At 37.3% G+C, this 144,179-nt stretch overlaps 2 protein-coding genes and 1 long non-coding RNA gene across 11 annotated transcripts; 1 reads left to right on the top strand and 2 right to left on the bottom strand.

Annotated features, from left to right (window-relative positions):
- Positions 1-23,384: 23,384 nt before the first annotated feature.
- Positions 23,385-56,422, bottom strand: LOC124172674 (zinc finger protein 84-like). 2 transcript variants are annotated; one of them, XM_046552129.1, is made up of 8 exons: positions 56,180-56,422; positions 55,829-56,095; positions 55,567-55,704; positions 46,813-46,968; positions 32,981-33,094; positions 31,399-31,530; positions 28,613-28,685; positions 23,385-26,066 (listed from the first exon to the last, which is right to left on the bottom strand). In XM_046552129.1, exons 2-8 carry the CDS (start codon positions 55,994-55,996, stop codon positions 24,379-24,381), a joined length of 2,469 nt encoding a protein of 822 aa, XP_046408085.1. In that variant the 5' UTR covers positions 55,997-56,095; positions 56,180-56,422; the 3' UTR covers positions 23,385-24,378. The 2 variants fall into 2 exon arrangements, with proteins under 2 accessions (XP_046408085.1, XP_046408086.1); XM_046552130.1 differs by having other exon boundaries at positions 56,167-56,200.
- Positions 56,423-59,402: 2,980 nt separating this feature from the next.
- Positions 59,403-63,565, top strand: LOC124172680. Of its 6 annotated transcripts, none has more exons than XR_006868247.1 (8): positions 59,405-59,490; positions 59,791-59,854; positions 59,954-60,062; positions 60,302-60,519; positions 60,785-60,985; positions 61,072-61,501; positions 61,756-61,952; positions 62,092-63,565. It is a non-coding gene; the product is annotated as an uncharacterized LOC124172680 (long non-coding RNA). The 6 variants fall into 6 exon arrangements; XR_006868248.1 differs by having other exon boundaries at positions 59,935-60,062; XR_006868244.1 differs by having other exon boundaries at positions 59,403-59,854.
- Positions 63,566-82,596: 19,031 nt separating this feature from the next.
- Positions 82,597-127,545, bottom strand: LOC124172675 (zinc finger protein 2 homolog). Of its 3 annotated transcripts, XM_046552131.1 has the most exons (10): positions 127,405-127,544; positions 127,068-127,333; positions 126,806-126,943; positions 119,661-119,828; positions 118,532-118,651; positions 102,946-103,113; positions 102,679-102,846; positions 90,985-91,104; positions 86,160-86,232; positions 82,597-84,279 (listed from the first exon to the last, which is right to left on the bottom strand). In XM_046552131.1, exons 2-10 carry the CDS (start codon positions 127,233-127,235, stop codon positions 83,336-83,338), a joined length of 2,067 nt encoding a protein of 688 aa, XP_046408087.1. In that variant the 5' UTR covers positions 127,236-127,333; positions 127,405-127,544; the 3' UTR covers positions 82,597-83,335. The 3 variants fall into 3 exon arrangements, with proteins under 3 accessions (XP_046408087.1, XP_046408088.1, XP_046408089.1); XM_046552132.1 differs by lacking the exon at positions 90,985-91,104; XM_046552133.1 differs by lacking the exons at positions 118,532-118,651; positions 119,661-119,828 and having other exon boundaries at positions 127,405-127,545.
- Positions 127,546-144,179: the final 16,634 nt, after the last annotated feature.

Below are 144,179 nucleotides of genomic sequence, written 5' to 3'. Positions count from 1 at the left end.
AACGCGATTTTACTACGAAGAGAGAAATAATTTAAATTATGACTTGAAATGCAAAATCCTTGTTATTAACGCGAGTTTACTACGAAGAGAGAAATAATTATAAATGTGACTTGTAATGCAAAATCCTTGTTAAGAACGATATTTTAATACGAACAGAGAAAAAATTTAAAATGTGACTTGAAATGCAAAATTCTTAATATGAACTCGATTTCACAAGGAACAGAGAAAAAATTAAAAATGTGACTTGAATGCAAAATCCTTGTTATGGACGCGAGTTTACTACGAAGAGAGAAATAATTAAAAATGTGACTTGAAATGCAAAATCCTTGTTATGAACGCGATTTCACTCCGAAGAGAGAAATATTAAAAATGAGACTTTATATGAAAAATCCTTGTTATTAACGCGATTTTACTACGAAGAGAGAATAAATAAAAAATGTGACTTGAAATGCAAAATCCCTTTATGAACGCGATTTCACTGCGAACAGAGAAAAAATTAAAAATGTACTTGAAATGCAAAATCCTTGTTATTAACGCGATTTTAATACGAACAGAGAAAAAATTTAAAATGTGACTTGAAATACAAAATCCTTGGTATTAACGCGATTTTACTAAGAAAAAAAAATATTTAAAAATGTGACTTGACATGCAAAATATTTGTTATTAACGCGATTTTACTACGAAGAGAGAAAAAATTAAAAATGTGACTTGAAATGTAAAATCCTTGTTATGAACTCCTTTTCATAACGAACAGAGAAAAAATTAAAAATATGAATTGAATGCAAAATCCTTGTTATTAACGTGAGTTTACTACGAAGAGAGAAATAATTAAAAATTTGACTTGGAATGCAAAATCCTTGTTATTAACGCGATTTCACTGCGAAGAGAGAATAAATTAAAAATTTGACTTGGAATGCAAAATCCTTGTTATGAACGCGATTTCACTGCGAAAAGAGAAAAAATTTTTAAATGTGACTTGAAAAGCAAAATCCTTGATATGAACTCGATTTCACAACGAACAGAGAAAAAATTAAAAATGTGACTTGAATGCAAAATCCTTGTTATTAACGCGAGTTTACTACGAAGAGAGAAATAATTAAAAATGTGACTTGAAATGCAAAATCCTCGCTAAGAAAGCGATTTTAATACGAACAGAGAAAAAATTTAAAATGTGACTTGGAATGCCAAATCCTTGTTATGAACTCGATTTAACAACGAAAAGGAAAAAAAAATAAAAATGAGACTTTTAAATGCAAAATCCTAGCTATTAACGCGATTTTACAACGAAGAGAGAAATAATTAAAAATGCGACTTGAAATGCAAAATCCTTGTTATTAACACGATTTCACTGCGAAGAGAGAAATATTAAAAATGAGACTTTATATGAAAAATCCTTGTTATTAACGCGATTTTACTACGAAGAGAGAATAAATTTAAAATGTGACTTGAAATGCAAAATCCTTGTTATGAACGCGATTTCACTGCGAAAAGAGAAAAAATTAAAAATGTACTTGAAATGCAAAAAATCCTTGTTATTAACGCGAGTTTACTTCGAAGAGAGAAATAATTAATAATGTGACTTGGGATGCAAAATCCTTGTTATAAACGCGACTTCACTACGAAGAGAGAATAAATTAAAAATGTGACTTGAAATGCAAAATCCTTGTTGTGAACGCGTTTTCACTGCGAACAGAGAAAAAATTAAAAATATACTTGAAATGAAAAATCCTTGTTATTAACGCGAGTTTACTACGAAGAGAGAAATAAATAAAAATGTGACTTGAAATGCAAAATCCTTGTTAAGAACGCGATTTTAATACGAACAAAGAAAAAATTTCAAATGTGACTTGAAATGCAAAATCCTTGTTATGAACTCGATTTCACAACGAACAAAGAAAAAATTATAAATGTGACTTGAATGTAAAATCCTTGTTATTAACGCGATTTCACTGCGAACAGAGAAAAAATTAAAAATGTACTTTAAATGCAAAATCGTTGTTATTAACGCGAAATAACTACGAAGAGAGAATAAATTAAAAATGTGACTTGAAATGCAAAAACCTTGTTGTGAACGCGATTTCACTGCGAACAGAGAAAAAATTAAAAATATACTTGAAATGCAAAATCCTTGTTATTAGCGCGATTTCACTACTAAAAGAGAAAAAATTAAAAATGTACTTGAAATGCAAAATCATTGTTATTAACACGAGTTTACTACGATGAGAGAATAAGTTAAGAATGTTACTTGAAATGCAAAATCATTGTTAAGAACGCGATTTCACTGCGAACGGAGAAAAAATTAGGAATGTACTTGAAATGCAAAATCCTTGATAAGAACGCGATTTTAATACGAACAGAGAAATAATTAAAAATGTGACTTGAAATGCAAAATCCTTGTTTTGAACGCGAATTTAATACGAACAGAGAAAAAATTAATAATGTGACTTGGGATACAAAATCCTTGTTATTAACGCGAATATTCTAAGTAGAGAGAAAAAAATAAAAATGTGACTTGAAATGCAAAATCCTTGTTATTAACGCGATTTCACTGCGAAGAGAGAAATATTAAAAATGAGACTTTATATGAAAAATCCTTGTAATTAACGCGATTTTACTCCGAAGAGAGAATAAATTAAAAATGTTACTTGAAATGCAAAATCCTTGTTATGAACGCGATTTCACTGCGAAAAGAGAAAAAATTAAAATGTGACTTGAAATGTAAAATCATTGTTATTAACGCGAGTTTACTACGAAGAGAGAAATAATTAAAAATGTGACTTGAAATGCAAAATCCTTGTAATTAACGCGATTTTACTACGAACAGAGAAATAATTAAAAATGTGATTGAAATGCAAAATCCTTGTTATGAACCCGATTATCAACGAACAGGAAAAAAAAGAAAAATGTGACTTGAAATGTAAAATCATTGTTATTAACGCGAGTTTACTACGAAGAGAGAAATAATTAAAAATGCGACTTGAAATGCAAAATCATTGTTATTAACGCGAGTTTGCTACGAAGAGAGAAATAATTAAAAATGTGACTTTTAATGCAAAATCATTGTTATTAACGCGATTTCACTGCGAAAAGAGAAAAAATAAAAAAGTACTTGAAATGCAACATGCTTGTTACTAACGTGATTTTATTACGAAGAGAGAAAAAATTAAAAATGTGACTTGAAATGCAAAATCCTTGTTATTAACGCGATTTCACTACGAACAGAGAAAAAATTAAAAATGTACTTTAAATGCAAAATCCTTGTTATTAACGCGATTTCACTGAGAACATAGAAAAAATTAAAAATGTACTTTAAATGCAAAATCATTGTTATTAACGCGAGTTTACTACGAAGAGAGAAATAATTAAAAATGTGACTTGAAATGCAAAATTCTTGTTATGAACGCGATTTCACTGCGAAAAGAGAAAAAATAAAAAAGTACTTGAAATGCAACATGCTTGTTACTAACGTGATTTTACTACGAAGAGAGAAAAAATTAAAAATGTGACTTGAAATGCAAAATCCTTGTTATTAACGCGATTTCACTACGAACAGAGAAAAAATTAAAAATGTACTTTAAATGCAAAATCCTTGTTATTAACGCGATTTCACTGAGAACATAGAAAAAATTAAAAATGTACTTTAAATGCAAAATCATTGTTATTAACGCGAGTTTACTACGAAGAGAGAAATAATTAAAAATGTGACTTGAAATGCAAAATTCTTGTTATGAACGCGATTTCACTGCGAAAAGAGAAAAAATTAAAAATTTACTTGAAATGCAAAATCATTGTTACTAACTCGAGTTTGCTACGAAGAGATAAATAATTAAAAATATGACTTGAAATGCAAAATCCTAGTTATTAAAGGGATTTTACTAAGAAGGGAGAAATTATTAAAAATGTGACTTGAAATGCAAAATCCTTGTTATTAACGCGATTTCACAGCGAAGAGAGAAAAAATTCAAAATGTGACTTGAATGCAAAATCCTTGTTATTAACGCGATTTCACTACGAACAGAGAAAAAATTAAAAATGTACTTTAAATGCAAAATCCTTGTTATTAACGCGAGTTTATTACGAAGAGAGAAATAATTAAAAATGTGACTTGAAATGCAAATTTCTTGTAATGAACGCGATTTCACTGCGAAAAGAGAAAAAATTAAAAATTTACTTGAAATGCAAAATTATTGTTACTAACGCGAGTTTGCTACGAAGAGAGAAATAATTAAAAATGTGACTTGAAATGCAAAATCGTTGTTAAGAATGCGATTTAAATACGAACGGAGAAATAATTAAAAATGTGACTTAAAATGCAAAATCCTTGTTATTAACGTGATTTTACTAAGAAGAGAGAAATTATTAAAAATGTGACTTGATATGCAAAATCCTTGTTACTAACGCGATTTCACTGTGAAGAGAGAAAAAATTCAAAATGTGACTTGAAATGCAAAATCCTTGTTATTAACGCGATTTTAATGCGAAGAGAGAAAAAATAAAAATTTGACTTGAAATGCAAAATCCGTGTTATTAACGCGATTTTTCAACGAAGAGAGAAAAAATTAAAAATGTGACTTGAAATGCAAAATCCTTGTTATGAACGCGATTTCACTGCGAACAGAGAAAAAATTAGAAATGTACTTGAAATGCAAAATCCTTGTTAATAACGCGAGTTTACTACAAAGTGAGAAAAAATTTAAAATGTGACTTGAAATGCAAAATCCTTGTTATGAACGCGATTTTAATACGAACAGAGAAAAAATTTAACCCTCGGCCTCCACCTGCTCAATACTTACGTGAACTCCACCTGGGGTCTTTTTTGACCCCATGCCGTAAATTTATAAGCAAATATGTATTTCTCAGGATATTTTGAATTATACACTTTTAAATCATAATAAAGACATAAATAAGTAATTTAATTGCTTTATCAAGTAATATTAACATTTTGAACTGCAATAACATTTATCCTAGAAAACTCAACAAATTATTGTTCATCCAGAAAATTTCTCCTATAATTTTTCCGTTACAGTCCAAGGCAAATACAAATATTTTTATAAAATTATGTATTGAAATAGTAACTAATCTATCTATCTTACAATCCTTCACATTTTCTTCAGGATATAATGATATTTGCATGATCATTACAAACGTAGACTCCACATTTTTCACCTCCGATTCATTTTCCTACCGGATTATCTCGGACAAAATGAACAGCGTCCACGCTTTTTTTCTACGTAGTTGCAAATCCCTTCTACGCTGCAGTGGAATGAATGTTCAAATCCTGCAGAGGTAACTGCTTCCCTAATTACTTGTATTCGTGTCCGAGGATTTTTCAATCGGCTTCTTATCTCTGGTTCTACTAGCTCCTTTGCTAGTTCAATAAGAAATTTTCTCCTTGCTCCCTTTCCTGTTTCCTCGTTGAACCTCTTTGAATTAAAAACAAAAGAAACTATTGCTGTAATATCAATAAAATAAGAATAGAGCAAGAGGTCATATTCTTGTCCTACGCTTTACGGAGTAATGTATTGCCATTAGATCTAGTGTCGACGCCGGATTTTGTATGATAATAAAATAAAATTACTTTTTTATGTTTACTGCGACTAATATCAAATGACTGGCGTTGAGTTGAATGTAGACTAACTGCCTTTCTTGGGTTTGGGATACATGAAACCATTAGCGTATTCTTTGCATAAGAAAAATACTTGAATGCTCTTCTCAATGCTTGGCGGGTAATATCACCCTCGGAATTCCTTATGATACGCGATTTGATCTTATGTTAGTGTACCTATAAGTGTTAATTTCCTTTTTAGGAGTTCCTGACCCAGTTCATTGCTTGTGAAGAAATTATCCTTAGTTATATTACTCCTACTGCCATGCAAGTGGCAAACCAAATCTAGCACTACGCATTTACCTTGATTCACTTCCCGGGATCCTTCAATTTTTCCAGTGTATATTTGTGCATTTACAATATACTGAGTTTCAAGTCAACGGCTGCCCATATTTTTTCCATATTCCCTTTTATTCCATATTCCCCGGCTTTGATGGCATGCACACTTTGAATATAAATCTACCTCTAAATTTGCACAAATGCTCATCAACTGTAATGTTTGAGGATGGTTTATACGATAAAATGCAGAGTCCTCTGGATTGTTGATAATACACTACAAAGTTGAGTCGTCGCATCCTACCATCTTTGTTCTCTGCACTTGTTTTTTACATATAGAAAGTGAATGTGGCTGGCAGTTGCTCGGCAAGATTTTCCGTTATTTGTAGTAGAAATACGGCACAATAGGTTGTAGTTCGGCTCCTAATTGCTCCATTAGCACCAAGGACGTGTTTAAAAATTTTAGTTTCCCTCAAAATACTGAGAGAAGAGCGAAATGGCTTCAAATATGCCGAAGGGACAAGTGACACCAAACAACGTCTTCCCGCCTACGTGAGGTAAGTTTTTCTACACTTAATGGTTCCTTTAATACTATTACCTTAAATTTTTAATAGTGTTGATCCACGTATTTCAATTATTAGGTTTGAACTGTGCATAAGTAGTAATTTTTAAAAATATGTATTCCGGTTCAGATAATCCGGCGAGGTTCTTGACGAGTGTTTTTGTGCTTCTGTGATTTCTATTCGTCAATGGAATATGTGAAATTTTGTGACTAAAATATAATATTTAGTCTGGGTTGCAGAGATGATTTACATAGTTCTTTACTACGTACCAGAAAGTGTAACAATAACTGTTAGTGCTGCTAGTTTTGCATTCAATAAAAGTATTTGTTTTTGTCAATGCCGGTATGAAGTAATCTTACGGTCATTTACAGCAATAAAGGCAATTACGTTTTTGACTAGAATCTGCGCATCCGGATACATATTAGTGGACGAAACTCCACTTTTCATTGCTTTATTTGTGTGTAGTTTATGAGAAGAATGACTATTATATTTCGAAGTAGTGTGAATGCTTAATTTTAGGATGCAATTAAAATCTCGACGAGTCGCTTTTGCGACTAATCTTCTCCTTGACTCATTCCGAATTTTTAATTCCAGTTTTGCATGAAGAGGATTACATTCCTAGGGCTGGTTAAAACGGAAAAATACAATAACACCGAACTTTTGTCGTGGCCCAGTGCTTATGCTGCAGTCTGCGCCTGTGTACTTGAAGTTTCAACATCTTTGGCCGAATATTTACTTGTGGTACGTATTCGGACTTAGTAACGAATTGTAAAATATGGAAATATATAATTAATTAGGTTTTTCTGAAATGGCTTCAGTGATTATCAAAGAGGACGGTACTATTCATGCCTAATTATTGAGAGCTATTTAAAAAATATGGCAATGGAAAACTAGGAGTTTCTGATTATTTCTTCGTACATCATTTCAATTTCAATGCGTTGTTGCCCTCCCACACAGCACACTCAAAATTTATACCGTATAAAAGTTGCATAAATGGATAGGTATAATATGCAAATAATATTCCGTCGATTATGCACATAATATGCGAATAATATGCACATAATATTTAAATATTATGCCGCCGTAAACTATTACTATAATATTGACATAATATGTATATTATTACATTGTTAGTAACATTTCATCGTTAATTATGATTCATATAAGAATCATAAATCAGCAGCCACCCAGCAAACTCAAAAATCCTATTCAGTATAAAAGTTGCATAAATGGATAGGCATAATATGCAAATAATATTCCGTCGATTATGCACATAATATGCGAATAATATGCACATTATATTTAAATATTATGCCGCCGTAAACTATTAATAATATTGACATTGTATGCATATTATTTCGTTGTTAGTAACATTTCATCGTTAATTATGATTCTTATAAGAATCATAACGGCCACCCAGCAAACTCAAAACTCTTTTCAGTATAAAAGTTGCATAAATGGATACGCATAAAATGCAAATAATATTCCGTCGATCTTGTTCATAAAATTCGAATAATATGCACATAATATTTAAATATTATGCCATCGTAAACTGTGATTGTATCCGTAAAAATCGATGATCATACATCCTCTGTATCAAAAAATGTGAAAAATTATGTTTTATTATATCACTAACAATTTCGTATCGTTCGCAGAATACTCCGCAATTATTATTATTGTTTTATTTTCCACACCGGCATACTCCGGTCTGGCGAGGTAGGCAGCTTGGTAGCCATATTGCCGTTGCGTCACGTTGCGTCGTTGTTAGCATTGTTAGCAGCAGGTTAGCAGTTGTTAGTCATTGTTAGTTGTTGCCGTAGCCATATTGCCGTAGTTGGGTGAATTGAACGTATATTGAAAAATGTTGAAAAATCTAAGATTAATGAGGAAAAGATGGGTTTAAGGAGATATTTTATGTCACAGTACTATTCTGGTAACGCATATACGATAAGGAATAATAAACTTCATGGTATGAAGAACAGGACTTTATTTAAAATCAAAGTAAGTACTTGTGAGTCGTTGTCGTTTGTCATAGGGTTTGCAAGCAAATCTGAAATTATTACGCTCCTAATTTTGAGAGTTATTCCCAGTTTTTAATTACCTAAATGTATATATTACGACGGTACTTTTTCAGTCAGACTCCCAGCTTGAAAAGTGAAGGAAGGCTATTCCAAGGAAAGACGAAGTTATGGCACTTAGGTACTGATCCAGGTTGTGAGCTGCACTTTCGCCCTGAAGATATCACATACTTGATGATATATGCATATAATTATTTTAATTTGTGATTATTAGTGACAATATGATCTTTATTGTTTCTGAGTGTATTTTCAAGAACGGCTTGCTTACATCGTTTGCGTGATTGCTCGCCACAACTCTATGACTTACAGAGACAATTATGCGATTAGAAGACCTTTTTGTGGTTTGGAATCACATTTTGGACCATTTATAATACATTCGTTAAGAAAAGACCGTAGATGTTCAACCATGCGGATGTCATGGAAGGAATCATCGCGAGTGTTGTGATAGTGAATTCGTGTGACATACTTTGTGCTTTTTAATCTCAATTTCATGAGTAACGATTATGGAAGGGTGAATGTTTGCCTTTAGATGTCATTTACATGTTATTTCAACCAAATTTGCGATGATATAGGACTCCTAACTGAATGTTTGAAAATTTGTGATACAACGCTGAAGGTAGGAGGATTGTGCCCTGTTTTAGTGCAATGTACCTATGGTGTCTCTAGATGAATGATTTATTAAATTTCTCCTCGTTTCCAGAAATAACTTTTTATTTATGTAATTTTCGAATATAATGTAACTGCATATTATCACACATCAACGGTATAAAATGTGCATAAAAGGTCGTTGATATGGTATATATGTGCATAATATGCAACTATATGGCAGCCCACATCAATGGTATAAATCATGCATAATATGCGCATATATTTTAGGCCACATCCATGGTATAAATTTAGCATAATATGTACATAAAAGGAGCATATAAATGGTATATATGGGTATAATATGTGCATATATATAGCCACATCAACGGTATAAATTGTGCATAAAATGTACATAATATGTGCATATAAATGGTATAATGTCCTCATAAATTGCGATATATGCGCATAATATGCGGAATATATGCACTGATGGAATGGCATAATATTTGCATATATACGGAATATATGAGGACATTATACCATTTATATGCACCTTTTATGTACATAAAAGGTGCATATATTCCGTATATATGCAAATATTATGCCATTCCATCAGTGCATATATTCCGCATATTATGCGCATATATCGCAATTTATGAGGACATTATACCATTTATATGCACATATTATGTACATATTATGCACGTTTTATACCATTGTGGTGGCATAATATTCGCATAATATTTGAATATTATGTGCATATTATTCACTTTGTGCTGTGTGGGCTGTCGATTTCTGAAACAACAATGCCTGTTCGCTGTCCGTTTGAAGTCTGTTGATAGCCTGTTGGAGATTAGTGAACAGAGTATAAACAGCCAACGAACAATCTCGGGTCACTCACAAGTAGGAACAACTTACGAACAGCCTACCAACAGTTTGTACTCTGTTTGCAGCTTGTTCCTTAACAGGCAGGCAACAAGCATTTCGGGAACAATAGTGAACAAGCTTTTAACAGGCAGGGGCCGGTTGGTAGTATGTTTCACCGAACAGGGAATGAACAGACAACAGTGAACAAACACTAATCACCCTATCGATTTACGTAAAAATGATGCCTGTTCGCTGTCAGTTTGGAACCTTTTGGAGATTTTGAGAACATATTATGAAAAACGTACGAACAATTGTTTTAAGTTTCGGAATTTGGATTAATCCAAATTTAATTGAGTACAAGGAAGTTTGACTGAATCCAAAGAAAATATCATCTACTTAAACAGTAATTATATACGGTTGAATTCGTTATCACGATTACCATCAACCACGGATGACGGTTATTGAAGTGAGCACGCAAATTATATTAGCTATCTGCTCGGCTTACGCACGTTAAATACTTTACTTCGCCAATTACAGGCAGGGGCCGTATGTTTCAGCCAAAGAGTATGTATTCTGTGGTTTCAGCGGACTGGGAACGAACAGACAACAGTGAACGAACAGACAACAGTGAACGGACAGTCAACAGGCAAGGGCCGGTTCATAGTCCGTTTCACGGTACAGGGTACGAACAGAAAACAGTGAACAGCTAGTGAACAGGTTCTCAACAAGGACGGGAAGATAGCGTGGTGCTGCTACCTACCTATAGAAGATAGCAAACGCAAACAATGACGCCAATAACCGATACCGTTATCCGGACAGTTTACGAGCACATGGTCGACTGTGTTATGGTGAAGTTGTTGGTTGCGGAGAAAACAGTTATTTATTTGATTATTATTTAACCTGTGCTAAATGCCCGCAGTGACGAATTCAGTAATTCGTGCATCCATTCAGTGATAGTGAAAGTCGTGAAGTGATATTTGTTCTTGAGTGTGTTTATTTAATAATTTATTGTGTCTCTTAAGTTTTTGAGCAAGTACTGAGATTTGTATTGTATTTGTATTATGCGTATGTGCGTTACGTCGCCAATAAGAACCAACAAACATTGTCAGAGGACTGTCTTGTAGGTTTGTTTGTGAGAAGTGAAATCATCGTGTTCATAAATATTCTTTAAAGGCGTGTTTCTCTTTTAAAATCACACGTATTATATTGACATAGTGCAGAATCCGAGTTGTATTAATTTAAGGAAGTACATATTTCTTTGATGAAGGCATTTGAAATATTTGTTGATGTAGTGGTTGTTCTGTTAATGATGACAAAGCTTGCTTTTCTGCAACTATTCAAGATTTTTATAACTAATGGAATATGTGGAAAAGCACAATAAAAGTTTTTCTTACAATCATTCAAATGAATTTCAACTTTTAATTCTATTTTAACATAAATTATCTCTTGTCTATTATGTCCAACTTAGCAACAGCGAACAGTTAAGGAACAAAGTATGCGCATAGGGAGAGAACAGACAAATAACCATCTTACCACATTGTCACAGACAAGGAACAGACAAGGCGTTCCAATTTACATTCTACGAACAGTCGCCTGCCTGTTCTCTCTTGGTCAAGGAACAGGGAACAAACAACCTAAGAAAACAGGCAATGAACTGACAGCGCACAGTCCCCTGCCTGTTCATTGTCTGTAGTCCAACAGGTAAGGAACAGAGAATGCCGCTTTCTTAACAGGGAGGGAACAGACAGGTAACCCTTTTCTCACAGACAAGGAACAGACAAGGCGTTCCAATTTACATTCTACGAACAGTCGCCTGCCTGTTCTCTCTTGGTCAGGGAACAGGGAACGAACAGCCAACTGACAGACAATGAACAGACTTTATTGTTACAGAAATCGACAGGGTGTCAGTGTGTATATTATTAAAAAAAATTTTCTAGAACTTATTGTGTTACTTATACATTTACTTTTATTAAGCCTGTGTGTTTAATTGTGCTTTTATAAATGTTTTATAAATAGTGATAGTCAAGAGTGGAGTGGGAGCTTATTGTTAATGTGTAGATATAACTTATTCAAGACCTGATGCGGTATTGTGTGAAAATAATATGGTTTTAATGATATTTTTGAGATATCATGATTTGTGTTGCAATTAAAACTTCTTTAAAATGCATTTCTTAGTGATACGTTGTGATAAACCTAGGATATTGTACTCCTAAATCCATTTATGGTGTTTATCCTTAGCCGTAGGGGGATTTTCTGCCATTTCCTTTTGCATTGATTCCATATTCTAGTGATTAGTAATGTTTACCATTGGAATAAATTAATAAATTTGATTTGCATTATCACTTGCATGTTGCTGCTGCTGTTCATGCAGGTTCCAAGAGTGTCATTTGGCGAGGGAGTAACATAGGAAGAACTATCACACGATGCTAAAATTATTGATTGGGTAAGTTCTACGTTTTACAAGAAATACCCTGACATTGGACGTTCAACTACCCTTTCTCACCAGCATGCATGTATGAATAGGATACCACATTGCCATTTATTTGTTTCTTAAGGGTTGAGGTTAGTGTAGCTTTGAATATATTTGTTGAAGGTAATTCATTAGAGTTCCTAGAGGAAAATGGTGCACTGCAAAGTAAAAGCCTAAAACCTCATAATGAAAGTGGCATATAAATATTAGACGCATTGGTTCTCTTTGAGTTCAAACTTAACTTAATTGTAGTATAAGCTTTTCTTTTTTTATACATCACTGATTGGCTGAATTTTTATCATTTTAAGCTTGGCATCATTCTTGTCCAAAGATATTGTGGCTTCATCGATAAACATGCAGAAGATAATTCATGTTTAAATGTAATTTTTGGGTTTCTTGTTAAGTTCATGTATTTGTTGTATAGAACACCAAAGAATCATTTGGTCTTCAGTAGAATACATTATAAAGGCCTACTATACTGTATGGTTGAAGTACAACAGAGTGTTTTAAGCATGCTATAGAGTTGTAATTCTTACTTTCAGTTTTCTACTTCAGCAAATGGTTAAAAAAAATTTGCAATAGGTCATTACAAATGGTTGAATTTTTTAATCAATGATATTGTAAACCACATACTATGAAGCCGCTGCTTTTAATCCTTCAGTCAAGTTTTAAAGTTCCAGTTATGAAGTACCCCCTTATTTTTGAAGAGGAAATTAGTACGTATGAAATGTTATTATGTTCATGAGATTAATGCTGAAATCAAATTACAAATAAGTGCAACAGTCGTTCTTAGAGAGGGGGAATTCAAGCACAAAACATGTTTAATCAAAGTAAATATTGCAAGTAATATGATTCCATACTCAAATCCAAGTTGATATTTGGCCTCACCAACAAGTTGTCTCTTCAGACTCCTCTGTCCTCCATAAGGTCAACCTTTTCCCCAACTCATCCCATGTCCTCAACCACTGGGTCATTGCATCTTAGTCTTCCTTGTGGGTGCCTTCCCTCTGGTTGTCCTCTCCACACTCCTCACTTCTTCTTACATGACCAAGCCGTGCAATTCTCCTACTTCTGATCACAGTGACAATATCTTGTTTTATGAAGTTTCCTGCTCTATGTTTTTCAGTATTCTCCAAACCCCTTCATCAAATGTTGGACCATATATCCTTCTCGATATTTAATTTCCAACAGTTATTTACTTCTTCTAGGGCTGCTTTGTTAGGGTCCTTACCTCAGCCTCATATACGAGCACTTGCTGTATTATGATAGTATACATTCTAATTTTTATCTATCTTGAGTTGATATATATCTGGAGTTGGTATATTGAGAAGTTGAATCTACGATAATTTTGATAGGCTCCAGTAGCATCTATTAGCTTAATTTATCCCCATTTGCATCTCTTCATCTATTTCATTTTGGCAGTTAATGGTGACTACCAAACACCAGCAGAGAAATGTTAGGCTCTGCCACTCTTCCAATTTTCATATATTTAGTCTTATCTTCAATTACCTGTAATCCTACTTTTATTACTATTCTACTTGGGCTACTGATTTGAGGTTACTTATACTATAGGCTATTAAGGCTACATAAGCAGCATGGGCCAATATATTTATTTTTTCTTTGATACTTGCCCTTCTTGGTATAGCTTCAGTTGCTTTCAAAGCTTTTTCTAGTGCCAAGTCTCTTCTTCATAATTGAGAATGCTTCTTTTGATGGGTAAGTTTAGTTTTTTGGGCATAAATACACTGCAATTCTGAGATTCCTCTTTTTAAGTTAGTTTCTTTCCAGAAGTGTGGATTACTTAATCCTTCTTTGCAAATTACTACATTATATGTTGTACTTAAAGGAATATATATTCCATGACGGTGTTAATGGAGAATGAAAATGTTGTTCATCTCATTGATTGGAGGGTACCATGAACATTGACTTGAACTCTTCACTGAACAGTTTTCTGGGGTTGAAATCTGTTCTTCATAATTACTAGTGTCTCTTTTGATAGGCAAGTTTGGTCTTGCTGTGCATTAATTCACTACTATTCTGAGATTCCTCTTATACAGTCAATTTTTTTCCATAACTATCGACTGCTTAATCCTGGTCTGAATGTTATTATTATGGATGTAATACCGGAGGAAACTGTATGACACATTCCATGGTGGTGTTGATGGAGATAGGTAAATGGTGTTCGTTATAATGAGGGTCATTAATTGGGGGGTGCCTTCACCATTGACATGAATTCTTTGCTGAACAGTATTCTGGGGTTAAAATATGGGATATGTTTGAGAATGCCTATTAAATGTGAAATCTATCAACCTATTCCGCTGTTTGGAATGTTTTAAAATGTAAATATTTTTTAAAGAGGAGAGCATACGATGGTGGAGATTAGGCAATGGAGTAGTTTAATATGACTGTATGTATTCAATTTGATAATAATTTTAGATGATCTGATAAATGTTGAAATATTTGTGTCAAGGAGTAATAGCAATGGCGTTACTAGGAATATGCTTTGGTAAGGATAGGATGGCCTGGGGTAGCAACCCCCCCCCTCCCCCTCAGACAACGAATCAGTCCCAGAAAATTTTTGAAGAATAACATTCCTGGAAATACATTTGAAATCATTTTGGCGCTAAAGATTTAACTTTTAGTCGATGCAGTTCAGTATATAAAATAATTATAAATAATTTTTTTATTTCTCTGAGGCTTTGGGGAGGGATCTTTCCCTTCCTCCCCCCATAGTTATACCACTGAGTAACAGTGTTGTGGAATGTTAATGTCATATTATTCCTTTTTATAATTTTGTATGCTGACAGGAAGATTGCCATCTTGGTAATAGAATTAATTTCCAGGAAGTTGTCTGCAAATTGAAATTGCAAGTTTATTAATTTCCTATTGCTCAAACCATGAAAGATGATATAGAAACTTAAGTGATTGCATGTTTAATAAACATCTACACATTATAGAACTTTATCATGACTGTTGATTGTGAGAATTTGATGCATCACTAAGATGCTGTTCATTAAAATTACTTATGAATTAATGCTTTTGGTGTAATAAAGCTCGAAATTTTATTTATATTTTTAATTACAGGTTCAGATATTGGAGTAGTCAATGTCATTGGTGGTAAAGGAACATAGCATCATTGAGAAGAATGCAAGATGTGTGGCAGCTGTCATCACGTATTCATCATTCTCTCCTACTAATTTGAATCCATTTTAATAGAAATGTTACATCTTGTGCACTTAAGATTTATTTTTTATTTTGCAATATGTAAATAATCTTAGTTTCAATGGAATTGTTAAATCATTCTGGAAATCTTAAAATGTAACATTTGTGGTGTGTGTACATTATATACCTTGGAAAAATGTGATTTTTTTATTTTATACACCTTTGATGATATCTTTTATGATCTGCAACTCTCGTGAAAAGTATATAAACTGCATGACAGCTTGCGACTTCTGTAGTTTTTCTTGTCTAATTTTGAGGTAGGATAATATTTCCGATTTGTCGGCGCTAAAAATTGACCAGACTTGTCCTCAAATTCCTCGTATAATATCCATTGCGCTGTTTTCATGGAAGTTTACTCAGATATTACATGCGAAATCTCTTCCGATCTGAAGATAACAATTCTCTCTCAGCTGATATTGGACTTTTCAAAATCTGAAATTATTCCTTTGACGAGAACAAAACGCTATATAGTAGCCCTGGGAGCAGTAATTGTACTTTTGGAAATAATTTACCCTGTTTCAGACATAAATATGAGAGTTTCATATCTAGAAAAACGTCCTGTGAAAAGAATGAAAACTTGACTGAAGCGCGATTATTTGTTATTTTTCACGATTTAAAATTTACAAATCGATAGTAAAGTGTTCCCAGTACATCAAGATTGAATATATTATAATTTATAATTACCGAAAATGCGACAGGAATCGCGTATTTATGAAAAAACTGGCATTATATCACTTTCTCCCATAAGACTCTGTAGAGACGGAAGAACTAAAATGGCGGACGTCTCAATTCCCATAGTGGAAGTGTATGGAACGACTCGACCCTATGAGGGAGTAGTGTAGAGAACTGCCATCTAGAGGACTCTGATAAAATGCAGGCCTCCGTAAACATTTCAAACACAGTTCTTATTGCCTCCACTTTATTTTTTTATATCTCTTGCCTAGCCGCACGAGTCTCATTGTCAAATCGGAGACACCCAATAATATCTTGAAACCGGTGACAAGACCTCTTAGCTCTAAATATTGGTAAGCCATACTCTGCAGACCAAAACTCTGGTAGCGGCTTTCCTCGTCCTTTCTAAACACCAGACATAATCAGAAGACTAAGGAAAGAATTTAGCTCGATGATATTCAGATCCACCCATTTAGATAGCTGAAAGTAACATATTTATATTTTTATTAATGTTTTGGATATCACTTGAAAAATATCAATGAAATATAATGGCAAAATATCAATCAAAATGAAAATATATACATATTTACTACAATGTTTTGAAGGTACAATTTTTTACTGATCCCACAAAATCGCTTGCAATATAGACTATGCTATAGGAGCTGCAACGAAAATAAGGCCTGTCCTCCTTGACATGAGAGTTGTGTGAAAGACAGCGGTGGACAGTTTGAAAATGAGGAGGAAGGGGAAATCCTGCGACAAAGTAAAGGTGATGAATCACCATCACAGTTGAGGCAAATTGTCCCAGAGTATTTTCTTTTCCTTCTCTCAATGCACCCACTGATGACATAGGGTTATAATGCTCGAAGATGCCAAATAGTGCCTTAGACATAGGCGTTAAATGCTTTCAGCATAGGCGTTACATGCTGTTATTATTTCATGAGTGTAAATTATAAGTCTTTGACATGGAATAATATGAGGATAATACTACAACATGATACCCTCCGAGAGAACTCAGGCAGGCGGTGGCTATTTTCACTCCATCTTCACTGGGCCCACGTTACAATATCTGTGATACCTTATATTCAAAACATAGCTCTAAACGGAGGAAAAGATATTGGATTCTACAAACATCTTCAGCAGGAAAGACGGGAACCAGGTACCCAACTCATGGAAAATAGTACACGTTGAGTAAAACATACTCACCCCTTGCCTAAAACCTTAGAGGTGGCTAGGAGTTTATCATGTAGATATAGATGTTGAACAGAATGCTCCAACAAAATACGGAAAAAAATAATAGGGGAAAAAGGAAAAAACGAGGAAGGATTGACCAATGAGATGAGCCCAGACTTGAACGAATGATACAAAAGACGATCTCTACCTCCACTCTGCACTTGGTGACCTAAAGATGCTAGCTGCAATGCCGGCGAAACTGTTGTATATGAAGAAAGACACACGCGGTGTATAACCCGGAAATTTTGCATCTGAATCTTCATCCCACCATGAAAACCTACATAAGGATTATCTACCTTTCAACACGTTTTATCAATTATATTTCCATAGATATACGTTTCAAAATTTAATACCTACACAGTCTCCACCTGGGGTCAAATTTGACCCCACCCAGTAAAAAAATTCCCATCCATGAATAACTCAAAATTTTATTTTAAAATTACTATGAATTTAAAGGCAAAACATGCGGGAAGGCATATCTGTAACATGGAAAGATTATCTGAATTGAGTAAAAAATTCCAGGCATTTTGTCAACCCTGGGGTCGAAAAAGACCCCAGGTGGAGTCGGAGGGTTAAAATGTGACTTGAAATGCAAAATCCTTGTTATGAACTCGATTTCACAACGAACAGAGAAAAAATTAAAAATGTTACTTGAATGCAAAATCCCTGTTATTAACGCGAGTTTATTACGAAGAGAGAAAAAATTAAAAATGTGACTTGAAATGCAAAATCCTTGTTATGAACGCGATTTTAATACGAACAGAGAAAAAATTTAAAATGTGACTTGAAAAGCAAAATCCTTGTTATGAACTCGATTTCATAACGAACAGAGAAAAAATTAAAAATGTGACTTGAATGCAAAATCCTTGTTATTAACGCGATTTCACTACGAACAGAGAAAAAATTAAAAATGTGACTTGAAATGCAAAATCCTTGTTACTAACGCGATTTTAATACGAACAGAGAAAAAATTTAAAATGTGACTTGAAAAGCAAAATCCTTGTTATGAACTCGATTTCACAACGAACACAGAAAAAATTAAAAATGTGACTTGAATGCAAAATCCTTGTTATTAACGCGATTTCACTACGAACAGAGAAAAAATTAAAAATGTACTTTAAATACAAAATCCTTGTAATTAACGCGATTTTACTCCGAAGAGAGAATAAATTAAAAATGTTACTTGAAATGCAAAATCCTTGTTATGAACGCGATTTCAATTAGAACAGAGAAAAAATTAAAAATGTGACTTGAATACAAAATCCTTGTTATTATCGCGAGTTTACTACGAAGAGAAAAATAATTAAAAATGTGACTTGAAATGCAAAAACCTTGTTATTAACGCGATTTTACTACGAAGAGAGAAATAATTAAAAATTTGACTTGAAATGCAAAATCCTTGTTATTAACCCGAGTTTACTACGAAGAGAGAAATAATTAAAAAAGTGACTTGAAATGCAAAATCCTTGTTTATGACGCGATTTCACTGCGAAAAGAGAAAAAATTAAAAATGTACTTGAAATGCAAAAACCTTGTTATTAACGCCATTTTACTACGAAGAGAGAAATAATTAAAATTGTGACTTGAAATGCAAAATCCTTGTAATGAACGCGAGTTTACTACGAAGAGAGAAATAATTAAAAAATTGACTTGAAATGCAAAATCCTTGTTATGAACTCGATTTCACAACGAACAGAGAAAAAATTAAAAATGTGACTTGATATGCATAATCCTTGTTATGAACGCGTTTTTACTACGAAGAGAGAAAAAATTAAAAATGTACTTGAAATGCAAAAACCTTGTTATTAACGCGATTTTACTACGAAGAGAGAAATAATTAAAATTGTGACTTGAAATGCAAAATCCTTGTTATGAACGCGATTTTAATACGAACAGAGAAAAAATTTAAAATGTGACTTGAAAAGCAAAATCCTTGTTATGAACTCGATTTCACAACGAACAGAGAAAAAATTAAAAATGTGACTTGAATGCAAAATCCTTGTTATTAACGCGATTTCACTACGAACAGAGAAAAAATTAAAAATGTACTTTAAATACAAAATCATTGTTATTAACGCGAGTTTACTGCGAAGAGAGAAAAAATTAAAAATGTGACTTGAAAAGACAAATTCCTTGTTATGAACGCGATTCAATACGAACAGAGAAAAAATTAAAAATGTGACTTGAATGCAAAATCCTTGTTATTATCGCGAGTTTACTACGAAGAGAGAAATAATTAAAAATTTGACTTGAAATGCAAAATCCTTGTTATTAACCCGAGTTTACTACGAAGAGAGAAATAATTAAAAATGTGACTTGAAATGCAAAATCCTTGTTTATGACGCGATTTCACTGCGAAAAGAGAAAAAATTAAAAATGTACTTGAAATCCAAAATCATTGTTATTAACGCGAGTTTACTACGAAGAGAGAAATAATAAAAAAAGTGACTTGAAATGCAAAATCTTTTTTAAGAACGCGATTTTAATATGAACAGAGAAAAAATTTAAAATGTGACTTGAATTGTTTCTCCTTGAAAAATCCTTGTTATTAACACGATTTCACTGCGAAGAGAGAAAAAATTCAAAATGTGACTTGAAATGCAAAATCCTTGTTATGAACGCGATTTCACTGCGAACAGAGAAAAAATTAATAATGTACTTGAAATTCAAAATCCTTGTTAATAACTCGAGTTTACTACGAAGTGAGAAAAAATTTAAAATATGACTTGAAATGCAAAATCCTTGTTACTAACGCGATTTTACTACGAAGAGAGAAAAATTTAAAAATGTGGCTTGAAATGCAAAATCCTTGTTATTAACGCGAGTTTACTACGAAGAGAGAAATAATTAAAAATGTGACTTGAAATGCAATATCTTTTTTATTAAAGCGTTTTTACTGCGAAGAGAGAAAAAATTTAAAATGTGACTTGAAATGCAAAACCGTTGTTATGAACGCGATTTTGTTCGTGAAATCAGAAAAAATAAAAATATGACTTGAAATGCAAAATCCTTGTTATAAACGCGATTTTACTACGAACAGAGAAAAAATTTAAAATGTGACTTGAAAGGCAAAATCCTTGTTATTAACGCGATTTTAAAACGAAGAGAGAAATAATTATAAACGTGACTTGAAAGGAAAAATCCTTGCTATTAACGCGATTTTACAACGAAGACAGAAAAAATTAAACATGTGACTTGAAATGCGAAATCCTTGTTATTAACACGATTTTACTACGAAGGGAGAAAAAATTAAAAATGTGACTTGAAATGCAAAATCCTTGTTATGAACGCGATTTTGTTCGTGAAATCACGTTCATAACAAGGATTTTGCATTTCAAGTCACATTTTTAATTTTTTCTCTCTTTAGTTCATAAATAACTTTGTAGTTATTTTGAAACCACGGTGGTCCATATCTGGTAAAATGTCACCACTGGACGTTTTGAATACAAAGGTAGTACGCTGTAGGTGTCAGCCATTTTGAAATTGGCGCCGTTGAGGGGGAATTGGCCACCAGAGTGCAGAACTGTAAATTTATACCCATCAAGGTCATTAAAAGACCTTTTACCGACCTTCATACCCGAGACTTATGGGAGCTGCGCTTCCTCCCCTCCTCCTTCCATGGCACTAGCATGACCTTTGTTAGAAAAACTTAAAAGCTATTCCATGCATGAATGACAGACAACAACTTACACATTCAACATTACCTGATTAGTGTATCCAAGTTCAGCATCAATTGACGAATAGGGGCAAAATGAAAACAATCGTTGAAATCCAAAAAAAGAAATTTAATCCGAATTCTTGTGGTACATATCTACAGGATGCATCTATTAAATATTACTTTTGATGGAAAAAATGCAGAAAAATGAAGTGTTTACAACATCTCTGAATGTCTCCTACCCTTGTAGAAAATAAGGGAAACTCGAAGACTCAAGAATGAAATAGTAGAATATTCATTTGGAATAACCCTTCTCAAGAGACCGATTGATCTCACACGTAATTTCGGCTAGTGACTTTTGAATCCTTGCATGGCAGGAGCTTGCACAATGAATTTAAGGAGTACAAAAGAGATGGTGCTGTAACATCCACAGCTATCCCATTCAGTGGCGCCGACTCCATGGGGCCTGAGGGGGCCCGAGCCCCCTCAAAGATTCGTTGGGGGGGCGGAGCCCCCTCAATAATTCAAGAAAATAATTAAGTTATATTATGCTTTGTGAAATTCCAAAATTATATTGGTATTTTCCCATGTTTGACGATATATAACTTTTTAAATATATCCAATAATGTGTTAAAACAAATAATTTTAAGGTACTAAGCAGGTTAACTGAAAGCAAGTAGTGTGCATTATGATAGTTTTTCGGTGCTGCGACACACTTTGAATTTAACCTCTTCCCGGGGTAAGACCCCCTATATGGCCCCCCCAATATTTTTTACAAGTCGGCGCCCCTGATCCCATTGCTTTAATTTGATGGGAAACATTATTCGAAAATTTGAATAGGGTGGATTCCTACTATTTTTTATACTGACGAAATCGAAAGATTATTACTCCTGCAGCAAGCATTTCACGATCTTAGATTTTCAAATGACGATATCTATTTTTCGCGATTAAACGAAAAGTGAAACGATACAAGCGCCCGAAAACGCGACGGCTGCGTAGGAATGATGGGAAAAGTCTGCGTGACGTATTTATGGTTCCAGCTGTCGGTGTGTGAGGTGATCTTGGGGCGAGGCTTGAGCGCTGATACGACGCAGACTGCTAGCAGGTAAGTGAGTACCCTGTTAGCAGGTAGTGGCTGACTTAAGTAAGGATTTTTATTCCCCTATCAAACGAAGGAAACTTTCCGAACTTAGGTATTTTTAATGTGTGATTAATATGAGATGTTTCCCTGAGCTCTGTGCCTCATGCATGCATTACTAATCTCAGACAACGTCAAACTCCTATCTACTCATATAGATACTAGGTCTCTGTGACGTCACGTGGAGTGGCATCTGCATGGGCACCAATCTGGCCTTATTCAAATGCGGTTAAAATTAACCGTTGCCATTCGTCTAAACTGGGATTTATAAAACCAAATAATTTGTATATTATTTATACACTAATGGTGGGTAATGAACCAATATCAATGCATTTTGCTTTCTTCGATGAAGGAAACTACCCTAATGAGAATCTCACATTGTGTTTTCACTGCAATTTATACACAATCACATCTAAGGTTCCTCCTAATTTCTGCACTTTCATTACAGCCTTTTCCAGAAAATTAACTTATTCATTATATTCTACATTGTTTGTTTCCTTAGTTTCATTTCATGAAGTTATCGACATAAATAGATATTTCATCAGAAGAATGTCTTTATATTCACCGGTTACATGAATACACTTGCTTGACATGGCAGTAAGAAACTGTAATCCAGTTTGTTATGTGATATCCAGTTTCAAAATTCCCAGATAATTCCATCATTTTTTATCCATATCCTTTAGGGAAACCAAAAAGCTAATCTAATATTGGAATTTTGAAAAAGGACTCTCCTGAATGAAATTTGACCTTTGAAAATGTATGTCCTAATTCTATGAATGGGATGCACAGGTAAAGGTTACAAGAATGAGCAAGAGACTTGCTGCAATGCTGTAACATTACCGCATCTAATCTATACGTGATATTGCAGAACAGACAACTATGACAAGGTGTCTGAAAATCAGGTCTCCCATTTCAATCAGTGTTGTAGTCCGTTAGGAACTGTCCACGACTCATCCCATAATAGCCCCCTAAGAGTAATATAACCAACAGTTTAAAAAAAAGCATTTTAACATTTACACGCCTAATTTTTTGATAGAAATGGGTTCCTTTACAGTGGTTACAATTTTCGACTCTTACACAGGGGTCATAGGTTTGAAAAAAATGGGAAAACATCTGATGCTGATGCATTGCAGGAAAAGATTTCCTTGCAGAAAAATACAATTTTCAGTGAAAATCGTGGAAATTATAATGAACAGCAGGCTTTTGTAAAATAAAAATTAGAAACAAATAATGAACAAAAGTGTGACATGTGAGAATCAAACCAAGGGCTTCCGCATAGGAGTAGAACGCTATAAGCACTTGGCTACCACTCCTACATGAGGGAACTCATATCTATGGAAATATATTAGACCTTCAAATGTTTAACTGAGTTTTTTTCTTTTAGCTACTGTCTATGTAACTTCATAAGGGAGGTGTATTATGGACAGTTCCCAATGTACAACAACACCAAAGATTGACTGAAATCAGAGACACTGTTTTCGGACACCCCCTTGTGAGTGGAGGACATAGTGAATATGCAATAAGCATAAGGTTCCTTCACCGCTTGTGCTGGCATGTTTGGTGAGGATACAAAAAGGAGGAGTGAAAGGCTTCCAACAGAAGCTGCGCAATTAAGATCCCTCTGTTGTGTGTGGTCACACGTGACAACTATGGGTGCTTTCCATTCATGCAACTCAGGCGTCGACTCATGGAAACTGTTTATAACTCTCCAATTCCTGTGCGTCACCATTTGTTGACTTGTGTCACAACAGTCGGCGACACACAAAGAATGGAACACGAAAACCGTGACGCAAGTTGACTTGTGTCCACGTGCGTCAATGAATGGAAAGCACCCAATGATTAGATTATATCTCCAGTTTATCTCCATCATGTACATGTGCAGTTTAAAGGCACCAAGATGAGAGAAAGCTATGGAGCTTATTCCACATGAATAAGGTTTCTCCTTTGTACGTGTGGGATTAAGGTCTCTATCTCTTGCATTTATTTCCATGTGAAAACCATGGTTATATCTTCAGTTTTTCTCCAGCATGTGCTTGTCCATGTGCGATTTAAAGTGACGATGATAAGCAAAGGCTGTGGAGCAAATTCCACACTTAAAAGGCTTTTCCCCTGTATGCGAACGCATATGCACTTGAAGCTGTCCCTTTGTAGGGAAAGACTTTGCACATTCGGTGCAGGGAAAAGGTTTTTCTCCGGTATGTATTCGCATATGGCTGGTGAGATGAGAAGTCTTGTAGAAAGCCTTGCAGCACACCTCACACGTGTGACGCCTCTCTCTCGGACGTATACCTGGGTGGATGTCAAGGATTCCTTTCTCAGTTGAAACCTCTTCACACACACTGCACGAGCATGGCCTCTCTTTCGTACCACTAGCACCTGCATCATTGTGTAGGTTTCTGGTACAAGTGGAGGAAACCACACGGGCAGAAAGATTCTCTCCTATGTGAGTTTGCATGTGTACGTTGCGCGCACTAATCTGAGCAAAAGCTCTGGAGCAAACTGCACACGTATAAGGTTTGTCTCCGGTGTGCGTGCGCATATGAACTTCGAGCCGGCACTTTCTAGTGAAGGATTTTTCGCATGCGCTGCAGGAAAATGGCTTCTCCCCCGTGTGAATGCGCATGTGATAGGTGAGGTCACTGCTCTTCGAGAAAGACTTTGCGCACGCACTGCAGGAAAATGGCTTCTCTCCCGTGTGCGTGCGCATGTGATAAGTGAGGTCACTGCGCTTCGAGAAAGACTTTTCGCACGCACCGCAGGAAAATGGCTTTTCCCCCGTGTGCGTCCGGATGTGATTGACGAGGTCACTACGCTTCGAGAAAGACTTGGAACAGTCGTCGCAAGTGTACTGCTTCCCTTTTGCACGCATACCACCCGTGTGGCTGTCCGGGATTTTTTCCTCCGCGGCAAACTTTTCAGACACACTCCTTGAGCAAGATCCATCTTTCGTATCAGCACCCGCATCACTGCCTGTGTTTCCAATACAAGTGGAGGATTTTGAGGATATATTTTGGCTATGTAGTTCACCATCTTCTGCAACACTTGATCCTCTCGCATTTCTCATCTCCCCTATTCCTTCAGAGGTTTCCGTTTGATACCCATGTCCTGGTTTGCTCAGATCCTGTTTTTTCCTCTTCAATCCTTTTACAGTCTTGGAAGTGGTTGGTTCACAAGGAATCTCCTTTCCTCCACATGACAGAAGGGTATCATGAGACTCATCTCTTCCCACTGGCAATTCAGCATCTACGTCCAAATTTTCGACACCAAAATGGATTTCGTGGGGGTTGTTGAGTTCATTTTTGGTGCTGAATCCATCTCTGCAGTTGGAGCAATGACATGCATCTTCGTTTGATCGGCAGCTATTCCCTGGATTTTTGCTCAAGCATTTGCCTGTCTCCTCATTGTCTTCCACTACTGGCTCAGGAAATGCTGGCATGTATTTTGTAGAACATTGTCCATCATTAGGGATTGAGCAAAATGCTATCTCATCAGCTTGAAGAGCACCACATTTTTCCCTGTCTTTATCCATCACATTCCATCTTTCTCCTGCATGGGCAGCTCCAATCTTGGTTTCAATGAGGGTCTTTGAGACTGAGAGAGCAATACAGTCCTCACCTGGATCAATACTTATCCGTCTTTCGGCCAGCAGATAGGAAGTTGACGTTGTTGGCAGATGCACTCTGTCAGGAGCTGGTAGCCCTAGAAAAGAATTTTGCATTAAAACAAATAGTTGTAAGGCATTTAATATGAAGCCAAAGTCATTTGTTCAACGGGCAGGTAGAGGCTTCAAATGACCTCAAGTAGCCATACAAGTAAAACTTCCTCGGTGCAATACTTTCATAATATGTTTCATAAACTTGCTTTCTATATCAAGTTTTTAAAGAGCCACTTTTTACCTATATACTATGTGGCCCACTTCCGACCACTTACACAAATGATGGGGTGAATGGAATGAGTTATGACTCAATTTCATAGGCGATCCCCTGCACAATCATAAGAAATCCCAAGAAAAAGAGTAAAAATACTAAATTTTATAGTTACTCTAACTTTTTCTAAAAATTAAAAAAGGCGTTAGTTCCAAAGTGGCTACAACAATATGATGAGAGAACTGAGATCATTAAAAGGAAGGTGAATGTGAAATGTTGGCTGAAAAGACCGCTCTAATTTCCATATTAATATTTGACAGCCAAAATTACTACATTTTGCAGTACCATAAAGACACATTTCACAAACAATTGAACAATATAGTTAGACATTCAAGTAGTAGAAAAATCTTTGCTCAAAAGATTATTTGAAAACCTGCTGTTACAATTCTTGTTGATGATGGAATGAAACAATGACAGTCACGTGAAAATGAACAACAATTTTTATTAACAATGCAAAACAAACGAAAAGGGAGTATTATAATAAGTATATGAGTTCGCACATTGTGTGTACTTTGATTTGTGAGGCAAGGCACGAGTCGTCGCTGCAGATTTATCTTGGTGAGTAATAGCCCCGGACAATTTTATCTATGATTTGTGAAGTAATGGTGCATGCCATCACTCTCAATCTTCTTTATCAGTCCTTTTTCTGGACTAGTACATTAGCATTTTATGTCAATTACATTTGTGAAATAACAGTTCATGTCATTGATCCCGATTATCTTTCCCAGCACTTGCTAAACATATTTTACTGCTAATGCAGGAGCCGATATCATTAATGTATACAATGAACAGAAGGGGGCCAATTACGGTTCCTTGTAGAACGCCTGATTAACTTTTACGACATCAGAGCTAAATCCATCAAGAACCACTTTTTGTTTACAATCACAGAGAAAGTCGCATATCCAGTTTACCACTGCTTCGTTTAATCCACATAACTGTAATTTGTACAAAAGTTTGCTGTGATGTACCATGTCAAAAGCTTTCTTAAAATCAAGAAATAATCCATCAACTTGTCTCTTTGATTCATCAGATTTTAGAACATCATAGAGAAAGAGCACGAGCTGTATTTCGCAAGATCTACCTTTTCCGAATCCGTTGACAGTCATAAAGGAAGTTATGTAGCAATGGAAGTATTATACAGACCAGCCGGTGAGAGTAGACCGATGGCAGTGCAAAAGGAGGGGTGGAGAACAGGTCATTCCATGCCAAATCATCACAGAAAAATGGACTTTTCCATCCAACTATCTCAGATTTGCTTAAAATTTGGTAGGAAGTTAAAGCACATGAAATTCTACTCATACACAAAATGTTAACCCTTGGCTATACATGAAATTTATACAGCAGGGTTGCAAACATGACGAAAAATGCTAAATTTTCCCTCACATGCTCTACAAAAATAAAGCATAACTTTGCTATTAACTGTGGTAGAATCTGCCCGTTGGTCTCATTTAAAAGCGAAAGGAACAAAGTGTCTGTGAAATAATGTGAGATCTTGAGATACCGATTTTTTTATTCAGAGGTCACACAATGTGACCTTTGACCTTAAGTATCTGAAAAAATGTGTTTTAAATTTTATTGGGAAAAATATGTTAATGAGTTAAATCCATTCTATCTTCGGCATAAATTTCAAGGGTTCATCGCGCACCACCATGGTTTACAGCCAACTGCTGTCCCCCAAACGCATCTCATACCCTCAACTGGACATACAACGTTGTCACATGTATATGAATCACTGAAGCAAACCTGAATCCCCAAAACAAACCCTCTCTTTGAATCACCTAAACAAAGGATTCTCCCTTTTGACCCTTCAAGCTCATAGTCCCTTTTCACTCCTTCCTTCGCCGGAGCCTTTTGTTGACATGTGGAGGGGGCATTTCCCTTTCTTACTGGCAACCTTGACCCCAACCCTGAACTAAACCCTTCTACCTGTCATTGAGCTACACTCTATGGCTGGACTGCATATAGGAGTAGGTAATTGTTGGTGTAATATATATGTGAATGCAATTTCAATGTTAATTTCTCTGCGTTACCATGCGCATTGTTGTTTTTGTAGATTTTTAAAACATAACTTTCAATGTGAGTGAATCTTTAAAATGGAGAATACATGTTCTTTTAAGATTGAAGTAACAAATTAATTTCCATCCAGCCTGAAAATCAACCCAGCAAAACGTTAATGATTAAGTCTTAAGCCCTTTCCTTCTGGCCTTAAAGGTAGAGAATGTACAAATGCAAGGCAATTTTGGGTGTTTCATCCTTTAACATAAATGAATAGCAGCCATATTTGAAAGGAGTTATTTGAAAATCCTTGAGAACACTCACCCAATGCCTCCGCCATTGTTTCATCGACCATTTCCCAATTCTCCACCGGCTCTTCCTTCACCGTAGAAGTAGACTGAAAATAGGTATCAACATATAAATCATGACTGAACATGGGAATTAAAACTATTTTAGCTAACGATTAACTGGAACTAATTTCTAAATGATATTACATCCAAATTAGTTTTTTTTTTCCCTTCCAAACTTTTCAAAAAAAAATCCACACACGGACCAGCAATCATAAGCGCAACAGCAGTGTGTGCCATTTCCATGCAAAACTCCACAATTGTCTGCTAGTGGCATTATAAGGTGGCATTGTCTAGCTGCACCAACCAGAGCTCAAGCTGCGTGATAACAATCACTCTTGCCCATCACTTCGCAAGCAAGCTACTGTGTAAACTGTGTACAGTGCAGTGATATCAAGAAGAGAAATAACACTGTGCATGTAATTAGGTATAATTTCCTTCCTATGGTATTGATACCTTGTTACTTTCTGTCTCCCAATTAAAATTTTACTTGAGATAGAATCAATGCTATGTTTTGGATAGAAATGATACACACCACTGTTCTGTTTATGACTACTTATCGCTCCAAATGCAGTTTCGTGCAGTTTGGAGTGTTGGAGGCCAGAGGAATCCCTTGTGAGGCTGAGGTCTGTACCCATTGTATTCATCTAATTCAAAATTTTGAATGAACAGTTGAGGACCTCAAATCTGGAATCCAGGAAAGCAGGAAAACCAGAAATCCGAACCGTTTGAAAAGTCCTCTTCGTAGTGTTTCCACTAGCCACCTCATGGCATCACTCTCCCAACCTTTTTTTGGGGTGAGATGGAATTTAGCAAAGGCTATGAACACAGGCTAACCTAGCCACGGACATGCAGGGATCTCAATTATCGAGCACACGAGCCTGAATGCATTTATAAATTAATTAATTCATAAAATATAGAAGCATTTACACAGATTTACTGCTCAACTGAGGAAAATGCGGGGAATACGTTACATGGGAAATTTCGTTACACAGAACAGAAAATAATTTCATTACACTGAATATTTTGTTACAATGACAATCATTATAATGACATCTCACTATATATATTGGAAGTTTGACCTACAGTTGAGGACCTCAAATCCAGAATCCTGAAACCCAGGAAATCAGGTTTCCAGAACGTTTGAAAACTCCTCCGTATAGTGTTTCGACTAGCCACTTAGTAAAGCCTCTCTCCGAGCCTTGTAGACCAACAACCTAGGCAGGGGCGAGTAGGGATCTCAAATATCACAGACAAGAGCCTGAATGCATATATAAATTAATAAATTCACAAAATATAGAAGCATTTGCACAGATTTACCGGTCGACTGAGGAAAATACAGGGAACACATTATATTGGAAATTTCGTTACACGGAACGAAAAATAATTTTGTTATACTGAATATTTCGTTACAATGGCATTCGTTATAAAGACATTTCACTGCATATGGTAGTAAATCATATATGTATATGGTAGTAAATTATAAATGCATATGGTAATAAATTAACAAAATATAGTAGCATTTGCTGTCCAACTAAGGCATATAGATATCGCAATCTCTGCTAGCCAATGCTATCAACGAAAGCTATTGAGCATGAAGAAAAGATGACTTTATTGCTTGTTCTCATCCAGTATTATGCACAAATAATTTATGCTGCAGAAGCTACAGTCATGATTTGGTGACTTATTCAGCAAGTTTTTTGCCTCATTCAATGCAGTGCACCTGAATCCATCCAAGGTGAAAAATGTTCTTCTAAGGGTTTTTCAACAGACCATCCTCAAGTGTATCTCATAATGTTCTGAGATCATCAAAATGTTCATGATAATCCTCCATAATTTGCACATATTTTGCAAAGCTCAAAGGATAACACTAATTCCAAAATCCTACTACAATTCTAAATAAACTGTAACAATTAATTTTGAGTTGAATGTTAACGCAACAATTTATGGGAGAAAGACACCAAAGCAGGTGATAATGGACAGAAAAACTATGATGGATAAATTGCTGTTGACAGTGCGGGACAGAGAATGGGGAGCATGACTGTGAAAAAAAGGTGCAAGTGTGCCACTCAGCACTCCCAATGCCTTCCCTGGAGCATTTGTAAATTGTATTGGAAGTATGCGTGTAAATTGTATTCGTGAAGTTGAGGAGTAAAGACAAACATTGCAAAACAAAAGCTTGTTTGTAGTGATGGGTACAGTTATACCACTACCGAAAAGTAATTGCCAGTACCACCCAATATACTCTCCTCGAAACATTTTTGAAAATGACACCTTAACCCGTCAGTGACCAAAGTTTTTATAAACTCACACATATTTCACTTTTAAAACATATGATGCATATGAGCTTAACACAATGAACATAATGCAAACTGACTGAGTAATAAAGGAAACCTTCTACTGAATATGTGCACCGAAATGTACGCTAAAATTCACATATTAAATGCATTTCAGGAGTATTGGCTCAGCACTGCACTGGGTGGCATATGGTACCCATGGGCATTGACAGGTTAAAGTCAACAGAATAGACAGGATGCCTGTAATATGGAAAGGAAGGAATTCGATGAGCAGATCACTATAAGCAATGCTACAAGGAGCAAGAGTAAAGATATCTGGTTTAAAAGTGAAGAAAAGTTGAAGAGATCAGCAGATAAGAGAGAAAAAGCTGTGCGAAACCAATCCTAGTATGTATTGATAATTTATTATGGTGTTCACATGCATTTGAAGTTTGATAGACAATAAATAGTTCATATAAGGCATTACCTGATCAGCAGATGCTTGTGGCATTAGTTCATTAGAGGCATGTTCAGTGCAATCATTGTGTCCATAACCTTCTTCATCATCACTTATCGGTTCTTCTTTTACAAAAGTAGGCCTGCATGTTTCCGGGACAATCTAATCCAAAAAGAATTCACATGAAATTGATACAAATTTTCACCAATTGATACAAGAATCAAACGTGATCATGAACAAACTATGAATTACAAGGAGCCTGTACACATTAAAAATTCCCTGATCATTCTGACCTCTTGAAAGAGGACCAAACAACAAGAGTGGCAAGATACGGCACATGAAGTTATGTATTCTACTCTGTGCGAAATATCCACAGACAAAAATTCATTTGCCTTGACCACTTTGTCTGGTAGTGTCCTCAAATATCCACAGGGAGGAATGACGCCTCAGTAGCTTAACTGGCTAAAGCACTCAACTAGAAATGGGGGGATCTGGGTCCAAATCCTGATCAAGATGAATGATTTTTTCTATATGGATTTTTGGCACGATTTGTGCATTGCAGGTGACTCCTGTAAAGTTATCACTGCAGATAGTCCCAGTATACTTAAAACTAAAAATTATTCTGCCTTCACATCAAGCCAGATGAAGCTTAATGAGAAGAAATGTAAGTAATTCAAATATTCATTCAGTTGAAATGGCATTAAGTGAGAATTTTGTTTTTTGCATTGTGCTGCCACCTATGAATAAAGTGAAGCCGTTCTTTTTGTGGCCTCGTGAAGTCATGGCGTATTCATTTTATCCAGCGTAGTTTTAACGGAGAGAGTTACCAAAGTTTTACAAATGTAATACATGCATACATACATGCATATTAAGTGCAACTGCACACACACGTGAAATGCAATAAGCAAGGGAGAAAACAATATCTTAACTGAATATCAATCAGGCTTTAGAACAAGCTATAGCCGTGAAAGTGCTCACAATGCTCAGGCTATCTCACAGATATATGCACCTTAGAAAGCAGAAGGAAATACCTAATAGGCCACATCTTGAGACAATAGCCAATTAAGGCAATTTTCGAGAGACAGGAGTCATTGTCAACATTGGTGGATGGAAAATGTTGACTTCAACTGTTCTAGGAAACCAGCACATTTTGTTTCACTCAATGCCAATTGTTCACCAAAGTAGGCCAAAACAAGTATAAGGCAACAAACATTTACACCTTTTGTCAACAAATCTGCATTGCCATCATCCAACACACCTTTCAAAAATGGTAAATAAGGACAAACCCCAATTCCCCCATTAATTCCCATTCATGGATCGGCACGATCTACGGCTTAATGTCATTTATTTTTCAACAGAAAAAGAAATTCCCATACCTATTCATTCAGCAAAATATCACCCTTAGTTTCCTGCTTCTGACAGACCTGGATATTCAGCGGTGTTTTAATACTATGTTATCCGTGATGCTATAAAAGAAATTCTCAATTGCTCAAGCAGCATAAGCCTAGAACTCATCAACCAAGTCTCTGGCAGCTCCCAGCCTCATTTGTTTTACATCTGTGCAATGATTTCTGTATGCCCATGGCAACTTTTGAAAAATTGTGCAGCTCACCATCTCATCATTTGCCAGGGGGTCGAAGGCATCACTTCCAGACGGATCTGTTGAGCAGGGCACGGGATGATGCCCTTCATCAAGATGGTCTTCCTTCTCCACTTTCACAGAAAACTAGAACAGAATGCTTGGTGTCACTCAATAAGGTCAAAATACACTTTTAGAAAAATTTCTAAAAGAAAGAACTTGAGTTGAATGTTTTTTCATTGTACAAATTTCTTAGTTGATCTAAGAAAGTGGGTTTCAACATCCTTCTCTCAACAGGCTTGATACCTTCGTCAAATAAAATGAAAGGCATTGATTGCCATTCTTTACCCACTATTAGTGTATTCATAATATGCAAATTATTTGGTATTAGAAATCCCAGTTAAGACGAATGTTAATGGTGTATTTAACCTCATTTGAAAAAGACCAGATTGTCGCCCATGCGATGCCACTCCACGTGACGTCACACAGTGGGCTGAAATCGAAAAAAGCTGGCCAAAATTCACTTTAGCCTTAAGTATTGCTAAATGAATGAAACTTTTTGCGAATTGGGTATTGTATAGACACAATGAATCTTATTTACGATGATTTAGTCCATAACAGTGTTTATGAGGGCAATAGAATTTTAAAAATAGGGGAAAGTTATGCGGGAACCATAGTTACCAGGGGCAGGTCGAAATTATGATTTGGGAACACCATGGGAAATTCAGAATTTCTTCCATATTCAACTATTTTTGAGCTACCTAGGAGGTTCTCATAAGGGATATGATGATTGAAAATTGCTATTGAGTCTTTTAAACCTGAAATTTTGGTCATTGAAGAGTAATAATAAAAATTAATACCATTGACAAATATTTTTATTGCAAATTTCCCAGAACAAAGGTGTGCCACATTAAATTCTATTCTGAGTTAGAGGATAAAGACTCCTCATATTCTAAAGTGTTTTCGCTCTTCACCAGAAGATTTTTCACCTCCTCTGGTAAATTTTTTACTTTACGGGGAACCCCCGCAGAACAAGAAGTGGATCTGACGTAATCAGAAGCTTATGGAATAGGTCATAATTTGTGGCAATTCTAGAAATTTTCATGGTGTGTTTTTCGCGAATTCCATGGAAGTTGCTACACTTAATTCCTCCAGTGAAGTAGGACTTCTCAGTTTTATTTTTTTCTACGTTTAGACCTCTCACTTGCACTGTCAAAATGCAGTGACGGTATTCCATGAGGAGTGCTCTCAGTTAAGCCGAAAACAATGGCAAATTACTACGAAATAATTACAATTCATGGACTATGGCAACAACGAATGAAATACTCGCGCAGATGTATATGCGTGTAGTACATATTATCATTTATCCGTAAACATTGGCATACACCCAAAGGATATGAAAATGGGAGATATTTTAGCACAGTGTCAGGGAGTGTCATTGGCTGTTTTATCCAAATATGATTCAACTTCAGACATCTACGGTTAACTCTGGTGAACGCATCTCCCTTTAGAAAATTGATGAAAAACACTTTTTGAATGAAAGCCGCAAGCAAAGTTTTTAATTTCTCATCTCCTCCCAAAAATAGGTTTTAGTATAAAAACTCCAGTAGGTACTAACAATTTCTTCTGCTTGATGGTCCCCCTTCTATTTGCCAATATAACACTATGTAAATCTTGGCAAGTCACTAATGCTGTATCCATAACTGGGCAAATAAACTGTGAACCTCCTTCGGCACACACTTCAGCGAGGAATACTGAAGGGAGACAGATACTGAACACTCGGCTAGAAATGAGCGTGCCAATCGTATAGACGGCATATTTTGGGAAAACCTAATTTGTAGAATGGAAACACTTGCACGTGTCCATAGTAAGAGAACAAATCTGGGTGCATTGGGGTAGGCGCAGAGGACAAACGGCTTGGAGAGCACGCAAACCGTTAGGTTTTTACCATTCGCACGCAGCTTTCGTGGAAAGACCCAGGGGTATAATCGCCAGAGGAGGGCACAAACCAAAAATAACAGCAAATAAGAAGTAGTTGAGTACGATGCACTCACACTTAAGGGAAAATCCAGTCTCTCAAAAGGACTACAACGCATGTCATCCTAAGTTCCCGAGTGCCTGTATTGCGGGTCACAGGGAGCGACAAACGCCCGACATCATTGTGCTTTACCACAAAAAAAAGGGGAGCAAGTTGGAGCAAGATTTTTCTTTTCCGTTTTACAATATAGACTTCAGTCTAACTCTTGGTGTAAATATCTTAGGGGCGGCAAGTGGCGGTAACTACTTTTATCCTAGCATTAGTTAAAAAATTAACGAAAAACAGTGATATTTTTATCAATTTCTAAAGTAAATAATAACAATTGACTTAAACAAAATTTCACTCCTAATCAACTAACAGAATGGTTCTATCAATAAATATGCTCGAAAATTCCGAATTATGAACTATATTCCATTGCATGGGGAACAAACGTTTAACTGTTACGTATAAATCGCACACTGACAATTTCATTGATTTTTATTGATTTTTGGCAGGCTATAAATATTAAGCAAAAAATTTTGACAAAATATTAAATTCAGTTTTACATGCCCAGGACCTTCTAAAATAATAATATACCATTCCCGGTTCGAAATTAAAAAGTCGATATTTTGATTTTTGGCCAGCTTTTTTCCACTTCAGCCCACTGTGCATCACAGGGACCTAGTTTCTATACGAGTAAATAGGAGTTTTACATCATCTGAGATTAGCAATGCATGCATGAGGCACAGAGCTCAGGGAAGCATATCTTAATAATCACCTATTAAAACTGCCTATGGTCGGAAAGTTTCCTTCGTTTGATAGGACATTGATAATCCTTATTTAAGCCAAGTGCTACTTGCTAGCCGGGTACTCTGCTACCTTCTAGCACCCTGCGTCATATCAGCACTCAAAACCTCACCCCAAAGTCACCTCACTTGCGGCAGTGGGAACCAGAATGATGTAGAATGGGCATTTTCTCAGCATTCCTACTTAGCCATCATGTTTTCGCATGCTTGAAAATTTTCACTTTTCACTTAACCACGAGAAATAAATGTCATCATTTAAAAATCTAACAGCATGAAATATGTAATCCAGGAGTAATAATCTTTCCATTTTCGCTATAAAAAATATTAGGTAACGACCCTATTGTATGGCCGTCAGTTGTGACTTCTTTTCAACCCTTCAGTGGGCTCTTTAAATTTCATTACCAGGTTGAACGAACAAGGCACACTTTTGGTGGCCCAAATTCATTTTTTTATTTCCTTATGTTTTCAACCCTTTGCAAAATTTTTTTACAACCAATGAATTAAAATGGAATTGGAAGGTGTTATGAACTTTGTTAACCCCTTCCAATTCCATTAATTTTCTGTACGTCGTGCTCCTATTCTCAATTTATTTTTTATGTGATTCTCTTGTAAATGGTTGGTAATGAAATGATACTTTGTAACATGTTATAAACATAGAAATGTGAAATAAAATGTGATTTATAAACATGGAGAACATAGATATTGCTATTCGATCTAAATCACTGTAATTCTTCCAATGCATCATGTTTCATCGAATACGAATTATTTGTGTATACTTTATTTAACATTTTAAGCTTTCAAAATAATTATATTGTTCCTCTAAATAGTGCTTCAACTTTGAAAATTCAATGACGAGATTTTGTGAGTGATGACAGCAGATGCACAAATTTCGTACTATAAACAGTCAAGAGTACATTTCACGAATATTTATGCGCAAAATCATTTGGAAGAATGTATACCACAACCACTGAATGAATTTCAAAGCACTGCAGGAACAAGTGACTTTGTAAGCAGTCACGCGCACAAGTGCAAAGTTAAATACACCAAAGGATGAAGATCGCCATGAAAAATGTTCCCGCAGTGCTGTGAAATTTGTCATCGCAGACCAGCGGAAAAATAAGGGTTTTTCACCCCGACAGTGGCTTAGTAAGCACGACCCTTGCCACATGTGCCACAGTCTGGACTCGTGACACTAACATCTTGTTCGGTAAAACCCATCCCGAAGTTCGCTCTGAGAAATGGCTTGGTGGTGTGACTGGCCAACACACCAGACCGGCAAGTGGGAGATCCGGGTTCGAATCCTGGCTAAGTCAAAGATTTTTTCTAATGGCGAACTTCATCCTTTGGTGTATTCTCCTATTCTCTATTTATTTTTTTCTGTGGTTCTCTTTCAAATGGTGGTCAATGAAATGATATTTTGTAATTTGTAATCAACGTAGAATCGTGAAATAAAATATTATTGGACATGGAGAACACAGCTATCGCTACTCTTATAATTTTATTTTAATCCTGCAAATGCATCATGTTTCATGAAATATGAATTATTTATGTATGCTGTGAATGTTTTAACACTGCTAAGCTTTCAAAATAATTATATTGTTCCTCTAAATAGTGCTAAAATTATGAATATCCAATGACAAGATACATTCGTCATTGCACCATTTCACTACCTTGGTTTGACAAGGTTCTATCTGACCATCAGCTGGTTTTGAGAAAAACCTTGTCAAAGTTTTAAACTGCTCTATTTCTATTATTAATAGGAATTTATTTTTGATTTTTGGCCAGCCAGTGATCCACTAGATACACTAGTAATTATTACTTTAAGAAATTATGTTATTTATTTTATTTTTTTACATGTTTGTATGAGTAATAAAATAAGTAAAATGCAGTTAGAACCTTGTCACACCAAATATTAGTTTTTTCTCCTTGCAGTTGGAACTTTGACACTGTTCTAAATCTGTTATTATATAACATAGAGGAATAAAAACCGGTGCAACACATAGAGAAACATAAACTTAGTTATCTTGAGTGAAAACACCAAATTTTGCAAAAAATGTCAGTTAGAACCTTGTCAAACCAAGGTAGCGATTTGGCATCGAAAGTTAATGACGAGCTAGACTCGTCATCACAGTGCAAGGGCTAGCAAATCTTCAGTAAATTTTTTGTCCCTCCAGAACTAACGTATAATTAATGGTGGCACAAAACGCACCCTTACCCCCATCCCCTGCGAGGGAGGGAAGAAAGCAGGCAACCTGTCGACGAGGTACCATTAAAGTAATAGAAACATGCCAAATATTTTTTTACATGTCAAAGCAGACAAATGACATAAAAAATTTTCTGCACAGCTTAAAGTGATGCGAACTGAAAAATGTGACACAGTTAGGGGCGTGGGCTACATACATGGTCCGGGCAAGCCTGCTTCCATTTGAGCGCAATTTATTGCTTATCCTGTGCGGATTACAAACAAACAACTAAGTGAGGCTTTTCAGGGTTAATAATGAGTAGCTACTGAAAATCACATGTAAATTATGCCATCACCAGAAAAACAGTACATGATTGAAACAGTGTGGCCCACGTGCCTACTGAAGGGTTGAAACCAAAACCACTCAAGCTGGCTGAATGCAGTGCAAACTCGATAAAACGAGACCCCACAGTAATCAAATAAACACTCACTACAGCGAATTGTCGCTTTACCGGAGCTGGAGCAAATAATAGCCAATATACCTATTGCGAACAGTTATACAGGAACAGGAGTGGTGCGGCAACATAGCAGTTTTTATCCAATAAACGTAAGCATAAATCCAGACGAAAGGCGATGTTTTTTGCATCACTAAATTTCCTTACAACAACAACTTACTATTCAAACAATTTATAAGCACCGTAATGACTAAAAATCATGCAAAGCATTGCTTTGTCAATCATTATGCCAAGGCACAAACAACGATGGCATTTTTCTATGTAGGTAGGTACTTAATAAATGCATTTACGTGTTCATTCTATTATGTTGGTATTTTCCACTGAAAATTCCAAAAATAACTGATAAAACTGTATCGTGGTTATTAAATGCCTCAAATGCTTTGATTGGTGCATGTTTATTGTTCCTGTACGTTAAACGGCAGTTAAGTGAAATAACGTATTGCATTTGTTTCTGCTGACGAAAACGGTAGAAGATTGCATGACGATCCTGCCTCGGAAGACTTTTTCTATCATATAATGTAATGTCTTCATTATCTATGGTAAAAAGTTTGCAAAGCATGCAAAATGATGTGATCAAAACTGCCGTTGCTAAAAAAAGTTCCTTTTTGAGTGTTACGCTCGCGACGTGTTTGTAATAACACACTGAGTTTACCAGGGCACTGCAATAAAAACGACTTGAATTAACATTGTTAATATTAGAAAATATATTAACGTGATATTATTTCGCGAAAAAATATAATGCAGATATTATGCTGATGTCACTTAAGTAAAATAAAAGCAACATGCAAGAAACTGGGATGAAAATAACTCACATGGGTAATATTTGCAGCAAAGAAACGGGAAGGCATACGCATCTGATGGGCCCTAAGGCCAAAAAAAAAACTTAAGAGGATGAATTTATTAACTTAACACTCTAAAGAATGACTGAGGGACATAAAAAAGGAATGCAGAATTTTTAAATTAAATAAACTAAAAGCGCAGCATCAGCTCTTCACATATGCCATCTGTGGTGGCGCCGAATGCATATCACATGGCACCAAACGAGAATGAGTTGTTCTGTGAGTTCTTCTGGCGGCCACCAGGGGATGCTCGACCGCCCGGGTGACGGAAGAGAGCGCTAGTGATGGGCAAAGTCGATCATTTTAGTGATTCAATCATTTTGACTCGAGTCACATAAGTGATTCAATCAATTAATTCAATCACTATGATCGAAAAGACTCAAATGAATCAAGATCGAAAATACTCAAAGGAATCAAGATCGAAATGACTCAAAGGAGTCATGATTGAAAAGACTCAAAAGGAATCATGATCGAAAAGACTCAATCAATGGATGAAATAAACCACTTTGAATAATCGAATAAATACTGCCTCATCTGCGAAGAGCATTGGTAACGCTGATTGCTATCCATATTATCATTTCATATACTATTTTGATTGTGAATTCCTAGATGAGTAAATTAGATTGCAAAAATGAAGGAAGTAGTGTCATGAAAATACTTGGGAAGGCAAAACTGCCACAGTTTCTTAACGCTAATAAAATAATTTCTAACTATAGTTGATCAAAATATAACACAAAATATACCACACACTATGCATGGATCTGATCTGCAGGATAATTTTATGAACAGCACAGTAAAATGTAACCAGCTTTAACTTCTACTTCTTAACGTTCTCCTACAGGAGTCATCTTAATATTTTCCTTTTACGTTTACTGGTGTTAATAATACTGATAACTGCTGGAAAACATTTAAGAAAAAGATTACACATGTATTCAGTTCTTCACAACATAGTATTTAATTTTCTCACAACTATTTCTGCCCAGAAGAAAAGAGATCAAGCATCGATCGTTCCAAATTTTGAAACAAACCCGAAACTGAGATGATTGATATGAAACCGGAAGTTGGAGTGATTGATGATCGACTTGTTTAACGAAATGAATCATGAGTCATTTGATTCACATAGTGATTCAATCTTTTTGCTCGAATCGTTCATGATCAACCCATCACTAGAGAGCGCTACTACGACTCCGACCACTGACGCGAATAGTTTACCCTTGTAGATAGCACCTTGTGATCGTGACTATTACTTGTAACCGCAACAGAGAATAAATACGTCTATCCGGACAATTCACGCTGAGTATCATTGTATCGTACATCCTATACCATCGCTAAGGCGCTCTACCTACCTCTAGAAGCTTCATTGCAAGAAATACCTCGTACTGCAAGGGTTTTGTCGGGGAGTACGTTGTAAAAGATTTCCGTTTCATCTATGATATATCACGCGGGGAATACTTCTTAAGATACTTAGGATCGGAGTCCTTTCTTCCACCACTTCGTGTTTACACCGCTGGCATCACCAGCAATTATGACGGGAGATAACGCTTTGGGTGCTTTGAATTAGTATAACCAACCTCCCGAACTCGTGAAGTTCTCGATTCGCAATCTATCCCCAAAATACTCCGCCTTAGGCTTAAGCACAGAAGCTTTCTCAGAAGTTCCCGCAGATTGAAGTGGGCAAAACCGCCCGAACAAAGCTCCATCTAAATTTTTATGTGCATTCCTTGGGCGCTTTTGCTTTTTTAAATTGCGAAGAGCGAATACGAAGATAAATTAAGTATGCCACTCTCACATTACTCTATTTTTTCTTGCTTTCACGAGTGTAGTGTTTTTTGGCCATGGTGTCTGCCGTTGAATGCTTTCTATTCTCGCAATTCACGGACACGCGGGTATGCTGATGACTGCTTTCTGCCGTCCGAGGAACAAGAGAAGATCAAGCATTCGCGAATGTAAATGCCACAATATTTTCACCATAATGAACTACTTATTTATCCAACGAAAGTTTACTACTTGAATTTGAGACTGAGCACTCCATGTTAACTTCATTTCTAACAGATCGCAAGAAATGAGAGAGATTAGGGACTCTTGGTCGCTATGGTCGTTAGGGACTCTCGTTATGGCGAGTGCCAACACCAAAAGGGCCTCGTTAAAATGGGATTTTTTAACATGCTTATTATAGGCGGGGAACAAAAGAAGATCACTTTTTTTTACGGTGCCTCGGCTATCTTTCGTAATGGCGGGGGTCTTGCAATAGCCCATACTCGCTTTAACGAGGTTCCACTGTATATACATGCGTAAGACTCTTGCAACTGACTCAGGGGTGATCCGGCTGGCGGTCGACGATTGCCAAGGGCCCCGAGCTTAAGGGGCCCACACAATGCTCAACTCTATCGTGAAATGTATAAAAGAGCCTTTACACTGAGTAACATGCTATATAAACATTGATTAATTGATTGATTGATGATGCGGTGGGGGATCAGCTCCCAGGGCACTTATACCTGAAGGTCCATTGTGCTAACCACCGATAACTGATCACCCATAGAGGTCAATGTCCTTACCGAAGGACTAGAGGTCCCCAATGGGAAGAAGGATCTCTTACTTCCTTGGGCTCTATAAAAGGTGAGCCCAGGTGTCTGTATCGAGTCCTCATGATTGTGGGGCACTCACATATTAGATGGGTGGTTGTTTCCTCTCCCATCTCACACCATCTACACCTATCTGAGTCCGTTACCCCCAGCAGGTGCATATGTCTCATTACATGATAGTGTCCCGTAAGCAGGCCTACTACCGTTTGCAATTGACTTCTGTTCATAAGGAGAAGTCTTCTCTTGAGTCTAGGAGGGAGCTCTCCTGTAAGGGTTTTTGCCTGACGTAATCCCGGTGTTTCTCGCCAGATCTTTGAGTGTTGGGTTGATCCCCACCCTCTGATTGCAGCCATCCCCATTGAGGGGGCAACTGAAACCATGTTATAAAAACAAGTTAAATATAACATATTTTAGGAAAAAGTTAAAAATCTGTGTAACAAGTTACAAGTAACATTATGCTACAAAACAAAAATTCGTGTAGTAAAAAAAGCTTTTTGTTTCCAGCAATAAATTGGGAAAATGTGTAACATATGTATATTACAGAGAAGAGGTGAGGTGCATGGTGGGGATAGCCAGTTGACGGGTGGGCTGGGACTGAATCTGTAACATGATACATTGGCTCTGCTGGACTCTTGTTACAAAAAAAAATGTTATATAAAACAAATGTTACAAGTAAATTGTTAATATATAGCATGTTACACAATGTAAGCGCACCTTAAGAAATATGTAATTAATAAAAACACTCCGGTTACTTGAACCAAAGATTTTTTGCAATTATAAAATTCTAAAATTAAATTTGCTGCCTAATTTACAGCATGGTGAAAACAATTATGAAAGATAAATAAAATGAAGGTTTCAGAAGAACAGAGAGAATATGATGCTTTTTTGAAAGAGGTATTTGAAAAGATTATTTTAGTTTTTTTTTAGATTTCAGCGCAGTTTCAAAAAAAATATTCACTAAATAGATAATAGAACCATCATACATTACTTAATTTCAAAGCTGTGAAATTCTCATTTTTCAAAGTATTTTTTATCACGTAATTGATATTTTTATTAACTTATATCTAGCTTGAAAGAGCCAGGATAGCATCAAAATCCATTTCCAGGAATCCAATTTCCTAAAATTTTTCAGAGGAGGACCCCCGAGTCCTCCAGATAGGAATGCCCCATCATGAACCCCAGCCAAGGGCCTCCAATCAGCCCAGAATGCCCCTGGGCTGACTACAATGAAAAAGCTTCTCCCAAGATCCATAATCCTTGCTAAAACTTCTCACTTTTGATGCCTGTATAGCATTCATTCTACTCCCATTACGACATAGTGGCCTTTCACCAAATAAAACGACTATTTTTTTGCACAAATAAATAAAACTAAATAATTAATAGAACCATCATACATTATTTTTTTAATTTGAAAGCTGTGAAATTCTCACTTATCACAGTTTTTTTCATAGAAATTGCCATTTTTTGATTGGCTTTGAACTAGTTTTTAAGAGCTAGAATAGCATCAAAATCAATTTCTAAGCATGCAATGTCCTAAAAATTTCCGGGAGGAACCTCTGAATACTCCCACAAGATGGGTCCCAGGATTAGCCCCATCCGAGGGCCTCCAATCATAACAGAATATCCTTGGGCGGACTGCTATGAAAAAGCTTCTCCTATAATACATAATCCTTTTTCATTCACTTCTCATTATCGATGCCTATTCAGTGGATGAATTATGTTCATCAGTTGTTAATGTCAACCCTAACCTTCATAACTAGGACAAACAAAGCTTCCGATGATAACAAAGCAATATCTAAGGCAAGGCTTGCATTGTGTCAATCCAAAAGTCACACTATCTAATCTAGGGTGCTTCAAAAGGGTTTCCTAAATTCACCACTTGAGTTGCTGACAAAAGATCAATCCAAATTTCATTGGAAAAGAAGCAATAATTAGGGATGTCTGGTAAAATTTTTATTCAGGAAGATAAAATCCATCCAATTAATAGGTTTTCTATGATATTCCTTGTGATCGCATACACTGTTTTATATATTGAGAATAAATTGATTCCTCTATACTAGTTGCTGCTTCAACTAAAATGACATATCCAGAATGTATTCATTCATTATTTTATGAAAACTCAATTTCATATTGAAATTCTCTCTGAGGTAGAAGTGAAGTTTAGTCTACCACAAGACAAATGAAACATTGTACCTCCCCTGAATGACAATCAACATAGAAGGGAAGTTAGGGCTGTGATTGAAGGAGAATATTATTTGTTAACCCCTTCCCTATTAACAACAAAAATATGCATATCTTGACTTGGGAGCTGGAAATTTTCATCAGAGATTTTTCTATACAGGCAAACCAATGCTGAAAATATGTTTCCATGTCCTCCCCCTTTCATCACGGTCACAGATTCCCAAAGTCAAAAGTTTCAGGACCCAAAATAGCGGGACTTGGGCCATACCATTGAAATCTGGGAGCAGCTACCAGGACACTTCATCTTATATTACCCCTCTCTGTAGTAAGGGACCGTGGTCATTCAATTGTTCAGTCAGTTTTCCAAATAAATAATTATCCCAAAAAATATAAACTAAGAATTAAATCATATGTCTTTTGAGCATTGCTTACAATTTTTAAATGAAATTCCACCATAAATATTAAATTATATCTCGATTTTAGCATAAACATCAACATGAAATTGTAGCTACATAAAATTCGTAATTATTGACACTAGAGCTTTGTTCAAAATTTGAAAATTCTCAGAATAAAACGAGGAATTCAATTCAAGGTCTGCAATTTAGGGTCAAGCAAAAACTATCAATATAGATAATTCATACAAACAAAGCATGACTGACCATGAACCAATGCCGCTGGTAGGGTTATAAACCCCTAAAGAAGGGAGTGCCACTACCCTAGGAGTCGGAGATAATGGAGAATCCCCGCTAGGAAGGGTCAAATAAGGTTGGAGCTGAGAGTGTGTGATTTTCTGAGAGACCCTTCTTAACGAATTTCCTGCAAAAATACTCCGTACAGAGAGCACATTAAAGTCTCATAGGGCTCAGAACAGCAGTAATGCTAAATGAGAACTCCACCATCTTAAATGGGTTAAGAGCACAGTGGTAAGGAATATCACTGAATATTACAATACTTGGTAGGTTATGCTATCTGAATTATTGACCTAATCCTATAGATTTAATCACAGCTTGGATTATTTAATAATTAACATTACATATGCATTGTTTAACAACTCTAATTGAAAAACTTTTCATACAACTACTGGAAAAAAACATGAAGGCACCTCCATAGAGTCAAGCTCTTCAGGATTTACAAAGTATACCCAAAATGATAAAAATAGAATACAGAAATTTCCAATATTAATTATATCAATTGAAAGCATCAATGCAGTCAATATGTACAGTGAATGAAAATCGTAAGTTGTTATTGCCAACCGCAAAGCTAATTACTTCATGAATACAATGGATTGTGTTCTCCATTGCTTTTCCCATGCTTACAAAGAGGTGTTGGGTGCTTTTTGGAAAGCCCGTTCCTCAATTCGGATACATTTATTTATTTATTCATCACATCCCCCGTAAACAGCACATAACAGCCTTTTACAACGAGGGTTTCCAATATGAACAAAGTACAACACAAACATCCATGCCCTGGAGAGGGATCACCTACCCAGGCGGGATTCAAACCCACGACCTACCTAACAATAAGATAAACAAATCATAATTAGCGCCTGAAGATGATGACTATTCATTGAAACCCGGGTCACGCTCTGATAAAAATAAGTGGTATAAGTAACTGTGTATGTCCAGAAAAAACTTATAATGGAATACCACAAAGTAAACGAAGATTTAGTGAATTTTGTTTTTGCTTCATATCACACAACTGACAGTCATACAATTGAGAGAAGGTTGTACAAACCAACTTTTGTAGTACAACTGAGAAATTATGGCAATAGCAAATATTGAGCTCATCCTGCCAAAAGACTAATATTTCCCGTATATTGCTTATTTTCCCCATCATTTAATGATAATCAGCATTTATTTTCGATAATAGCCAACTTAAGGTAAATTTTTTATACTTAATCCTACAATGGGAAGACTAATTGGTACACTTCTAGGGTTGTTAAGAAAGTAGAAACATGCAAAATTTGGTGGCCACAAAAGAAAAACTGGCGATTGGATAAAACCCTACAGTAACCCTGATGCATGAGTGTACTTACATTGACAAATTTCCCGTTGACAATGTAGGTAAAGTGTTTTAATCCATTCTGTAGATCATTAACTATTTTGCCGTTTCATTTTTGTGTTTTGGGACACAAGCAAAAACCTTCCCGGCAAGGAAATAGGGTTACTTCATCTACATCTACATAATACCCCACAAGCCGCCTAAAACACGTGTGGCAGGGGGTGTAAGGACACCAGCCGTTTGCAAATAAAATGGATTGGCTCGAAGGAAATAACGACAGGCATTTATTTAAGTCCTTTATGGTTCTATTGGGAAAAACGAATTCCCATATCTATCCATTCGGCAAAACATCTCTCTTAATTTATTGCTTCTATCAGATCTGGAAATATAGTGTGGCTCTAATTCCGTGTTGCTCTTATAGATACCCATTCTCAATTGTTTAAACAATCCAAGCCAAGCCCGCAGCCTCCGAGTCTCCAGCGGCTCCCAGCCTGATTCGCTTAACATCTGGGTAACGCTGTCTGTACGCCCGTAGTGGTTTATGACAAAAAGCATAGCCTTCCTTTGTATTTTACCTGAGTGACTGGATGCTATACATGATTATTTTTAACTCATATCACACAAGAGACAGTCGTAATTTGACAGAAGGTAGTACAAACCCACTTTTGTAGTTCAACTGTGAATTTTGACCAACCGAAGGTAATTCAATTCAGGTTTCACTGCAGATGAGAATAAAACTTACCAACATATTGGCTCTGGGTGATTGGCAGTCTTGCACAGGAATGTATATTTCAGTTTTTTGGACTGAGCATTCGAGCTGTGAGGAGCCTTCAGTCGCATCTCGAATGCAGTCGTTTGTTTCATCACGAGGCTCCACTGACCCCTCTCTTTGGATACTCTGTAGAAAAAGTAACACTGATAAAAAAACTCAACCCAACCAAAATCAACAAATAACTGATGCTCTTAATCTAGATGAATTAGAATTAAAAAAAATCATTTCACTATTATAATATAAAATACAATCGTATCTCTCTGTCTGTCATTCAATCACCCAAAAACTACGGAAATAACGGGAATGAAATTAGGCAAGGAGATCTTAACAACACAAATCCTACAAATAATATGACTTAAAAGTTAAAAATTGGGACCATTTCAACACAACCTTTACATTCTCAGCATAGGACCCAAAGTAATCATCAGCTGCCCTCTCCCATTGGATACTCTGTAGCTAAAGTTACACTTAATAAAAACTCACCTCCTTCAAAAGTCAATAAATTAGTACTGCTCCAAATCTTGGTCAGGAAGAGAACATGATGGATAATATTTATACAAAATAAAAAAACCAAGACCAAATCATTTCCCATGCTCCGGCTATTTCATAAAACTACAGTTTGTCTATTTTTAAACTTAATGTGATATTCCCTTCCATCACAGTGCCACTGTATGATGGCTAAACAATGTGCTCATGTAAAACTCACTCCGAGAGCTTCGTTCGTTCGCACTGTTCTTCAGACCACAACGAGATCCAAGAGGTCCAGAATTTGCAAGATTTCAGACTATAAATTATTTAATATACTTAATTTTATTATTTATGGTGAAACCATGTAAGTAAGCAGCAGAGATAAAGCACACTTGTATAAATGAGATGGCAGCCAATGAAAAGGCTACAATCATGAAATGTAAAAAGTCAAATAAGTCGGTCATAAGTCAGTGGTGGCAGTTTTCGCACAACCAGCAAGGACCGATATATCAGCCTCTGAAACAAGTCTACATAAACAAGTTAAGTTAAGTTTTAACCCTCTTAGTGCAACGGGCAGATATGTTGGTTTCTGCTCCACCAGCGAAAAGTGCCACGAGCTGATACACAAGCTCGAGCATAGACCGGATTATCAAACCAATATTGCTGAAATAAATAAATTTATCCTTTATGCAATGTATTAGCATATTAAAATCAACAAATAATTCCTTTTTAGTAAAATGAAAAAAACATTATATTGATATCTAAAATAGTAACTTCATATTGTGTTTTTTCATTAAGTGCCACATAAGTCTTAGATTTAGGTTGTCCGTTTGAGGGTCAATAAACAAGTATAAGACAATAAGTCAACCAGTGGTAACACCATTATGTCACCTGTTGCAACAACAGCACAAACTCTCCTGGAATGGTATGATAGACAACAACGCATAGTGAGTCGTAATAAAAAAGCTGGTCAAAAATCACTTTAGTCTTTAAGTACCTATTGACAAATAATTGAAACTTTTTGAGATTGGTGTATTTCAAAGATGCAATGAAAATTATGTAGGATGATTCAGTCCACAATTTGTTCAAAAGGACATTTATATTTAAATATAAGGAAAAGCTAAGTGGGATACATAATCACCAGGACCAAGACAAAATTTTGCTACAGGAACATCTGGGGAAATATAGAATTTATTTTATTATAAATAATGTTAAAGCTATCAAATAGCTGTGCATGAGGTGTATGACGACTAAATATTGGTATTAGGTCTATAAACTTGAAATTTTGGTCACTGAAGTATAATAATATAAAAAATACCATTCACCAATATTTTTTTGCCAATTTATAAAAAACTGAGGCCTGACACTGTTATTTCCATTCTGTGTCAGAAATGAAGACTTCTCACATTCCAAAATATTTTCATCTTACATAAGTAAAGTTTTCACCTACTCCGGATTTTTTTACTGCAAGGGTAACCCCCATGGAAGAAGGAATAAAAGAATCTGATGTAAACAGAAGCCTGAAAAGGTCAAGCCGCCGCTGGAGAACTGATGTACCAATTTGAGGCTGGGCACAATTCCAGACCTGGCATAAAGTGTCCGATTCCTTTCAAGGACACACGAAAATCCAACTCAAGGAGATGTAGCATGAGTCAAGTGAGCTTTCAGATGCATAGCAGGGACATTGGATCTGTGGATAGTCTATTGAAGAAATGTGGATGAGGGTTTTCTGGATGTCAACGGTGATGCTGATTTAGGAGGATGAACTTTGATGGGTCGTTCAACTTCTAGTCACAGTTAGGTATACAGGATGTGCGATTTTATGGATGAGGCCACGACAAGCTGCTGATGCATCCTCGAAAACTGAAATTCGAGGTTATCAAACCGATCTGAAAACAGATAGCAGTCATAAACAAGTTGCCAGCGTCAAATTTTAATTATCTTTTTTATCAATCTCATAAAAGTAAATTGTATCTGGCCCAAGTAAGCCAAACATTAAAAAATCTGCCAGATCATTCTCGTTCCTCCTTTGTAGCTAAACATGTGTAAATAATAAGCTCTTACTTCTCCATTATTTCACAATGACAATGCATCTTTAAAAACAGGTTTCTTCCTAGAAGTAAGGAAAACCAGTAATGCCACTCCCGCACACAAATCAGGGAATAAAATCAATGTAAGAAATTACAGTCCATTAATCACATCTCAGCCATTCCTAAATTATTTGAGTCACTAGTGGTACAGTGGCGGAAAAAATTAACGCAAAGCTCGTTGGCATCTGAGAGCGGCCAGTTCAGGAACTACTTGTCTTCCAAAATTTTGCCCTCGTAATGCTCTCATACAACCGGGAGTTTTAAAAGCAATATATCTCTTATACTGGGGAAATAATCATACCCCTCGCATTATGACAAGGCACAAAAGATCCAGCTACGAATGCTTCGCCATATTCTCGGAAGTATGCTTCGGCCTCGACTCACCTACAATGGAATCTACTCTCGTCGGGACATCATGGACACGGCCGATATATTGGGCATTGAGACTGCCTTACAATCCAATTGTTCTGGTGATGTAGTGGGTAAAGTATCATGCTTTGAATCAGAGGTTCCACGGATCAAGTCCCAGTGATGGATGACTTGATGCTGCACACACACACACACTGTAAACATTTTTCTGATCTTAAAACTTCGAAATAGCTATCAATAGGTCCATAGAATGTTGCATGGCTATTAAATTCTTACGCGCTTATTTATTTGTTGAAATTCAACCACCATTTGCAAAACCATTTGGGCAGTTGACTGTGGAGTGAATTTTGCAAATGCACGAACGAAATTAGAACAGGGACTATTTTGGCCTAAAAAGTTAGAAAGAAGGACTACTCAATGTTCTATAGTGGGCCTAAACTGAGAACTGGACAATGTGGAACAGGGTTTATCCTTAGTAACAAAATGAAGCAATGCTACTTAGGGTATGAACCTCTGGGGGATAGAATGTGTAAGATAAGGCTCAAAGGACGTTTTAGAAACTTATCTATCATCTCAGCTTATGCACCCACAGAAGATGCTAATGATGATGAGAAGAATACCTTCTATGATCAACTGGACAGAGAATGCAGCAAGGTACCTAAATATGATATGTTGATTCTCCTAGGAGATGCAAAAATGCAAAAATAGGAAGAGAGGACTTCTTGCAGCATGTAGCTAGAAAACACTCTTTACATACTGAGACAAATGGAAACGGAATGATGCTAAGCCAGCTGGCAGAAGCTTAAGGGCTAATAATCAAAAGTACCTGTTTTGCTCAAAAAGATATTCATAAGGGAACATGGAAAATGGCAGGTACAGGAGTGGTCAACCAAATTGATCATATTCTGGTTTCCAGAAGACATGCATCTTCAGTCATTGACATAAGGTCTGCAAGAGGCCCAAACTGTGATTCAGACCATTATTTGGTAAAGACCAAGCTCAGGGAAAGAATTGCGAATGTGGGACGTATTAAAGGACCCAAGAGAATACAGTGGAGAGTGGAAAAGTTCAGACAACCAGCAGCTGTAGCCCAATATCAGGGAATCCTGGGTAAGAAACTAGAAGGAGCAGAGAACCTGAGTGTCAATGACTCGGTAGAGAGAAAATGGCTTAGTATAAAGAAGGCTATGGAAGAGGCTGCAAAGGAGACCATAGGAGAAAGAAAGAGAACAAGGAATGAAGAATGGTTTGATAATGAGTGCAGAAAAGCTATAGAAAGGAAGAATATAGATCGAAGGAACACCATCCAGAAAGAGACAAGACAAAATGTTGAAAGACATAAGGAAACCAGAAGACAAGCAAATAAAATACTACGAAAAAAGAAAAACAGTACTTAAAAGGGTTTGTGGAAATTATTGAGGAACTGAACACACAAAATGAAAGTAGGAAGTTATACCAGGCAATCAAATGGATGACGAATAAATTTCAACTGAGGACAAACGCATGTAAGGATAAGAATGGGAGGTTGGTTGGAACAGAGGAAGAAGTAATGGGAAGATGGGCCGAGTACTTTAAGGAATTGCTGAATGTCAATGAGATAGATGAGGAAGATGAGGAGGATGGAGAAATGTTGGACATGAGGGTGGACACCAATATTAGTAGGCCATCAATTGAGGAGGTGGAGGAGTCGTTAAAACGGCAGCGGAATGGGAGAGCTCCAGGGGAAGATCAAATTGTACCGGAGTTAATCAAGTATGGAGGAAAAAATTTAACAAAGAACCTACATATACTGATATGTGAAATATGGGAGAAAGAAGAGATGCCTGAGAAATGGAAGATTGGTTTAATTTGGCCTATATTCAAGAAAGGAGATAAATTGCAATGCAGCAACTATAGGGGAATCACATTACTAAATGTCACTTATAAGATACTTTCTTGTTTACTGCAGAGGAGACTTAACACGTATGCTGAAATAATCCTTGGTGAATACCAATGTGGCTTCAGGCCGGGAAGAGGAACAACCGACCAAATCTTTGTAATGAGACAATGCATGGAGAAATGTTAAGAGTACAACATATTCAAAATCTTAGAACAGAAGAGTAAGAATATAGGGCTCAGAATCAATGAGAGAAAAACGAAATACATGAGAATGTCGACCACGGAAGACAGAAGATGGACTCAAAACGTTACATTTGGGCAGTACAACTTTCAAAATGTAAAATATTTCAGCTACCTCAGTACTAATTTAAACTGTAAGAACTCAATGACAGAAGAGATCAACAAGAGGATAATGGCTGGAAATAGGGCTTACTTTGCTAATATTAAGCTCCTGAAGTCAACTCTTCTATCTAAGGAGATGAAACTCAAGATCTATAAGACACTTATCAGACCGGTCGTGACATATGGAGCAGAAACGTGGAGCATCTCCGCTGGAAACGAGCATGCTCTGCGGATATTTGAACGGAAGGTTTTGCGAAAGATATATGGTCCCGTGACAGATGGGGTAACTTGGAGGATAAGAACAAACAAGGAAATAGAAAATATTATCCGAGGCGAAGACATAGTGAGGTTTGTGAAGACCCAACGGCTAGCTTGGCTAGGTTATGTAAAAAGAATGAGTGAAGAAAGGATGCCTAAGAAGATTCTACATGGAAGTATGGATGGAAAGAGAAAAAGAGGAAGACCGAGGAAAAGATGGATGCAGGATATGGAAGAAGACATAAAGGCTATGAGGATTGTCAGATGGTGGGAGAAAGTGCAGAACAGGAGAGAATGGACAGGCATCTTGAGGGAGGCCAAAGCCCATACGGGCTGTAGTCCCAAGGAAGTAAGTAGAAGTAGTACTATTTTGACGTCTCGCATCCACACATTCTCGCATGTGTTCTAGCAATTCACCGCTTTACACGATGCAATTTTGAATGCGCCTTCGCACATACGTCAGATTGCGCAATTCCGTGTATGGTGTAAAATGGCCTAAGAAGTTAGAAATAATTTAAATGGGTGCTCTGTTAAAGGGAATGGAGGAACGGGCTTTTATTTGCTTTCTGTGCTACATTTGCTAGCAGATTTCTTACTTGTTTCGAAAAGCTGTAGGTAGCTTGAAAAATCCGCTACTAAATGTTTTATATTTTAAGATTCTCGTAGCACTACGGTTCATGAGGGAGGATATCTAAGAAACATAGGACAAGAAATTTTTTTTGGCAGTAAGGCAATCTTAAGTAAGTCAATGCGTAAAGGACAAATGTCGTCCACAAATCAAGGAAAGAATGATAGTCTCATATTAATGTTTTAACTTTATACAGCTACCTAAACATAAGCCTATGATAGTAAAATTAATGAAAGTTAAAGTTTCAATTTCATCTTTAGATTTCGTGCATTGGCTGCTGGATTTCTAAGGCTTTTGGGGGCAAAGGATTGCAGCCCTGAGACAATAGTTACACCATTGGAAGGAGAGAAAGGGGGTTAGAACTACAATAGGATGTCATGTTCTAACTCTATCCATTACATGCACAATTCACGAATATTATAATACTGTACAGTAGCAATCATGTACAAATTTCTTCTGCTTCTTCTCGTCCGTGATTTGCGTTCTTCACTTTTTTTTAGCAATTCAGCGTCTGCTGCCAGAACAGTGTTTAAAGAAAATCGAAGTTTATCATTTAATAAGAGTCCATTTCAGTTAAGAAACATATAATTAATTTTTTATCCATGTTGGAACAAACTTCCTTCTCAAAAAATGACTAGTGTTAAAAAAAAGTGAACCCAACTTATAGTACCAATTATAATTCTCATATTTGCCCACAGAAAGGGCGTTAATGACTTTTGGCTGGGCCATACGATATGGCCCCTTGAGAATGGAATCGGTATAGGCCGTAATTTCGGGTCAGGCCATAAGAAACTTTTGGCCAACCATACGTATGGCCCCTTTTAGTAGAATAGCCCTGATGATATTCCTTGAAGGCCTGTGGCAAGTTTCATGAACATTCCTCCTGATGAATAGTCTATATTAATAGCAAGTATTGTTGTTTATTTTATACTTACGTAAAAAAACACAAAAGATTTGTTCTTTTTTAGAAAATGATGAAACAAGTGAGAATTTGTTTTAATCACAAAACTTGCTCAATAGATATTTAAATTTTTTTTAAACATACCACTGGCGTTACTAGGTAAGATTGTCTAATTTAATTGTGAGGTAATATCAAAGAACACAATTTCAAATTAAGAACCTTTTCTTTACTCAATACTACTGTCAACCAAGGCTATGTACAATACAAAGATAATCAATGTAAAATAAAAATGGAGTTTAAATGGGATTCCTAGTGGCAACCATTCTAGAAGATATCACATTGAACTACCTCGTACATTTGACGTAGAAATTTGTGATTGTAACATTTACTTTACTCAGCATAAATGTAAAAATATAGTGAACCTACTTTCCTTGATGTATTAGCCATAAAGAATACTGACGGCTATATTTATATAGTCTGGTAGATGAAACATTTAAATCAAACAGAGATTCAAAACTAAAACCCCATCATCCATGTAAATAAAAAGTAAGTACAATGGAAGAATCAACATTTAGAAAGTTTAATTTCGAATGAAAAAAATCTCACCTTAGAAACTTGCATACAGAAAAAAAATCCCAAACAACTAATTCATTACATTCTGTACACTAAAAACAGTTTATTCACTAATTAATCTATTTGTTAAAATCTATTTTTCAGTCTTTTTTGCACTATAACATTAATTTTTTGCGTTGAATGCTTATTTAAATTATTGCTCTAACAATATTTTCATATTACAAACTTTGAAAATGGAACATCAATTTCCGAAATGTTGGAATATAAGTTTTTCTTGTAAATCGCATAAATCTTAGAAGTTCAAAGTTAAACCTAGATAAAAAGTCAAGAGCAAAATAAATGCATAAATAAGTTGCTTTCACGCATTACAGCCTGAGCCTGGCAACAAACAAACAGACCAATTTACAAGTATCACACAGTTCATTATTTTCCGGCAAATATCAAGGGTTTCGACACCTCAATTAATCATTTTGCGACTTCGTTTTATTCCCTGTAGAAACTCGACTAACACCCAAGTTACTATTCTACAACTACAAGCTACTGTGAATAAAACTATACCGTTGCCGACCCACTTTCATAGCTATCAATGATTTGTAAACATATAATTGAACCTGATGACAAAACGTCTTCAGTCGTGATACTGAAATACCAACTGCAATTCAACTCAACACCTTGACAAGGATTCACAGATTGGTAAATAAAATTAGCGGAATGTTGGACTGGAGTCACTGTTCTGTCGACCATGGATTAGGGCCTTTCATACCCATTAACACTACTGATAAACGAAATGTAAACTCAATTATTTTTTTTGGAAAAATCCATACTTTTATCGATTCACCAAATTCCGCCGTAAATCATATTCCAAACATTGTATATACAACGTATTTCACATTCTAAACAATCCTTGGGGTGGACGAAAGCACGATTCGGTGAAACTATAATGTCACCATTTTTTTACTTTAAAGAGTGATTTCTTTAGTAAATATAAGATTTACCAGCTGTTATGCAGTCATACAACATATTTTGCCCCTCGCGACATCAAGTGATTGGTGGATTACAGTATTGAGTTTCAAAATTCTGTTGTAACCTGTTGAGTCCACCAATAAATAAATCTTCCTCGATTTCACCTCTCAACATAATCACAACATTGACACTATACATTCTCCTAAACTTAATATGCATCGAGCTTTAAATGAGAAGAAATGTATTGCACTCACCCTGCAGTAGTTTCTCGACAAGAGTATTCTCAGTTCTGAGTCCGATTCATAACAAATCTTTTTGAAATCACAGAATTCCATGAGCTTCTTCAAACATTGTGGACATATGGTGGTGGGCAGGCCATCTCCCGCAGCAACCTAATAGCAATCAAAACGCGATGCGTCAAGGAGTTTCGGAATCGTAAAGGCATTTCCGTTAATAACATGGAATATAATAAGAATTATGACCAAAAAAATAAACAAAATGCTACTCGCAACTTACTCTTAAACCGATTAAATCATGTAGGGCATCCTCCACGGTCATTTGGCTGGCCACCTTTGATGTGAATATGTTGAAATTACTGTGATTCTTCAGCATACAAAGCCTACATAGGATAGCTGTAGAACTCCTTTCCGACATATTCGAGAAAATAGCGGTAGTAAGACTCATTATTTCATTGCTATCACTTATTCAATCCTCAAAACAATTCACTCGTCCACGAAATCGTCAACACAGCACTGAGAGAAATCTCGAAATCCTACGAAGAAGCTACAAAAACTTCAATGAAATATGGAAATTAAATAAATATAGAATGCTTATAGTGGAAGGCAATCGCTCACAAACAACAATTACTTAAAATAAAACAAGAATAACATCGCAGATTATCGAACAGATATGCCTCGGCTTTCATTCTCTTTGTTAGTGTGAGACTATGGAACCAAAGATTCTTCTAGATTCAGGGTTTGCTAGTTACTATTTTCACCGCCAGAGACACACGTAAAGAGGCCTACTATACGAGTTAGAAATTACCATTCGATAAAAGAATAAGGACATTTCATTGAAGATGTATCATTTTTGCGTTGATTTTTAGCAGAAAAATATTTAATTTGACAAACTTAACTTAATTATGCGGTATTGAACGGAATTAAAGCGCATTTCTAGTTGCCGCACGAGTGCAAGAATATACGAGCGTTTCTACGCGTCACTGACTGACCGTTACACCCAGTTTTTGATCATATATTTCCCCTTTGACTAAGTACAAATCAATTTAGGAACTTTCTGGAGGATTCCACCAAAAACAAGTTAGTGAAAGCATACACTGGCTGTGGTACCACCCTGTGACCCCAGTAGAACCGGAGATTTTAAACTTCAAAGTCGTCGTCACTGACTGACAAAAATGAAACTCCATTTCTTCGCATTGCTCTGAAATTATGCAAGATAAAGAAAATCAACGAAATACATAAAATAGTTCTAAGTGTTGCCCAAACGTATGCAAAATCGTTGTGTAAGTAATGGTTTCCTCTCTTTGGCCATAAAAATGGAGCGTCACTTGACTGACGGGAATTGTCACTGACTGACACATGTGATTTGATGCGTGATAACTTTTCTTTTTCATGGAATGAGCATTGCAAAATATATCTATATTGAACACAGAAATTTATATAAAAGAAACATAACAGTTCCATAGCCAGGGGTTGTGTCCAGGGGGTCCGGACCCCCCCCCCCCCCCCCGGAAATATAAAAACACAATTTTTTGCCTTCAGAAAAAAGTGTTAAAATTAGTTTAGAACCGTCTACCTAGTAACCTGTTTTTAAAACATTTTCCCCCTGTGTTAGACCCCCCCCCCCCCCCGAACGAAATTCCTGGCTACCCCACTGAAACATAAGCACATAGTATGTATTTTATCCACTAATTTTGCTTCGATTTCTATATTCTCGCTTATAATGGTGAGTACTCATAGCACTGATCTATTGCGTAAGGAGACATCTTAATTATATTTATAGCAACTAACTCCACATGGTGAACAAAGAGTGTGTTCCGTAAGGGTGAAATGCCGTTCCACTGTTAGTCCAGCATTTCATTGGAGGCAGAAAACCCGTGTACAGGGATCTCTGCAAATTTTATTTTCATGCTGTTTTAATTACACACTCACACTGCATTTATTACAGGAGAACCTGACTTAAAAGCTTCCCAGGTCATGTTTCTGCCTTTGCCCCAACTACATCAACACCACCCTTGCCATGATCTGTTACGACTTCATTGCCGCTCTCTATTCTTCCTGTTTAATTCCTCGCATTCACCTCTTTGCTTTTTCCTCTCACGATGCTTGCGCTGTCTCTCTGCTCCCGTCTTTGTCATCTTAATAAATTCTAACATAAGTTACAATTAAGGATTTCAGATGTCAACAATCATTCGGCTCCTGTGTCCCGCTTTCACAACAAACGTACCGAAGCGACGCGACGACAATGAAGGTGACGGTGCTACGCGGCATGCCGAAGTCAGCAATTGGCAAAAAAAGAAAATACTCGGCTGCATAAACAAACAATTTACCAAGAACAATAAAACTGATATAATATTATTATTCGAGGAACATATTATGCCACGAATTTAGTGTACCAGTCGGGGCCAATGAAGCGCACGCACCAAAATTTGAAACTTGAGCAATACCAAAGGTTAAAATGTCAGTCAGTCACGGCCCTCAGGAACAAAAACGGTGAATGCTGGGGAATTTTTTTATTCTGATCTTTCATCCTTGGGATGGACTTGATTTGGATACGAAACGATTTATCTCCCGCATCCCTCGATTTTGGTCAGCGGAAAAAAATGTATGTCAATCGTCACTGACTGACACCAAAACGACGCACTGTTGCGTTACATTCCTCTGCGTGAACATTTGACTTTCAAGTATTGATGAAATGGATTGGTAAGACACAGTCATGATTGGGGAGAATGGTTAACTGGAAATTTTCACAGAAAAATCTTATCTTAGTTGCGAAATTTTCAGTAATAGAATGGCTCTGTAAACGGAATCATTTGCTCACATAATACCAGAGCTCAATTCCGCGGCGTTTTCGTAAAAAATGGTTGCAGTATGGGGAGAAACAGGTACGGATTATTAAAATTTGGAATATTTACAACATGTCAGGACTTTGAACGGTCCATTTACCTCAAATTGAATTTTTGAACCCTAGTATGACAGTTACGTAGAAACGCACGTACATACGGCCTTGCAGTTCGACTAAGTGGATAGGTAACAAAATTTCTTTGATGAATCATATGAACTAAATTTTTCAAAACAGCCATAAAAAGGCTGACTTGATTACACTCAATAATTTATTAGTTATCTTGCGAACGCAGGATTACGTCGTTTTTCTTTTTGCGCACCCGAAGAAATAGACATTTTGAAATACCCTGCAGTGGAGTCCTCATACGGATTATTATTATTATATAAATATAATTTCAATTCACGAATTGTATAAATTGAAAGAACAGCCCCAGCCAGCACACTCGCCGACGTTTATGTAAACGTCCAAGACAACGAAGCGGCAACAGTTTATCCTTTGACGTTGCGCCGTGGATGATATCAACATGACGGCAACGCGTTGCCGTGAAGTTGCTCAGTTTGGACGGCTGCTTCATATCCTATTTTATGTGAATGCATTCGCTCTAATTAACGATCTGCTAGAAATAAAAGGTTTCACGACTTACGCAATTAACTTTGCATAATGTGTTTTATGGGATAAGTGGTATTTATTCGACTATTTTGTGGATTTATAAATTAATATGTCTCCAAGTCACTCGGTGGCGATGGAAAAAGATTGAGATAATATAATAAGCGTCTCTCAAGGTTGACGATTCTCTGGATATTTATTATCGGCGAAGTGAAATTACTAAAATACCATTGATAATTAAAGGCTGTACCATTACGATTTCCTCCTTCGCATGAAATTTTACGCTCGATCATATCGTCTGCTCACGACAGCGAGGCCATGCGAAACCATCGTGCGCGCAATGCGAAATGCACTTTGGGAAGAACCCGTTATCCGCCGTTGCCGGTAGCCATAGAAACTTTGTTGATATGTGAATTAATGCTTTGTGTTCGTCGTGATGCTTTTCTCCTTTTTGAATGGTCGAGGGACGGTTTTCGTTCACCAAACCTTTAGTAAATAGATTTTTTCAAGAACTTTAATTTTACTTAAATTGTTCATTTACTTCATCCGTCAAACTTAGCGTGGTTTCAGCTTCTCCATTTTCACTTTTCATTTCATTTCACCTTCATATCCGATTATCATGTCCACCCGTCGTACTCTGACCTTATTGTATTCCTAATTTTCACTGACGTGAATTTTCGTTTGTAATTTTCACTAACTTAAGTTTTCGCGAGTGATTTTAACTCTTGTTAAATCGTGTTCTTAGTGAGAAAAAGTGTTCAGTGGTTACAAGTTTTTTTGGCTTTGGCTAGGGCAGTGCAAGTTAGAAGCCTCTTCGAGGGTTCAACCACCGTATTCCGCCAGGATTCGTGAAAGGTAAGTCTAGACTCTGTTTACCGTCGTTCATTATGAAATTCATTAACAGTACACTTAAGTTTTCATTACCATTGAGTTAGTTCTGTTGTGTTTCTATAGTATGGATCGATGTATGTCTGGTGGGTGCTCATACTGCGAGTTTGTGGGTGCACGATGGAACGCTTAAGTTTTTCATTCAATGGAGTGCAACGTTCAGTACTGCACGTTGGTGAGAACTCACCCCCTACCAAACACTCTTGAAATATTGAGTTGAGCAGTAAAATTTAGCATAATCGCAGAGATATTTCCTCAATTACTGGAGTGTGCAATCATTTAATGCATCACTATTAACTAGTCTTCATATACAATAATTAACTTTACTTTCAATGGAATTTTATGATCTCATGTTTTTAAGTAACTGAAGAGTGAACGCCTCATAGTCATGATTTTTTTTCCTCTTTTTTTCAGGATGCCTTGGCAAGTGTTAATATTTCTTCCACATAAAAAAATTTACTGGCCTCACAGTGCAGGCTTTTGCATAGTCATGGGTAAAATTGGATGGAGATAAGATTATTGAATATTACCCTAGGCTATAACTGGTCTTCAGTGTCACAGGTCATAAAATGGCTCTCGACTCAGTGAGGAATGGGGTATCTTGGGCGTGAAGTTCTGCATGCCTCCATTTGGTGAGTTTGCAACAATATTTGTGAGCATTTGTTTTGATTAAAGGGAGGGTTAACATCTTTGACTTGCAAGGGCAGGGTGCCTTTTAAATGTATTCAAAGGGGTTGTTTCATGGTGTGTGTGTGTGAGAGCACTGACTTGGTTGTACATTTTAAACTAGTTCTCTAAGCCAAGTATTAAATATTTTTATTTTAGTTAATTTTGACATTGACTTCATGCTTTGAAATGTGTGGCTAATGGTGGCATTTTATAATAATCATCTTCCAGAGACTGTAGTGGCAGCTGTCGCTATTGAACAGAGATGGCTACTTGTGAAGACGGAGAACAGACATGGAGGCATTTTAGTCACTGAAATCAAAAAATACTGGGAAAGGAAAAGGACAAAAAAGAATTGAAAGTATCCTGATGTAAGTAATTCTTCATCTATGGAGACTGATGATGACAGAATACTGAAACCACCATCACCTGGTAAATGTTTGCATATAAGAATTTGCTTTTTTGAGTGCTTTATCATGTGCAAATGTAAGTGTAAAGCTTATCTATTCTGTTTTCAGTTGCATGAATGCCTCCTAAGAAGGAAAGGTTGCACTTAAAGATTCCTCAAACAATGTTGGAGTGAAGGAGCCTTAAACTTTTCTATAGAATTGGAGTGTTATTTCTGAAGAATCAGTGAAGTCCAATTGTTAGCACTTGGTGCACCCAATGAGGTCAGAGGTATCGGGGAAGATTTCTCAGGATTTGCACCAGGTAAGGTCCTCCATTTCTCCTTCCAATGTTTCCGCAAGCAACTCACCAATCGTCTCCAGGGATTCTGGAATCCAAGGTTGGATTCCTAAATCGTTTGGTTCTTGAATCCCTGAAGACGATGGGTAAGTTGCTTGTCGAAACGTTTGAATGAGATCTGGAGGACCTTATCCAGTGCAAATCATGAGAAATCTTCACTGCTATTGTTTGCTGGGAAAGAACCTGAAAGAGGAGTATTTGGTTGGTATTTCATTTACATTGTCAACTGTTTGACTTCATAGCCTCCTAAGTGTTAATATGCTCATGGTACTTTGTATAGATTATCACTTTGAGTCTTAAACTTAAGTTATGGTACCATCATCACCTCCTTGTTGATATTTAATTTTATGATAACTCTGGGATGTACTTAGAAATTGAAAATGCTGTGCCACTATGTTCAATGGTTCTCAGCAATTACCATAGATAATTAATTATCTGGTCATCTCATTTTTCAGATTTTATTTCATGAAGGAAAGATCTTCGAACATCATGTTTAAGAGCAGTCAGAACAATCAAATGAGGACTGGGCTTAACAAAAGTCAAAAACAAGTGTTCTACCCTAACATAGAATGAGTTAGCTGTGTCTTTCTGTTTGAAGGGACACTCAGAAAACAAGAAGTGCATTTTAGCTCCATTATAAATGTCTCATTTGGTAAGTATTTTTTAATCATTGGTGCTTTCGATTTACTCTTCCCTTATCTTGGAATACAGTTGAATGAAAAGAGCTTTTCAGCATATGTTCATATTTCATATTCAGCATAATATCTAATCCAATTATGATTACCTTGCAGGGAGTGTAAAAGCCAAAATAAGCCTGATTTGATACTATCAGTGTGAAAAGAAGCATCAGGGAATGATCCCAGGCCTCAAAATACAGAGCAGAGAAAGGGAATAAGAAACGAGAAAGTGTTCTGAAAGGCAACTCAAAGGGGATCTCGAAGAAACATGATTCTTTCAATTTGCCTATCTCAGAACCTGTCAGTGTGGAAAGGCAGTTTTGTTTGTAGTCTCATAACATGATTGTGGGATAAGGTGAGGTCAGCGACTGATCACTGTTACGACAGACACAGCTATGTCATTAATGCTCCTTGATTTTTGCCTGACAAGGGAGAAGGAATGTTTCTTCACCTTCTTAAATGCCCTATTTTTTATGATTTTTCAAAATGCCAAATGCTGCTAGGAATAGGTCCAAGTTTGGTTGAATAGCCTTTCGTATAGCTGAAATAAATTAATTTTACTTCATTTCTTTCCTGTGAACCTAGCTCAAATGCTATAGAATGCCCTACCCTTAAACAGCTCCATGGAGTGGTGAAGCTTACGTCTTATTCCATATATGGAGGCATAAAATGCTGCAGGAACGCTAGGGTGTGTTAGCTTGTGGTGATCAGCTTCCTTATTGTCATAGAACACAGCAATTTAATAATAGGGCATTCATAATAGGGCATCGTGCTTGCTATGGCAGTGAACAACTGAATGTGTACATTGTATGAAGAAAACTTCTTTAAAAATAACATTTCCTAATTACCACATGCTAATGTTCCCTGTCACCACAACCTTGAATGTGTATGTCCTTGTATGAAATGGCTGTGTTCCATGGTAATTAAGTAGTTGACCACTAAAATGAGAGGCCACATTAAATAGTGCACACTGGTGTTGCTATTGCATTTCATGCCTCCATGTTCGGAATAAGACTTCAATATGTTATGTCAAATATAACTTTACAAAACAATCCCCTGCCTGTTAGGATCTGCTGCAACAGAAAATTTGAAAGTAAATTAAATCTAGACTCCAAAAAATTGAATGCAAGTTTCTGTTAAGACCTCAACCCTTACTATGTAATTAATGATGTAAAACTAATTTGTTTATTCTCCTATTTTGATATTGGAGTCATGTGTGAGATTGATATTTTTCGTACTGTTCCTCGTGGGGGATCTATTGTGCTTGAGGCTTTAACATAAATATTGCTGTAATTCTATAATTTCCACTTGAAAATGATCATGCTATCTTTTGGTTAGCATTATATTTTGTTTTGTATTGATGGAGACCTATTTCTTTCCATTTTCGGTTATGAACTACCCTGTAGCTCATTGTTTTTTCCAACTGTCATTTCCCCAGGTGGGGCTGCTCTGATTACAAAATCAGTTGCTCTGTGGTGTGTTAGGTGCTTTTGATATCATTGCTGTTGTGACCTCTTAATACCGTTTGCTTGAATATCTAATGGATTTTAATGTTTGCAGCGAAAATAAAAGTTTATTTTCAAAATTCTGTCAATGATTGATTTCTCTATTAAACCCAGACCTATCAATATTATTTGAATTTATTGGAATACCCCGCCATGGTAGCAGTATCAACGTGGTATCAAAAAATCCCGCTAGGTAGCGCCACAGTCGCGATGCTGCCCAGTTAGTTCTCGAAAGTGCCGGTAGGTGTCCCTTGTGTCTGTGACGTCACCGAAAAGAAACTGTTGCTTTATCGTTGGCGACATTTAACGGCATTTTTGCCCCTTCGTTGCTGCCTCGTTGCCGTCATGTTTATAGCAACGTATTCAGCCGTTTCTTTATCGTTGATGGAAAGTTGCCGTAATTTAAGGGGCAACGTCCTGTTCTGTGCTGGCTGGGGCAGTAGCTCTAAGGGTCGGCGAAAATTGAAATAAAGCAAGCTTCCTCTCGAGAGATGACGTATAATGATCACTATCATAAAGAACCACATTTGGAAAAAAGTACGAATACACCATTTGTACTCTGGTATTTCTGATAGTTAAAAAGAAATCAGAAAAAAACTTGCATCATAAATAGACATAGATATACGGTTCCGTTTGTGGTTATATCGTGTTTTATGAAATTGAAATTTTTGCAAAATGCACTTCTTTCTTCAATTTGGCAAAAAACATTGGGGGGGCCCAAACCGGGGATCTTACCCCGGGAAGTTTTATAAGTAGTGAGTTTTAAGTTTTTTAAGCATTTTAGAAGAGTCATCTGATCATCATTAGAACCCTCATAACTCCAATCTCGATATCTGGACGCTCGATAAGCCTGAAAATTGTTTTCCTCACTCCCATAACGAATTTTTGAGGGGGCTCGGACCCACTCAGGCCCCATGGAGTCGGCACCACTGCACAATATAATATTAGATTACGATATCGCCAGTTATGGATGTTTACCCTCACGCGTTTTCTTTGTATACCTTTTACAAATGGTGCCTCAATCAGCATGGTAGCTGACAATTTCATGGGCTTCTGTGCAATTATTATCATCCATACCTTACAATTGAGTAGATATGCTGTCTCGGCGCCGGGGCCAAATTACCTGTGGCCACCCATGACTCACACATTTTCAGTGAAAAACTTCAGCGGCTGCGTATATTTGGCAACGTTCTGTTCGCTTCTCTTCCCTCTCTCGGCACTATCCCCACCCCGTTAACGAAACCTTCCCAGAGTGCCCGCGGGCTCCACGAAAGCTCACCCGCCGACATAAAATGGACAGATTATTAGCTAACGTAAATATAATAATGTTAATATAATAATAATAACGTTACATTTATATTAGCTAACGTTATCGCCAGTTATGGATATCTACCCTTAGGCTGCGGGGCCGTTTTTAAACGCGATGTATGCCGACTGCGAGGAAAACGTTTTTCAGCGTTTGACCACCGCTCGATTAACTACGGTAGTTTCCCAAAGTTTTTATCACTATCCGGGTTGGGCACAAGTGCACTTTCCCTCGCTCTAGGGAATGCTAATGTGGGCTATCTTCTCCAAGCCATCCCTCCTATCAGGGTGGCTTCTGGTATTTCCTATTTTTTATTGATTCCTTCGTCCTCAATGCTGTTAATTTCCTACGACTAGTGCCCTAATGTAGGCCCATCCTTTGGTAAGAGAGAAAGAAAGGTTTGCCTGGATTTATAAGGGTTTATTCCTAGGGATACTGTTAGCAAGGCTAGAGGGAATAATGTTTATTGGTTATCTCCCGCACATGCTGTTAGCCAAAATCATTTACTCCTGTAGCGAAAGGGTAAATGACAGACAATTACATACGAACTGCAGATGTTGACATTCAAGCGAAAGAGGCATATGTTTCTTCATAATCAAGTCCTTTTCTTTGGGTGCATCCCTTCACGAGTGAATTCATCTTGAATTTGTTTCCATTTTCATCTTTCTTCTCCTTGGAGGTTGGACTTGCATCAATGGGTTGTCTTCCTTCGGGAAATTCACAGGGTATCCAAGTTTTATTTCCTTGCAGTGATTATAATTCCTCCTTGGTGGCTTCCATACACAGTGGTGCATCACTCCTCTGCTCCAATAGGGTGGTTTCCTATTATTTTTTTATTGCTTTAACCGAAAGATTATTACTCCTGGAGTACGTATTTCACGCTTTTAGATTTTTAAATGACAACATCTATTTTACGCGATTAAATGAAAAGTGAACCCACCCTGTTATGGGAACCGAGCCTCAGGTATTGGGCGGGTCGCAGGTGGCGGATAGCGAACACTCCATCAGATATGGTGGACAGCTGTGAATAAGGGGTAACCCGAATAAGCAGCCCCGGACCGAGGCGGCAGCATCTAGAGGGCGTGGGAGGGTGATTTGTGGCGGAATCACACTCAATTAAGTTCCACAAGGGCCCGATGACAGTGCTGTGTCATGGCGAGGAAGTGCCACCATTAAATAAGCACTGCCCGTACAGCCTTGTACGATAGGGTTTGGGTACTCAAAGGCTAGGAGAAGGAAACTCTGATATAAAACCGAGGTCAGGTTAGGATCTCAGAGCTGTGGTGAAAGCCGCTAACCTAGGAGGAGGTGACTCCGAAAGCAAACCCCTGGTCCTCCAGGTTGGGGGTTGGGCGCTGGGCCAACCACCCGCCCTGTAAAACACAAATGTTACGTATCACCAACAAAAAGCCTCGGAAACTGGACGGAATAAAAGGATAACGACTCGGAAATGCCCAAAAATATTACGATTTGGTACATGGAACATAAGAAGCTTGGCAACTCCAGGAGCTAGTGACATTCTAGGACAGGAGTTAGAAAGATACAACATGGATGTTGTAGCCCTACAAGAAACAAGGTGGCCTTTAGCAGGAACGATTAGCACACAAAAATATATTATCTATTATAGTGGCCGGAAAGATAATAGATACTATGGGGGGTAGGTTTTGCTGTAAATAAGAGAATTGCTGAATCTGTGATACATTTTGAAGCCAAAGACGATAGAATGTGCAGTATTAGGCTAAGGGGAAAGTTTAAAAACATATCTCTAGTCAGCTTTTATGCTCCCACAGAAGACGCAGAAGATGAAGAAAAATATAGTTTTTATGAACTTCTAGAAGAACATGTGGATAAGTTACCAAGTTATGATATGAAAATTGTTTTAGGAGATGCTAATGCTAAAGTGGGTAGAGAAGACATTTTTCAACCAGCCATAGGGAAAGAGAGTCTTCACCAGGACTCAAATGACAACGGGACTCGTCTCGCAAGCTTCGCCCTAGCAAACAGCTTCAAAATATCCAGCACAATGTTTCCAAGAAAAGATATACATAAATACACATGGACATCTCCAAACGGGGCTACAAGAAACCAGATTGATCATGTCCTAGTTGATCAACGCCACAAAAGTAGCATAACAGATATAAGAAGTGTTAGGGGAGCAGAATGCGGGACGGACCACGTACTAGTTCTAGTCAAAATAGCCCAAAGAATAGCGATTCAGAAAAGGAAAGAAGAAAAGTGTAATGCAAATATAGACACAGGAAAACTAAAAGATATACGGGTAGCAAAGGAATTCGAGATGAAAGTGGAAAATAGGTTTCAAGCTCTACAAGAACTGCCAATGGAAGAAGAAGAAGATGTGGATAAAAAATGGAACGACTTTAAGGAAAATATTCTGGAAACAGCAAGAGAAGTGTGTGGGAAAAATAAAAAAAAAACAACAAAAAACCCTGGTTTGATTAAGAAAGTGAGCTGAAGGTAACAGAACGGAGGGAGAAGAAGAGAACCTGGATGAACAGCAATTCCTTAGAGGATAAAATACGATACAATGACATAAATCGAGAAACAAACAAGATATTAAGAAAGAAAAAACGAATATACATAAACAGTTTGATTGAAAAAGCAGAACAAGAGCGGACAGCAAATAATGGAAGAGAGTTTTATAAAAAAGTAAGATTCTTTAAAAAAGGATTCACCCCGAAGTCATACGGTGTGAAGAACAAAGAGGGAATTATGGTAACGGAGACGCAGAAAGTTGTAGAAAGATGGAGAGAATATTTCTATGAACTATTAAATGAAGAAGGAGTGGACATCACACCTGACTACGATAACGAAGATATCTACTATCATGTACAACCCAAAGTAGAAATACCAACCAGAGAAGAAGTCAAAGCAGCAGTTAAAGCCCTAAAAAACCGTAGAGCTCCTGGTTAGGATGAAATATCTGCAGAGCTATTGAAGACGGGAGGAGATATAGTCATAGATAAGCTATGTGAATTAATGAAAATAATATGGGAAAGAGAAGAAATGCCAAAAGACTGGAGGGAAGCAATAGTTGTCCCCATACACAAGAAAGGAGAGAAAGTAGAGTGCAGTAATTTTAAGAGGAATCTCACTCCTTAGCATTCCTTATAAAGTCCTATCTAAGATAATATTAAATCGTATTGAGGAATATACATGTGAAATAATTCTAGATCACCAGGCAGGGTTTGTAAAAGGCAGGTCCACAACAAATCAAATATTTATCCTCAAAGAAATTATATCGAAGTACTGGGAGTTTAATAAAGATTTTTTGCAATATTTATCGATTTCCAAAAAGCATATGGCAGTATTAATAGAGAGAGACTGTGGGAAAAGTTGGACAAGTTCGGAATTCTAAAAAAGCTAATAAACCTCGCTAAAACAAGTATGACAGACTCCACATGCTCAGTACGAATAAATGCACGGGTGTCGGAACCTTTCAGGATAAAGGCAGGCGTAAGACAGGGTGATGGACTATCCCCAATCCTATTCAACTTAGCAATAGAAGAAGCTCTTCAAAAAGTAGCAAAAATGGACGAAGGCGTAACAATTGGCTCCAGAATAAATATACTTGCTTTTGCAGACGATGTGGTAATTTTAGCAGAAAATTTAGACGACATACGCCGGCTTACAAAACTTTTCATGGAAGAAACAGCTAATCTAGGACTAAAAGTAAATGATGGAAAAACTAAATATATACACTTTACAAGAAATGAAATGAACAGAAATCAAAATCCTCTCTACATAGACAACCACAAATTTGAAAAAGTGGACTCCTTTAAGTATTTAGGCGTTTTTATTTCAAGAGAAAACAAAGAAGCAATTGAAATACAAAACAGGCTAAATCTGGCTAACAGATGCTTCTACGCCTGCAACAAACTCATGTCCTCAAAATTACTATCACGCACTACTAAAATCAGAATATATAAAACAATCATAAGACCCGTACTGTTATATGGAAGTGAAACTTGGAAACTGGATAAAAAGGAAGAAAGAAAATTAATTGTTTTTTTAAAATAAGATCCTTAGGAAAATATATGGACCAATCTCTGAAGGAGGAGAGTGGAGGAGAAAACACAATAGAGAATTAAGAGAGCTATACAAGGATCCAGATGTAGTGTGCGAGTTTAAATGTAGAAGAATTAGATGGGCTGGGCACATTTTGAGAAGAGAGGACACTAATTATTTAAAACAAGTTATAATGAGGAATCCTAAAGGAAGAAGGCCAAGAGGAAGACCAAGGCGAAGGTGGTGGGACCAAGTGAAGGTAGACCTGGAGCGATTAGGAGCGACCGAGGAGGACGCAGGAAATAGAGATAGATGGAAGAGGATTGTTGGTGCGGCCAAATATCTACTTAGATATGTATGGCCCTGGGAGTAAGTAAGAGTAAGTAAGTAAATGAAAAGTGAAAATTTTCAAGCGCGCGAAAACGCGACGCTTAAGTATGAATGCCGGGAAATATCTCCGTACATCGTATTTCTGGTTCCCCCTCCCGCCCGGTGAGGTGACCTTGAGGCGAGGCTTAGCGCTGATACGTCGCAGGATGCTAGCGGATAGCTGAGTACCTTGCTGGATGGTAGCGCTTGGCTTAAAAAAGGTTTATAAATACCTTATCAAACGAAGAAAACTTTCCGAACTTAGCCAGTTTTAATAGGTGATTATTAAGACATGTTTCCCTGAGCTCTGCGCCTCATGCATGCATTGGTAACCTCAGACGATGTATAACTCCTATCCTCTCGTGTAGAAACTAGGTCCTTGTGACGTCATGCGGAGTGGAATCGCATGGGCGCCAATCTGGCCTTTTTCAAATGAGGTTAAAATTTGACCCTTGCCATTCGTCTAAACCGGCATTTCAAAAACCAAATAATTTGTGTATTATGAATACACTAATGGTGGGCAACGAATCGCAATCAATGCCTTTCGTTTTCTTTGATGAAGGAAACTACCCTATTATTCAAATATGACTGGTACATCACTAGCATATGCATAAACTCTTCTCGGGATAGCGCGCGGGTAAGATTTTGTAAGAGCGACGACGTTTCGGGTACCGACTCGTTACACTTCTCACGGCTACGTCACGTTTTTTTAGTGTAGCCGTGAGAATGGGTGACGAGTCGGTACCCGACACGTCGGTGCTCTTACAAAATTTTACTTGCGCGCTATCCCGAGAGGAGTTTATGCATATTATTCGCCGGGAAAGTGTAAAATCTTACACCACCAACATACTCTACAGTTGTTAGGGCAAATGCTACCAGTCCATCATTGTCTATAACTTCTACATAATCGTTCACATATCATAGTGTTGTATTATTTCCCTCACTGTAGGGATCGGTAAAGCGGCTCAACTTTCCCCAGTCAACCCCCATATATGGCAGGGGTACCCCAAGGCATTTCCTATCGCACTTCCTAATGCTTCCTTCCTGCTCCACACTGTCAACCCATTAAAGCCCAGACGCATCTTTAGATACGTCATATTTTAAAAAATTCATAAATGCTATTAAGTTTGTGGTTTATCCAACTTATTTACCAAATATGACCAAAGAATATGATAATAGTATAAATGTGATTTCAATTATTTTCACAAAATTTCAAAATGCTTCTGTATATTGTATGCATGGTAATACTTTATCAACATTACATTATTACATTCATAAAAATTCATATTTTAATATTAAATACTACTAATGAAGACTTGTGGTAGATTATTTAGCAAAAACCTGTATTCATTTGAATGATGGGGTACATTTTTGACCACTCAAGATCCCAGGGTATCTTAAAATGCGTATAGGATTAAGTGCTATGCAAATGCTGTAAGATGTTTTAAAACATTTTTTCCTGCATTAGATATTATATCTAATCATATTTTAAGCAACGAAAGTAAAATATAAAAAAAAAATCTTCTGGGCATTAATGGGTTAATATGCCCACGGCAAGTGCCCAAATGTAGGACATCATCTGTTGGTCATATAGATAGAAAAACGGCTAGCCCTAGATTGTAAGAGTTTACTCTTTGAAATACACTCGCCTAGATCAGGGGATGAAAATTTCTTGGTTTTCTCCCGAATAGTGGCTAAAACCATGCACTCCCACTGCTAGAGGGATAATGACAGACAATTACGAACATACGAATACATACATACGAACGTACATGTAGAATACGAACTGTAGATGTTGACATTCAAGCAAGAGGGACATATATGTTTCTTCGTAATCAAGTCTTGTCTTTGAGCACATTGACCGATGACTGATTTTGCTTCGTATCTTGATTTTTTTCCATTTTCATCTCTTTTCACTTTAAGGATCCATTGTACATCAATAAAACGTTGTCATCATGAATGTCAATCGGCATAAAGAGGAGAGGTCAGGATTCAGCTGCTTCCACACGCGCACCTTCCTGTTTCCATTTCCCATTGAACCCCTTCACTGATTCCGCACATACCTCCAGAATTAATTTGCCGCAGCAGTCAAAAGAGCCACCCTCTCACTTTAAAATATATGATGGCCCTAGAAGAGAATAGAAAATATAAGGGGTCGTAGAGAGATATCCTAATTCCCTTTTTTAAATTGCATAATATTGGCATTAATGGGAATGATATTCACAGTTACGTGAATTAAAACACAAAGTTTCATATTTAATAACTATCTCTACTCTTAACAAATAATTATTTCATTACTTATTCATCAATAGTGTCTTTGAATAGGAACCATTGACGTGGAATATGTTTTTGTTATCTTTATAAGTACTACGCAGCAGAAGAGAGGAGGCTAAGACAAACATTAACCTACGGAGCGGTGGCGGATACATATGGGGGGCGCAGGGGGGGCCATCCCCCCCTTGTGGGGCTGCCCGCATTGCCGAACAATCCAAAACGCTATTGTAACTTTTTCTATATCATAAGATCGTATTGTCTTGTATGTGTGCATGATCAGTTGAAATAAAAGTATCCAAAATTTTGCACGTAACTTGATTATTATTCATGACGATAAAAGTAAAGGTAGCTTACAGTGGCGCCGACTCCATGGGGCCCAAGGGGGTCCAAGCCCCCTCAAAAATTCGTTATGGGTGCGAGGAAAAAATGTGTCTGGCTTGTCGATTTTCCCCGGAGTGTACAGATATCGAGATTAAAGTTATCAGGGTTGTAATGTCGATCATATGACTCTTCTGAAATGCTTTAAAAACTTAAAACTCAATACTTATAAAACTTTCCGGGGCAAGACCTCCGGTTTGGGCTCCTCCAATATTTGTCTAAGTCGGCACCCATGGTAGCTTAAAATATCTTTTTCGCCCCCCTCGAGTTTTTTCTTTATCCGCTGCTGCTAAGGTGGCATAAGCTTGAAGAGGTGAAAGAGTTTTCTTACCTCTGATGCAGAATTGCCAACGGTGGACGGAGCAAGAAAGAAATAGTCAGTAGAACAGCGCAGTCGAAGAGGGCTTTCTGCGCAAATAAAAATCTTCTCACAGCTGAGAAAACAAGGAAAGAAGTAAGGAAACAATTCATTAGCTGCTACATATTGAGCTTGGCTTGGAAGTTCACAGCAGCGGAAAAGTCAAGAGTGCGAAGCATTCGAAGTGCGGTGCTGCCGAAGAACGATGTTTATAAATTCATAGTTAGGTGAATGAAAAAAGAGACTTTATAATCTGCATGCTCTTTGGTTTTCCCGGCGTATCAGGCGCTGAAAAGTTTCTCGGGTTGTCCACCGGTTGATGTTCTCCATCTCTCCCTCCGTTTCGAGGAGCGACTTGCTGATCATTCTCTGGGTATATTCTGAAGGCCGTTTCTCAAAAGTTGACTAGTATATACACACCCCATCCATGGTAACGTGTAACTTGATTGGTTCTACAAATTTGTTATCATTTCACTACATTACCTTCCAGAATAATAAATTTAAGAATAATGCCAAAAGTAAGGCATAAATCATTCCTTTGTTCAATAATGGTGTCTTATTTGAATACAAACCATCGATAAGGAATTTTTGAATGTATTCCTTTTGTACTTCACCTCCAGTTTATACTCAATTATCCACTCAAGAAGTGAGGTCAAATATTCATACCGAAAGAAAAACTTGCAATCATCTTCCATGGAAAAAATATTACATAAAACTCATTTTTAATAATGCTTTTATTATTACAGCCGGTTCCCGATTATCCGGCTACGGTTTACTCGTGTTTCGGGTTATCCGTGCATGTGTTCACACAATGACAGTTAAGTTTCCGTCATCGCGCAGTGGTCTTGCAGCATCTGTGCAAAATCACGGCCCAAATCTCTATTCAGAGGGCGTGATTTCGCAGTCACATACGTATGGTTTACAGAAACCAAGTATTTTATGGACCAGTGAGAATACGAGTAAAATCACGCTATATCCGCTAAAAAGATCGCGGTTGGTAAAAAAAAGTAATCAGTGAGTCCGCGAAGCTTTCAAAAACAGCAGACAATGAGCGTAAAAATAATATATTATTTGATTCACGTAAATTGTGAAAATAACATGATATTACAGTGAGAGATAGGATTATTCGTGTTTTCCGACTATTCGTGCCGCCTCATCTCATCATTATCCCGGATAATAGGGAGTGTTCTGTACGATTAAAACTGACTAAATCAATAACTTAGCAAAGATGAACAAACACAAATATGATAGAAAAAATCAATGAATCACCATGAGATTATTTCCACGATCAATAAGAGATTATAACGACAGCAATAGAACTCGTAAATAGATTGCATGACTTGTAGTGTAGCCTTCTAACCTATGTAAAACTTAATGTATGTTTCTGAATATCTATTCTATATTCTATTTCTAACAGCATATAGTAGTAGAGTTTGTTATTATACGGGACGTTTTTTGGACGGTGTGGTGTGCATGTGGGAGTCCAAATGCATGCTGCATGCTGGTGATTGATCACCCCCTGCCAAACACCCTAGAGGTGGCTCGCTGGGTATTATGTAGATGTAGATGAGATAGAGAAATCTAAGTCGATATTCCAAAATATAAAAATTGAACAACAGCACTTCATGCAAGGGTGAATTCTACATTCAAAACAATGCACACTAACCAATAGCAATGACAAAACCCAAAAAATTTAATGGCTTGGTTGAGGACCATAAGCCTTCTATTCCTGATCAACTAGTGGTAAGTTTCATAAACATTCTTACTTGTAAATGTACTAAATTCATTGCAAATAGCTTTAATTATTTGTCCTTTGATGAGTGCAACACAAAATATTCCTTTCATTTCTTAGACGAATGGAATCTTTCTTTCTCAAAATGAATTAAGTGATAATTCAAGTACACCACAAAATTTCCTCACCATACGATAAATTACTTTTAAAATAAAATATCTGACGGAGAAAAATTTTTACTTAAAGAAGTTCAGGAAGCGTAATGGATACGCATGACGGCGTTAAGGGGTCGAACGGGTAGTTTTGCGGTACGGGAACAATTTCATTGAAAAAATACATGAACGAATAGGCCTGCAATTTCTAGCCATGAGTGGTCATCCTTATAAAACGCAACACTCCTAAATTGTAGGCAAGGCTCGACTGCATTGGGTTCAGGATGTGCTAAGTGTTTCATCATGGGTAGAGATACGTGAAAATCGCACTTTAATTTTTATTTTATCGCACTTTCAACATGTTCATCGCATTTGTGGTGCCTATTTTTTATTTTCATAATGAGGTAGATGACGATAACATGTAGTGAAACTCAGTTATTAGACATTATAGAGAATATTTAAATAACTATGTTGTATAACAATAATAAATTAAGGAATAAGACGCATAGTGGCGGAGGTGTAGCTTACCCGCGCCCACTTGCAGTTCGCGGCCACGTAGAGTCCCAGCCAACCTAGCAGCTGGCCAGTCGCTCACATGCTTTAAGCGGTGAGTGTCAGCGGAGCTTTTAAACTGCGCTCGGCACAGCATGAATGAATTTTGCCGTCGAAAAGGCAAATTTGCGTAAAAATATCATAAAAGTCCAATCATCGCATCTATGTTGCATTTATTTGCGCACATCGCATTAATCGCATTTGCGATTTCCACGCATCTCTGATCATGGGTTTCGTAATATGCAGCACATCAGTGGTTTATTTTTTTTAGCAGGAAGGATAAGAAAAGGTATGCACAGTGGAACACCTAGATAAATGAGAGTTTAAGGGACTGGTATTATTTTCTCAATTACCCAGATTCTCACGTAAAATGGTTCCGAAAAGACCACTCTCATTTGAAGTGATGCAGATACGGAATTAGGGGGAAGATAGCGCAGGGAATCCTCAATTATTACTTATTATGCATGGACTTATTATCATGGACTTATTATGCATACAATTATCTATACTCTTAAAATTATTTACAAAGTTTAATCAAAGGAATCTATTACTATCTTTTGAGATTCTCCTGCGGCATTATCAAATCTTTTCGACCCTATAAATCTGAACGAAAATACATTTCCTTTTTGAAACTACAGCAGCATATAGCGATTGACTGGATTCGAAGATTAAACAATTTAGGCTCTTGAAAATTTCTTCGAAACGACACCGATGTCCATCTTCCTCTATTTTGTCCCGTCAAAGTGCGTGATAGGAATTGATGGGTGAGTTAATCTCGTGAAGAACGTTTACACTTGAAGTCTACGTCAACTAAAATGTATGCAACTCTAATGTTTGAGTCTAGCTCTAATGGTTTATTATTTACAGGCATAACGAGAAAAACGTGAGAGCTGTCGAACACATTGATGAATGAGAGGTCAAGGGAACGGCACTATCTCATCGCTTATTTCTCGGCGTTTATTGTATTACCCAAATTCTCACTTAAAATGGTTCCGAAGAGACCTGTGTCATTCATAGAGGCACAAATAAGGGAGTAGGGGGAGGAGAGCGCAGGGAATTCTCAATTAACTTATTGTTAGGGATGGTCAGATCGGATACCTCGGATCCAAATATCCGCGGATATTGCCCTTCATCGGATACGTCGGATCCAAAGTCGCGGAAGACATCGGATCTGGATCCGAAATTTTGAATGATAGATTCAGTAAATGCAATGCAATAATGGTGGAAAGAGTTCCGATTCTATCTTCGAATTTCACCATGGCATGCGATTCTTGTCCTACTCATAAACCGTTTTGTTTGAAAGCTCTCGCAGAGGTTAAGTAGGTGAATTTCAGCCGTGAGAAATAAAAAAGACAAAATACGACTGGCACATAGTGTGACTCTTCCCAAGAGATTGAACAATCATCTCAGGGGGAGTCACAGCGTCAGCAATTTGAAAATGCATTTGGATCCGAAAATATCCGATCCAAAAGATCCGGCTCCGAAAATCAAGTAACCGATCCGAAAATCAAGGATATCAGCAATACATACAATAGGGTGGTTTCCTCTTACTTTTTTATTGCCTAAATCGAAAGATTATTACTCCTGGAGTACGCATTTAAATTTTTAAATGACGATATCCATTTTTCGCGATAAAATGAAAAGTGAAAATTTTCAAGCGCGCGAAAACGCGACGGCTAAGTATGAATGCTGGGAGAAGTCCGTGTGACATATTTCTGGTTCCAGCTGTCGCCCTGGGAGGTGACCTTGGGGCGAGGCTTTGGGCGCTGATACGACGCAGGATGCTAGAAGGTAGCAGAGTACCCTGCTACGTGGTAGCGCTTGGCTTAAATAAGGATTATTAATACCTTATCAAACGAAGAAAACTTACAGATCTTAGGCAGTTTAAATAGGCGATTAATAAGATATGTTTCCCTGGGCTCTGTGCCTCATGCATGCATTGGTAATCTCAGACGATGTAAAACTCCTATCTACTTAACTCTCTTTCTTTCACGTAACTCCGAGGAAGGTGGTAATGCCACCGAAAATTCAGCTAGTTTTGTATCTTTACCTTGTGTGTTCTACTGCCCATCATAGGGTCTTTTTTACGTTATTTACCTCGCCGAGGAACATTTCAAAGTGTATATATATATATATATATATATATATATAAATTCATATTATATTATTATTATTATTATTATATATATTATATATTGTGCCGGTCCCGCCTCCCGGGTCTTGTTTAGCCCAAACCCCCCCCCCCCCCCACCTCCTTTCCTCCGCTACCCGTTAGGACGAGTGGGAAGCGCAAACGGGACGACACGTAAGAAATTGTTAGGGTTCGTCGATTTCGGGCGACCAGCGCCGTTGGCTTTGCTATTAAGACAGTAAAATTGGTGGGGGGCAGAATAATCGCTACCTGCGGGGACCAAGTTCCTACCTTAAATAAACTATGTTCTGGTTCTTTTTCTTTTAACATAAATGACTTTTAATGAACCGACTACAATACAACAAAATGAAATAACCCCATAGACATTTGAAATACTCCTCCAAAAGAAACACACAAAAAATAATACCCTTAAACACAAATAAATTGAAACACTTAATAAACCATCGAACATAATATAAATCACAAAATGAATTGGCGTATAATTCAGTAATGCCTTTGAGCACAAAAGCCGTGTTTTAGTCTTTGAGGCAATTTAAATATCTTACAATGATGACATCAACACTCGTGAACAACGTCAGCTTGTTTTAGAAGGACTATTAATCGTCAATGCAATTTTAACGATTCATTAAACAATGAGAAATTGACACAAATCACTTATCGTTCCTCTTCTTCAGACGAGAGATGGGGAGAGAGAGCACGAAACACTCACTTGTTTCTTTTAAGGGGCACACTACTTTGGCAATGATCAGTTGCACGAGAAGGGAAATAGGGGCGTGTAAGCTTACTCGTTCACTCGGTGGCGGGGATCGAGACCAGAAGCCACTCGGGCCAGCAGCCGGCTGATTGTGTCTGCTACACGTGGCCAGTGGTTCTTCCAAAATTCGACCCCTCAGCGATCCGGAACCTTCTTTCCGCTTAATCACAGCCCTCAGCCTTCTCGGGTGCGTTTACAGCCGTAGTGTGCGTCACCTTGTTCTCTCTGTTCTCCGTTCTGTTCTCGGCTGACTTGTTCGTTGTTTTGTCTGAGACCTGTGCTCTCCCGTGCACGGCCTTTTATCCTCTCCTCCCCTACCCAGCGTTCCCCGCACTAACGTCGTCTGCACCGCACATGTAAACTGACGACGTTAGTGGGGACTGAGCGAACTATATTCTTTTTTCACCTTTCACTTGTTCAACGAGGCACAAATTTTGAATTGTAATACAATACCATCGATACCAAATTTATTTTATACATAAAAAATATAAAATTAAACCACTTAACAAAACAAAATACAAAATAAGGCGTTCCACCACAATATATAAATTATATTTAAATTTATTATGTTTATATTATAAACTTGTCAAATACACATCAAGAAAAATTATTTTAAATTCATGTAAAGTTTTCATCAAGAGTGTTATGAAATCACAGCACCTTGAATTTACACAATCAATGGATTTGTTGAAGGTACATTTAAATAATATTTTAATGGCTAATAAGTAAAACAGTGGATCAATGAATCAATGGATTTGTTAAAGGTACATTTAAATAATATTTTCACATGGCTAATAAGGAAAACAGTTAAACATGCATTTCCCCAATTTTGGAAAGTACATGAAATAAATACATATTTGAAAAATATTGTCACAACACATAAGAGGGTAATGTAGTGTAACATTGAATAAAATTTGACACAAGTTGTTTCAAATAAACTAAAGGTTGATTTAGAGTTGAATGCTGGTGCATACGTAACATTTTGAGTGGAAAGTGGAAAAGCAACATTTGTCCATATTACAAATATCGCATGCAGTGCACTTGACGGAAGCGCAGCTCCATTCTCCAGCACGGCGACACCATATTTTATTTAGTATAAAAGGGACTAATTGATCATTAGCATTATAACATATTTCACTGTCTGCCTCTGTTGAAAATGAAGTAGTACGGCGGCTATACTTGGCTTCGCATCGATGTATGGTCAGTTATGTTTGCACTATTACACGCCTGATCTCTTATTGTGACATGTAAGGACCAGATTTTGCTTGTGAACAGCAACATCCAAAAGCCAAGGAAAAATATTCCACCACCACCACCAAAAGTGATTGTCTTCCACCGAATGAAATGCATGCAAGGATGGACATCAAAATACATTATCATACTCCTGCCAAAAGAGAGTTTTCTCAATGGGAAAAATCTCCCTGAAATGTTTTTCCAATTTAGTGATCTACGGGGGTAGCTCCCACAATTTGTCTTTCATGGCAAGCATCATATTGTCTGCTCAGTGAAGGTATTTACTTATCACAAGGAATCTATTCCTTTGCTTGGCTACGGCAAGCATTGAGTTGTAAACATCCCAAGAGTCTTCCCAGGAGCACCGCTTGAATGGAGCCCTGTTACAACCCCATAACAATAAAATTTCTATGAAAATTTTCATCTCCTCTATACTGATACTAGGAGGTGAAAAAGCAATAAACGTAGTATAATCACCAGATTCTGCCGTGAGAAAAAATAGAATGTCATCCAAAAAAAACCATTTAAAAAAATTGTACACATGATTTTTCCCACAATACAGGAAGATCTAGGGGATAACTTATATCTTATTATAAGACCAAGTGGCTGCTTCTCTTTTTACTTTTTTCTGTTGGAGAAGTGGTATAAGCTTCGTTGACTTCGAATCCTTTTCCTTAAGTGTTACTGGTACTGAAATTCTTCCGGACTTCTTTTGAAAGTCATTAGCATTTTCATTATCAAGCCGCAAAACAAGCTCCACTCTTGCCCGAAGTTGTCTTCCCATTAAATTTTCCACAAGTCTACCAGCCTGGTCATCTACAATATCCTCATCAGCGACAACTGCTGCATCTGGTGGCTCAAGGTATATTGATTATATTTCGTCTAAGTCTTCATTTTCCGGAAGTTCTTTGGCTTCACGCAGTGTAATATCTCTGAGCTATCGATATCACTAATATTAAAAATTTTAATTCAAAAGTAACTACCGGAATAAAAATTAATAAATGCAAATTTACCAATTAATTGATAAATATTAAATCATTTGACGAGAATACAAAGGAAAAAACGTTTAAATAACAATAAATTCTAACTAGAGCATACAAGTCGCAACTTTGAAGATTTGCATAGGGATCCGCCCAATGTGACAGTTATGTCACCGTACAATTTATCAGAGAATATTACAGAAATGGAAAGCAATACCAAACATATTATTGACTTCTTAATAATTTTGTATTATTAGGTTGATATATACAAAAAATTGTCGCTGTAGGGCATATAGGTAATAAAAAAATTAAATACACAAAGCGAACGTCCATTTTTAATACCTAGGGAAGGCACCTAAGTACCAGGATTGCTTAAAAGATATGCCTACACTGTAACTTGACAGTTCTTACCCTGAATAGAAGCACTTAGCTTCCTCTTTCTAATAAGGTGTAAAACTTAACAATATACCTTGCCCGAGCGATGCAAGAGCCATTACAGTGGAGCGATACAGGGTGTTTTGTTACATTGGGCGGATCCAGGTTAAGGGTGGTGAACTATCACAGTTGTTGCCCAGGGCCAAAATTCCTACAGACCAGGAATGAAACCACGGACTCTAGGAGCAATGGTGCTCACCTCTTTAGGCACCAACTATCACTGAAAACTTTGGTAACGTGGAGTCCTTCTATTGCAGAAGAAAGTAATTCCTATTATGATGTACGCTGATAAATTAGCTCACTCTAAGCCTTCATTCTTCTAACATTAAATATTGACAGTCGTTAATCTACATATTTACTGTTTTATTACATACAAAGAATAATTTACCTCATCTCCTTCAGGGAAAAAATATTCACTGTCATAACACAAGAAGTAGCAACAAATTAAATTTACCATACCACAGGTTATCCACATCTTTTAACAGCTGCAAAAGCATAGGGATGAGGATATACAATAAATTCCCATGTAGTATGGTAGATATACCAGCTGATTATTTCACAAATAAAATACTCGATTGGCTTGTTGCAAGACCGTTTTACTCTGTGCAGGAATTTTTCGCAACAAAAATGTAGGGATTGCTGGTCTTTTATAATTGCTGTCAATGTGTTAAGGAAATTGTATTTGCGTATTTTTCTTATCTCAAATCTCATAAAGCTACTATGTATACAGTTTCAATATTTGTAGATGTTTGACGTTGTCTATTGCTGTAAAGGCTGAATGGCAATAAAATTATTAATATTATACTCAGGGATGGGCAAAATACAGGCCTTAAATGTATTTGAAATGCAAAGAATTACTCCAAATGCAATTTAAAATGGAAATTTCAAAATACCTTTGACTTGGGTGTCAGAAAAACGAACTATAAATTAATATTTTAAATACATTTAAAAAATATTCAATACATTTCTGTGGAAGCTAAAGAATCTTTAAAAAAAATATAACCTCTGTGGCACGTTATGGATAGTTGCAAATACGAAGGAAACGGTTCTTACAAAAACAAAGTTATCTTTGAATCAAATGCTACGGAAGTGATATCAGAGCTACTTCAGAAGTATTTTACAAATGTATTATTGTTTTTGGAGTTGGAAAATACCAAAGCTCTGTACATATTTGAAATACAAATTAAAATATACACTCAGGTTGTGTATTTGAAATACAAAAAGCAAATCACATACTTATTTCAAATATGAATTAGAAATATGTACTACTCAGCACTGATCATATATTATACCTTTTTGCTAAGTAGCAATAAGACAAGGATGATTCACCACCATAGCAGGCAAGGAGGGCTTGCACGGTTTCCTCCCAAACGCTCCCATTTCTTCCCACTAAGGCTGATAATCAATCGTTACGTCATCCCTACGCAATAGAAAATTAACTCTTCTGGCAGAAAAGATATAAATATGGCGAAAAAATCAAGTTGATCCAATTATATTTCCAACTAAAACGGTTGCCGCCACAAATGAGATTTCGAGACAAATACATAACAACTTCCACCGAAAATAAAATGAATTTCCAATATACAAATTTTATAAAGACAGCGGTGGAGTTTACACATTACAGTGAATAAGAAAAATATCTTACTGCCACCTTGTGTCACTAAAAATATTCCCTTGGACAGATTGGAACCACCACATTCATTCGTAACTGCAGTGAATATCCACTGCTTCACCACTATGCCAACTCACTCCCTGATTCTTATGGTGTCTTGTTTCATGTTTTCTTAAGCGATGCACTGCAACAAACCAGTCTCCTAGTTACACCAAATCAAACTGAATTTTGATTCAGTGACACTACATTTGCGCGGCAATATTTTAAGTTGCATAGCAGCAGCTTTTTTATACATTTCATGTCCCTTAACTACCATTAGAATGCTACTGCATAAATTGTATGAGAATATATTTAGATGGATCAGTCAATTAACGAGAGAAAATAAATTGAAGTACTGGACATGTATTTATTTTATAGCATGAGCTGCATAACTCATGTCGTATTAAACATTGCACATTTCCCGCATACATTACCATTTGATGATAGTTTAATACCAATCTTGCAGGAGAAAAAAAAAACAAAATTAAATTTCCAAACTACGGTGAAAGTGGCGCTGATCAATTTGTGAGGAAAACTTTGGAAACCACCCTAATTAGAGATGCTCAAAACATAGCAAGTGAAATTTTTTTAAGTCACTAACTTCAATATTCAGAGTAAACATTGTCATTTTTGTAAGAAAAGGTATATATGCCACGGTTTACTGTTGTTTTTCGTTAATATTCTTATTATTTGATTTTAAGAAGCAATACAGATACAACCATTACAAGAACTTAATCAACAACAGCCAACAATATTTTACCGTAACATGGTAACCTATAAACATATGAGAAACATTAATCATATGAGAAATTGCACTCTCTAACATTTTCATGGTGAAGAGGGCCAATTATATCGCCTGTGTGATTAAAAATTGGTGCCTCTCTTGATTAGTTTGAGAACTTTGTAAGGCACCAAATATATTTTTCTAAACTTTCAGAAGTTGTGCCACTTGGAAAAGATTAAATGTAATTTGTCGCTTCAGTTGGACCTGGAATCTTGGTGGAAAACTATGATGATATCTCTGTGTTGCTCTGAAAGATGTTTATTCACTATTACTAGAGTAACATTTGGCTAATGCACAGCCTCTGAATCTTAAGTAGACCCCAGCCTCATTAACTGAGCTGCGGAGAAGCTTTTTATTCCGTAACTAAGTCCAGAAATTGGCGATAGATCGAAAATTTGAATAATATATGTAGTTCTATCTCACAATAACAGCCGTAAAAAAATTTCCTCTTCAACCAAAATCATCTATTCCTAGGATAATTCATATAAATTGCATTAAGATGGTTGTCTCGATACCCATTAAAACTTGAAAGCATTTTATTCAGCATCCCACTCTTATTAGTCGCCAACTTTCACCATTTGATGAAGCTGATTGCCACTCTGGGTGTTCCAGGCCGAGTAAAGGGCACCAAGGAGAGCTTTGGCGGAAAGTTTAGGAATTACTCGGCGGTTGGTGAGATGAGAACTCGTAGTGAAAGACTTGCAGCGAATCTTGCATTCAAATGATCTCTTCTGTGTGTGAGCACATGTGTACGAAGTATCTGTCCTTTCTAGAGAAAGACTCACCGCAATAATTACACACAAACTCCTTTGTGTGCGTACGCATGTGTTTTTTCAGGATGCTATTACCCGAGAAACGCTTGTTGCATTTGTCGCATGAATAGGGTTTCTCCCCGGTGTGTGTCCGTAAATGTAACACGAGGGTATTCTTCGCACTGAAGGACTTGCCGCAAAGGCTGCATTCAAATGGTTTCTCTGCTGTGTGCGTGCGCAAGTGTACCATGAGGTCGCGCTTAGTGTAGAAAGCCTTTGCGCATTCATTGCACGGAAAAGGTCTCACATTCGAGTGTACAAGCATATGTGCCTTGAGGCTACTACTATGAGCAAAGTTTCTGGAACATAATTTACACGAATAAGGTTTTTCTCCGGTGTGCGTACGCATGTGTAGATTGAGAATGGACTTTTTCGAGAAAGACATTGTGCATTCGTTGCACGCAAATCGTTTCACGCCTTTGTGTGAATGCATATGTTCATTGAGGTAAGAAATCTTAGTGAAAGTCTCGCCGCATATTCTGCATGAATGACTTTCAATTACTCCGTGTTTACGCTGCATGTGACATTTGAGACTGCCCTTATGAGCAAAAGACCGATTGCAGGCACTGCAAAAGTAATCTGGAGAGTGTTCTATATTACTTTGTCCATCATCAGGAATCGAGTTAGACCTTGTCTTATCAGCATGAAGAGCACTGTCTTCTTCCAATTCTTCATCTATCACATTCCCTCCTTCCCCTGCACGGGACGCTACAGTCTTGGATTGAGTGTGTGTCTCTGAGACTGATGGAACAATGCAGTCATAGCTAAGATCAATCGTTGCATTTCTTTCCTTCAGCATACATGAAGTTAATGCTTTTTCTAACAGCGTTTTGCCAGAAGTGGACAGCCCTAGAAAAGAAAATCCCATCAAAACCTTCAGTGTCACACAGGAAATCTAGGACTCACTGATCTAATTTTTAAAAGACATTTGATAGATAGAAACCAAGCCCTTTCAATTTATCTTTTTGCTGGTTGCTACACAAGTAAAAAAGGTGTCAGTCATGTTCGGTAATTTAAATATTGATGCAATTTTGTCTGAAAAGGAAAGAAAGGCATCAATATCTATCATAAATATAGCTTAAAATTGCTGAAGAAAAAAAAATGAGGACACTTTAAAAATTTGCTAATTTGAGAGGCAAAAATTAGTGATAGGTGATTTTGTGTTATACACATTGTTATTTTTCTTGAAGTAGATACTTAAAAATGGCAAATAAATTTCCTTTTACATAGCACTTGAGGATACACCATTGTTTTCAATGGAAAATTTATTTTTATAAAGGGTCCAGCCAGTTAAGACGGTGAAAAGTGTCCCCCCGATGTTTCGAAAAATAAAAAATATACACTTGAAGTGCATCCAAAATTATGTTTCCCAAAAGTTTCAGGCCTTAACAATGGATAATTGGCCCAAAAAAATTGAAACACAATTTATAGTTTTTTTACTATATCTCCAGTTTTTATATTTGTAAAATCATTATCTTGATTTTAAAATGTAAATACAGTTACATTCTAGCACCCTGATTTTTTTCAAAATTTTTAGACTGAAAACTAAACTACAGCAGTCATTGAATTTCTCGAAGCTACCAGACCAACTTAAAGCTTAGCAGTATGGTTATAACCAATAATTACGACTAATTTAAATATGATCGGAATTGTTTATGCTAATCTTTAGCCTTAATCAATAATATTACAAGCTGATCAAAAATCGTTGCTCTCAACAATCAATTCAAATATCCTCCTGGAATACATAAATGCAACTGGCGGAAAGCAGTTATTCGTGTTTTTGACAGTTCCGCCAGTTTTAGAAATCCGAAAAAAATTAGGAATATACTTTGATGTAGGGGAAACGACATATATTTTTTTCTGCGTGTCTATTGCTTCCTAAATTTTTTAATTTAATTTTGAATATTTCAAACTTACGTTTAAGTTTAGTTTTCGGTCTAAAAATTTTGAAAAAAATCAGGGTGTTAGAATGTAACTGTATTTACATTTTAATACTAAGATAATGATTTTACAAACGTAAAAACTGGAGCTATAGTCAAAAGACTGTAAATCGTGTTTCAATTTTTTTGGGGTTATTATCAATTGTTACGGCCTGAAAATTTGGGGAAACATAATTTTGGATGCACTTCAAGTGTATATTTTTTATTTTTCGAAACACCGGGGGGGGGGGGGAACTTTACACCATCTTAATTGGCTAGACACTTTATAAAAATAAATTTTCCATTGAAAACATTGGTGTATCCTTAAGTACTATGTAAAAGGAAATTCATTTGCCATTTTTAAGTATCAACTTCAAGAAAAATAACAATATGTATAACACAAAATCACCTATCACTAATTTTTGCCTCTCAAATTAGCAAATTTTTAAAGTGTCCTCATTTTGTTTTTCTTCGGCAATTTTAAGCTACATTTATGATAGATATTGATGGCCGAATTAGTTAAACACCAATAGACTTCAACAGAACAAATTATTTTACATGAAATCAACTTCTACTTTATATAAATGTAAAAAGAAATTATAAAAATTAAATGGAACATATTAAATTTTGTATTATAAGAAATCAATAACTACACAAAAGGAAAGAAAAAGATTTTCTCCTATTCAAACGACATGTAAACTCAAGAAATCAAAAAATTACACATGGATGACTAACTTAGGTTCTTCCCCTTTCAAAAAAGTTACCACAACCTCTCCACACATATAATTGCAAGACCTAGAGTTTACTCACCTGTAGCCTCAGTCATAGAGTCATTGGTCATTTTAGAATTATCAACCAGCTTTCCATCCTCTGTAAACATAGGCTGAAAGTAGGAATCAACTTATTAATCATGAATGCACACACGAATCAGCATTATTTTAACAAAAGATTTTTTTCACAATAAAGAACTTTCTTCCACACATACACAGCAATGAACACTTTGTAATTTCTTTCAACAATGAGACAGGCTTCGAATAACGTTCATTCTAAATTGAGCAATGCTGTGCCATTCATGTAATCATACATAAATTTTTTATCGTTGACCTAATTTTCTAGTGGTTCATACCAAATGTAGAATTACTATTATAGCAGATAGTAATTCCATTACCCCAGGGAAAACTAGGCACTGTCCATGGAAGCGATATACATTAATAATATTACCAACATTACATCATAATTATATATCATCTTAAGGTTATTATTCATAATTCTTCATTACTTTTGTGGGTACTCGTCAGAATCCTTTGACTAAGCGACCAGCATCAGTCGGTTATGTTGGGGCCATCCCAGCAATTGACATAGCCCAAAAGTTTTTATTCTATAGTAATAATTCCTGTGCTTCAAAGAATAAAGGCCATATTTTGGAACAGGAAAATCTTTTTGTAAAGTTACACATCAAAGTCAACAAAGTAAATATTTGTTTTGGTCCATATTTATTTAAGAAAATCATCCACTTAATTGTTCACAGTGGTCTTAGCCCTTATCCGGGCAAGGAGGACCCTACAGCCTTTATTTCAGTTTATAACATGAGAACAAAATGTCCCAGCTGTGCAAACTTCTGTGACTTTGTTCATACGGACAAATGGAATAAGTTAAATATATTTTTAAATTTTAGAAAATATTTCTTTTTTGTTTATGGTAAATTTAAACTTTTCCTAACGTAACTGGGCAAGCTGGGTCTGATGGACCCTTCACATACGCGATCTGTTGCACATCATTAGATGGTTAATATAAAAGGTATTATGTTGTCATTTTTCAATTATTATATGGGATTGTTCACATATACATCTAAATAACCCCCTAACTGAGTGGGGTATGGTAGGAGGTGAGTGTTCACCAGTTATGCAACACGCTGCACTTGGATGCTTACGAGTAAATATATCCAGTTTGTGTTAGCTTAAATCATGAAGTTTATTTTAGCTATCAAGGCTGGAAAATGTAATTAGTGTAAATTAAATGACTAGATTATGTATAAAGAACGTTATTCTAGGTAGCATTGGTGGTAAGATGGGGGCAGATACCGGGGAAGGTGAAATGGGAATAAAGAAAAGGGTGGTCACCGGAGAGTCACCAATTCATTACAGTTGGAAAATCCTGGTGAAGGAGAGTGAGGTGGGTGAGGAATGGACAATATAGAACCAAAATCATTATCTGCATCCATAAATGAAGGATGAGGACGGTTTTTTCATTCTTTCCCTTATTGCTACTGTACCGTGGCGGTCGCCAAAGGGCATATGTTAAGAGAAATTTTCCTTTAGTTGGGTTGAGTCACTGGGAAACCCCTAGAGAAAGATCATTGAAATGATCTAGTTGTTTAAAAAAAAACACTGATCCTCGGAATTTATTTGCAGGGTCCATCCAACGACACTAGGGATAAAGGAAAGCATATATCCTGCCATGCAGATGATGTCGCTTCGAATTTGAACGTTCCTGTTCATTATCATTCTCCTAAAAATCCTCCACCGGTATTTCCAAACCCTAACGCACTGATGACAGTCTATGCTTCCCTGTTTTCTCCTTCTCCTGCACTCCCCACCCATCTTTCCACCACACTTCACCTCTAAATCCTCCATCCTTCTTTCCCATATAAACTACGGCAAGTATGACAAAAGACTAGAGTGCTTGCAAAGTGCTACTAAGCAACATAGATGAAGGCATACAAAATGTAGCAGATAACTGATTCCGAAAATATGGGTTTTTATACGGAACCACCGCCTCAATATGCAATTCCCTTTGGGTAAAAGTAACACAGCCTTCGGAGTGATGGCAAATATTTACAAGTTTCCTTCACGAAGACATCACAAGCCCAGGTAAGTTCTAATAGATGAGTACTAAGGAAGTAATTCGTAGTTTTAGAGAAATTCTATGAAATAATTTTTTTTTTTATAATTATTAGATCATAGCTAGACGAAAGCTTTTGCCTCAAGATGGCACACAAAAACTGCTGAACATTGAAGAAACTAGTGATGATGGATAGCGGATTACCAGCCAATCAAAGAGGCTGGTCCACATTGAAAGACGAACCAAGTTGGGTTTGTCTTGGAAGAGAGTTACAATGAAGAAGATATTGGCATAAAGAGCATTGCCTTGTTTGGATCGAAGAGTTGTACAGCACCTCACTGAACCATTCCAAAATACGAACAAAAATGAAACGAGTGACAAAAATTTCTCTGATATTAAGTTTGCATAGAGCCTTCTGAGTTATGCTGGAAGTATAGGAAAGTAATAACGGTTTATTCCAGGAAATTTTCAAGCCAAAAAAAGTGGTAAAGTCATTTCTTCATTGTTTGGTTCACCAAAAATGGTATGTTTGTGTCATTGCCCAAGATGAAAAGTTGGCCAGTAGTTCTTCTATGATTCATGCATCATAATAAAATTATGGAAGACATCAATGCTAAACCTGAAATTATCAGTCACTACAACTGCACCAAAGGTGAAGTCGATTTCCTGGACCAGTTGATAAATACGCACATGAGTAAAAGAGGCAAAAATAGTTGGCATTTTGCGTTTTTCATGTGTGACTTGGATGTGAGTTGAGTAGCAGCATATGTGGCGTGGAAGAATACTGATCCAAATTGAAATGTTGGTAAGCAGTATTCAAAGTGAACCCAATATTCTGGTTGAGGTCCACAATGAAAGACGAACCAACTTGGGTTTGTCTTGGAACACAGGCTAAGGACTTTTTGATGAAGGAATTTCTGAACCAATACATTCATCAAATTATAGTATAACAAAAAAATGAGATAATATATATGCCCATAATAAAAACATTATGAAGAAAAACAAATGCGTAACAACTGTGAGCAATAGGTGAGCAATGAACATAGTGATGCGAAACGTGTAAATCAAAAGTGAAAAAAGCTTTGAGGGGTAGCCTATCCTGAACTCGTTGATAAAATTTTGTTTCTTCCCCCATGCAATAAATTTTGATGTTATACAGTGTCTCGTTACATAAGTAAATAATATTCAATAATCCCTTACGTTAATTTATTCTAAATTTTAATTATCTCCTCCAGAGACCAATTTTATGAAGGATGAATAAAATTTTTTTTTTATTTCAAATTTTTGTTATTAATTAACAAGTAAAATTTTCATTTATGAACAGTATAAAATATTTTGATATCATTGATTTAGTATAAATTTGCACTATTTGACAAAAAACATTGATACTTTTGCTAGCAGGTTGGCCCACTTGAGCAAAAAGAAAAAATTAACAAGGAGTATCCATTGGGCCCTGCTTACCCGGTTACGTTAGAAATTTGAGGTGCCTGGATAAGGGTTAACCGTGGTCAGTACCACCTTAGGCCTACACCATCATCTGAACACAAATAGGGTGGTTTCTTTTTATTTTTTAATTGCCTAAATTGAAAGCATATTACTCCTGGAGTACGCATTTAACACTTTCGGATTTTTAAATGAGAATATCTATTTTTAGTGATTAAACGAAAAGTGAAAATTTTCAAGCTCGCGAAAATGCGGTGGCTAAGTATGAATGCTGGGAAAAGCCCATGTGGCATCATTCTGGTTCCTGCTGCCGTCATGTGAGGTGACCTTGTGGTGATGACAAGTGAGCCGCTGTGATGCAGGGTGCTAGCAGGTAGCAGAGTACCCTGCTATCAGATAGTGCTTGGCTTAAATAAGGATTATTAATATCTTATCAAACAAAGGAAACTTTCCGACCATTGGCAGTTTTAATAGGTGATTATTAAGAGATGTTTTCCCAAGCTCTGTGCCTCATGCATGCATTGTTAATCTCAGATGATGTAAAACTCAAATTGACCATTGCCATACGTCTAAACTGGGATTTCTAAAACGAAAAAATTTATGAATACACTAATGGTGGGTAACGAATAGCAACCAATGCTTTTCATTTTCTATGATGACGGAAAATACCCTATGCATAACAGTTTTTTTAATGCTACCACCAGATTATGGCAAGCAATATTGGTGAGGCCATTGTTAGACGGAGGTACGAAGAGAAAAATGAAATTATCATTTTGGAACAATAAGTGTGATAATGCACACGAAAGAATCTTTAGCAGGAAGGAGGAGATTTTGAAAGAAGAAAAGTTAAGTTATGGCTAAAGTTATGCAATTTCCTCTTGGGATTGGTTGGCCACTGGAGTGCCACTAATGCTTCAAAACTCTATTCTGTTCACATCTGTCCTGGTCAGCTCTTGGTACAGTGAATGCAAAGGATGCATGTTGCTTCAAGTGCCAATAATGTAAAGTTTTCACAGACCCAGCCCCATCAGTTAAGAGGGATTTACTCACATTAACTCCTATGCCCCACTCTTTTCTCCCCAGATGAACGTTATGCACATCCAAACAAAGAATTTTAAAGTCAGAGCAAACACTAGTTTGATATTTATGACATCTTCATCGACAAATAAATGTAGATTACTCTTTTATCAGGACCAAAAGTTAAACATGTAGGTAATGAACAAAAGGGACAGATTACATTACCTTGGGAGACAAAAAATGAGTGTTCTACTGAATGATGTCACTAAAGTTAAAGAGAGGAATGAATTTTCGTGACAGAAAAATGAAGTTAGCATGGTAGAAGTGCACTTACCTCATCATCACCTAGCAGGGGGTCTACAGCATCACTTGAGATGCCAACTGTATTCGGTGAGTTAAATGCAGGATAATTCTCCTCATTGAGGAGCTCTCCATTCTCCTCTTTCACATTAAACTAAAAGGGAATGTTGAGTGTCGCTCAATAAAAGCTATATAATAATGGTAACATCTCTAATCCATAATAATAGAACCTTGTCCTGTTCCAGACACCACTCAAGCTGGTCGAAACTGTGTATGCCTGAGATTCTTAGGACCAACCTTAACCCTTAAACAGTGACGTGCCATTCTTGTTACACTACCAGTGACTGGGAGGCCGCAATAAATCAAAAATTCATAAAATGTTGCAATGCCATTTTTATTGCTTTGTTTAATTTTTCTTTAAATGCTTAAATATTGTAAAACTTACATTAAAATTTTTACATTCCTGATACGAACCAATTTGTCAGTAAATATTTTTATTTGAAACAGGATCAAAAACTGATGCCACAAACACTTGACTTAAAATTATTATATTCATGTGTAAATATTTTGCCAGATTTAAAAATAAGGCCTTAAATGTTAAAGTTGGAAGACTAAGTAGAAAGTAGCCAAAGAATGTATCCCGCTTAATCCTTTTCTCGATGCATTCTGCAGGCGATCAAAATTACAATTTTTCACAAAAGCGCACTCAGGCTTTTTACATTAGAAAAATAAGAAAGAGGTGTTTTTGTAAAGGAGGGAACAGTCTACACACTGTCCGCATCTCAAACCTTTCAACTCCTTCAGCCTCTCCCTTCGGTAGACTGAGATTTGTGCAAAAATTTATCCTACCAGTCTCGGGAGCCTTACATTTGACATTCTCTTTCCCATATGGAGTCTGACGATATCTCCGCCTTTGATTTAATGCATTCAAATCGTGTCATATCTTCCTTATCTTTCTCAGACTGCTGAAGCACAAAAGAGTTGACAAAGGAAATATTTAATATTCTGAAAAATGCTGCCATTGGTGACCTCCCAGATTGTATCTACAGTACATTTTGTCTTAAGTATCTATGCCATCTCTAGGTGCGTAGTAAAAGGCAATTACTTCTGGTTTCCCTGACTCTGTATCAACACTCACCCTGTACTGCATAAATGAAAATAAGCAAACAGCTTCATATATTTTGGGGAAATTGGATATTACAGTCTTGTTCGCCGAGAATTCGCAAAATGAAGATCCCGATGTGTGTCCTTTGGATGATGCAAAATCATTAGACTTTTTATTTTTTTGGCCGTTCTAACGTGTTCAATTGTAAAATTTAATAATAAAAAATCTTAGACTTATAATCAAGAGGCTCTCCCTACATAGTGATGTTATGTAATCCTTCAAACCGGGTTTCTGAGTATCGGTGTTATGGAAGGTTATACGAATTTTCCTCTTTGGCTCATTTCATGACCACATATAGCGATTTCTCCTGTAAATAATTGTTCTTGCCTGGGGAGATCTTCTACTACATCACTTCTGTCATCATTTGTGCTCCCTCCTTCACTATCAGTTGCATTTGTCGGCATTTGACAACAGATTTTCATACTAATTCAGAAACTACACATCCAAGGGTTTTCTGGTCGCTTGAAAAAAAGGGGCAAAAAAAAAACACTTCGGACAAATGTAGACGTAACGTCACTTGCATTTCGACGTTTTACTCTTGGGGTTTCCTAGGCTGTTTCACTTCTTCTTGCGATAGCAATCGATGCTAAGATGTTCCCCTAAATAGTTAGGAGGAGACTGACTGCTGAAAGATACCCGTAAATAAATGTTGCGCTCCAGCCGTGGGCGCACGAAATTTCGGGGTTCAATTGGTTCCAATTTACAAAGTACATTATATGTGTACTGCTTGATTGGGGTACAAGAAATTAACCACTATTTTATTCTAATTATTGATAACATCTATAAAAATGTTAGCATTTAGAGGATGAAATGAGTGATATTTCCAATAACAACTGGATTTCATTTGTTTTGCGTTCGCCTTCAGAAACTACTTGAATAGTCATTTATTATAACGCAATGAATTTTAGAAAAATAAAGTGCTTAAATATCCTCTTTGTACGACTAAAGACGCTTTCCAACAAAATATTAATTATGAAAGTATACCGGGACTAGCCACGGTGATAACTTTTTACGGAGTCACCCGCAATGCACAAATAGTGCGAAAAATCCACAGAGGAAAAATCATTCGCCTTGACCGGTATACTTTCATAAGTCCAGAGCGAACACCTCTAGTGTTCAAATTTCGGGCTTTGCTCTCCGGCTGTGGCGCCATGCGCACGACCTGCAGGGCTATTCAGTAACTCTTTACGCGGTCGCGAAGACGAAAGATTCCGTTTACGTGGTTACGCCGCGTAAACATTCGAAGACGCGTAATTTGCTATTCAGTAGGCTTCACGAAAACATTTTCGTGCCTTCCCCTCCGCGGTAGTGGGGAAGTCGAAGATACCCGAAGTTTTCCTGCAATACGTCACTGCGAGCCAATCAGAGAAAATCGGCATGCAATTGTCCTCGACAAACAAAAATAGAGCGAGATTCAGCTGGTAAGTGCAATGCTATTATGAATTATAGCGTTGATTAATGAAAAGTATGTTGTACACTTTTAAATATAAGTGAGAGCTCAACGTGTATATTAATGTTGAAGGTGAGTGCGTTGGAAATATGTATGCGATTAGCCGCCTAAGATTACAGTGAGTAATTGGGATAAAAACTTGTACATGAGAGGAATTTGGCGTTATTATGAATTTCCTTATGCCAGATTTTGTTATGCCTTTGCTTTGATGGACCCATTTTAATGATAATACAAGTATTTGAATTGAAGTAGTCAGTTTCGTCATATCGTTTATCGCAGAATTGGCCGGATAATTAGTTATAGGCAATGAAAATAGTAATGTAAACAGCCCTCATGAGTGTGGTAAAATGCTTTGAAAATTATTATCAACCGCAAGCGATGTCCTAAGAATAGTTTGCTTAATTATTGGAAGACTGTAGATAAGAAAGGATAACTTAACGGGATAAGAGCTGATAACAGGGTGCTAAGAAGACGGAAAATAAGGTGAACTAAACCCCTCAAAATAGATAAAAATAAGAATCTATTTACAACGGACTGCCTATCATTACGTTGCAACTCTGACTTCAATGTTCACAATTTGTATCCTGGAATTAACATTTAAGAGTTATGGTACTGACGAAATGCGCCTCAACATTTGTCGCTAACGTATATAAGTAAACCTAACTTTTTAGAATAGAAGTGACATTAAGTTCATATTTTTATTGAATAAATTCAAATCTTCTTCATTTTGTAGTAGTTTCAATTTAAGAGATACCCTGGGAATTTTTAAATTATGTACAAAGTCAAGTGAAGGAGTTTCTACCTCATAATTTTGGATTCTTAAAAATCAATCATGCTATAATATTATATAGGTAGCAAATTTGCAGTATCTAAAGTCATCAGCACACCTAAAAATATCACTTTCTTACTACCGTTCCTAAGAAAAAGGAAGCACAGCCTGAATGGGTGGCAATTGATATAAACTGAGATATAGTGATGACTGTTCTACTTTTATCCTGAAGTACCTCACAATCAAGAAGGTTAAGAGACCCAAGCAGTGATGATTGTTAAGGGAAATTTCTACCTAGTGAAAGAAATTATAAGTCTTATGCAAGTAACAGAAAAATGCATGAAAAAATAATGGATGAAACATGACCCATTCGTAATATTTCTTTTCTCATTTTAGACCATTCGGATGAGGTTGGTGGCAACTACAGGGTATCCCTTCTACGAGGGATCCCATGAATAATTTTAAGGTGGAAAACCGTAGTTTGACCACCAACAAAAGCAATGGTGGTGTATCAATTGGTAATTTACCAATGCATTAGGTAACCTGTTAATAATCGCTTGTCTAATAGTTCTGGCCTTGTTTAATATGCCTCTCCCAAGAATTAGGGACTCTGCAAGAGCTGGGATCTCCATAATAATCAGCCTTGTCTGGGAAGGGAAAACCAGCCCCTACACACATATTATGAAGTACAACACATGAATTAACTATCAATCCTGATTTTATTGGTGTACACTCCAGCACTCAATGTCTCAGCAATCATCGGAACCTAGAGTTAAGAACCCCCATGCACCTCTCAATAGACTTCATAATTTGCTTATGGGCTTCAGTTTAATGAGTTTCAGGGGTACTTGGCCTGCCACATAGTTTTCCAGTCTGGTGCCAGTGGTGGTGTGGGTTACCTAAGCCACCTATCATTCATTACACTTTTTAATATATTCGGTGCTCAAGGATACAGATATAATATAAAAATTATTCTTTCTTTTCGATGCAAGGAGTTTACTTTAAAAAAATCAAGGTCATTACTTCCAATATATTATTAATATCATATAATGCATGCTAAATTATGTACCAGATGATTATTTTTCCAAATTTATACCAAACAACGAACACTGATATCCACTCTCCCAAGTACATTTCATTTCCCTATGCATGGCTGATTGATTCCATATATGTATCGACATAACTGATAATCTGGAAAAATTGATGCTTGCAAATTACTGTTAAATAAAATAGGAATGACTTAGAAATGATACTCTCTCACTTTATTTTCTTTGAGCTTACCTGTAATTATTTAGTAACTATAAAGAATAATGAAATGCAACCGTTGTTCTGGAGGTGGTATCAGTTACCATCACATTTCAAATTGATTAAGAGCTTGTGCTTACAAGCATGTTGTTAATATGCTTCTGAGTGAATTTACATAGCATATGGGATTAGAGTAGTTACAAGAGACTTGAGCTGTGGATGTAGAATGGGTTTCATGATATAGCGAATATGAATCATTAAATTACAGGGGGCGAGGAGCTGTAATTTGGTAAAAGTTTGTAAAATGAATAGAAGAGTGGCATTATCACCAAATTCTTTTCAATGCTATGTTTCTGATCCCATACTAATGGAAACAGCCTAGGTAAAGTTTATGAACATCCAGAGCAACATCTCCATTAATCGGTTACTTACATCATGCCATATTATAATGCAGGAAATTTAACGAAAGGAACTGGATCCTTTGTTGTGAATGCATAAATACCTATTAACTGTGTTAGGCCTATTTGTAGGAATACCTCGACTATCACCAATTAATTTGAGAAGGGCTGGCATGTAAGGTAATGATGATCTAGAAACACTCCAAGAGAATAATTTTCAGTCAAGGTCTAATCCATGATAAATTATTAAAATAAATTACAATGTTGGTTTGATTATTCTCCAACAGTATAAATTTGTTGGAAAATGCTATGTAAACAGTAATGGGCTCATCACAATTTGTTCCAAAAATTCATGGGCATCTACATCAGCAGCAATTCATGCATAATTTTATATTAGGTACTCTACTCTGCTCATTTTCTATTGATGGGACTTATATATCTTTGGTCAATATGGGAGGAGAATTCTATGCTTCTGTAACCTCCTCAACTTCTCTGCTGACAGAGGGATGGCCAAGTCCCAAATTATTGTCACTACCAGTAGCTGCCATGCCCATAAAATTGCAGTGCATAATATATCTAGATTTAGGTAGGTATTCCATGTACAATTTTCACTAACTTATATAGGGATAGTGGTTGATGTGGTTTAGTAATATACCTTCAAACGCATTCGTACTGCAAGAGCTCTTTGAGCTGATTATATTTTGACATAAAATATTTATTAGCTTCCAAGCTAAATCTTTATCCAATATTTTCCCTGAAATACTTCTTATGTTAATACAAAAGGGTCATATACATTCATTAGTTCCCTCACACAAGACTGACTCTTTCAATTCTCTCCTCCTCCTAAGTATTTCTAGGGCTCTCACACCAATAATTTTCAATCAGATTCGATCGTTACATAAATTAACGATACACATTCAAATGAAAATAGGTTAGCCTCACCTCACCTTATGAGAATATTAAAATTGTAATCTCAGAAACAATAAATGGTCTCAAAATGTTATATGGAACAATATATATCTATAGCACATTAAGAAGTAATTGGCTGTCTTATTTCATAGATTTACAATGAGTCATTTCTCATAAAAGCATAAATCCCTTAGCTAGGGTTCTGAGTGGCTAGAATGTGGGAGTCAATTCCTTTATACAATCATGATACTGCAGCAGGCACAAACAGGTATCTGGCTCTCAGACAATATCCTCTCACCACTATCCACAATCAATATAAATAAGATGATTGACTTGCCTCAATTCCTTAACAAAGACCATCACACTAATGGCCATTGAATAAATACTCTCGCTCTCTTTTCCATAATAATCATAGTCATGCCATGGACTCATAGGCTTAATCGAAAGGAAACATCCTGTATGATAGATATCACAAAAACGACACTTGTCCCCAATGTATATACTAACCATTTTGAGCAAAACAAATCTCTTATGCCAAGAAATACTTAGTCATCTTTTGCCGCAAGACAGATGACACTGAAAACAGTAGTATACTCAATAATGACTGCTTGGTAAAATAATTTAAGTTGTACGCACTATGCTATGTACATGAATAACATGCCTACAAACGTCTATCTGTCATACAAGCATCTATACCTATCCACAGTTTAGACATGGTAACCTCCAGCCACAGCAGCTGCACATTTCATTTGCGAAAAGGACCTAATATAAACATACAAAATCGATTCACCTATCAGTTATATCCTTTCAGTGTCAATATCTTGTATTTGATTAGTTAAAACAATAGCCATCACAACGTAGAGAAAAAATTATACATCCACTATACGGCAATAATTGTGAATATTTATACATCGCCAGCCTGAGTAAAAATATTGATCAGCAGAGGAACTGTCTTTCTGCTAGTTATGTCCCTCCAACTTCATCATCCAAAAATATCTTATACAACTGTATACACACACTGTAGAGCGCAGTATTCATTCATGTTATTTTAGCATTGATGTTGAACATGAGCCCTTTCAAACCAGAAGAAACAAAATAATCTTATGATCATACTACGAGTTGTTTACCTTCTTAGTGGATATTAAAAGTAGCATTTGTACTTTATCCTAAGTTCTTGAATCCCGCTACATACTCCTTTTGCATATACACTAGTATTCATAGAGTAACACTGCATTCCGAAGTGGGAAAGCACTGACTAACACCACAAAGGTGACTCGCAGCAGCAAATTCATGAATGGAACACATACGTTTCCTCTTAACCAGCAAATATCTTCCTAACTTTGTAACCGTCCCGGGGAAAAGTAGAACAAAGCATTTAAAATATCTACGCTCATACATCATCTACACTCATAGTGAAACAGACGACGGGAAAATGTCTTGTAAACACGACTTAAAAACAAGATGCGACGACACATTTTACACTTAAGTATTCACTTTGATAAACGGTTGAAAATAAATAGAGTACTATTGAGATATGCAATTAAGCGGACGATAATGGTAAATATGAAAAATATAAAACATTTCCTCAATGACAGATAACAACACCTCCAACTCCAATAATATAGAATGTATTCCGAAAAGAGAATATGAGAAGCATGTACAAGACAAGAATAATTTAAAATTCATGAAATTAACAGTAAAATATGCAAAAATATTACTTGCACGAAATGAAATTACGTCCACAACTACAATGAACACCGCTATTTACATGGCAAAGCAAATACATGACATATATTAACAGCATGTGGCCCCGTCGTCTACCGCGGACTGCTGTTTACGCGGCGGAAACTGAGTTTTCGTTGACAACTCTCGTCGCGTAAACTGAAGCACGAAACTTACGTGGCGGAATGTTCGAAATGGCTTACAGAATAGCAACAATGTGATTTTCGCGATCCCGTCACGAAATCTTTCGTCTTCGCGACCGCGTAAACAGTTACTGAATAGCCCTGCTGGACTGCTAGTCGCATCATATGCTCAGCAGTCCATACCACCTTGTCCGGTATAGTCCACAAATTTCCACAGGGGAGAATGATGCCTCGGTAGCTTAACTGGCTAAAGCACTCGGCCGAAAATATTAATTATTATTATGCTTGACAAATCACGATGAATTGTTTTTAACAACTTTTTTAGTCATTTCCACCAGCATTACCTTTATTGATTTTTTAATTTAGTGACGTGCAGTCTCACAGACCGCTAATCAAATTCAATTGCAAATTTACAGAGAGTAATAAAAGGAACGTTAAATTTTAAGAGTGGGATATCCTTGGTATGGAAAAATATGAAGCTAACGAGAATAAGAGATATTTCGAAACATTAATTTTGAAAATATTCATAATCTTAGAAACGCAGCGGTGTCTCAGACTGCATGTCACTGGTTAAGGGTTGATACACTTGTTGATTTTACAGGTGTTTTTCTGTCCAACTTGCAGTGGAATGACTCCATATTTGCTAGACTCAGTTGCAATGCAGGGGTTGCAGACTTTGTTCCTCCAGCTTCACCAATGTAGACTTCTTCCCATTCACAAGGTATGTGATAGATGACAGTGGTCTTCACTCCAATTCTCTCTTTGCTCTCTCATTTTTTCCACTATTTCCGGGAAATTGTCACTCAATCCCAAAAAATGGCAACGTCCACATGCCTCCGCAGGAACTACAGAGCCAAATTGTGAATTTTAAAGACTCAAGACCTCTGGCATCTATCACATGACTCATGAGCGTGGAGTCATCTACATAGGTGAAACTGGAAGAATTATCAAAACCAAGATACCAGAGCACATAATTTCAGATTAATGAAGCCGTCAATCATCGCTCATACTTCCTTATGCAATGCTTTTAGTCCCTACACTGCTTTCTTTACTCCAGCACCAACAGAATACATAAAAATCAATTAGACTTCAATGAAAGAAATGCATAACTTTAAGGCTTCATTGGACAATGCCAGTTTTTCCATGTATTTGAAGTCGTAAGTGGCACCATCTTTTAGCCTATTTGAGCACTATACTTGCATCCAAAGTTAATGTTTGTTTATTCCTCTGCTGCATTTAGTCCTTGAGATCAGGGGCGGATCCAGGATTTTTTTCTGGGAGGGGCACAAGCAAGGCCGTATCCAGGATTTTGTTCTGGGTGGGGCACAAGGATACCTCGTAATACAAAACGAACGCAATGATAATGGGACCGTATTAATAATCATGCATATTTTTGAGGGTCTGGGGGGGGCACGTGCCCCCGTGCCCCCCCCCCTGGATCCGCCTATGCTTGAGATGTAGCCTTCTTGAACTTACAAAACTAAAGCCACTAAGGTTGTTTATGAGAGGTGAGAAATGAAGGAAACATTTTATGGTCCTCAAAGCTACAGTTAAGCCTTGTATACTTCGCTTTGTTTACTTGAATTTTACAATAATTCAGGGATCAATATAATTAGTTGATATAATTTTTAAAATTAGGAAACTATGGAAAAGATTTTGATTGGAAAAATAATTGCTATTTTATTACTGGACAGCATATTGTGAATATGTTGAGTTGTTAAGGCATAGCTGAAGCAAAGAAAGGGGATTGTCTGGGGAGATTTGGAACGGCTTATATAAGAATAAGTTGATTTCATTGACTAACAAATATAAATTGGTTTCAAAGAAGGATTTTTGTGATCTACGACTCACACTTATAGCATTTGTTTAATGCATTCAGTGTATTAGTATTCATCAAAGCAGCATGGATCTTCAAGACAAAAAATGTTAAAGCGATATTAATCGTGCATTGTGCCCTGTCACTCAAGGCCTCTTTTACCTTGTAAGAGAAGGTCTATGCTGGTTATGCCCGAAGGACATGAATAAAAGAAGTAAGTGGTTGATTACCTGCACAATGGTACTATTTGCATTATCTACATTTTCAATGAGATATTTATAAATGTAAATACCTTTATGCCCAAGGGCTATAGTAGGGTTTTATCAAATTACCAGTTTTTCTTGTATTACCACCAAATAAACCCATTGCAGGATTAAATATATAAAGGAATAGGGAAGTACACTAGTGTTGCAAATGCACCAAACACATTTTTAAAATTAGAGTTCAGAATAACATAATGTCGTAAAACCACAGTTTAAATCCTAATAGTGAAAACTTGATTCGAGATAACCGTCCAAAATATGGAAAAATTCAAAGGCCGCTAAAACGGGTGTCCATGTTGAATATTGGCCGTGACGTCACAAGGCAGAGGGCAGAAGTAGCAGAAGGCAGCTTCTACGCCGTTTAGTTCTGCCACTATTATTGCATGGAAAAATTACTGAATTTGAGGATATCCATTTTTTGCTGTCATAAAATATCTTCAGAATATATATGTGGCTGCTTCTCCTGCTTCTCTTTTGAGTCCATGACTTCATCATTGCATTATATACATTAATATTCATTTAAGTGTCAACTTCAAGTTTGGAAGCAGTAGTGCGAATAGCACATTGAATCTTTAATAAATAGATGATGGTATTTATTTTTCGCTGGGTATATTTTGGCACAATGCCGCTTATCATGCCAAAACTTTTTTTGGAAGAACTGAGTCAAACTAATAAATCTAATTCAGACGTTTTCTGCAAGACTTATTCATTGCGTATGTATTCACGCCGGCCAGAACGTTCGTCCTTCGCAACTAGAATCATGGGATGTTAGCCTTATTTCCATTCTGGCTGGTTGTTGCAGTGGTTCGCTGTCCTGGATGGGTTCAAGAAAAGTAAATCTTGGTTGGGAGAAGGAAAATTCCAACGATTTATAAATGGTACACCAAACTTTGATGTATTTATGGTCACAAAATTTTTGAAAAAGGAGAACAGGTTCAACACTCCATAGAAACGCGAGGTGTTAAGGCTAACAAGGGGAGACCACGTACCTTACTCCGCCTTTTTCAATGCCGTATTTTTTTTATGGCCTTCGGAATGGTGAGCACATCTCTGAACTAGTAGTGGTTCCTTATGGGCCTTCGTTAGGCTGTAATTAATTAATTTTCATGCGGTACTTTTCACAAGCCATATATAAATCCAAAATATCATCCATCTTCAGATGGGATAGGTGGGGTAGTGGTAGCATATATGACTCCCACCCTGGGGGCCAGGGTTCAAGCCTTCGTCATGGCAGTATACTTTGTTGTCTTCATTGTGATCATACGGCGTCATGTTTATCATTTATTTTAATTGCAGCAACCATAGACATGAGACAATTTTTTTATCATCATAATGGCGTTTAGGCATTTCAGCAGTGTCATTTCAAACACAGAGTTACGATGACTACAAGGGTTGGTATGTGCTTAAATTTTAATTTTTTCTTTGCATATACTGACCAACTTCCACTTTATAAATGAAAACCACTCTTGTGAGAGCACATGCCATTAAAGGCTCGCGGCGAGCAACAATATGCGTACAGACATAATTAATAAGAACACAAAACGATTATAAAATGCCTTATTTCTCGAACACTTGTAATTCACATTACTCCAAAGGGAGTGTACTTACACAGTACCTATGTGCTAGAAAAACCATTCCCAAATATAATTTCAATTGACAAATAGGATGAAATAAAAGTTGATAACCATGGACTGGGCGTGCTGGCGTAAAAAATACGTCAATCTTTGAAAACCAAGCTACTCCTGTACGTATGCTCTAGGAAAACCCACTTCTGTAGTACAACCCAGAATTTTGTTCAACTGAAGGCCATTACACTACCGTATAATTGCAGATGAGAATAAAACTTACCATAATATTGACTCTGGGTAATTGGAAGTCTTGCACGGGATTGAATATTTCAGTCGATTGAGCTGAGCACGCGATCGGTGAAGTTCCTTCAGTCATTTCTTGTATGCATTCTATATTCTCAGCACAAGACTCTGCATTGTCGTCATCCGTCAACTCTTCTTTGATACTCTGTGGAGAAAGTAAAAGCACTTCCGTCGTGCAACCCAGAATTTTTTCATTTGAAGGCAGAAATGCAATGGTATAATTGCAATTGAGAACAAAATTTACCATCATAATCTCTTGGGGCAATTGGCAGTCTTCCAAGGGAATGTATATTTCAGTCCTTTGAACAGAGCATGCAAACATTGAAGTTCCTTCACTTGAATCTCCAATGAATTCCTTTGTTTCAGCAGAAGACCCAGACATTTCATCAGCTGTCTTCTCTTCCTTGATACTCTGTGGAGAAAGTAGAAGTGATAAACAGCTCACCTCCATTAAAATCAACTAACAACATGGTTCCCACCAAAACTGAAATATAAAATTCACGGTTTTTTCCAGGTTTTCACGGTGTAGATGTCGTCAAATTCACAGACTATAGACAAACTATTTCAGGCAGAAATATTGATCGCATAATGATCGTCGGCCGCAGGTTAACTAAAAATTTAACAAATGCAACAGGCGCCATGAATGCAAACATAGCAATGAAAGTGCTACCTCTCTTGACGTTGCTGGCAAAATTCAGCTCCTGCTTGAGTTTGTGAACGGGAAAATGGAGGGACCACGGTGCCAGGGAAATTAAGAAGTGTCAGAGTTTTAGGCAGGGTTAGTGAACGCTTTGGTTACCAGTCGTCTAGCTTTGGTGCAGGCTCAAGGTCAATGTGTCGTCATTATGGCACACGGACCGATGATTGCGCTTAGAATATACGTGTGCAGATAAATGCCTGGACAGTGTTTACGCATGACTGACTTTGAAACACGATCGACACATCAATTTTTCTTTTGCTCTTTCAATCGTAGTTCTAAAATCAAGTTTGAGAGATTTTTTAAAGGTTTTATGACGAAATTCACGGCTTTTTCCAGGTTTTTTTTACGGTAGACTAAATCATGGCTTATTTACGGTTTTCACGGTTGAGTGGAAACCCCGAACAAATAAGTCATTCCCACCAGGTGAGCCATTCAGTCAGAGCCAATGTTTCAATGGCTAGCTCTTCCAAAGGGGAGAAGGTTCTCATGCTATTGTGATTCGGACTGGGCCGGGGATAGATCTGATTCTAGATCCATCACAGGGTATGTCATTACCATGGGAGGAGGTGCAATATCATGGAAAAGCAGGCAGCAGTAATGTGTTGCAAGTTCAAGCACTCATGCTGAGTATATTGCTGTCTATGAATGCTTGTGTGAGATTCAGTGGATGATATCTTTCTTTTGTGAGGTAAAACAAGACAGGCTTATCCCTCAGAACTGTAAGATTTTTTGTGACAACCAAGGTGCTATATTTATTGCTAAGAATGATATGGTAAAGGAAAGAAGCAAACATTTTGTTGTAACATTAAATTATGTTAGGGAAGCTGTTAAGAAAGGTGAAATTTCTCTCCAGTATGTACCATCAGAGAACAATACTGTACATTTTTTTACTATGAGCCTTTCAGAAGCTAAGGTTAAAAGGCGTGCACAGAATGTCAGTACTGTGGATCATACTTACTTCATTGTAGATGATAGACATTTGTTTAATGCATGCCATTGAATCTTTATTAACATACTTAGTGTATTTTGTATTTTAAGAAAGATAGTTTTGTTAAAATAATCCCTGAATGAGGAGAGGCGTTAGTAATTCAAATATTCATTCTGTTCAAATGACATTGAGTATTTTGTTTTATGTAAAGTGCTGCTGCCTAGGAATAAAGTGAAGCAGTTCTTCTTGTGGCCACGTGAAGTCATGGCATATTCATTTTATCCACAGTAGTTTTAATGGAGAAAGCTACCAAAGTTTGACAATTGTGCATGAATGGCATAGGGAACACAATGAGGAATTGCAAATATCATTTATTCGCATATGATACTGTCATTATTTGCCAAGATTCTGAGGCTAACTCAATCATTGATACTTTAAATGGGGAAATGTTCCTATTCAGTGAATTGTTCCCAGTAAACAAACAAAAGATAAATATTATGAAAACATTAGATGTTGGAATTTGAAGTATTAAATTTTATTCATAACATAAAAATTAGGCTAATGCCACCAGATTCCTTAACCAAATTAATAAACACAAACGGTGTCATTCATACGCATGTCACCAGAGGTGAGCATATTTTTCACATTCCTTTTGTAAACAAATCTTGGCAGAGGACTAAACAAAAAAGCGGAAAGATACGGCAAACAAAGTTATGTATTCTGCTTTGTGCGAAATATCCACGGACAAAAATTCATTTGCCTTGACCACTTTGTCTGGTAGTGTCCTCAAATATCCACAGGGAGGAATGACGCCTCAGTAGCTTAACTGGCTTAAGCACTTGATTATAAATGGGGGGATCTGGGTTCAAATCCTGATCGAGATGAATGAATTTTTCTCCATGGATTTTTGGCACAATTTGCGCATTGCAGGTGACTCCCGTAACGTTATCACTGTGGATAGTCCCAGTATACTTAAAACTAAAAATTATTCTGCCTTTACATCAAGCCAGATGAAGCTTAATGAGGAGAGGTGTTAGTAATTCAAATATTCATTCAGTTGAAATGGCATTAAGTGAGGATTTTGTTTTATGTATTGTGCTGCCACCTATGAATAAAGTGAAGCAGTTCTTCTTGTGGCCTCGCAAAGTCATGGCGTATGCATTTTATCCAGAGTAGTTTTAACGGAGAAAGTTACCAAAGTTTGACAACTGTGATACATGCATCCATATATATCAAGTGCAGCTGCACACATACGTGAACTGCAATAAGCAAGGGAGAAAATAATATCTTAGCTGAATATCAATCAGGCTTTAGAATGGCAATGGCTGTGAAAGGGCTCACAATGCTCACAGATATATGCACCTTAGAAAGCAGGAGGAAATACCTAATAAGTAGGCCACATCTTGAGACATAATGGCCAATAAAGGCGATTGTTGAGGGACAGTAGTCATTGTCAACATTGGTGGATGGAGCAGGAAAATGTTGACTTCATCTGTTCTATGAAACCAGCACATTTTATTTCACTCAATGCTAATTGTTCACCAAAATAGGTCAAAATAAGTTTAAGGCAACAAACATTTACACCTTTTGTCAACAGACCTGCATGGCCATCATCCAACACCCCTTTAAAAATTGGTAAAAAAGGACAAAACCCCAATAGGGTAGTATCCTTCATCAAAGAAAACCAAAGGCATTGATTGCGATTCCTTGCCCACCATTAGTGTATTCATAATATACTAATTATCTGGTTTTCGAAATCCCAGCTTAGACGAATGGCAATGGTCAATTTTAACCTGATTTGAAAAAGGCCAGATTGGCGCCCATGCGATGCCACTCCACGTGACGACACAGGGACCTAGTTTCTACACGAGAGGATAGGAGTTTTACATTGTCTGAGGTTACCAATGCATGCATGAGGCACAGAGCTCAGGGAAACATGTCTTAACCTGGATCCGCCCAATGTAACAAAAATGTCACACCCTGTATCGTTCCACTGTAATGGCTCTTGCATCGTTGGGGCACGGTATATTGTTGTGCTTTATACCTTATTAGAAAGAGGAAGCTAAGTGCTTCAATTCAAGGTAAGAATTGTCATGTTACAGTGAAGGCATATCTTTTAAGCAATCCTGGTACTTAGCTGCCTTCCCTAGAGTTTAAAAATGGACGTTTGCTTTGTGTATTTAAGTTTTTCATTACCTATATGCGCTACAGCGACAATTTTTGGTACATCGATGTGTTTGGTATTGCTTTCCATTTCTGCAATATTCTCTGATAAATGGTACTGTGACATAAATGTCACATTGGGCGGATCCCTATGGAAATCTTCAAAGTTTCGAATTTTATGCTCTAGTTAGAATTTATCGCATTTTCAACGTTTTTTCCTTCATATTCCCGCCAAAATATTTATTATTTATCAATTAATCGATAAATTTGCATTTATTAAATTTTATTCCGGTAATTACTTTTGAATTAAAATTTTTAATAATTGGGATATCGATAGCTCAGAGATATTACACTGTGTGAAGCCAAATAACTTCCGGAAAACGAAGACTTTGACGAAGTGTAATCAATATACCTTGAGCCATCAGAAGAAGCAATTGTCACTGATGAGGACATTGCAGATAACCAGACTGGTGGACTTGTGGAAAATTTAACGGGAAGACAACCTCGGGCAAGAGTGGAGCTTGTTTTGCAGGTTTGCAGGTGAACGTTTCAGGGGGATTTTTCTCACTGAGAAAACTCTCTTTTGGCAGGAGTATGATTGCGTATTTTGGTATCCATCCTTGTATGCAATTCATTCGGCGGAAGACAATCAGTTTTGGTGGTGGAATATTTTTCCTTGGCTTTTGGATTTAGCTGTTCACGATCTGAAGCTGTTCACAATCTGTTCACAAGCGAAATTTGGTCCTTGCATGACACAATTAGGCGTGTAATAGTGCAAACATAACTGACCATACATCGATGAAAAGCCAAGTATAGCCGCCGTACTACTTCATTTTCAACAGAGGCAGACAGTGAAATATGTTACGATGCTAATGATCAATAAGTCTCTGTTTTACTGTAAAAAAAGATGGCGTCGCCGTGCTGGAGAACATTGCGCTTCCGTCAAATTTACTGTATGCAATGCATGTAATAAGAACGAATATTGCTTTACTACTTACCACTCAAAATGGTACGTATACGCCGGCATTGAACTCTAAATCAATCTTTAGTTTATTTGAAACAAATTGATTCAAATTTCATTCAATTTTATACTGTATTACCCTCTTATGTGTTGTGAAAATATTTTTCAAACATGTATATTTATTCTATGCATTTTCCAAAATTGAGAAATGCATTTTCAACTGTTTTACTTATTAGCCATGTAAAAATATTATTTAACAACAAATCCATTGGTTGTGTCAATTCAACGTTCTGTAATTTCATAACACTCCTGCTGGAAACTTAACATAAATTTAAAATAATTTTTCTTGATATGTATTTGACAAGTTTATAATATAAACATTATAAATTTAAATATACCCCACATTTGTGAAATAAAATTGAAAAAATCTAGAAAATTTGTACATCTTAAAACATCACAATTTACATCGAAAATTATGAATAGCGGGCAATGGAACTCTGAAAATTATTGTTAAATTTTTAAACAATTTACTTTAAATTAAAACAAAAGCTTGAAAATACTGTACGTAATTAATAATATGTTGTTCTAGTCTTTTTTATAATTTAAATGAACAGTGCAGCTCAAATGCGAAAAATATTTGCTTTTTCTGGGGAAATATTACCTTGCACCAAAAGACAACAGATCCGCCCAATGTGACATTTATGTCACAGCCTGTATCTCGGAAACTACATAACCGATCAACGTAATATTTTCAGAATGTATTAAAAATGAGACCCTTACCATTTCCCTAGAATATCAATTATAAATCTCAAAAAAATATTTTCGGCCGATCCAGGTTAATAATCACTTATTAAAACTGGCTAAGGTCGAAATGTTTTCTTCGTTTGATAAGGTATTAATAATCCTTATTTAAGCCAAGCGCTACCTGCTAGCAGGGTACTCTGCTACCTGCTAGCAGCCTGCATCTCAGCGGCGCACATATCCTCGCCCCAAGGTCACCTCACTTGCGGCAGCAGGAACCAGAACGACGACACACGGGCTTCCCAGCTTTCATACTCAGCCATTGCGTTTTCGCATGCTTCAAAATTTTCACTATTCATATAATCGCGTAAAATACATATCGTCATTAAAAAATCTAAAAGCGTAAAACACATATTCCAGGAGTAATGCTCTTTCGATTTTGGTAATAAAGAAATAATAGGAAACCACCCTATTCGCCCAATAAATTCTATTCATGGTTACAGTAGACTATCGTTATTACGAATTTCACGGGACTGAAAAACCGGAGGTTCGTAATAACGAAATTCGTCTAAACGTTTCTTTTAGGAATCATACAAAAGTATATTATAACTGCGATTAAATTACGCGGAAATATGTGTACACAGGAAAATTCGTTTCAGTTTCTCAACAGAAGCACGCGGCATGACGCAATCGAGGGTTGATATCTTCCCGAATACATTAAGTGCAATGTACGAACTAGATACGTTCCAAGACCTTGTTCCTAGGCTGATAAACCTACATTACGGCCGTCGAGAGCTGTCCGATGACAGACAGAATGGTCTAGGTCAGGGTAGGGGGCAAGGTTGCCGATAAGAAAGGGAAATACCTACAAAGGGTTCCGTGAAGAAATGAACTGGAAGGGACGATGAGCGTGAAGGACCCAGAGGAAGAATCACTTGTTTTGGTGGATCAGCTTTATTTCAGCGCTCCCTATGCATTTAACATCGTAGTATGACTAGACGAGGATGTGAGGTGTGTTTGCGGTAGAGTGATTGGCTGTAAATCGTGCTGGCCCAGGGTTATCCACCCCTCCCATTGTGCTGTCATCGGATAACTCTCACCGGCCGGACTGTATGCTAGGAATCGAAGAGTACGGTTACCCTTCTGAATGCAACACTGCATTACACGCATGCGCTAACTCACCATTGTGACGTATTGCTCTAGCCGGGGGTGCGACGCATCCGGAGCAGAAAAAATAGCTCCCAGCGGTGACGGAGATTGGGCAAAACGCTGAGCAGTTCCTAAATTCACACCGGATTCAATGATAGTTTGTTCAGATTGTTCCCACAGTGAGAGTTCCCCAGCGCCACACCGCATAGCAACGGCCAAATCGAAAGGTGCCAAAATTGAAATTTGAAAATTTTGAATGCTCGTATCTCTGATAATTCGTAAATCAAATGTGTGTCGGAAGAGGACTAACTATACGTCCAATTTACGAGCGGTTATAAGTGGGTCACCATGACTCGTGAGGAATGAAGCTTATCAAATGATGTTGTGTGTAAACTGAATAAAGAACCATAATTGACACTCTTGGGTACATAGCAAGAGAAAAACTTGTGGCGCCATTATAAAATTTAACGTAGAGAATATCCACTTAAATGCCGTAGCTCATGCTTGGAACTTCGTAATAAAGTTCATTTTGTAACCCCCGGGACCAGGACAGATTCGTAATTTCGTAATAACGTTTCTTTTACCATAGCTTGTCGGGGCCAACGATTTGCTTCGTAATTACGAGGACTTCGTAATAACGTTGTTCGTATTAACGAGAGTCCACTGTATCACAAAATTCATTGCATTACACATTCTGAATTTGGTGAATATTATTCTTCCATAAGGAATGAGTTAGGCCCATTTCACATGGATGCAGACAGCCCACGTAGCTTGCCAAGGTGGAAAAACGTTATACAGCCAAGCGCAATTAGAGCATTTCCCTTACGACAGGTCATTACGTTATCATACGACATTGTTATAAAAATGCCCATCAAAGGAGGGTTCGGGTGCTCTCTATTGTGACACGAAGAAAATTAAAAGTCGCTTCAGCCTTAAAATATCTGGATTTTTGTATTTACCATGCAAGACATTCCATAAGATGGGCCTTTTTTCTACTCTTTCCATTGACAGCTCAGCGCTATACATAGTAAAAACTCGCTGCGCTGCGCGCGCTCGTTAAGGGGCTCCGCCCCTTAATTGCCCCGGTTCCGGCTTCGCCGTCTACTTTTGTGGTCGTTCGAAGACTTTTGAAGTTCGAATAATCTCACCTCATCTAGGGGGCTCTTTTCGAAAAATCAATTTTTGGACGCCATTTTGGCTGCAATTTTCTCAAATGGAAACTAAATAATTTACTTAATTACGTGCCCACATTTATCAGCTTTCAAAAAAAGCATTAACGATCCCTGTGGTACGCACAGTTCGCGCGCAGTAAGATTAAAACCGAAAGAGGGTCCCCGAAAAAAGCGCGATTTCGGCCATTTTGTCGTCCCAGCGACGACACGTGGCTGAAACTTCCTGTATTCGGATTTTTCCACCGGATCATTTCGGGTTCCCCGCACGCGTGCCAAATTTCAGCTCTCCAGCTCTTCTAGAAGTGGTCGGGAATTTGGCGTCAAAAATTGATTTTTCGAAAAAGATTTCATACCTTCCCCTCCCCTCGACTTAATTTAAGGTGTTGGATAACGAAAATGATTATTATATATGCTCATAATATCGCCTACAAAACGTAGGTAACAATTTTCTTTCATCGTGCTTGGTTACTCAGAAAAAAATTAAAGTTTTCCGAAAATCACCGAAAATTACGATTTCCAAAAGATTAACACAAGGTTTTGTCAATTTTATCCCGACCGATTTCTTTCAAACTCTGCAGTTACATACAACTATGCATTGTATTTCAGAAAACACAAATATTTAATAAATGATTTAATCGATTTAACCGCGAAAAAATAAAAATGGCGGGCACTACTCACTTTTTCCAGGGACTGGTTTGCTTTTTATTGTATTACTCTCGAAATATGGATGTCATAAGGAACTCCTCTTTTAGATATGACAGTAAGTGAATATGACCATATAGTATCGTCATCTTTAAACCCCCTCGAAAACCCCTAAAAATTAAAATTTGCATATAAATTGCCTTTTCGGGTACTTTTCGTCACGATTCCGCCGCTCTCCCAAGCCTTACCTCTCATCGCTACGGAATTGATGTGGACGATTGATGACCGCATACAGTTAGAACCTAAACCCCCGGTAAACCATCAAAAACCCCCCCAAAAAAAAATTTTGCATATAAGTCTACTTTTTGGGTACTTTTCGTGACTATTCCACCACCCCCAACGACTCATCCACACGGAATTTATGTAAATGGATGGTGAACACCAGGAGTACACACAGTTAAACCCCCGGAATCCCCCTGAAATCCCCCCAAATGTAAAATGTGTCATTTAGTCTCCTATTTGGGAACTTCTCGCAAACATTACGCCGCACTACCTGTCCCCTCTGAGCTCTAGATCCGGAATATTTGGTAAGGCCGAGCCACCGTAAACCATAGGGGAAAAATTACCATAAAACCCCCGATCGCCTCCTGGAACATCGCCGAAAAAAAGATTTAAAGTCGCCTTTCCGAATAGTTTTCGTCACAATTTAACCGGTGCCCCTACCACTTATTAAAACCCCCGATAACCCCGTTAAACCTACCAAAAATTGTAATAAATCGCCTTTCCAGGTAAAAGATTCGTCAGACCACTGTTCCGGACCCCTAGGACTTATCGGCACGGAATTTATGAGAATGATTTGTGACCACTGGTTTAACACAAGTACAAAACCCCCGGTATTCCGTTGGAACCTCCCGAAAAAAATGAAAAACTTACCATAAAGTCTTCTTTTATGGGTACTTGTCGCAGCTATTACTCCGAATTGCACTACCCTTTACAATCATCGCTACGTGATCACTGTGGACGATTGGTGACTGCATGCATAACACATTAAAACCCCCGAATCCCCCTGGGCACCCCTCTCGGGGGAGAAGAGCATTAATGAGGATTAAGCGGAGCAGCCGCGGGGGGCTCCTCAACCCCAAGGCGGCAAAGCCGCCCCTCAACGAAGAACGGCGAAGTCGTTCCGAGGAGTAACTGGCGTAGGCGAGGTTCAGTAACCCTCGGGCGGCGAAGCCGCCCCGATGTTCAAGCGGCGCAGCCGCTGTGGACTCCCCCCATGGGAGTGAACGGTGAAACGGTTCCGAAATGCCCTAGCCCTCTGGGCGGCTATGGCGACCCCAGACGAGGAACGGCGAAGCCGTTCCGAGTATTAAGCGGGGTAGCCCCGGGGGGGCACACTCAACCCCTGGGCGGCGAAGCCGCCCTTCAGCGAGGAACGGCGAAGCCGTTCCGAGGAATGAGTGGGGCGCCTCCCTACCCCCTGGCCGGCGAAGCCGGCCCCTAGTTGAGGTGAGATTATTCGAACTTCAAAAGTCTTCGAACGACCACAAAAGTAGACGGCGAAGCCGGAACCGCGCTTGTTAAGGGGCATAGCCCCTTAACAAGCGCGCGCAGCGCAGCTAGTTTGTATATTATGAATACACTAATGGTGGGTAAGGAATCGCAATCAATGCCTTTGGTTTTCTTTGATGAAGGAAACTACCCTATTGGAGTTTTGTCCTTATTTACCATTTTTGAAAGGGGTGTTGGATGATGGCCATGCAGATTTGTTGACAAAAGGTGTCAATGTTTGTCGCCTTAAACTTATTTTGACATATTTATTATTATTATTTTATTACTGATGACGACTTTGAATTGATATCATACCATCAACAGTTATCCCTCTCGACAGGGCGTTCCTCCCAGTATTTGCTGTCGTACTACCCATTTTGTATTGTCATTCCCGCTCCACGTTGTTAATAGGCCTACAACAAGTGCCCAAATGTAGGCCCATCTGCTAGTAAGAAAGAAGGAAGGGTTGCACCAGATTACAAGTGTTCACTCCTTACTAGACACTCAGCCAGGCTAGAGGGAAAAATATTTCTTGATTCTCTCCCGCAGAAGCTGGTAGCAAAAATCGTGTGCTCCCACGGCCTAAGGGTAAAGGTCCATTATTTTTCAACAGAAAAAGAAATTCCCACACCTATTTCTCCAGCAAAATATCAACCTCAGTTTCCTGTATCTGTCAGGCCTGGATATGTAGTGGTGTTTTAAAATTATGTTATCCGCGATGCTCTAAAAGATATTCTCAATTGCATAAGCAGTGTAAGCCTAGTACTCATCAACCAAGTCTCTAATGGCTCCCAGCCTAATTTTTTTTAGCATCTGTGCAATGATTTCTTTATGCCGATGGCAATTTCTGACAATTATTTGCAGATTTTGTTTGTACTTCCATAATTTCACTGGTTAGGTCATTCACCACCATATTCAATATTCTGGCTGCATGTTAGAGGCACGAGTGGATGAGAATGAATTAGCACCTCTTATTTACTTTTTCATCTGACAATCTTCCCACAACAAGCTTGACAAATCCTGTCTTCTTCAGGTCTCTGCCACAAAAGTTTCTTACATGCATATGCTCCCAATGATAGACTTTTTTAATAATTTTAACTCCCAGATACTTCACTTCATTTGTCACCTCTATGAAGACACCATTCACTGCATACACAAGGGATTAGTTAGACGGCCTATGCAAGAAATGTACCACCATGCAATTACTCCAATGTCCCACTCCCCACACTAGGTTCTACCCGTAGACAATGTTCACATTTGATAGTAAAATCTCATAGTCAAAGTGATAAAGAATTTTGCAATAAATGAGAATGCTGAGAGCAAATAAATTTTTTCACAGAAAATTTGAGAGAATAGGTCATTTATGAGGGTATCCAGCCAATCAAAGCAAAAATATTCATGCAAAATTCCAGGTTTTCCAGGGGAATTTAAAAAAAATTCCGGTGGAGTCTTACATGATAACTGCCAGTGGCGGATTCATGCGGAGGGGGTTAAAGCCCTTCCCTGGCATATCCAATTTGCACTCGAAAGAATGGTAATTTGTTCCGGCCCCCACCACTGCTGGAATTTTATCCCCCACTAACCCGTCACTCTTGTCCTTATCCTGGATCCGCCACTGATAACTGCGATCGAAAAGAATTTGAAAACACCCTAAATCACATCTATACTTTTAAACAACATTGTAACGATGCATTGTTTTACATTCCTAATGTAAAGACTAAAACTTAATAATAGATATTTTACACTTAATTTACATGAATTTCTAATTTGTCACCTCAAGACATTCATCATAATTAAAAGAGTTGAATGAGTTCATTCAGATATAATAAATGAATGAGTTCATTCGGATATAATGAATGAATGTTTTCACTCAGGGCAATTTAAAAGACAATCAATACACTGAAAAAAATGTGTACATAAATTTCAAATCTTTGAAATTCTAAATTACAGAAAAAATTCATGAATAATCCCAGGGACTAAAAATTCACGCACACTTCCAAGACCACCCTGTTTATAAATACCAATAAAGTAGGGGGAGGCCAATAGGGTAGTTTCCTTCATCAAAAAAAATGAAAGGCATTGATTGCGATTCCTTACCCACCATTAGCGTATTCATAATATATAAATTATTTGTTTTTAAAAATTCCAGTTTAGACGAATGGCAACAGCCAATTTTAACCTCATTTGAAAAAGGCTAGACTGGCACCCATGAGATTCCACTCCAAGTGACGTCACAGGGATCTAGATTCTATAAGAGTAGTCAGGAATTTTACATCGTCTGAGATTACCAATGCATGCATGAGGCACATAGTACGGCACGGGGTAAGCAGCCCGTCGCGCCCCCCCCTCAAGGAAATCCTAGAGCCGACCCTGGATGCCACTCCACGTGACGTCACAGGGACCTAGTTTCTATACGAGAAGATAGGAGTTATACGTCGTCTGAGGTTACCAATGCATGCATGAGGCACAGAGCTCAGGGAAACATGTCTTAATAATCACCTACTAAAACTGGCTAAGGTCGGAAAGTTTTCTTTGTTTGATAAGGTATTAATAAACCTTTTTTAAGCCAAGCGCTACCAGCCAGCAAGGTACTCAGCTACCCGCTAGCATCCTGCGTCCTATCAGCGCTCAGAGCCTCGATCAAGGTCACCTCACAAGGCAGGAGGGGGAACCAGAAATGCGTCCCACAGACTTTTTCCCATCATTCCTACTTACGCGTCGCGTTTTATGCAGTCGAGCCTTGCCTAAGAGTTTAGGAGTGTTGCGTTTTATAAGGATGACCACTCATGGCTGGAAATTGCAGGCCAATAGGGTGGTTTCCTTCATCAAAGAAAACCAAAGGCATTGATTGCGATTCATTACCCACCATTAGTGTATTCATAATATACAAATTATTTGGTTTTTGAAATACCGGTTTAGACGAATGGCAAGGGTCAAATTTTATCCTCATTTGAAAAATACCAGATTGGCGCCCTTGCGATGCCACTCGACTTGACGTGACAGGGACCTAGTTTCTATACGAGTAGATAGGAGTTTTACATTGTCTGAGATTACCAATGCATACATGAGGCACAGAGCTCAGGGAAACGTCTCTTAAAAATCACCCATTAAAATAGCCTAAGTTCGGAAAGTATCCTTCGTTTGATAGGGTAATGATAATCCTTATTTAAGCCAAGAGCTACTTGCTAGCAGGGTACTCTGCTACCTACTTGCAGCCTGCATCATATCAGCCCTCAAAACCTTACCCCAAGGTCACCTCCCAGGGCGACAGCTGGAACCACAAATATGTCACATGGACTTTTCCCAGCATTCATACTTAGCTGTCGCGCGCTTGAAAATTTTCACTTTTCGTTCAATCCCAAAAAATAGATATCGTCATTCGAAAATCTAAGAGCATGAAATGTGTACTCCAGGAGTAATAATGTTTCGATGTAGGCAACAAAAAAATAGTAGGAAACCACCCTATTACGTTTACTTTTGAGACAAGGGTTTCTGGTAAGGGGGATGTTTCTATGAAGAATGCATTTGCTTCAAAGCAAAACTTTGATCATCATCATAATTATTCAACAATCCTAATATAGGTTTGACACAGCTCTCCATTCCTCTCTCTCCAGCATTCCTCTCTCAATTGACAGCAGAGAAAGTGACTGAAATCTGGAGTATGATAAATTTTATAACGCAATAAAAAAGTGTTATAGATATGCGAAAGAGGGCAATCAGAATTAGATGAGGTAGGAATTGATAAAATCACATTATTCTGGAAACAATGAAGGATAGATACAGCAAATATAAAACTTTCAGAGGAGGTCATGATATTGAAGATGTGGAAATTATATAGAGTAGCCAGAAAGAAGGACACACAACTAGTCAGTGAAGAAAATTGCAGGTGTTATGAACAAGAAATTGACTTTAAGAATAATAATGTTAATTATAGGCATATACCCAATTTAGAACAGAACATGCACATCTCTTTCAATATATCTCAATAGCAGAGACCCCAAAAAATGTGGAATACACTAAAACAAATAGTTTAAACAATAAAACAAATAGTGTAAAGAAGTCTGAATAGTGTAGGGATGTATTTCTAATGCATGAGGGAAACATCTCTTAAAAATTACCCATTAAAACTGCCTAAGGTCGGTAAGTATCCTTCGTTCGATAGGGTAATCCAAGCGTACTCCAAGAGTAATAATCTTACAATTTAGGCAACAAAAAAATAATAGGAAACCACCCTATTATGCTTGCTTTTGAGACAAGGGTTTCTGGTAAGGGGGATGTTTCTCTGAAGAATGCATTTGCTTCAAAGCAAAACTTTGATCATCATCATAATTAGTCAACAATCCTAATATAGGTTTGACGCAGCTCTCCATTCCTCTCTCTCCTAGAACAACAACGCAGGCTGCTAGCTGGTAGCGCTTGGCTTAAATAAGGATTATTATTCCCCTGTCAAGCAAAGGAAACTTTCCGAACTTAGTTATTTTTAATGTGCGATTATTATGAGATGTTTCCCTGAGCTCCGTGCCTCATGAATGCATTGGTAATCTCAGACGATGAAAAATTCCTATCTACTCGTATAGAAACTAGGTCCCTGTGACGCCACGTGGAGTGGCATCGCATGGGCGCCAATCTGGCCCTTTTCAAATGAGGATAAAATTGGCCATCAACATTCGTCTTAACTGGGATTTCTAAAACCAAATAATTTGTATATTATCAATACACTAGTGTTGGGTAACGAATCGCAATCAATGCCTTTCCTTTTCTTTGATGAAGGAAACTACCCTCTTTACAAGGGTATTGGGAAAAAGAGAATATGTTGGAGAATCCATTGTTGTATTGCCTGGTCCAGAAATTAACATACTTGCGTCGATTCTTGCGAGTAGTTTTCAACTCGACTGTAGATCAAAGAGTGCTACTTGCACGTCCTCAAAATCATCATAATTAGTCAACAGTCCTAAGATTGGTTTGACGCAGCTCTCCATTCCTCTCTCCTATCCGCTAGCCTTTTCATTACTACATCTTTCTTCTCTTTTACATCGTTTATACCCTATCCTACATATTTCATTCCGGACCATCTCTTGTTCATCTTCCATTCCACCTACGATTGTAACACAAATAGTCAACGACTGAATGCGTATAATTTTCATTTCATTAACTGCTTCATAAAACCACAATGCCCAAAATTTCTTAAGCTAAAAACGTAAGAAAATTCATCGAAAAAAATCCGCCTGTATGTGCTCCGAGACACCCTATGTAGATTCAATAAAGAAAGTCCTTCTGACAAGCAAATTTGATACTCATTCACGTAGTTTTATTGAATTTGTATTCTTATTTTATTACAATAAAATAAATATGATTTAAAATGATACAGCCGCTCTTGATTTATAAATGGTGTAACTAAACTGTAAGTTGATTGATTGTTATGCGGTAAGAAGTTTGCCGGGTCAGCTAGGCTATCTGCAAGCCTTTTCATAACTACTTTTTTCTTCTCCCTTACATCCTTTATAACCTATCCTACGTAATTCAATCGGAGCCGTATCTTGTCCTTCTTCCATTCCACCTACGATTGTTTTCATCAGGCCATCATGCCTCATCATGTGGCCAAGTAGATCTTCTGCTTAAGGTTTTTAAAAGACTTTAAAAGACTCATGTCTCCCACTCTTCCTAGCACTTCCTCATGACTTACACGGTCAATCCATTTTATCTTCATCATTCTTCGGTAGCATCAAATTTCGAATGCTTCCACTCTGGACTTCCCTGCTGCTATCAACGAGCAAGTCTTGCTTCCATAGAAAACTTTGATAAACAAAGCAAAATTGAACTCACCAAATCATCATTGGCCAAAGGATCCCTGGCATCACTTGAAGTTCCAGAAGGATCTGTCGTGCGCAGCACAGGATTATGCCCTTCATCAAAGTCGTCTTCTATCTCCTCTTTCATAGAAAACTAGAAGAGAATGCCTGGTGTCACTCAATAGATTCAAAATAGATTATTTTAAATGAAAAATCTGCGTTAACACATTCAGAACAGAGCTCGTCAATTGGCATGGTCCCGAACATAACAAACCATATTTTATCATTAGTCCAGTATAAGATATGATCACCAAAAAAAACCTCATTTCATTTGATTCGGGACACGTCGTCGTGTGTTGATATCTCAACTCAGAGCAGTGCGGCCCCATAGCACAATGTATTTTCTTTCACTGATGATAATCCCCCACACCAATCACTAAAACCCAGTACCAAAGTGACACAATTAGCTTTACTGCAAAATTCGCAAAAATGTACACTTATCCTGAAATATTGTCAACATGCACTTTATTTAAGCTTGGCGATAGTGAAATCTGTGAGCCTGGCAATAGTGAAATCTGTGAGCCTGGCGATAGTGAAATCTGTGAGCCTGGGGATAGTGAAATCTGTGAGCCTGGCGATAGTGAAATCTGTGAGCCTGGCGATAGTGAAGTGCTGTAAGAATATTATGACTAGCATTTATTGAAATCCTTTATGATTTAGGGGAAAAACGAATTCCCATATCTATCCGTTCCACAACACATTTCCCTTAAATTATCGCTTCTATGGTACTTGGAAATATAGGGGGCCTCTAATAGTATGTTCTCTGTATCGCTTTTAAAGATATCCATTCCCAATTGTTCAAGCAATCTAAGCCTAGTGCGCAGCCTTCGAGTCTCCTGTGGCTCCCAGCCTAATGATCTTAACATCTGAGTAACGCTGTCTGTACGCTCGTAGTGGTTTATGACAAATAGCGTAGCCTTTCTTTGTATTTTACTTGAGCAATGGGAGGCCATACATGATAATTTTTAACTCATATCACACAACAGACAGTCGTACAATTGAGAGAAGGTTGTAAAACCTTCCACTTTTGTAGTACAACTGTGAATTTGACCAACTGAAGTTCTTTCAATTCAGGTTCCACTGCAGATGAGAATAAAAATTACCAACATATTGGCTCTTGGTGATTGGCAGTCTTGCACAGGAATGTATATTTCAGTTTTTTGGACGGAGCATTTGAGCTGTGAGGAGCCTTCAGTCGCATCTCGAATGCAGTCGTTTGTTTCATCACGAGACTCCAACTCATCATCAGCTGACCCCTCTCCTTGAATACTCTGTAGAAAAAGTAACACTGATAAAAAAACTCAACCCAACCAAAATCAACAAATAACTGATGCTCTTAATGTTGATGAATTAGGATTTTTTAAATCATCTCACTACTATACTATAAAACACAGACGTATCTCCATGTCTGTCATTCAATCACCCAAAATCTATGGAAATGCTGGAAATAAAATTTGGCAGGGAGATCTTAAGGACACAAATCCTACAAATAATATGACTTAAAAGTTAAAAATTGGGACCGTTTCAACACAACCTTTACATTCTCAGCAAAGGACCCAAACTAATCATCAGCTGCCCTCTCCCATTCGATACTCTGTAGCTAAAGTTACAGTTAATAACAACTCATCTCCTTCCAAAGACAATAAATTAGTAATGCTCCAGATCTTGGCCAGGAAGAGAATATGATGGATAATATTTATGCAAAATAAAAAAACCAAGACCAAATCATTTCCGGTGCTCCGGCTATTTCATAAAACTAGATTTTGTTTATTTTTAAACTAACTGTGATATTCCCTTCAATCGCAGTTCCACGATATGACAACTGAACAATGTGCTCATGTAAAACTCACTCCGAGAGCTTCGTTCGTTCGCACTGTTCTTCAGACCTAAACGAGATCCAAGAGGTCCAGAATTTGCAAGATTTCAGACTTTAAATAATTTAGTCTACTTAATTTTATTATTTACGGTGAAACTATCTAAGTAAGCAGCAGAGATAAAGCACACGTGTATAAATGAGATGGCTGCCATTGAAAAGGCTTCAATAACGAAATGTAAAAAGTCAAATGAGTCAGTTATAAGTCAGTAGTGGCAGTTTTCACACAACCAGCTAGAACCGATATATCGGCCCGTAAAACAAGTCTAAATAAATAAGTTACATTAAGTTAAGTTTTAATCCTCTTAGTGCCATGAGCCGTTATATAAGCTTGAGTGTAGACCGCATTATCGAACTTATATTGATGAAATAAACAAATTTATCCTTTATGCAATGTGTTAGCATATTGAAAGCAACTATTAATTCCTTTATAGTAAAATGAAAAAAAAAATACGCTGACATCTAAAATAGTAACTTCATGTTGTATTTTTTCATTAACACATTAATGCCCAGAAGATTTTTTTATAAAAATTTTACTTTTTTTGCTTAAATTATGATTACACATCATACCTGATGCGGGAAAAAATATTTTTAAAAATCTCTAACATTTGCATAGTACTTAATCCTACACGTATCTTAAGATACATCTGGGCACTTAAGGGGTAAAAAATGCACATTATCATTTAATTGTGTTTATGCACGTTTTTGTTATATTATTCATTACCCATGCCTTCATCAGTAGTTTTTAATACTTGAATTTGTATTATTATGCATCAAATAATATAATTTTGAGTATTACTATAGTATTATAACGTGAACAATTTACATTTGCATTTTGAAATTTTACAGCAGTGTGATACTGCATCCTAGTTTTTTATACCGTAACCATCCCTGTGCAACTGATACATCCAAGTCTCATCTGAAATATTTGAACCACCATTTTGATTCCTGATTGTTGTCTGGTGATTTGCCAGGAGTTGATCACACATGTCCACCCCACCCATGTGAGAATTGTAGTCCGCGATCGCCACTGGCATTTCGGAAACAGAATAACAAGCAGGAGTTTTCATTTTTTTTATGCATGCTAATAGTAATCAATTCTGATATGAATAAGTTGTCAGCAAATATGTTTGTGCCTGGTGGTAATTTTCACTCATACACTAGCCCTAAAAGTACATCTCCTTGACCAAGATCTGTTCTCTGAAGGTTGGCTACAGCATGATAAAGGGTGACTTGATTCGAAAATACCCCATAATTTTAACCATAACCTTATTCGTTTCCCTCTAATACATTGCTTGCAGCCATATCTACCATAGTAGAGGTTTATTGATTCAGCCACCAAACAATATTCTCCAACGCTTACAATTTTGAAAGTCTAGTTCAAAACCTCAAACTAAGGTTGAACTTTATATAGCCTATCCTTGCCATCATTCTTCCCATTATAATAATTATCTGCCAGATGCAGAAACCTTAACATTTCTTCAAACCTGTTCCTTCGCATTGACTGAGAAAGTATTTCGATGGTGCAGTCTGGAGATGACCTCCGATAAAGCCATCAACTAAGTAGACGGTGACCTGAAAGAAGCAATATTCCAAACACTTCATAAATCACTTCGATTTGTACGTACAAAGAATGTACTAACATTTTTAACAATTGTTCATAAAATTTGTCTTGAATTTTTTTCTGCTGACAGCGCTGATGTTAGAGCTATTTCAGATTTGTTTCACCTCTGCTCCATCACTAAGGTACGTCTTCTCTTCTCAGTGGTAAATGGGAGCCCCTATGCTGTTTTATTGACTTATTTAGCAAGCGGTGTGCAACAAAAGTAACAAAAAAGTATTTACAGAAGAGGCGCTTGAAAAGTCTTTAAAGTGCAGATTCCTCCTTATGTCAGGTATATCTTTCGGAGACTCGAATTTGAATACAAGGTACAGAGTTTTTGGTGATGGAGCGTAGTACAGAGTTTCTTTATCAATGTTACCCAAAGTTGCTTATTTCGTACACTGATTTCTGGCTTGCAAATTGGATATTATTGCCAGGGGAAAGTTGAACGAGAAACAAAGTAATCAATCCATTCCACCATCGGCGATATAGAATACAAGTAATGCCATGACAGTGGCAGATACATATGGGGGGCGAAGGGGGAGCGCGCCCCCCTCATACGTGGCCGCCCACATTGCCTAACAGGGCAGAACTACAATTGTAACACTTTCATATCGTAAGATGGCATTGCCTTGTATACATAATAATTATATAATATATAATAATAATAATTATAATGTCTTGTTTATTATCATTTCAAATAAAACTTTCCTAAACTTTTCACGTGACTTGATAATTTTTATTACGATACAAGTAAAGATAGCTCAAGATATGTTTTGTGCCCCCCTTGAATTCTTATCTGTATCCGCTACTGGGCCAGGATAGGCAACTTGATATTGCGAGTATTTGCATTTTCAGAAATCCAATACTCGCTCATTTTCTGCTTCCAATGAAGGTACCTACTTTATCACAATTCAAATGAGGATGCACAACAATTCTGAGAAAATTCCTGATTTGCTGTATTTACCTAATTGTTCAATATTATTCTTCATGAAATGGCAGGAATATTAAACTGTCTTCGATCCATCACATAATTAGGTTTATAAAATTATTTCTTATTCATCTAATCAATAAATAGAATGAAACATACCTAAGGGTCAAAACTTGAATTTTTAGTGCCACAAGTGCCCAGACGTATCTTTAGATACGTCAAAACTTCACTGATTAGTTTTGTGATGAGCTTGAAAGAAAAATGAATCTCTTTAAAAAGATAATATTCCTTATACATTTAAAATAAAACAGGTAAAAACTGGATTCAGATAACTCAATGGTTTATGTGAAAATTTAATTTTCACATGACCATAGCGTAGCGATTTCTGAGTAGTTCATGACCAGCCATGTGTAATTAAGCCTAACAAAATCAAATATTGGCTTAAATAATCTAAATCACTTGTATATCATTTGAAGACTTTATTCTGTCATATTACGTAAAGAAATCGCAATAACAACAAACCACAGAGTATTTAGGAATTTTTAAAGTGTGACGTATCTAAAGATACGTCTGGGCATTAATGGGCTAAGTGGTACAAGGGTCTTAAATTTAGGTAGGAACTTTGAGGGTTAATAAACAAGTCTAAGAAAAGAAAGTCAAATGGTGGCAACACCACTATCTCTCCTGTTGCAGCAACAGCACAAACTCTAATTGAATGGTATGATAGACAACAATGCATTGAGGGCTCTAATAAAAAAAACAGGGCCAAAAATCGCTGTAGTGTTAAGTATTGACAAATAAATGATACTTTTTGCGATTGGTGTATTTCAAAGACGCAATAAAAATAATTTAGGATGATGCAGTCCATAATTTGTTCATAAGGCCAATTATATTTAAATATAAGGAAAAATTATGTGGGATACATAATTGCCAGGGCCAAGACGAAATTTTGCTACAGGAACATCTGGGAAAAGATATAATTTCTCGTATTATCAATAATGTTAAAGCTACCAAATAGCTGTGCATGAGGTTTATGAGGATTAAATATTGGTATTAGGTCTTTCAACTTGAAATTTTGGTCACTGAAGCGTAATAATATAGAAATACCATTCACCTATATTTTTTTGCAAATTGCTCAAAAACTGAGGCTTGACACTGTTATTTCTATTCTGAGTAAGAAACGAAGAAGACTTTACACCTCCTCCGGATTTTTTTACTGCAAGGGTAACCCCCATGGAACAAGGAATTAAAGAATCTGATGTAAACAGAAGCCTGAAAAGGTCAAGCTGTTGGAGAACTGATGTATTTCATGCTTTGCACAATAACAGACCTGGCATATAGTGTCAGATTCCTTTAAAGGACACACGAAAATCCAACTCAAGGAGATGTAGCATGAGTCAAGTGAGCTTTCAGAGCATAGCAGGGAAATTGGATCTATGGATAGTCTATTGAAACAATGTGGATGAGGGTTTTCTGGATGTCTACGGTGATGCAGATTTTGGAGGATGCACTTTGATGGGTCGTTCAACTTCTAGAGTCACAGTTAGGTATACAGGATGTGCGATTTTATGGATGAGGTAACGACAAGCTGCTGATGCATCTTCGAAAACTGAAATTCAAGGTTCGATGTTATCAAACCGACCTGACAACAGAGAGCTGTCCTAAACAAGATGCCAATGTCAAATTTTAATTATCTTTTTTATCAATCACAGAAAATGATATTGTACCCGGCCAAAGTAAGCCGAACATTAAAAAATCTGCCAGACCATTCTTGTCCCTCCTTTGTAGCTAAATATGTGTAAATAATATGCTCTTACTTCTCCATTATTTCACAATGACAATGCATCTTTTAAAATATGTTTCTTCATAGAAGTAAGGAAAGCCAGTAATGCCACTCCCGTGTGAATATCAAGGAATAAAATCAATGAAAGAAATTACAGTTCATCAGTCACCATCTCAGCCATTCCAAAATTATTTGAATCACTAGTGGTACATAAAATGTCCCCACTGCTTAGAAATATAATTATTCCAGAGCAACATGGCTTTAAATCAAGATGCTACGCCACCATACACCTTCTAGTGTATCAATATCATGTATTAAATGCAAGGGAATCTGATTTTCAAATAGACTCAGGATATACAGATTCGACTGAAGCAATTTATTAAGTCAGTCATTCTGTCTTAACAAATAAAATCAAAGCTCTTGGTTCTCAAAATCCTTCCCTGTCATGGGTAAACACCAACCAAAGTAATAGAAAGCTCATTGCCAGTACCTTCTAAAGAATAACTAGCGGCATCGTGAGTACCCCAAGGCTCTCCTTTAGGGCCACCCCTCTTCATTTTATTCCTTGATGATATTTCTTCAGCACTAAGTGATATATACATCCTTTTATACACTGATGACTTGAAAACACACAAAACAATTAGCTCAAAAACAGATGCAGCAGTTCTATGGAAGAATTTTAAGTCTTGATATTTGATTGAGAAACAATGACCTTTTATTAAATTTAGGCAAATGCAAAATCATAAGTTCAAGATCCAAGAAAACCTTCCAAATCCTTAGTCCATATCCAATCATAAATAACCCAAAACATATGCTGTCAGTGATTTATGTGCAGTGGTTGATGATCAACTTACATCCAGGAGTCACATTTAAAGCTATACCAAGCTATTCAAAAAAATTCATACACGTCACAGATCAATCAATAATTTACTCCATAAGAAAATCTAACAAAATTCATTTGTCCGCAATCATATTGAATACAGTTTAACCATCTTGTCTCTCTTTCATTCAAACACATTTCGAAAATTTTCGAAAGAAATTAGATGATTTGAGGAGTTTTATTAACATATTATTAAAATTAAGTCAATTGAAATAAAATCCGTGAAAAAAAAGGTTTTAGTACGTATATTCCGCTCTTTTGGAACGTAACCCCTAATTATGTAGTATGGAAGTCAATGGTTCGAATTTCGTACAAGTTTTCGGGAACGCATTGTGTACGAAAGTCGGGGACCGCCTGTATTGAATTCGAAAGACCCATTTTCATAGCTATCAATTATTTGTAAACATACATTTCCCTCAATTAATCATTTTGCGACTTCGTTTCATTCCCTGTAGAACCTCGACTAACACCCAAGTTACTATTCTACAACTACAAGCTACTATGAATAAAACTATACCGTTGCCGACCCACTTTCATAGCTATCAATGATTTGTAAACATATAATTGAACCAGATGACAAAACGTATTCACTCGTGGATGCTGAAACACTAACTGCAATTCAACTCAACTCCTTGCCAAGGATTCACAGATTGGTAAACAAAATAAGCGGAACGTTAGAATTGAGTCACTGTTCTGTCGACCATGGATTAGGGCCTTTCATACCCACTAACATTGCTAATAAACGAAATGTAAACTCAATTATTTTTTTTGGAAAAATCCATAGTTTTATCGATTCATCAAATTCTGCCGTATATCATATTCCAAACATTGTATATACAACGTATTTCACATTCTAAACAATCCTTGGGGTGGAACGAAAGCACGATTCGGTGAAACTATAATGTCACCATTTTTTTACTTTAATAAGTGATTTCTTTAGTAAATATAAGATTTACCAGCTGTTATGCAGTCATACAACATATTTTGCCCCTCACGACGTCAAGTGATTGGTGGATTACAGTATTGAGTTTCAAAATTCTGTTGTAACCTGTTGAGTCCACCAATAAATAAATCTTCCTCGATTTAACCTCTCAACATAATCACAACATTGACACTATACATTCACCTAAACTTAATATGCATCGAGCTTTAAATGAGAAGAAATGTATTGCACTCACCCTGCAGTAGTTTCTCGACAAGAGTATTCTCATTTCTGAGTCCGATTCATAACAAATCTTTTTGAAATCACAGAATTCCATGAGCTTCTTCAAACATTGTGGACATATGGTGGTGGGCAGGCCATCTCCCGCAGCAACCTAATAGCAATCAAAACGCGATGCGTCAAGGAGTTTCGGAATCGTAAAGGCATTTCCGTTAATAACATGGAATATAATAAGAATTATGACCAAAAAAATAAACAAAATGCTACTCGCAACTTACTCTTAAACCGATTAAATCATGTAGGGCATCCTCCACGGTCATTTGGCTGGCCACCTTTGATGTGAATATGTTGAAATTACTGTGATTCTTCAGCATACAAAGCCTACATAGGATAGCTGTAGAACTCCTTTCCGACATATTCGAGAATATAGCGGTAGTAAGGCTCATTTTTTCATTGCTATCACTTATCCAATCCTCAAAACAATTCACTCGTCCAAGAAATCGTCAACACAGCACTGAGAGAATCTCGAAATCCTACGAAGAAACTACAAAAACTTCAATGATATATGGAAATGAAATAAATTTAGAATGCTAACAGTGGAAGATAATTGCTCACAATCTACAATCACTTAAAATAAAACAAGAATCCCATCGCAGATGATCGAACGGATATTCATCGGCTTTCATTCTCTTTGTTAGTATGAGACTATGGAACCAAAGATTCGTTTAGATTCAAGGTTAGTTACAATTTTCACCGCCAGAGACACACGTAAAGAGGCCTACTATACGAGTTAGAAATTACCATTCGATGAAAGAATAAGAACATTTCATTGAAGATATATCATTTTTGCGATGATTGTTACCAGAAAAATATTTAATTTGACAAACTTAATTTAATTATGCGGTAATGAACGGAATTAAAGCGCATTTTTAGTTGCCGCACGAGTGCAAGAATATGTATACGGCCTTGCAGTGACTAAGCGGAGAGGTAACAAAATTTCTTTCATGAATCATATAAACTAAATTTTTCAAAACAGCTATAAAAAGGCTAACTTGATTACACTCAATAATATATCAGTTATCTTGCGAACGCAGGATAACGTCATTTTTCATTTTGCGCACCCGAAGAAATAGACATTTTGAAATACCTTGCTGTGGAGTCCTCATGCGGATTACTATTATTATATAAATATAATTTCAATTCACGAATTGCATATATATTGAAAGATCAGCAGTAGCTCTAAGGGTCGGCGAAAATTGAAATAAAGCAAGCTTCCACTCGAGAGGTGACGTATAATGATCACTATCATAAAGAACCACATTTGAAAAAAAATACGAATACACCATTTTACTCTGGTATTTCTGATAGTTAAAAAGAAATCAGAAAAAAAACCTCGTATCATAAATAGACTTAGGTAGATGGTTCCATTTGTGGTTATATCGTGTTTTGTGAAATAGAAATTTTTGCAAAATGCAATTTTTTCCTCAATTTGGCAATGTTGTCTCACATACATGCATAAGGACGGATTCGGGATTTCTCCAGACAAGTGTCTGACACGCACACAATATCGTTTTTCACCATCAAATTTGAGGTTAAAAAGAACATAAAAAATTATTGCACGAAATACCCTCTCTTATTATTACGATATGAAAGTTATTAATATGATATTAAAAGATTGAAGCTCCGCCAGTGGCGGTTACATATGTAGTTATTCCGGAAAAGGCGCCAACTTGCCATTATAATATCTACATAATGTATAGTGCATACAAATAAGCGATATTATAATATCGATATTTCGATACTGATAGCATGATATCATGCTATCAGTATCGAAATATCGCTTTTTTGAAGGCACAAGCCATTGGCGTAGCCAAGGGGAGGTTACGGCGGGTCCGGACACTATCCCGAAATATAAAAACACAATCATTTTCTTTCACAAAAGAAAATATATTGAAAAATCATGAATTTGCAAGAGACTTCTTCAACAAATGAAGGTTTTTCCATTATGAAAATAGTTAAAAATTAGTTAAAATCCAATTATTTAGTACTCCGTTTTCAAAACCTTTCCACGCAAAAATTTTAGACCCCATCCTGGACGAAATTCCTGGCTACGCAACTGTCACAAGCTCAACGCATGAACCAAATTCTCCAATGCTTCAACCACGACAATTTCCAATATGTGATAAGAGCTTTCCACCTTTGTCCGTAGCCCTCAACGAAGGATACCTCGAAGCCTTTAATTCAGAGGCGTAACATTGAGACTTTCCTTCGGGAGAGGACCCCCCAGGAAACCGGAGATCCGGGAAAATTTTTTGAAAAACGACATGACTGGAAATACATTTTACCTGCATCATTTCGGCACTCAAAATTGGAGTGGTGAATGATAAAGTAATTTTCCCCAAAGTCGACTATTTGAAGTTCTTAAAAGCAGTAGCGTGATTATAATAGGGGTCATAGATCCCCCTAAAGCTTCAGAGAAGTTTTTAGTACACTGTTTTCCCTATTGTGATGATTTACCGCGGAATTACGTTCGACTGCCGTCATAGATTTACACTTGCAGATGTCGAGTTGCCAAGTTGACAAGAATTAACAATAATAATGTTCATAATGATAGTGTTAATTTTTGCTTCTATTGAAATACTACAGAAGGTGTGGCATTAGGTGTAACATGCTGAATTTCGAAAAAAATTCAATGCGGGAAATTTTTGCGAAATTTGTTCAAATTTGAGGCCAAGTACTTTTTTTTAAAAAATTACCTATGAAAAATGGTTTTCGTAAAAAAAATATCACTATAATTTTGACAACTGTGCAAATTTTTAATTTCCGCACTCAAAAAATCGTTTTTGAGGTTTTGTCCAGCTTTATTCGATTTCAGCCCACTGTACGCCAGGGCCAGATTACCTGTGGCCACCCATGACTCACACGTTTTCAGTGATCAACTTCAGCGGCTGCGTATATTTGGCAACGTTATGTTCGCTTCTCTTCCCTCTCTCGGTACTGTCCCCACCCCGTTAATGAAACCTTTCCAGAATGTCCGGGCTCCACGAAAGCTCACCCGCAAGCATAAAATGGACAAATCATAATTATATATACAATCGTACGTTATATATACGTTAGATCATATTCGTACATGTAGAATACGAACTGTAGCTGTTGAAATTGAAGCAAAAGGGACATATGAAATATGATTTTATGCTTTCCCGGCGAATAATGTGTGTAAACTTTTCTCGGGACTCCCACCGGGTTAATGTTTTTATAACGGCCAACGTTTCAAGCACCGTCTCGGCACTCATCATCAGGGCTGAATATTGATTTATTTAATGCTTGGTTGCTAAGTCTCATTGTTGTAATAAATTTAGTTAAATAAAAATATAATAAAATAAAATACGATGCCAATTCTTTTATCGCACCTATATTAAACAGTTTAATTTCCTTATGTGACCTTATTACATAAATGAAGTTCTTTAACTGTAATTTCGAAATAATTTGGTCAACTGCATCTAGATTGGCTATCTCTGTGGCTGTAGGTGGCGTTAGTTTTTGATTTTTGCATTCGCGAATTTTCACTCACTTCTAGAATCTTCTGCAAAACGGGTTTCCAAGTATTACTGATGTAATTCTCTGTTAAATTAATTTTTCTCCAGCTTATTTTCTATAGCTTCCTTCGTGAGGCGATCCCAAAAACCTTTAGCATGGCAAATTATTTTTGCTTCTTCAAATTTGATGATGTGGTCCTGGCTCACACAATGTGCGGCAATGGCAGATTTCTCCAGTTGCCCGAGTCTTCATTTGCCGCTTCTGCTCCTGGAGCCTTTCCTTATTTCTTTGAAACGTGGGCCGTTATAAAAACACTAACCCGGCGGGAATCCCGAGAATAATTTACCCACAAAAGGGATGTATGTTTCTTAGTAATCAAGTCTGGTTTTTGAGCACATCGACTGATGACTGATTATGCTTTGTATTTCGATTTTTTTCCATTTTCATCTCTCTTCACTTTTAGGATCCATCAATAAAACGTTGTCATCATGAATGTCAATCGGGGTAATGAGGAGAGGTCAGGATCCAGCTGCTTCCACACACGCACCTATTTCCTATTGAACCCCTTCACGAATTCCGCACATACTTCCAGAATTAATTTGCCGCAGTAGTCAGGCGAGTCACCCTTTCTCTTTAAAATACATGATGGTCCTTGAAGAGAATATAAGGGGTTGTAGAGGGATATCCTTATTCCCTTTTTTATATTGCCTAATATTGGCATTAATGGGATTAAAATTCAAAGATAAGTGAATTAAAACACAAAGTTTCATATTTTATAACTACCTTTACTCTTATCAATTAATTATATCATTCCTTATTCATCAATTGTGTCTTTGAATAGGAATCATCGACGGGGAATATGTTTCTGTTATCTTTATAAGTACCTAGCAGAAGAGAGGAGGCTAAGACAAACACTATCCTACGGAGCAGTGGCGGATACATATGGGGGGCGCAGGGGGGGCCATCCCCCCCTTGTGGGGCTGCCCGCATTGCCGAACAATGCAGAACGCAATTGTAACTATCTCTATATCATGAGATCGCTTTGTCTTGTATGTGTGCATGATCAGTTTAAATGAAAGTATCTAAAATTTTGCACGTAACTTGATTATTTTTCATGACGATAAAAGTATAGGTAGCTTAAAATATCTTTTTCGCCTCCCTCGAGTTTTTTCTTTATCCGCTGCTGCATAGGTGGCATAAGCTCCAAGAGGTGAGAGAGTTTTCTTACCTCTGATGCGGAATTGCCCACGGTGGACGGAGCAAGAAAGAAATAGTCAGTAGAACAGCGCAGTAGAAGAGGGCTTTCTGCGCAAATAAAAATCTTCTCACAGCTAAAAATACAAGCATAGAGGTAAGAAAACAATTAATAAGATGCTACATATGGAGCATGTTTCTCTACGGAAGCGAGGCTTGGAAGTTGACAGCAGCGGAGAAGTCAGGAGTGGAATCATTCGAAATGTGGTGCTGTCGAAGAATGATATTTATGAATTTATAGTTAGGTGAATGAAAAAACAAAATTTCTTATCTGCATGCTCTTTGGTTTTCTCGTTGTATCAGGTGCAGAAAAGTTTCTCGGGTTGTCCACCGGTTGATGTTCTCCATCTCTCCCGATGTTTCGAGGAGCGACTTGCTGATCATCCGCAGGGGATCTTCTGTTGGCCGTTTCTCAAAATTTGACTAGTATATATAAACTCCATCCATAGTCACTTGTAACCTGATTGGTTCCACAAATTTTTTTATCATTTCACTACATTTTCTTCCAGAATAATAATTTTAAGAGTAATGCCAAAAGTAAGGCAAAAATCATTAAATCATTCTTTTTTCAATAATAGTGTCTTTGAATACAAACCATCGATAAGGAATTTTTTATGTTTTTATTTTGTGCTTCACCTCCAGTTTTTACTCAATTATAATTATCCACTCAAAAGAGAATATGGCGCCAAACATTCATACAGAAAGAAAAACTTGCAAACATCTTCGATGCAAAAAGATATTTCATAAAACTCATTTTTTAATACTACTTATATTATTACAGCCGGCTCCCGATTATCCGACTACGGTTATTCGGTGTTTCCGATTATCCGTTCATGTGATCACTCAGTGAAAGTTTAGTTTTGGACGTCGCGCAGTGGTCTTGCAGCATCTGTGCAAAATCACAGCCCAAATCTCTATTCAGAGTTCGTGATCACGCAGTCACGTATGCATGGTTTTCAGAAACCAGGTATTAATACCTGGCCAGTAAGATTACAACACGCTTTTGCCGCTAAAAAGATCGCTGATGGGAAAAGAAAGCTCTCAGGGAATCCGGAAAGCTTTCTAAAACAGCAGACAATGTGCGGAAAAATAATATATTATTTGATTTACGTGAATTGCAAAAAGAACATGATATTAAAGTGAAAGATAGGATTATTCGTGCTTTCCGATTATTCGTGCCGCCTCTCCTCATCATTATCCCGGATAATAGGGAGTGTTCGGTAAGCTTGAAACTGACTAAATCAATAATGCAGCAAAGATGAAGAAATACAAATATGATAGAAACACCAATGAATCACTCTGAGATAGATTTAAAATAAAAATTTAGCAACAGCACTTCAAGCAGGGGTACATTCTCCTATCAAAACAATGTACACTTACCAATATCAATAGCAAAAGCCAAAAAATTTAATGGTTTGGTGGAGGACCATAAGCCTGATATTCCTGTTCAACTAGTGGTGTCATAAACATTCCTACTTAGGCATGTGCTAAATTCATTGCTAATAGGTTTACTTGTTTGTTCTTAGATGGATACAATGCTAAAATATTCCTTTAATTTCTTAAATGATGGAATATTTCTTTCTCAAAATGAATTACCTAAGTGAGAATTCAAGTACATCACAAAATTTCCTTACTATGCGATAAATTTCTTTTAAAATAAAATAGCTGACGCAGAAAAATTTTTATTTATTTATTTATTTATTTATTTCTCACTTCCCCGCAAACAGCACAGAATGGCCTTTACAGCGTGGGTTGCAACATTAACAATAGACTATCACAAACATCCATGCCCTGGACGGGGACCTCCTACCCATGCGGGATTCGAACCCGCGACCTACGGATTGGCAGGCGAGGACTTTACCCCACCGCCACCGAGGCCGGCTTACTTAAAGAAGTTCAGGAAGCGTACTGGATACCCATGACGGCGTTAAGGGGTCGAACGGGTAGTTTTGCTGTATGTGCATAATTTAATTATATAAATACATGAACGAATAGGCCTGCAATTTCTATCCGTGAGTGGTCATCCTTAACAAACGCAACACCCCTAAATTTGTACCCTTGGCTGCATAACATTCAGGATATATTAGGAATTTCACCAGGGGTTTTATAATAACATCAGTGGTTCATTTTCTACTGGCAGGACAAGAGAATGTATGAAGAGTGGAACACTTTGATAAATGAGATCAAGGGACGTATTATTTTCTTAACACGTTGCCTGCGGATGGCATTGATACCCAGCGAAGGTCCGGCTGATAGGCGGATGACATCATATTCTTACCGCACTAGCTGTCTTTCGATCGCTGTCCACTCTCCTCCGCTCTAATCTGTCTTCTCTCATGATGGTTTCCCGACCACGCACTGGATTAGGTTAACTTGACATGCCTTCTTTTTTCAAATTATTGCTTAAATTTTTAAAGTACTTTGTTTTCATTTAATTATATTTATAAACATATACTTTTTGATTTGTAACATGTTTCGCCGTTTCCAAAGAATGAAGATGTGATTTCTTCTTTACTATTCTAAGTATTTGTACAAACTGTTATGACATTTAAAGGTCATTTCCGTTTGAACCCTATTAATAATTTTGAAATCAACAAATAGTCATAATCGCCCTTCCATTTCATCGAAGAAATATATATGCGTGCTACAAAATACGGTCACTATATACACGCTAAGCACAGTTGAATAATCTCTGTCTTTTTCATTAATTTGAAACTAAATATTTAAAATACACCGTTATGTGCATTCACTAATTTTGCATATCCTTTCCATTGCATGTAATTTCATGAGCAACTTGACAATGTATTTAACTGCATATATTTCATGTTTGACGAGGGGTTAGATGGAAGATGGGACTTTCTAGCCCCAATCTCGCCCGATAAACAAGTTTTCTTATTGTTATTATATCATGAAACGTTTAGAAAATAAGTTGCAAACATATTCTTCCAGAGATTCATATTCTGGAAGAATATGTTTGCAAATTATTTTCTCGACGATCCCTTCTACAGGGGACTTAGTATATTGGTTACCGAAATGGAAATAATTTTTTTTCATTTTTCTCACTTATTCCGTATGTGTTTATTAATGATACTGGGTGAGAGTAATTATGGCCACCATTTCGCTATTCACGGGCAAAAATGGTGGAGTTTCTCAGAAAACCTTTCAATTTTACTTTCGAATGAAAAATTTGGAATGAGGAACTTGCATGAATTTTTTTTTATTTCGCAGGCGGACAGAAAATTATTTTCTGAATAAAACAAAGAAAACCGCATGTAAATCTGAGTTTTCCTTCGCGAGATATTTAATAATAAATATAACAAATTTTAAAGCGCGGGAAAAACTCCCTCACCCCCCAAGCCACTGCCGACGAAGCCTCGATGACGTCAAAGGTGTCTAAACATCACGCTAAACTATTGTTGTCATTGTTTGAAATAGTTGCCAGCAGCTGAGAGCTTCGTTTGTTAGAAGTGTTGATTATTTTCTATTTAAAGATAAATATCCGACGATAGAGGTTCGGAAGCCCTCATATTTTGTATTATTTATAATATTAATATCTGAGTGAGGGCATAAAGTATAAAACTGGAGCAGTTAAAGCAAAAATTTATGATACCTAAATAACATCGTTGTAGGAGTCTGAGCCACGGCCGTTGGTAGGGGGATACTTTAATTGTAAGTAGATGTTATCGACGGCATATCATTCATTTAAGTAAATAATTAGAACGATTTTGATGTTTACTAATGTCCGATTTGCTTTTATATACAATAACTCCATCCGTTTATTCGAAGGTACCAGAGAATTCGTCGTTTAGGACTGCTTGTGCTTGTATTATGAGGTGAATTCCAGTCAACGCAACTTTTGATCGCTGATTCGAGACATCTACGAACATTTTTTGTGCCAACATAGGGTTATTTTCAACGTGACATCTGCCGTTAAGCTACTGCTAATAATTACAGTGCCAGTGGTTGTAATGCACAAAGTTTGACAAGGTTAAAAAATATCGGCCAAGAGTTATCAGTCCCTCGTGATTGAATTGCAAAAAGTGCTATTACGCTATCGATAAATGTCTAGCAGTAGTGTAAAAATTGTCAGTGGCGTGTTAACCTCTGTTGTTCACCGTAGATATGACATTTCACGATCAAGATATTGATATAAAAACTGTGTGTGAAGTTTCTTATTCCATTATTTCAACGAATAGTAGTGAGAAAAGGCACCTAAGTCACTTGTGTGGGCTAATTTTAGGCTTTAAATCAGTGAATAAACAGTCGTTTTCATCATAACGAGCTCTCTTAATACAAGTTGTACGTGATGAATATAATAATGTGACAGTGACTTCCATTTTTATATACGAGTATTTGTCTATTTCCCAATATATTTTTATGGTATATCCTAGTATATTGTTTATGGATTTACCTATATTATTGAAATAGGTTGTAGCTTATGTATGCGTTGGCAGCGGAACCGATTCCCGATCTCACATTTGGATTGTGTGCTGACTATGTTGTTGTGAATTCGTACCGTAGGACGGATAGGAATGCCGCCTCCGCTAATTCGGCGTTGCCAAATTCAACAGCACAGCTTACTCTTATGTCAACAGCACATCTTACGATCGTTACCCTCCAGTATTACGAGTTTCTTTTACATCTCGATTTGGCGCCGACGTATAGCAATAATTTGTCATAACAAATTCCATGAGGGTCGAGGTATCAATTTTTGGTGTCCTAAAAAAAGGCTGTTACCCGAACACTCCATGCCACACGCCTTTTAGGCGGCTTGCGGGGTAATATGTATATGTAGATGAGTTTCAGGTGAACTATTCGAACGAGTGGCAACGTTGTTATCCATTTTTCTGATAACTAAAACATACGAAGTGAAACGCTTGTACTTCATCATCCCGATGTCGCATTATTAATATCCCAAGTAATAATCGTGGCACAATAGCAATAGGAAAACTTTCCCAAGAACAACAGAACAAAATAGTGACGATGAGCGGCTAGATACTCCCTCAAAACAAATTTTACAGCATGCGCTCAGCGTATTTCCAAACTCCCTACGGTTGTCTAGGCACCTATGACGTCACGCCTGGCCTCGGAAACGCTCGGATGTCTTCGCGCAGTGGTCGGCTCAAAGAGATTTTTCTCGATTTTTAATGCAATTTTTTTATTTCTTTTGATGTTGATGGAGAAACTTAAGGTATTTTGCGAGCTAATATTTTCATTTTACTTATTCAAAATAGTTTTTAGAGCAATCGACGACCCATGTAAGTTCCCCATGGGAAATCCTTGGCAAAACAAATTACCGGACGTCGGGGCTGTTATTCCTGTGACTTCATTGGTTTTCTTTTTTAATAATGGTTGATGAGAGAGTGCAGTGGTGTATTTAGACTTGTGCATAACTAATGCAGTTAACCTTACGAGCTTCAAAGGCACATGCTAAGGTTACCAGCTGAACTTGGCATCTTCAGCAATACTTGCAACCATGAGGATGGTGTGACCACGCCAACCCATTGGTAGGGCGGTGCTTTTGAAAGGGATTTTCCATAGGGGTAAGACTGTGGCTATAGGAAATTAATAGGCAGGTTTCCACTTGCATTTTCGAAATTCCTCCCCATGGCACACGTTCTGACGCAGCTGTTTTATTGCTTCGTCGCCCACTGTTCCAAGCGGCAGGACATGCTCAAAGGGGGAATGGAAATCGTCATCCGAGGTTTTGTTTTACCTAAAACTGAACTCGCGGCCAGCAGCAACACGTGCCCCTTTTTGATCAGGAGGCAATAAGTGGGGGATGAATTTTACCGCGATTCGTGTCATTTGCTAATATTCGTTGTAATTAACCTCCAATAAAGACCAGATTGTACAGCGAGTGTGTGAATAGTACACCTCATACCCTTGTGCACAAGGGCAAGAGGTTGTTTCCGGATTTTCATCAATTTTAGGCCTGGAAGGAGGCCTTGGGCGTTGATTGTCTTCGATGGACTTGTGCCGCGTTTAAATAGCAAAATTAACTCGTGCACTCGAGTTCCTTTCAAGGCGTGTTCTTTATAAGCTGTAGAAAACACATTCATCGTGTCCGACTAAATTTTACCCAGAAAAGAACAAAATTTCAACGCTGCACGTTGTTCTCGAATACCAGTCATCTTAAAAAAAAACGAAGCAGTCGAAAAAAATCTTCGAACGTAAACTGTTACAGGGGCTCGCTACAACCGTGTAAAGCCACGCCGTGTTACACAATGACTCAGAAAGGATGGAGTAACATCCATTTAGTGGAAGGGACCCCAAAATGCATGAGAGCGAAGAGCACAGCGATTTCCTTCCTGCTATTTTTAATCCCCCTCGTATAGCGGTATTAAGTTATTTGCCAGCGTGTTATCGAGTTACATCCATAATTTCCCTTTTCTATTCATTGCGCTTGTAGTGTGGATTTCCGGAATAATTCCAAATTTGTTGCAATGCTGCTGTATTGCTATGAAGAGTTAAAGCGCAATTGATTTGGATATTTCGCTCAGATTTGCGTGTGTGACGAACGATTTTAATTTCTCCTGGTGAATTACATTGATGAATTCTTCTCGGGTTTTCAACCGATTTAACTCAGTCGTATAGTCCGACGTTTCGGAAGACGACTTGTCTCCCATTTTCAAGGCGAGTGTTACTCAATGACATTCCAATTTCATCCTGAACCGGATCGCCCGTTTAGCGAACTCAGCAATAAGGCTCAGGTGTCGTCCGATTGGCTGAAGGTTTTTTGAAATTCTTTGTGTGCTCCCATTGGGTTTTTTATGCAGCTTGTAACAAGTCACCATGCATTGCTAAGACGGAAGCCGGCATCGTGATTGAAATCGAAATTGTGTTTGTGTTTTAATTTATTAGTTTTCGTGAGTATTCGTGTGGCGGATGTGCCAGGAGCAGGCCGATCTGGCCTGACCGCCCCTGCTGAAAATGCTCCCCTTTATTTCTGGCGGTATGTTTTCAAGGATGGCATAGTGCGTTCCACATTCTTTCGTCAGTATGGGCTATTATGGTGATTCGTTTCCCACGGTCATCTCCATAAGGCCACTGTCCCTATCTGGGATTTTCCCACTGTCCCTATCTGGGATTTTCCCACTGTCCCTATCTGGGATTTTTCTTCCTCATAGAAAAATGTCCCCGGGATGGTGGTAGAAAAATTGCGCACGCATGGTTTCGCTAGGTAGGGCCTCCTCTGCTTCCATAGCATTGGGGTGTTTTAACCCTATTCCACTCCCTTCCAACCCTTTCCTTTCCCTGGAGGCGTCGGCGGGCTCCGATCGCGACGGCGTCTCCATCCTTTTTCCTTCCACTCCAGCCCCTCCCCGGGTGTCCTGGCGTATAAGCTTCGGGCTTGGTTCCGGGCCCCGGTGGTTGTAGCCTAGAAGAGCTCCCCTTGAGCTCTCATGAGTTCCATTAGGCCGGGTACGCAGTGTTGCAAGTAGCAGCATGAAAATTATTACTGCCCTATGCGCTGTTTAACGATGCCTTCTAATGTAGAAAGAGACTCTGCATTTATCGGTGCCAAATTTTTTCGTCAAAAATTATAGAAAATGCTGTAAAAAACGTTTCCTTAAATTTCCGTACAAAGGTTTTTTTTTAGAGCGTAGGTTTCCGCGGCGATAGTTTGATCTCTGCATTTCTCCAGGGTTTTCTTCCGCGTCAGATTGTTGGTTGACAACAGTTTCGCTGGCTATCCTGCCAGCGTCTTCAGGTCGAAGGTGTCGGCTGTTGGTTTCTGCCTCGCCTGCCTGGTTTTTTTTTACTTTATCTTCTTCCTGTAATGGTCGCTCAATTACTTTTTGTATTGGATTGAATCTTCTATATAATTTTTATTCATACTGTTTTCTCTTTTATGGTATTCGCCAATTTTACAACAATTCAGTTAAAATATTGTTATGCCGACGTAACACCCTTTTGGACAAGGAAATTTGGATTTTTTGCGAGGTAAAAAGTAGTCGCTTACTAACTTAATTTTCTTGCGTCGAGATCTCTATATGCTGGGTATATCAAATTGTTAGAAAACTGTTAAGTTATTTATAGTGGAACAATATTAATTTATATCAATTCTGATGGGAGTAACAAGGTGTTGATCTTAAGAAAAAATATTATGGCGGCGGTGGAAACAGCTTCTTGCATTGTTTTGTGCGCAGAGGGAAAATTTTCGGGCGGAAAAGGAACTTTTTGTCAACGCATACTTTGAAATATGTAACTCCTCGTTAGATATCCTGAATAGAGAATACTCATGCGTCGTAACAAATTTGTTTGTATTTCAATGCATTGTACTCGAAAAAGAGCAAATTTTGACGACGGAAAATAAGACGCAAATTTCGCCTTGGGTTTTTTAGTCTCGCCGCAGAAACCAAGAAAGAGAATGTCTCATAATCCGTGCGAAGGACTTCCCCTTTCAATATCTACCGATTTGATCGATAGATTTTTCTTCCTCATAGGAAAATCTACTGAAATTGATAGCATATTAATTGCGTAAGCTTGGTTTCGCTGATGGTAGGACCTGCCCGCCTTGTGACGGTGCAGGATTCCTCGTCCCCTCCCTACTTTCCCCGTCCTTCCCCTGGAGGCGTCGCCGAGCTCTCATCGCGGCGGCGCCTCCTTTCCTTGATCCTTCCCGTCCTTCCCCTTCTGGTGGCAGAGGAGAAAAGCTGATTGCTTATAGTCCCTGCTCCAGGAGTGTATCCCGCGAGCCCGTCCTAAGGGTTTCGTTCCCACTGCCCCTTTCAATGCATGCCTTTTACAAAACGGCGCTCTGGGTTTTTCCTCAATATCCGTTCATAGGGTACCATTAAACCCATCTGCGCGAGAAGCGACCGTAGCTGAAGGGCCGGGGGAAGAATTTTTCGAAGGGGTTCAGTTTGTCGCTGCATTATGCAGGTCACATGATCCGTTGTAGTCTTCAAACTCTCCCTCCAACTACGCGTCCTTCCCTGCTTCCCGTCCGTGGCACTGACAATGAGTCCCACGGTAATAGATACCTCTTAATCAAAAATTCAGACAATGAAACTAGGTAGGTTTCCGTGGCGTCGCGTTTCCAATTTCTCCATTATTCCGGTGCTGCCGCGTCGGTTGTTGGTTTAAGACAATAGGGTGTTTTCCTTCATCAAAGAAAACAAAAGGCAATAATGGCGATTCGTTACCCACCATTAGTGTATTCATAATATGCCAATTATTTCGTTTTATAAATGTCGGTTTAGACGAATGGCAATGGTCCATTTTTATCCTCATTTGAAAAGGGCCAGATTGGCGCCCATGCGATGCCACTCCACGTGACGTCACAGGGACCTAGTTTCCATAGGAGAAGATAGGAGTTATACATCGTCTGAGGTTACCAATGCATGCATGAGGCGCAGAGCTCAGGGAAACATGTCTTAATAATCACTTATTAAAACTGGCTAAGGTCGGAAAGTTTTCCTCGTTTGATAAGGTATTAATAATCCTTATTTAAGCCAAGCGCTACCAGCCAGCTGGGTACTAGGCTACCCGCTGGCAGCCTGTGACGTATCAGCGCTAAGCCTCGCCTCAAGGTCACCTCACCGGGCGGAGGGGGAACCAGAAATACGACGTACGGAGAGATTTCCCATCATTCCTACTTACGCGTCGCGTTTTCGCGCGCTTGAAAATTTTCACTTTTCATTTAATCGCGAAAAATAGATATTGTCATTTAAAAATCTAAAAGCGTGAAATACGTACTCCAGGAGTAATAATCTTTCGATTTAGGCAATAAAAAATAATAGGAAACCACCCTATTACCCAAAGATTGTAATCTGATAATTTTTCTCGATAAATGAATTTGGGTATCGAATACACAGAAACACCTGCGAGGATATCGGGTTTCGCTACGAAACAGGAGACTTTGGGAAGAGTGGAGGAGGGAAAAAATGGCATGTGCCATGATTAGTTTTAGTCCCCATAATATACCGGTATATACGCGTTCGCACTTGCGGTTGCCTCCGTGGTCTCATCTCACGAGAGAGATTCACACGAACTCGTCGTCTCATTTGGCACAAGCGTGGGACAGGAGAGATTAATGAGACGTGACCAGCTCCTGCCGGCCGCTTCATGATGTGAGCGAGCGTTGTGGGGGTCACCAGAGTCCTCGGAATGGCAGTTCATCACATTACTCTTCATAGGGTTATCAAGGTTACGAAATATTTTTTCAACTCAATAATTTTAAAACTAATAAAGAGCTGTTACAGTTTCCTTAAAATGTTGATTTCATTCACTTTTTCCATTTTAAAATCTTCCCTCCAACTTGAGCAGCTTTGGCTTGCCCCCCCCCTATTTTTGATCCTGGGTACGCCCTTGTTCCAGTAACTAGCAATTTTGATATAAGAAAGACAGATCTGGTATAAACGGTTTATCACTAATTAGGTCAATATCGCTTATTATAACGACGTTGAATTTACAGCTGCCAATAGGGTGGTTTCCTATTATTTTTTTATTGCCTAAATCGAAAGATTATTACTACTGGAGTACGTATTTACCGCTTTTAGATTTTTAAATGACGATATCTATTTTTCGCGATTAAATGAAAAGTGAAAACTTTCAAGCGCGCGAAAACGCAACGCGTAAGTAGGAATGATGGGAAAAAAGTCCGTGTGACGCATTTCTGGTTCCCCCTCCCGCCTTGTGAGGTGACCTTGGAGAGGCTCTGAGCGCTGATACGACGCAGAATGCTAGCGGGTAGCTGAGCACCATGCTATCTGGTAACGCTTGGCTTAAAAAAGGTTTATTAATACCTTATCAAACGAAGAAAATTTTCCGACCTTAGCCAGTTTTAATAGGTTATTATTAAGACATGTTCCCCTGAGCTCTGTGCCTCTTGCATGCATTGGTAACCTCAGACGATGTATAACTCCTATCCTCTCGTGTAGAAACTAGGTCCCTGTGACGTCACCTGGAGTGGCATCGCATGGGCGCCAATATGGCCTTTTTCAAATGAGGATAAAATTTGGCCCTTGCCATTCGTCTAAACTGGGATTTCTAAAACCAAATAATTTGTGTATTATGAATACACTAATGGTGGGTAACGAATCGCAATCAATGCCTTTCGTTTTCTTCGATGAAGGAAACTACCCTATTAACGTGTGTGATCTGCGCACTAGCGTTTCTTATATTCTACGGCAAAAAACCGTACCCATTAATCTTCGACACAATAGTACCATAGAACTATTCATCCTGTGTGGTGTTCTTTCAGGCAGCATGTTGTAATTATCCTCGGGTGTAATCCCTGTGTGTGGATATTTTTATAATTGGGGATCGCTACAATGACTTCAACAGGTTGAAAAAGATTAGAATTTCCGAGAGTAGCCGTTGCAGACTCGGAGGCTGCGCGCTAGGCTTAGATTGCTTGAACAATTGAGAATGGATATCTTTCAGAGTGACACAGAGAATATAATATTAGAGCCACACTACATTTCCAGGTCCGATAGAAGCGATAAATTAAGAGAGATGTTTTGCCGAACGGATAGATATGCGAATTCGTTTTTTTCCCCGAACCATAAAGGACTTTAGTTAACGCTACTCCCAACCTCGTTAGAGCCCTTAATTTTTTTATAGCTGTAAACGGCTGGTGTCCTAACAACCTCTGCCAAATGCCTTTTAGGCGGCTTGCGGGGTATTATGTAGATGTAGATGTAGAAAAAGATTAGAATTTCCAAGTGACAACAAAATATTAAAGAATTACTTGCAAGTGATGCGGACGAAAGTGTACCTTCGGCAAGTGAGGATGTATCATAATACATTGGTATGTTTCAAGCAGAGAACCACTTAACTACCAAAACCATTGCATTAATCCTTACAAGAGATTGTATAAGCGAGAGGAAAAAATCACCTCAATAAATTCCTTCTTGACTACCAATTCACCATGCAAAGGGATCTCAACTACCTCAGACTCCAAGTTCTCTTCCTCACAGGAATGGACTTAAGCTTACGAAATCATAAAATGGAAGGATATCTAATTAAGATACAAGGAAATTTGAATAATACTTTATCTCATTAGGATACAAATACTTAAGGGTATATTCACGAAAGGAAGAGTATCCACATAGTTTCGGAAATTCTCTGCAATAAAATAATTTCCCCACTCTGTAGTTAGAAATGTGTTTCTCCTAGCAACTTTAACTGTTTCTCCTGTAACTTTATTCTGTCAAGCAAATAATGTTAAGCATTGCCAAGTTGTCATTGACCCTTTTTTGCAGTCCACACTAGAGGAACGCATGACACTCGCCTCACCACTCAAATGTAGAAACACTTGCACAGTTTCATAAAGATTATCACATATTTCCTATATTTCGAGTTTATGTATTGCCAAAATCTAATTTTCATGACATTTCCTGGACTGGTATACACTTCCCAGGTAAAAATATTTGGTCTGTAACCGATCTCGAACAGGTCTGGAACTTGGGTGGAGCTACAGGTCTGTAGATGGTCTGGAACGGGGAAGAAATTGAAACATTGCACCAGACCAGTATGGTCTGCATCTGGTCTGGATAAAGGGTGGATAAACTGGTCTGGACCCACGAGCAGCCCTCTCTGTAACTGGTCTGGACAACGGGTGGGGTAACTTCCCTGGACCCAGGTGC

This window comes from Ischnura elegans, assembly GCF_921293095.1.
Source record: "Ischnura elegans chromosome 13 unlocalized genomic scaffold, ioIscEleg1.1 SUPER_13_unloc_2, whole genome shotgun sequence".
NCBI classification, from domain to species: Eukaryota; Metazoa; Arthropoda; class Insecta; order Odonata; family Coenagrionidae; genus Ischnura; species Ischnura elegans.
This window is presented reverse-complemented; position numbering and strand designations above follow the sequence as displayed.

What these genes read in the sequence shown, in the direction of transcription:
- LOC124172674 (XM_046552129.1), bottom strand. Translation starts at nt 55,996, where the DNA reads ATGAGTCTTACTACCGCTATTTTCTCGAATATGTCGGAAAGGAGTTCT. An exon ending in CACAAGCATCTGCTGATCAG is followed by an intron (nt 28,686 to 31,398) that starts GTAATGCCTTAT and finishes ACCTATTTTCAG; the next exon opens with TCTACTTCTACGGTGAAGGA. An exon ending in AACAATGGCGGAGGCATTGG is followed by an intron (nt 26,067 to 28,612) that starts GTGAGTGTTCTC and finishes ATTCTTTTCTAG; the next exon opens with GGCTACCAGCTCCTGACAGA.
- LOC124172675 (XM_046552131.1), bottom strand. Translation starts at nt 127,235, where the DNA reads ATGAGCCTTACTACCGCTATATTCTCGAATATGTCGGAAAGGAGTTCT. An exon ending in TGTCGAGAAACTACTGCAGG is followed by an intron (nt 119,829 to 126,805) that starts GTGAGTGCAATA and finishes CTTTTTCTACAG; the next exon opens with AGTATTCAAGGAGAGGGGTC. An exon ending in CTTTGGCCAATGATGATTTG is followed by an intron (nt 103,114 to 118,531) that starts GTGAGTTCAATT and finishes CTTTCTCCACAG; the next exon opens with AGTATCAAGGAAGAGAAGAC.